The sequence below is a fragment of the Ceratotherium simum genome, chromosome X, assembly GCF_057802395.1.
Source record: "Ceratotherium simum simum isolate JZ-2026a chromosome X, ASM5780239v1, whole genome shotgun sequence".
Taxonomy (NCBI): Eukaryota; Metazoa; Chordata; class Mammalia; order Perissodactyla; family Rhinocerotidae; genus Ceratotherium; species Ceratotherium simum.
In genome coordinates, this window is record NC_141940.1 from 21,427,277 (window position 1) to 21,569,187 (window position 141,911).

Below are 141,911 nucleotides of genomic sequence, written 5' to 3' on the forward strand. Positions count from 1 at the left end.
AAAGCCAACTTGTGCAACCACAATAGTGTCCTGGTGGTGTTTGGCTGGTGGGCATTGACAATTTGGAGACAGAGCCAAAGTATCTTCCGGAGGCCCACTACCAGGCAGAGACCCCCTGAATTTTTCTACTCTTGTACCTTCCTGAAGACCTTACCTAGTCCCAGTGGAGCCTCCAAGGTCTGTGTCTCAGTTGGGGAAAGCCCAGGCATCATGTCTGGTGTCTGCAGACAGAGATGCCTGGCTTCCCAGAAAGGTTCCTAAGATGTCTTGGCATTTGCAGCACAACACAGACATGCTTCTGGAGGAGCACCTAACATGGGTGTTGAATTTATGAATACATACCTACATTCACAAATGTATTTATTGGTCAGTTAGCAAACATTTACTGCGCAACTACTGCCTGCCATGGTACGATGGGCCCTGGAGATAAGAAGATGAGTAATACATAGTCCCTGCCTTCAATGGCTTTATAACCTAGTGGCAGACACAGACAGGTCAACAGGAACTATCAGTGCACGTAAGTGCTGGGAGTATGATGTGTGAGTTCAGATTGGAACTTCATTACTCTTCAGAGTGCTTTATTATTCTGCTTCTATCTAGTCTAGACTTTTCTTTCACTGATCAAATCATGGTTCTTCCTCTAGTCTATGGTTTTATCTTCTTTATCATCTCTAGGAACAGAACATGGATATGTTTACTATGCTTAATACAGAGGATGGAGCTGACATTCTTCTTGCCCAAAGAGGTTACACCTCTTTCTCTTCACTTTTCCTCAGCCCCTTCATTTTCCCTGCTTCCTCTCGGAATCTGCAGTCTCCCGTCCTTGTTTCCCTTCTCCCTGTGTTTCTTCCTCAGGTTCCAATAAGTGCTCCAAGCCCATGTTTTTTTTTCTCCCGAAGCAGGGGAACGCAGTGGAAAGAGCATTCTTGTGGATTTGAGTCTCAGCGCTGCCATTCACTCCTGGATGACCCAGGGCTGCTACTCCCCTAGGTCTCAGCAGCCTCATCTATAAAATGAGGGGAACAGACTAGATCATGCCTCCACCCTCAGCTCTAACCTCCTGTGTGTGGAAAAGTCTCCTGGTGCTTGCACAGGACTTTCCTCATCTTTCCACGGACTCAGTTGCATTTCATCTCTAAGGTCTAGAGCAGATGCTAATGGAACCCAAAGCCCTCGGCAAACATCTTCCCACACTGCTCTGCTGTCCCTTTGGCTCAACTAGATTTACAAGTTTTGTTTTTTTTATTTGGTTTTGTTTTGTTTTAGTTTATGGCTTATGATTCTTCTTTGACCTAGCAAGTTACATTTAGACATAGGACCCGTAGAAATTACACCTTGCCTTATTTGCGCTCCTTGGAGAGTTTGATAGCCTCAAAACTGGGCTCCATGGGCCGGCCCCGTGGCTTTGCGGTTAAGTGCGCACGCTCCGCTGCTGGCGGCTCGGGTTCGGATCCCGGGCGCGCACCGACGCACCGCTTGTCCGGCCATGCTGAGGCTGTGTCCCACATACAGCAACTAGAAGGATGTGCAGCTATGACATACAACTATCTTCTGGAGCTTTGGGGGGGAAAAATAAATAAATAAAATCTTTGGGAAAAAAAAAACTGGGCTCCATGAAAGGTGGCATCATTCAGTCCCTTAAAAAGGTTGGCTTCAAGCTCAGAATTTCCCCAGGAAGGCTTTATGATGGGACTAATCTCAGTCATGATCCTAGCTTATACATTCCTACCCAACCATTTAATGGCTCCCAATCCCCAACAACAGGCCCTTCAGAGCTGGTGGGTGGATAGCCACCATAACCCAGGGCAGCTCTCAACTTGATGCCGAGATAAGAGCTCAGAAAACCCCCCACATGCCATATAAACCCCAAGTCCTGAGACCAGCCTGCACACCACCACCCCCCCACACCCACCCCCACCCCCCACTCTTGGTCGGTGACCATTTCCACATTGGCCATGGCCTTGGCAGAGCCCTACCCCAAAGTGCAGTGGCAAGTGAGCCAGGAAGCTTGCAAGCTTCACCACCCAGCTCTTACCATAGAGACAAAAGGAAACTGCATACAGGGAAAGAAAGAAAATCCAGTGTCATGATTTGCTGAGTGGAAAAGGATGCTTAAGGATCACTGCCCCTCCAGAAGGAAAGAAGAGTTTTAGGTGTTTCAGAGGAGGCTGGCAGAGGCCCTCCAGCTTGAAGCCTCCCCTCAGCCACCTTGTTGAGACTACTATCCCAAGCAACTAGTGTGGGATTCTGGTCTCCCAGTCCAGTGGCAGTCCTCAAAGTAGTGGCACAGTGTGTTGTGGGGGGAGGTGGTGAAAACGGAATCCTTGGCCTTAAAGTCACCCCCACTTCAACCTGGACTAGGCCAGTACCAAGTTCTAGGAGGAAAGGCCATCTCTCAGGTGATCAGCTTGACTTAATGCAGGGGTCAGGGCATTTCAAGGCTCAGAGCACTCCACATCTGTCCTTGTGCTGGCTTGTTATTGGAACAGGAGGTTCCAAAGAGACCTCAGCTTCTAGGCGAACTCCCCAGCCAGTCCAGAGGCCCTGAGGAGAGAAGGAGGTCCCCAGATGCCCGCCGCTCAGCAGGCGCTCACTGTGTGAGGTGGCTAATTGCGCAAGGATACCTCAGTGGGAGTTCTGCCCGAAGTCGCAAACACGCAGTTCCATTCCGGGAATTCCCTGTGGGACCTGGGACAGCGCAGAGTGGCCAGCCTGGGACAGAAGCGCCGAGGTCTCCATGAGGACTCTCGCCCGCCACTTCCCTCCCAGCTGCCCCACTGAGTCCTTCCAAGGGAGTCCAGAGCCGCCCTTACTCGCCTGACGGGACAGGAGGAAGGGGGGCGGGAGCAGGAAAGAAGGGATTCAGGGGAAGTTTCAAGGGGTGTGCCGGGGAGGGGGGAGGATTCTCATGAGTCAGCGGATCGGGCTCAGTGTGACTTCACTGCTTCCCGAGAAGAGGCGCCCGGGGCAAGAGGCCGCTCAGAGTGCAGCAGCAGGAGTGGAAGGTCGGAGCACCCGGCCGCCCCCGCCGGGCAGGGCGCGGGGCAGGGCTCGGGGCTGGCCGGACTGCTCAGGGCCAGGCGGGGAGAGGAGGCCGCGCGCCCGCCGAGAGAGCTCGGGGCAGAGGAGGCGACCTCTCCTCCGCCTCCTCTCCTCCTCCCTCTCAGACGCCAGTTCCCGCCTCAGCCCGAGATGCCACGCCGCGCGCTCCGCCTGCAGGTGGCGCTGCGGGGGCGCCCTGGGCGCACTACTGGGGGTCTGGGGTGGGGCTCAGCCGCAGCAGGGATCCCGGGCCTGGAAGGCGCGCGAGGCGAGAAAAGGGGTGGCGAGGGAAGGGTGGGATGGGCCGCCAGAACCCCCACTGCCCCTCGGGCCGGCGCTCCCACCCAAGTGGCGGGAGAGTCCAGAGAGCCGACCTGCTGTGCTAGTGCCCAGGCGTGGGGCTGGCTCGTGCGCGCTTCTATTAAGAAGCCACCTCCTGGGCCCCGCACAGCTCGGGGCGGCTCACTTTCAGCAAAGGGATGGCGGTTTAGGGGCCATCTTTCCTCTCTGGGGATGGCGCTCTTGACCCGCGGGCAGTAGAATGGAAACTTTGAGTTGCGTCTCAAGCATTGGAGGTGGGTTTTCCTGAACTCTCTAGCCAGGCTCCCTTGAGACCAAGAATGCATCTCTTGCATAGGGATAGACTATGGCCAAGGCTGGGGCGCAGTCTGGGATCAAGGCTCGGCCTAGATGAGGGACAAGGGCTCAGTCTTGGGCTGGATGAAGGGCGATGGTTAGGGATTCTTGTCAACCCGGTCTTCACGAGCTGTATAAGAAAAAAAGCCAAGAGGCCTATCTGGGGCTCAGACTTGCAACCTTGGCCTTGGCGGATAGAGCTTCGTGTCCTACCTCCTTGCAGGCCCCGAGCTCTAGAAGTCGTGATGCTGCTGACCTCCCCGTGTTGGTTCATGGTTATGTGGTGGCTGTTTGGTTAACATATTGAGAGTATCAGGGCACAAAAATAACCTGTGGCCAGACACCTTTAAGCTGAAGAAAAAAGCTGTTGGAGGCTTCATCCTAACTCTTTCCAGAGGCTCCAGTGGCTATTCCCATGATACAACTTTACATATAAATCTATGGGCAGAGTGTGTCTCCCTTTTCTGTGCCAAGATGTAAAGGTAATACCCTGTGCTAACGTTCTGGGTGCCTCTTCTCCGTTGTCAGTCAGTCCAGCTCCCCTGCTTTCAGGATGTCCAAAGCCATCTGAGAAAGTTATCTAAGGATTTTTCCATAAAGAAGAGGAAAGAGGAAAAAAAAACCAAAGGATCCTAAACGTTCCCAGGTTTCACTGTGTGCCAGGAGAAATACCGTCTGTCTCCCGCCCAGACCTCAGAGCCCGGGCCTCCTTCCTACAGGGCGGTGCCCAGCTATTCCTGGAAACCCCCTCCTTTTTACTAACCCCTTCCCCAAGGTGTCTCCTCCCAGAGCATGACCTAGGAAAAGGATCATATTGTCAAAGCTTGATGTCCCCTATCCCCTCTTTCTGATCCCAACCTGACCTGCTGTAGTCCTCAGCCTGCCCCCTCCCTTGATGCCCTCGTGCTGACTTTTCCTCCCGGAGCAGGGCCTGAGCTGTGGCCTCTCCCTCTAGCCTGGCCCTGTGCCCCACTAGGTGACTGGGAGAGGATCTGATATACTAATTTGTGTTAACGTGATAATAGGTGATAATGGGGTCATGTGTTGCCGACCATGGGCCAATTATTTCTAGCCCAGCCTCACTGCCTCAACCCCAAGTCCAGGCTGCAGGGATGGGAATTTCAGGCTGACTAATCTCCACAGCCAGCTGAAGGGGGCGGGGGAGTGGGAGGAACCGAAGCCCATGGACGATCCCAGGGTGCTGGTGCCTTCGAGCTGCTGCCTCGGTTTCAGTTTCATCCTTGGCTGATACTTTCCTCCGATGAGTGGAATTGCTTTGGTTTCCCTCCAGCCCCTCTCCTCTCCCCAGCTGCCCCCCCTTTTGGACTGCTAGCTTCCCTCAGCCAGCCCTTCACTTCGTGAGGGGAGAGATGGGAAGATAATTTGGCAGCGATGAGGAAAAAATGTACACGTAGACACCCTCAGACACACAGGCTCACATACCATACTGCCTTGCAGACACACGCATGCACAAACTCTGCACAAACACACATGCACGCACGAGGGGACTCGACACATCCAAGAGTTGAGCCCACACGCGTGCGTGCGAGTACACACACACACACACACACACACACTCCAGCCTCACTCACATCTGAGAGACCCACACCGACACACACAGAGGCAGGCGAGGCCCTACAGAGACCCATCCCACACATAGACCCACACACACGCTCACATACTCTCACACACAAACCAGCAGCAGCCGAGTTGGATGGCTTCCTCAAAAGAGGGCTGGAAAGTTTGTTTGCTGCCAGCGAAGGGGCCTAGACATTCCGTGAAATGACTCATACTGCACCTTTATAGACATTAAATGTTGTATTTTTCTGGATTAAACAACAACAACAACCCACGACCCCTGTCATGGGGGCAGGGCCAGGAAACTGAGGAGTGGCTGTCTTCCTATTGGGCCTCTGTCTAGCGCATGTCTCAAGCTTGTCCTCGCCTCTCTGTGGGAGGGGGCAATCCTGAAAGAGCAGAATCCTCTACCTCCTGGTACAAACCTCAGCCCGGAACTGCCCCTTGGCAGGATGTGAAGTGGGTGAAATTGGGGGCTAACGAGTCCCCCTCACAGCCTCTCCTCGCTACTATACCTTATCCCTAGTCTTGAGGATCTGGCGTGAAGCCGTGTCCCCACTGTGGTGTCCTAGTCTGAGCCCTTCCTGATCTTTCATTCCATTCAAGCGCTCCTCCCCAGCTCCCCTGGCTCTGTCCTTACTGCTACCTCCCTGCACAACTCCAGGGGGCGCCATTCACCATATATAATATGTAGCGCCCCATGCAATGTGACTGGAGCCCCCTCCACTTCCCTGAACCTTCTCTCCATCTGAGGAAGGAATGCCCAGCTTAACAGCAGCTGTGTCCTCGTCCCCCAGCACACTCAAGGGCCCACAGATATTGCTTGGCAATTGCCTCCAGCAAGGCCTCCGTGTGTTGGCGTTCCTCTGCCCCACCATCCCAACCCCTGCCCCCTAGCAGCAGCCCCTTGGGTCAAGGCCTACTTAGGCCCACTCTTTTCTGCGGGCCATGAGGGGAGGCACCTTTGGAACATCATTTGGAATCCCTGCAGGGCTGTGGGGCACAGTGAGGCTGCCCTCCACACCAGACAGGTGTTGGGCCGGCAGATGTTGGGGGTTGACGAGTTAACTCTGGCTCCTCTAGACAATGGCCTGAAAACTCTGGATGCTATGCTGCCTCTGATAGGTGCCCCAGAACAAGGCATCTGCCCTCGGCCCTGGTCCCAGGGACTTTTCCAGGCTGAGCCCTGGCTCCAAGATAGGGGCTAGGAACCAGTGGGATTAGAGACTCCAGGGGGCTTGCCCTCATTTGCTGGACTCTGCCCGAAGCCACTTCTTTATTTTTTGCAAATAAACCAGAGGATCAGGTTCCTCCCCCTCCCTCCACCCTCAAAATCTCCCACCAACCCAGAGGGCCGGCCTGAAGGGCACTGAATCTATATCCCAAACACTGGGCCCATTCCCCAGGCTGTGCGTGCAGTGGGGACAGTGCCTCCCAGCAGCCACTGTACCCAGGGTCGACATGCGGAGTGCTCGCTCAAGGCCTGCAGCTCCTCCTACATCTGGCTGTCATCTCTCTTCAGGCAGGCCCTTGAGCTGCTGTCTGGCCCTCCAAGAAGTGAAACCTAGCGGTCCTCTGAAGTTTTGTAAGGGATCTCATGATGCCCGGGCCTGTCCCAGCAAAGGCCTGGAGGGGAAATGTATAACTCTCCATTTTAATGAGAGCAGGGTCGGGTGGGGAAACCAAGTGGCTTTCCAAGAGCCCAGTCAAGGAAGGTGGTCGGCCAGATGAAACTTCTGGGAAGTTGCTCCCAGCTACATCCTCCCATCTGCCTGCCTGTGCTTTGGCCCGGGAACACCCCCGCCCCCTATTACCCCCCAGTGCAGGCCAGGGCAACAGACCGTAATCCGCGAAGGAGCATTTTGGTATAACCTATCCCAAGGAATTCTTCTATTTTGCAGCTACTCAACAATATTTTTAGGGGCCGGCCCCGTGGCTTAGCGGTTAAGTGCGCACGCTCCGCTACTGGCGGCCAGGGTTCGGATCCCGGGTGGGCACTGACACACCGCTTCTCCGGCCACACTGAGGTGGCGTCCCACATACAGCAACTAGAAGGATGTGCAACTATGACATATATCTATCTACTGGGGCTTTGGGGAGAAAAAAGGGAAAAAAAAGAGGAGGAGGATTGGCAATAGAGTTAGCTCAGGGCCGATCTTCCTCAGCAAAAAAGAGGAGGATTGGCATGGATGTTAGCTCAGGGCTGATCTTCCTCACACACACACACAAAAACAATCTTTTTAGAACAAACACTCCTTATGATGCCCAGGCACAACCTGGGACTTAGAGATTTCTGTCTGTCATTTGGATCTATCTTGCCATGTAAACCCAACAGAGGCAAACCTGGAGTTATTGAACATATCAACAGAGGGATGATTGCTGGCTGTACAGAAAGGATTATGGCGGGCTTCTCAGCTTTGCAGGTGGGAGGATTCCTTTTAAACTATAACTTCTCTCCTGGCTTTTGAATATGCTTCTCATTCCAAAAGTCTGATTGATAGGTGACTTTTCTAGCATGTGTCTGGTGGAGAGTAAGGGCCATGGCCACAGAAGCTGTGGCACTGTGGTATTTTGTTCTGGCCACAGGTTTGAATAGAATTTGTTGAGGCCAAGGGGTTAAGGGAGGGGGAAAGCAACCAGCCAGTTTGTCTCCAAAGAACCTGGGGTGATTTGCAGAAGAACACACGCTATCAGGCACTGCTTGAAAAAGGGGGCACAGAGGGGCTGAGAAGGTTGCCAAGGTGGAAAGACAAGTTGAGTGCAGAAGTGGGGAGGTGCGGGCCGGCCCTGTGGCTTAGCAGTTGAGTGCACACACTCCGCTGCTGGCGGCCCGGATTCAGATCCCGGGTGCGCACCGAGGCACCGCTTCTCCGGCCATGCTGAGGCCGCGTCCCACATACAGCAACTAGAAGGATGTGCAGCTATGACATACAACTATCTACTGGGGCTTTGGGGGAAAAATAGAATAAATAAATAAAATTATAAAATTATAGAAGTGGGGAGGTGGCCCCACACAGCCTGTGGGCCGCTGGGAGGCCCCTCTGCTCCTGGAAGGACCCAGGTTCTAAGGCCTGAGAGGACGGAGAAGGGGTTGGAGAGTGGGGAGAAAACAGGGCTGGAAGGAGAGAAGCTGTGAGTTCACGCTGGATGGTGCAGCCTGAGCATCCATGGGCAACTCGAGAAGGGGAATTCCTGCCAAGTCAGGGAATGAGCCATTGGCAGAGACAGCGTGGCTGTCGTCAGGAGTGGTGATCTCAGCCGGCTGGCCCCACCTGGCTGGGGCTCACCCAACGGGTAGGTGGAAGAGTTGGGAGCCAGGTGGGGAAGGGCTGGCAGGCTGGGGAGCAGCAAGGTCATCTGGAAAGGCAGCCAGGCTGACCTGGAGCCATGGAGTCAGGAAAGTCATTCAGGTGGCCCATGGCTCCCCAAGGTGAGGTTGGCACAGTATTTTCACCAAGGGGTGTGGGGTTTACTTTGGCTGCAACTCCAAGATCATGGGGCTGTGGTTAGTTCCCAGTGGCTGGGGAAGGTGGGAACTTATGGGATTCCCACAAGCTGTGGGCTCCAGGTCACTGGCAGGCATTAGGGCCAGTCACTGTGAGCTGGTCAGCACAGTGCTGACCTCTCTCCCTGGCCTTCCCAAGAGGAAGACCTCTCCCCCAGCTCCTCCGTGCCTTGAGGCTTCAGCCTTGGTTGAAACCACAAACACGCATAGGAGGGATCCACCATTAGTCCTCAGCAGCATCTGGCTTGGCCTATCAGACTTTCTCCCGAGAGCTGGATTGAAAAAAGCGAAATGAGGACGAAGATGATGCTGAAGGTAGCTAACATTTATTGAGGGCTCACTAAGCATCAGGCACTACCCTAGACATAGGTTATCTCATTCCCTCCTCACCACAGCCTTGTGAGGTAGGTTCTTATTATCCCTAATTTAAAACACAAGGAAAGTGAGGCTCAGAGAGTTTAAATGACTTGCCTAAAGACACAACTGGTAAATGGCGCAGCTGGAAGAGGAACCCAGGTCTGTCTGATGTTAGAGACCAATAAACTCTTAGCAAAATGTGTGTGTGTGTGTGTGTGTGTGTGTGTGTGTGTGTATCCATTAGTGAGTTTCCAGGTCAAGGTAAAGGGGGCTTAGGGATGGCTGAGACCTACTATAATTTTGAAAGGAAAGTCTTACAGGCAAGAGGCCAGCAGAGAACTGTGTGTCTCCAGGACCTGAAATCCCCTGGGGAAAGCGTGCCCACTTAGAAAAGAAAAAAGCGGAAATTTGCTCTTGGCACTTATTTCAGTGACTTGGCTATAGGTAGCCAAGAAGTCTCAAGGGCCAGTGCCCCTGTCCAGCCCCTAGGTCTTCTCCTGGAAATCTGCAATCTGCAGCTGCCTTCACCACCATCATCTACCATCACTCCCGTCCTCCAGTCCTGTGCCAAGGACGATCCTTTCCCAAGGCTGGGGAAGCAGGCAGATGCTGGTGGCTAAGCAGGTCCCTGAACCTCAGGCCCTTTGGCCATCCCTGCCTCTCAGAAGGCCCTGCTCCTCTGGGGCCCCATCAGCTTTGCTGCTTTCTGCCAAGGAGATGCAAGGCCTGAGGCCTGGCTGGGCTCCCCCTCCAGACGATGTAGACCCATAAGGAGTGACAATTCCCGGCCAACTCCCTCCTAGAGTCTCCTAGCTGTGGGTCCATGTCGGGGGCTAGTATGAATACTGAGGTAAGGGGGAGATAGAATGGGAGACTGGGGTTCAAGTGAGTGCCTCACACAGAGCAGCCTGGCTTTGGACAGAAGGGGGCATAGCTTTCTCCCAGCACCCCAACTCTAGCCGCTTTTGTACCTGCTGCACCAGCCCATCTCCCCTCAAGCCTTCCCCTGATTCATATCCTCCTGGCTTCCCCCACCAGGAGCTCTAGGCTCCACTTCTCTAAGAAGTCCCCAAAAGTCTCCAGTCACCTCAAGCGCACGATGCATCTGGCCCGGGATTCCTCGGTGTTTGGCATTTAGTTCCCAAATTGTATCCTCTGGGCATCTCCTGGCCTCACCCACTCGCTCGGCCCGCCCTCCTGCCAGGTCTGCACACAGCAGGCGCTCAATAATCTGGAGTGCAGGGCTTGGGCCAAAGGCGTCAAGTGAGTGGACTGCGCAGGCGGAGGGGGCCGGACATAACCATTCGGCATCCCCGGGGAATGGATTTCTCTCTGAGGCATGGTGTGGGGGCTTCCGCCGGGAAGGGCCCTGACGGGGAGCTGAGAGCCCCAGGACCCGCGTGTGAGCTGAGAGGGGGCGCGCTGGCCAGGGCAGGGGCTCGCGACGTGGGCTCTGCGGGAGCCCTGCTCTCGCCGTCTCCGGGGGCGAGCGAGCCGTGAGGGGAAGGAGAGGCCGCGCGGGCCCCTGGCACGGCTCCCCCTGCCGTGCTGGCGACTCCGGCGGGCCGGGGGTGGAGGGGCGCTGTTTCCACCAAGACGCCGCGTCCCTCCCTCGCTCCCTCCCCCACCCCGCCCGCCTGCGGTCCCTCCCGTCGGTCCCTCCCTCCGGCTCTTCCCTCCCTCTCGCCCTGCCTCCTTCGCGCCCGCCCCAGCCGCCGCCTGCGGGGACGTGTGTGTCTCTAGTGCAATTTCCCCTTTCGCTCGGCTGTCTCAGTGCAGGTCTCCGCCGGCTTGCGCCCCCTCCCCGGGCGCCCCCGCCGCCCCCTCCCTCGGCCTTGCCCTCCTGGGCTTCCACTCAGCTCCCCCGCACTCCACCCCGCCCCCCGGAGTCGTTTTATCAGGGGCGCCGCCGCCGTCTCACCTGGTATTTGCATCTCGCCCTCCAACTTGCCATTGGCGGCGCGACGTGTGGGAGAGCCCTGCGCCTCGCCCGCCCGGACCAGCCTGCCCCGGCGCCGAGGTGAGTCACGGGCGCGGGGCCGCGGGGGCAGGCGGGCAGGGAGGAAAGGAGGGAGGGAAGCAGGGAGGGGGACGGTGGCCCCGGCGGCCGCGGGGACCGACCGGGCGCCGCGCTCAACTTCCACTTCTCCTTTCGCCGGCGCCGAGATCCCGGCACCAATTGCCCGGCCGGCTTCTGAGGGGAGAAGGTGGGCTGGCCGGGCTGGGGACCCGCGTCTCGGTCCCTGGGTCGGGGAGGGGACCACGGCGAGCGACCCTGGCCCGGCGACCGGGCCCACTCTGCCTCAGGTACGTCGATGGCGCCGGTTCTTCGAGCCTTCGCGGACCTCGAAAAGTTTGCCTCAGGGCGGGATCGGGGCCCCGGGGCTCCAGAGTGTAGGGGTTGGGGGCCCAGGGAAGGATGGGAGAGCCGCGGCGTGTTGAGTCCCGCCCTTGCCTCGCCCCACCGCGTGTGTGTTGGGGCACCCGGGCTCCTGAGCCCGGGTTAGAAGCGGAATCGATTTCCCTAGTCAGGGCGGAGGGCCAGTTTTCTCACGACCCGGGCTGCCCGGGTTCTGTGACAGGGCCGATCGTGACAGCGGCCCCCAAAAGCTCGGTGCCCGAGGGCAAGAAGTCGAGCGGGAACTGCGGTGGGGCTGCTAGATTGATCGGGCGACCCCTAGGGTTTCTAGGGCCAGGCACCTTAGGGTAACACACACACACACACCCCTATGACTTGAATAAATGGATCGCCAAAATAGAGACCTCTTGGCAGGGGCCGGTGTTTCCGTGTGAGCCGGCCTTCCCGCTCCCGCGTTCCCGCTCTCCCCAGCTCTCCCGCCTCTCTGTTCCCTCTGCTGCCGGCAAGGAGACTCAGCAGCCACACAGCGCGAGGTCCATTGCCGACAGCGCCTTGCTTTTGGAGACTGCTGAGGCGGTAGCGGCTATATGAATTTCTGGTCCCTCCACCGCACCTTAACTCTGCCGCCCTTTCCTCACAACTGTATGCCAGGAGATGGCCTTCCTGACCAGAGTCACCTCCTGACCCCTTGGCACCTCAGCTCGGCCAGTCTTGCTGGCTGCCCCCACCACCACCACACCCTAACCATGGGATTTGATGGCCGTTTGATTCCTGCCCCTCATCCCTCTGCCCGAGATAGAGGCCTGTCTGGTCCTGCAGCTTCTTCTGGTTAATGTTTTACAGTTCATTGTGGCTAATCATTTTAATTAGCTCTTAAAGTGGGGAGGAACAGTTAACCTTGGACTTCTCGATTTTGGCCTGGTGGGGCCTCAAATGGGAGGAGTGCTGGGGAGGTGGGGAGGTAGGAGCGGAAGTGAGGTCACCACCCCAGGGCCTGAGCCACTACTGCTGGCCCCAACAGCTGGTGGGCACGCCCATCGGGGACTCACCCCCTGCGAGCTGACCCCTGGCCTGAATGCCCAGGTTAGGAGGGGGTGAAGGGAACAGATCTAGCTCTCCCCTTTGGGGAGACAGGACACTTTGGCACTGAAAATGCCCAGGGAACACGTATGCCCAGCAAGAATGCAAATCCCTCCTTGCAGTTAGTTACGCAGTGTTTTACCGGTTATAAGGCACTTTCTCAACCATTAATTCAGTGGACCCAGCGCGGAAACAGCCTAGCGGGGAGCTATCTCGAGTTAAGAGAAGGACTTAACTGTTCTGGAGGACTTCCTATCCTGGCCGATGTTGGGAAGAGGCTGCCTTGCATGTGGTTGTCTCTGGGGCTGGGTTCAAAGCCTGGGATGTCTTGAGGGGGGGACGGTTGAGCAGGCTCCACGTTGCCACCCTCACCCAGCCTCTAGCTGTGAGCCGAAGGAGTGGCTTGTTTGCAACTATGTCTGGCATTCCTCCCACTGCTGCACTGTTTGCTCGGTGGTTGCTCAGGAACTGGCGCCCACCCCTGGACAAGCTGGGGGCCCAAAATCCACCCTCCCCCTGCCTAGTGCTAAGTGGTGGCACAGTGGCTTCTGTCTCCTCTGTCCTATATTGGGATCTAAAAATGAGGGTGCTGTGCTCTGTCATGGGCCTGATTGATAGGGTGTCCAAAATGCCCCTGGCCTGCAAAATTCAGGGCTTTTGTCCCTGAGAGGCCCAGCCAGACGCAGACTGAGGGGATTGCTTTTCTGGCAATCTACTCCTAAGCTTGGCCTTGGTCCTCGCCACCCCCTGACCCCCAACTTTCTCATTTTACCTCCAGTCCCTAGAGCCAGATTGTCTAAATCCCAGCTTTGTTATTTACTAGTTGTATGGTTCCAGTCAATTCTATGCCTCAGTTTCCTCATCTGTCAAATGAGACCTACCTCATAATGTGGCACTGAGGATCAAATACATCAATACATGTAAGCTGCTTATTAGAACAGTGTGTGACACATAGTAAGCGTGAACTAGCATTATGATATTGTCTAACGCAGTGCCTAAAACTCAGATTCAATTCAGCAGACATATGCTGAGAGCCAGTCCCAGTACCGGGCATCAGCGAAGTGGCAGTAAGGAAAATATGGAGGTGAAGAAGGTACACTTACCTTCTGTAATTGTGTATACCTTCTGGTGTAGGCTGGAGTCGGGGTGGGGAACGTGGGAGCAGGCCAGGGAGAGTGGCTGGGTCATCTATATAAATAACCATAATTCAAAGCCAGGCTCGAATCCTTGAGCCAGTGTGGGGAGCCAGAACCCCAGACTTGGAGGCTTCTCTTTGCCTGGGGACACTGGCTGGGTTCTGGTCTGTATGCCCGCCCCTGGACAGAGGCCTTCCCTGGGATTTGGGTGAATGAGAGGGAAAGGGAGACTTTGTTCCTGCATGGGCTGCAGGTGGTAAGCATTCAGTGGACTGATTTGTTGGGTTCCAGGGCAGGATGGCATTACTTAGGGCCACCCACAAACACCCCTATAGCTCCCTGGAGTGGCAGGACCCATGCCTGCCATGCCCTCTGCACCTCCCAAAGGTCCCCTGCTGAGCTGGGAGGGGCCTTGGGCAGCCTTCTCTCCTCAGGTTGGGCCTGGCCCCAACCTGGGCTTGGTTATCTCTCCAGGATTTCTAAGCTGCAAAGAGGTTTCTGGCTTCACTGCCAATTTATTCCCTTTGTGGTTCTCAGACTGAAAACTAGTTCTGCAGGAGAGGAAGGAAACTCATCCAAGGTACCCAGAATCCCATGGGCGCTTTCCTAGGGGTCAGGGGCTTTTCTCATCAACACCAACCTGCCTGCAAATCTCTGGCCGCTGAGCCTCGCGTGGCCTGTAATAGCAGCTGTGCCGCTAATGCCCTGTAGCTGGGGCCCCAGCGCTGGTTGCCAAGGAACTGCTGGTTCGGGTGCTTATGAGGGTTCTGACCTCATAGGGGCTGCTGAGTTTCAATTCAACAGACATTTATTAACACCTACTGTGTGCCCAACCTGTGCTAGGCGCTGTGGGGGAGACAAGCAAAGGAGGTGGTAGGGGAGAGATGACTAAGACACTGAAACAATCAGAGACGAGGACAAGCAGGCAGGCCAGTGGCTGGCCAGGTGCTAATTGTGCTCCTTGAAGCAGGGGCCAGAGGCGGCCAGTGCTCTGAGGTCAGCAGCAGCTGGAGGAGGGAGGGAAGGCTTTGTGAGGGACGCGGCTGAGCTAGACCTTGAGGGGGGTGGGGCGGCACCGGGGAGATTTGGCTAGGCAGAAAAGGGAGAAAAGACGCCTTTCTCTCTCTTCCCTGGCCACAGACTGGCCTTCGAAGCCTGGACAATTGTTTGGCAAATACATGTCACATAAAAGACTAGGTCAGAGAGTGTGGGTGTCTCGGTGCAAACCCCGATTTCCACTTCAGGAGACACAAAGTGGCTGTCCCGGACCGGGAGCCTAGCAGGTATTGATAAGACACAGAGGGTGGCCAGGCTTCCCTGCCACCCAAGCTGAGGGGGTTTCATTTTGAACTCCCCCCCTACACACACACACACACACACACACACACACAGGCCCTGCAGGAGAGAGAGGGGAAAAGAGAGGTAGGGGGCACCAAAGGGACAGGAAAACTGACATGCCACAGATGTTCATGGCAGGCACGGGCTGGTTGGGTCCCACCTTTCCCCTGGGTTCTGAGATTTCTCTGGAAGCTCAGAGGTTCAGGTGGAGGACAGAGATTTTTATTTTCTCAGCCATCTGGGAACCAAAGAGTCTGGGGAGTCCCACGTGTTTCTTTCCCAGACCACCCGGGCAAGGGCAAGGACTAGCCATATGTTTGTTCTGCTGCGTTTGTGGCTCTCATGGCTTGGTGTAGAGGGAGACTTGGCCCTTGTTGGGCTTAATTGGGTAAAAACACCCAAACCCACACATGCCCCCCCACATCATTTTTCCTCTCACTGCCCTCTTGCCCTGCCCCCTTCCCAGCACATTGCAACACCACAGGGACACACCACAGAGCCCTGACTTCTTGGCTGGGAAGTTGTGTCCTAAGGTGAGTTTCTCAGCAAAGAGACCCCAGTCTGCTCCCAGGGTGAGGAGGAGGGTCAGGCAGCACAGAAGGGTGTTTCATGCCTGAAGATCTGCAAGGGAAAGTGCTGGAACATTTCTCAGACAGATCAAGAAGAATCAAGAGGTTAAGACACTTGCCAGCATTGTGCAAGCTTTGCCTTAGGTTCCCACCTTCTCCATGGATCATTTTCTTGTCCCAGTGCTGGCACTTCTGCTTCTCAGTCCACCTGCCCTTCCTGAAGCTTCCTTTCTTCTTCCAGTCTAACCCAATATCCTTCTGAAGAAGCGTATTGTCAGGGGGTGGGGGGCGGTGGGGAAGAGCACAGGCTCTCTGCATTCATATCCCAGACGTACCACTTACTGTGACTATGCGCTAGTAACTTAACCACTCTGGGTCTCAGTGCCTACCTCACAGGGGTGGAGTGAGGCTTAAATGAGATAATGCATGTGAAGCACTCAGCATGGTGCCTGGCACATTAGTAACCACCCAATAAGCGTTAGCTGTTATTGTTCCTGTGGCTATTATTATTGTTGTTGTTGTTATCACTTCCCCTTCGCACACTCTTGACATTGCCACGCTCCATGGATCAACCGCTTCTCTGGCAGTGTTGGCAGGGCACGCCATACCCATTCCTAAAACCAAGAGGGAGATTTTCCAGATCTTTCTGCTAACTTTTTGTTAACTGCCATCACACAGGATAAGGTGGGGATGTGGAAGAAGGTGTGTGTGTGTGTGATATATAAAGTCTTTCTGAGTGGCAGACAGTGCTGTAGTGAAGAGTGAAACTCAAGTCTTTAATATTTTTATTAACATTGCCGTCTTTCTCTCTTCACCTCTTTCATCCTGAGTATCATTCGCTGCAGGAATAAGAGTAAGTTAGTCCCATTGAGAGAGGGCTTCATATTCCACCCCTAGCAAGTATTTAGCAGCCATCAATTTGTTGTTATTACCATACTGAGTGTAGAGTTCTGCAAGGCGAGCTGACTGGTCAACCACTGCTCACTTTCTCCCTCCTTTTGCTAGAACAGATGATGGGTCCCTTCTGGGCCAATGCCCAGAGACCTTGGGTTGGGGCTGGGGCACTTCCTTTGCCAATAAGAGTTCCCTGGGGCCTGGGGGCAATTCCCACTTCAAAGGCCTCCCAGAAAGTAACATGGAGGTTCCATCTGCTATCAAATGCATTGTGTTTGCTTGAGGAGCCTGTGGCCACCCGCAGGGGCAGGAGGCCCAGAATAAACTGGACCACCCTTGGACCACCCCTGAGCCGATTCACTCAGACCCTTGGTCCCCACTCCTCAGGTTAGAACTGCTAGGCCTTGCGGGATGGGAGAGTGGGCAATTAGTCTTAACCTCCCCAAATTCCTGATGACCTGATAACAAGGAGGTACTTAGACAAAGATTTAGGAGATAATCTGTCTTTTTCTCATAATGCCCCCAGAGGATAAGAGAGACTGGTTCAGCTCTTCTGATTCTGTGAGAATCCATGCACAGAAAACACCTATCTCATTAGGTGACCACTTTCTTGGCGCCATGCTGATCCTAAAAAAACACACAACAGGCCCAGCCTCCTGCTCTGAAGGATCTAAGCCCAATTCTAGAGCTGTGGTAATACACATGCCCTTCGCCCCACAGTGGGCAGGAGCTGAAGTGCCAATCAGCCTACAGCACTTAAGGTTGTAGATTGGGTGATGTGGGGTCCAAGGGCTTATCTAGAGGAAGATCATTCTCCTCCATCCTCAGCTTAGTAAGGCTTCCTGGAGGTGAGAGGGTAGATGGCCTTTCAAACGAGGTGAGAGAGCACATTGGCTATGCTATAGGGGCATTCCAGGCTACATGGGACAGTAACATTGGCATAGGAGTGAGCAAAAGGTAAACAACACAAACCAATTAGAGTCAGCGCACAGTAAGTCCCAAGGTTCAGAATTTGTCTCTACTGGTGGCACCAAGGAATGGGTTTTCTAGGAGAGCATGAGTGTTATTGTTTCTTTTGTCTTTACTGCTATTGCATAGTAATATTATCACTTAGGAAAATTACATACTAAGTGTTTGCTGCTGCTGTTATTATTTTATCCAATCTGTGGACCTTTTTCTTTCTCTTCATTTAACACCTTTATTGAGGTAATATTGACATACAAAAAACTGCACATAATTAAAGTGTACAATTTGATAATATTTGACATATGTATGTACTTGTGAAACCATCACCCCTGAAAGTTTCCTTGTGCATTTTCGCTATCCTTCCTTCTCATCCTGAGCAACCACTTATCTGCTTTCTGTCACTGTCAGTTAGTATGATGCATTTTCTCTTTTATATTGAAATATATTTGACATATATCGTTGTGTAAATTTAAGGTGTACAACATGTTAATTTGATACATTTATATAGTCATGTGCCGCATAATGATGTTTCAGTCAGTGACAGACAGCATATATGACGGTGGTCCCATAAGATTAGTACCATATAGCCTAGGTGTGTGATAGGCTATACCATCTAGGTTTGTGTAAGTACAGTAGGGAAGGAAGAAATTTTCCTCTTCTCTTCTAGGTTCTCCTGGCTGGTCTAGGAATTAAATTCATGTGAGACAGATTAACAGGAGAAAAACAAACAAAAGTTTAATAACATGTATACAGGGGAGAAACCCAGGAAAACTGAGTAACTCACCCAAACGGCCAAAGCCTTCATATTAAATACTATCCTCAGCTAAAGGCAAAAGATGTTGGGGATGGGAGAGTCAGGAACTTCAAAGGGAAGGAAGGCGATTCACACGTTGGTGAAAAGGAGCCAAGGTTTAGAAAACAAGTGTTCTGCCACAAAGAAACAGAAGAACACAGAGGGGAGCCCAACAAACAGGGTTTTCTAGGTTCCTCCCTGTCTACCACCTAGTTCATGTGATGCTGAGGTGATAGTTCGCTTCCTGAGACACGTTTTGTAATCTGAATTCTTCTAGGTGGTTAAGGGGGAGGTAAGGAGAAAAACTTTCTGAGTCTTTTGTTTCTTAAAAACAATCAGCCTAAAATAATCCTCATGTTGAAGAGACACATTTTGGGGTAGCAAATTTTGTTCCCCTTCAGTACACTCTATGATGTTTGCACAATGACGGAATTGCCTAACGATGCATTTTTCAGAACATATCCTCGTTGTTAAGCGACAGATAACTGTATATTGTAATATGGTTGCCATCGTAGTGATAATTAGCACCTCTATCATGTTACGTAATTATCCTTTTTTTAATGATTGGAATAATTAAGTTCTAGTCTCTTAGCAAGCTTGATAATTATTATACAATATTGTTGTCTATACAGGCGTACCTCGGAGATATTGTGGGTTTGATTCCAGACCATCGCAATAAAGCAAATATCGCAAAAAAGCGAGTCACATGAATTTTTGGTTTCCCAGTGCGTCTAAAAGTTACGTTTACACTATACTGTAGTCTATTAAGTGTGCAACAGCACTATGTCTTAAAAAACAATGTATATACTGTAATTTAAAAATCCTGTATTGCTAAAAATGCTAACCTTCATCTGAGCCTTTAGCAAGTCATAATCTTTTTGCTGATGGAGGGTCTTGTAAAGAACACGGTATCTGTGAATCACAATAAAGCAAAGAGCAATAAAACGAGGTATGCCTGTATTCACTGTACTGTGCATTTGGGCTCTAGGGCTTATTTACTACTCATTGTAATAGTTTGCATTTTCTAGAGCTTTTTTTTTTAAATTTTATTTATTTATTTATTTTCCCCCAAAGCCCCAGTAGATAGTTGTATGTCATAGCTGCCCATCCTTCTAGTTGCTGTATGTGGGACGCGGCCTCAGCATGGCCGGAGAAGCGGTGCGACGGTGCGTGCCCGGGATCTGAACCTGGGCCGCCAGCAGCAGAGTGCGCGCACCCAACTGCTAAGCCACAGGGCCGGCCCTCTAGAGCTTTTTATAAATGGAATCATATAGCCTGTGCTCTCTTTTTGTATGGCTTCTTTCATTCAGCATATTTATTTTAAGATCCATCCATGTTATTATATACATCAGTATTTCATTCCTTTTTGTTGCTAAGTAGCATTCCATTGTATGGATATACCATACGTTGTTTATCTATCCATCAGTTGATGGACATTTGGTGGGGTTTTCTTCCAGTTTTTGGCTATTACAAACATAGCTGCTATGAACATCTGTGTACAAATCTTTCTACGGCTATATATGTCCTTTTCTCTTGGCTAGATACCTAGGAGTGGAATGGCTGGATCACACAGCAGTTTAAGTTCAACTTTTTAAGAAACTGTTCAACTGTTTTCCAAAGTGGTTGTACCATTTTACATTCCCACCAGCAGTGTCTGAGAGTTCCAGTTGCTTCAAATCCTCGCTAACACTTGGTGTGGGCAGTCTTTTTAATTTTAGTCATCCTAATAGGTATGCAGTGTTATTTCATTGTGGTTTTAATTTATATTTCTCTAATGACTGATGATGTTGAACAGCTTTTCATGTACTTTTTTGTCACCTATATATCTTCTTTGGTGAGATGTCTATTCAAATCTTTTGCTGATTTTTAAATTGACTTGTTTTCTTGTAGTTGAGTTTTCAGAGTTCTTTATCTGTTCTGGACACAAGACCTTTATCAGATACATGCTTTGCAAAGATTTTCTCTGAGTCTGTGGCTTGTCTTTTCATTCTCTTTACAGTGTCTTTTGAAGAGAAGTTTTTAATTTCAATGAAATCCAACTAATCAGTTTTTACTTTTATGGATCTGCTTTTAGTGTTGTATCTAAGAACTCTTTGCCTAGCCCTAGGTCACAAATATTTTGTCTTATGTTTTCTTTTAGAAGTTTTATAGTTTTAGGTTTTACATTTTGGTCTTTGATCCATTTCAAGTTAATTTTTTCTGTGTGGTGAGAGGTGTGAATCCAAATTCATTTCTTTTTCTTTTTACATATGGATATCCAATTATTCCAACACCATTTATTGAAAAAGCTATCATTAGTTTACCGCAGTTGTCTTTATATCTGTGGGCTTATTTCTGGACTCTATATTGGGTTCCATTGATTGATCTATTTGTTTATCTTTACGCCAATACCATTTTTTTAATTTTACTTATTTATTTTTCCCCCAAAGCCCCAGTAGATAGTTGTATGTCATAGCTGCACATCCTTCTAGTTGCTGTATGTGGGATGCGGCCTCAGCATGGCCGAAGAAGCGATGCATCGGTGCGCGCCCAGGATCCGAACCCGGGCCGCCAGCAGCGAAGCGTGCGCACTTAACCACTAAGCCACAGGGCCGGCCCAGCCAATTGTTTTGATTACTGTAGCTTTATAATGATTCTTGAAATCACGTAGTGTTAGCCCTCCAACTTGGTTCTTTTTCAAAGTTGGTTTTGCCTATTTTAAGTCCTTTGCAATTCCATATGAATTTTAGACTCAGATTGTCAATATCATTTTCTTTTTTTTTTTTTTTTATTTTTTTTAAAGATTTTATTTATTCAGTTTTTTCCCCCCAAAGCCCCAGTAGATAGTTGTATGTCATAGGTTCACATCCTTCTAGTTGCTGTACGTGGGACTCGGCCTCACGTTGGACGGAGAAGTGGTGCCTCGGGGCGCTCCCGGGATCCGAACCCGGGCCGCCAGCATCAGAGCGCGCACACTTAACCGCTAAGCCACGGAGCCGGCCCTGTATCATTTTCTTTTAATATTTGAATTTATCCTATTTACATTAATTGTTATAACAGATATGTTTGGCTGTGCTTTTGTGATCTTTATCATCATGGATGACCTTGATGTTACTGTCATTTTAGAAGATGCTTAATCTTTTCATTGATATTCTTCAGCCAAAGACTTCCTTAACTTTACTATGCATTTACAAAATAGGAATATTTGTTATTTTCCCTTCATCTATAACCCATTTTTGTTGCATGTGTCCATGATTATCTGCTCCATATCTCATTTTATAGATGCCAATCATATCCCTTTTTAACCTTATCTGTCTAGACAACAAAAGGCCTCTTAAAAATAAAAGTGTGTCCTCATATAGTTATCCTCATTCTCCTCAGTACACCTCATTCTCTTGAATCATTTTAGCTCTTAGAACTGATCCAGCATCATGAAGTCTTTACCGAGGGTCCAGTGATCAGACCAGCACCCAATATTCCTAGGGTGGAAACACTGTGGTTTTTATACAAAGAGAGAATGCTTTGATGATGACCTGATTGATCATCAACCGCCTTCTTGATGCTGCTTGGAATAAATGACTCTAGCTTATATGTGTTTCCCCTAACAGAGGCCTGGAGTAAGAGAGGACAAGTAATGTTTGAGCCTGGAGACCTTTGCCCCCCAACTCTATCCCTATCCCCACCCCTAGACTGTAGCCCTCAGTTCTATCAAGACCCCAGTCTCTTTTCTAGAGATCTCACTCAGGCTGAGAATTTACATGGACTTAACTCGTGAATGTCCAGACCTGTATTAGAGTCAGAAGAAGATGAAATAGGCCTTGATCCCATGGATTTTAATGCCTGTTGGGGAAGCAAGACATACACATGAAATAATTAAAGAGCAATTCAAGACTGTGTGGGATTAAGAGATCTTTTGGTCGAATTTAAGGGCTATGGGATTTTAGAGAAGAGGGCTCCATCTGGACTCTAGTTATCGGGGTGTAACCAGCTCCATGGGTTTGGGGAACTTGGTTGGGACCTTGCTGGATGGGCATTATTTGATTAATCAAAACAAAGCAGCAAGGGCATGGCAGGCCTGAGAAATTCCGTGAATGAGCCTGGAATGTTCCCTCAGGGGACCATGAGGAGACCACTGGGCTTGAAGCCCAGGCTTGAGTTGAGAAATCATGGGAAACAAGGCTGAGTAGGTAGGGTGGGGTCAGACTGTAAAGGACCTTTGGAAACCAAGCAGATGAGTGTGGACTGTAAAGCTCTGCCTGAGTATGGCTGGTGTGGCCACAGCCATAGATCTAAATGTGTGCCCTGGAGTAGGAGTTGGCCTCAGCTCAAAGGCTGAGGGAGGAGCTAGGCAGAGGCAGGGCCGTGACTGGAACTTAATCTTCCTCACACCCAGTCAAGTGGGCTTTCTGCTGCACCAGGCCTAGTTGCTAGCTTTTCAGAGGCTTTCACATCCATTCCATACAGCTTCCTAACAGAGACCACAGGCGTGGGGAGTAGATGGTGAAGGCCAGCTTGCTCCATGGCTAATAGTGTGACAGAAGGGAGAAACACCCCTGGCTCACCTACCCACTGATCTGCCCTACTATTGCCCGGAGCCACTCCTTAGGTTAAAGCAGAGTAGCTCAGATAAGCCTTTCAAAATGAAAATGTGTTAAGGAGAGGGGTGACACATTAACCCAATATCACCCATTAACGTGTTAACACTAAATGCTTTACTATTTTTCTGAGTGGTGGCGAAGTCATTCCTGGGGAGATGGGATAGTGGCCTTCAGATCTCTGACTGCTACTAGGGTCAGTAAGCTTGTGAGGAGCTCTGGGTAGCATGAGCTCTATAGTGGAGAGGGGGGCAGGAGGCCTGAGGCTGCGAGAGCCACGTGACACGGCATGCCTGTGGTTACATAGCCCATTAATGGCAAAATTGCCTGAGCAGAGTTTTTCCAAACTTTCCCACCCAAGCGCCCCAAACTATTGAATTATAAGCTAGAGACTTAGAAGTATATATTGTCACAAAATTTCTTTGAAGTATGGCATTTTATCTTAAATGTGAATGTTGCAATCTACTGCCTAAATATATTTTAATTGATTTATCAGTGAACAAAATGGAAGCCCCTGGAAGATGAGCCAGGTTTTGGACTGTGGCTTTGATTCCTGCTCTGGGGCTTGGTCAGCTTTAGCAAGCAGGCACTATCCGTGTGGGACCTGCCTATGGACAGGTCAGAACTTGAACTTTCAGGATCTTAGCCCAAGGTGCTGGAAGGGAAATCCATCACCTGCAGCATGTTCATTTGCCTGCTGTCCCCATCCCTGTCCCCCTCCTTGATTCAAACTCATTCGATGGAAAAATCTAAGCCCTTCTGTTCAGGAGGAAAGCCGTTGGACTTGCTCGGTGGTTAGTTCTGGCCTCATCCCAGACTTTGGGTGGGTGAGCAGATCCCAGGGTGGGATGGAGACAGTGTGGTACCCATGAGGCTCTGAAGTCTGGGCGTGGATTGGCCGAGGCTGTGTGCACAGATTCCCCAGCCTTCCCTCCTCTACCACACTCAGCCTGCAGCCCCTCATACCCCCCCACATTTAGCTTGGAGTGTTTACAGTACTCTTCAGTTAAAAAATAAAAAACCTGCCTGTACTCTCAGAGCCTTCCAGCCTCGTGCTGCCCCACTCCTCTCTTGGTGGCTGAGAACAGAAGAGCCATCGAGGCGCTCCAGGCCAAAGTTAGCCTCCTTAGCAGCCCTAGCGCCTCATTCCTGTCCCCATAGCTTGCAGATAGAGACGATGACAATAAATAAAGAACAAAGAAGATGACAATAAATAAAGAACAAAGAACGCATGCCCTCCCCCAGCTTGGGCAAGGTGGGTAAAGCACTATGAATATTCAGGCAGCAAGCCTTCATCCACAGCCCCTGCCTGCCAGGGGTTGGAGGGGGCTCCAGACTGCGAGTGAGTGAGTGCCTGTAGTGACGAAACCACAGAGGTAGGGCCCTGGGCAGGCTGTCTGGGCTGGGCAGGGCGGGGCAGCCGGCTGGGTGAGGCCCAGATTCCCCAGGCTGATAAGGCAGCCTGTAAACACCCAGCGAGGGGAGGGGGCAGAGGGCAGGCGACCAGATGGCAGGAGAAGGGGGGAACCGGAGCCCAGGCCTAGCTGCAGGAAGTGGGGCTTGATGTGGAAACATCCTGTCCAGTGGGGGCTAGACGAGTGGCCATCAGTGATCACTCCCTCCACCACGGAGGCAAGCTTAGCACAAGGTGGGGCTGCCTGGGCGCCAGGCCAAGAACCTGGTTCCTGACATCTCCAAAGGACATGATCAATGGGTCTCTATTATGGGTTATTCTACCACCTAGCACTGCTGGTGGGGAAATCAGAACCACGCTACCCCCATGGAGAAACTCAGCAGTGGAATTGTCTGAGAGAATTTGGCTCTCACGGGAAAGTCCTAGTCATCACTATCTGTGAGAAGCATCGATTGGAACACCTCATTGTGTCCAAGGCCTCCTGTAGCACTCCTAGAAGAACCACGTGTCTGCCACTCCATTGTATCCCATCTTGCAGTGCTTTATAATGAGAACCTCAGAAGGTCAGAGCCGGGGGGCCTTTCGCAAGGGCTCACCAGACTCATCCAGTTCACTTTACAGACGGGGCCACTGGGATGCAGAGAGGGGCAGGGATCTGGCCACGCTCACGGCAGATCTAAAGTAAAGCCCCTGGTCTAGAGCATTTTCCACTGCCCATGCTGTTGCTTTAGGTCCAGCCGCCAACCATCACGCGTAGGGCCGGCCGTGCTTGCACACGCACTGAACGTCAGCAGTTATTCTTGCTTAGGGTTATGGGGAGGCTGCTAGGGGGAAAGAGCCTCAGAGTCATAAATCAGAACACCTGGAGTCTGGCTTGAGCCACTCCATCATGTGGCCTTGAGTGACCTGCTGCCCCTCTCTGGGCCTGGTATTTTTTTTTTTAAATAACAGCTTTATTAGATAGAATTCAATACCATAAAATTCACCCAGTTAAAGTGTACAATTCAGTAGCTTGTAGTATACTCACCGAGTTTTAGCTCTATCACCATAATCCATTATAGAATAATTTCATTACTCCATAAAGAATCTCTATACCCATTAGCAGTTACTCCCCGTTTCCCCCCAACCTCTGGGTGTCAGTTTTCAAGAGACATTTGCTATAGAAGTGTTTTGGGGAAAAAAAACTCAGCAATATTGTTTAGGCGGATGGGCTAACCCATCTTACCGGGAGCTTAGATATGAAGAGACTACCACAGAGAAGACTAGGGTGGGCCCAGTGATAAGCCCCTGGCCACAGGCCTGGCACTTATGAGGTGCTCAGGACTGACTTTCCATAAATATTTGAATAAACATGTGAACCAACACCCTGAGATAAGAACCCAGACTTACATTATGTGTAAGGCGAGAGTAAGTGTATATTCATGGGGCAGGGACCATGCCATGGCCACTCCAGGTCTGGAGCCAGGAACTCTCTGGAAACAGTAGGCCCTTGAGGTACGGAATAGAGTCAGCCTCCTTTATCAACAGAGCTGCAAGCCTCCTATTCCACAATACCCTTCCTCCACAGTGGCCACAGGGTTTCAGCTTGTCACCATTTTGGTGCAAAATTGGCCCAGGAAGTTAGGATTCGCTTATCAGATGGAGCTTTGGTTGAGATTGAGGCCCTGAGGGGGATGGGACACAGGCCTGGGAAGTTTTTGTTGAAGGGGCATCATAGAGGCTCTGAGCCTTCAAAGTTGGGTGTTGTGAGCATGCCCCGAGCTAGGGATCCGGGCTGATGGTCACCAGCAGGGACTTTGAGCTCCAGGTCACACAGGCCTGGGTTAGAGTTCCGCCTCAATTCTTGATGGGCGGTGTGACCTTGGTCGTGTTACCTAATCTTTTCTGAGCCTCACTTCTGTTGTTTTTAAAATGAAACTATTAAAACAATTATTACCAAAAGATATTTCATTGAAAACAAAGTTCGAAAAGCGTAGTAGTTGGAAATGAACCCGGGTTCAAACCCTAGCTCTGCCACTGACGAGCTACTTTGCAGGGATGTTGTAAGATTTAAAGGAGATAGTCTACATGAAGTGCCTGGCATGACACCAGCCCCACAGCTCGTACCCAATAAATGTAAACCCCTGCCACCTTCCCCATGCTCCGCCCCGTCACCCTGTAATTTTTACTGTTTGGCCCCCTTCCCCAGAAGCAGAGGGAACAACTTGAAGTGATATCAGAGGGCACAAAAGAAAATCTTGTCCACATTTAAACAAGTATCCACGCCCCTCTGCCCCTCCCACACCAGGCCCATGGCCGAGGCCACAGTGGCCACACCCGCCATCTCGGGCCCAGCACTAGCTCTGATCAGTGCCAACCCTGTGAGCGCTTGTCCCGAGCTGGCACTGATCTCCCGTGCTTCCACCCCCTCCGCCCTGTCTAGATGTGCTTTCCAAACACGTGCCACCAGCTTTGAGTTGGGCTTGTAACCAAACCCTGGCCCTGAGTTTGCGCTGCAGATGTAGGGAGGGGCTGGCAGGAGCCCAGGTGCACATCCAGATGTTGTGTCTGAGGCTTCCTTGGCGTTCCCTATACCAGCTGTGAAGCAGCATTTACTCCAACTTGCAGGGGTGGAGAAGGAGGCTCGTGTGGAGCAGGCATTCCCTTCAGGGGCCATGGGGCCCTATCACTGAGGCACTGGGTCCTATTAGCCCTGAGGGACGTGGAGGGAGAGGAGAGAGGGGAAAACGGGACTCTGCCCTCTTAACAGGAGGCCTGGCTGGCCAGGGCTCTTGGCCAAAGGCGCAAGAGGATGACCTCTCAGAGCCAAGAGGGGTATCAACCCTCTTCCCATTCATTTTTTGTTGGTCCACCCAAAACCATCATTTCTAGGGGTCCCCTTAGCTTCTCTCACTGCAATTGAACCTCATAGAACAATATTACCACAGGGGGATCAAGGTGACTATGGGTATCCACTGCTAGGCCCCCATCCCAGGCATCAAGGCTTCTAGAATCATCATCATGTACTTCTACTTCTGTCCTCAGGAGAACTGGTAACTGGGCAGAAGTCCGGGGTCTCGGGCTGCTACTGCTCCTCTGACCCACTGCCTCGGGAGGGCCTGGCAGAGCTGCTCACCTGCCTGCAGGCTCCCTCACAGGCACGCGGCCCCACTGCTAGGAGCCCCACCTTGGAAGGGCGACTGGGAGGTATTTACAAGTGGAAGTCACCACACCAAATCAGCAGTGGCTATGGAATGTGATAGCTTCCTGTTCCATCACCCAGAAAATGTTGCTACCCTTGACCCACATGTAATGTAATACTTTTCTCTCTATTGTTGTCTCTGTCCATTGGCGCTAGGGACAAGATTATGAAGGGCCATTGATTTTGGTGTCACCTGCCCCTTTGAATTAACCCCCATTGTCGGCCTGCCTTCCCCAGGCTCTCTTACTTCAACCCATCCGTCCATCTGAAGCCACCCAGGGCTGGTCCTCAGCCCAGGTGAACACTGACCTCAGCATTACTAGTCCAGTCTTTTACTCAATCCTCTAAGGCCAGGCTCATCTGCCCCCCCAAGGTGATAGCTAGGTAAGGTAATGAACTCACTTCTACTCATCTGCTAACAGGAGAGGGCTTGTGTAGAGAGCCCCAGCTTCCTCCCAGGTCCTCACTCCCCTAGCCCAACGAGGCTGGCAGAGGAGGGGCTGGGCATCCCCTTGTGTAGACAGCTGTCTCCTCAGCCTTCCTATGAGAGATCCTCCCCACTCGCCCGCAGGCCCCTCCCCTCTCTGCACTCTCTGACCTGTATGGGGCAGGGGCGGGGCTGGGAGGGCCAGCAGGCCCTGAAGGGGAAACTGCTGAAACCCCTGGGACAGGAAGTGGCAGAGAGGGGCTGTTTCCTCTGGCAGAGCAGGGGTGTGGTGAGAGCCGGCCCTGTCTCCTGCTTGACTGCCTGTCTGCTGTGGGCCCTGGGAGGCTGGGGAGAGCTGAGAGCGCTTCTTTCTCTGCCACCACCCCCACAAAAATGGAGGCTCGTGGCTCCCCAGGTTGGAGGGGATGACTGTCTCAGAGGAGGCCATCTTCACTTTGTGGGGAGAGGGATTCAGAGAGAAGGGAAGACAGGTCAGCAGAAGGGAAGGCTGGGGCAGGGCAGGTGAGTATGGAGCGGGGGGACCCACAGTGGCAGCAGAAAACCACAGCTGGGCAGGGGAACCTTCTGTAAGCTCTTGTTCTGAGAGAAAATGATCAGGACTGTGCCTGCTCAAAAGTGTGAGTTGGCAATACAACAGATTGCTGACTCTCTAAATCAGAGGGCTAGAAAGGGCCTTAGATCATCCAGTCTGACCCCGCATTGTGCAGCTGAGGAAACTGAGGCCCACAGAGCAGAAGTGACTTGCTGAAGGTCACACTGGGGGCAGAGCCAGGGCCAGAACTTTTTTTCTGATGAAAATCTGCTGAGTTTGTAGTTAGTGTTCCACACCTCCCTCCAGGCACCTCCGAGTGCTCTGTGACATTCTTCTCAGAAATAAACTTGATGAATCTATTCACACTGAAGGGGAGTGAAGCCTTTAGTCCAGGAGTCAGCAAACCTTTCCTGCAAAGGACCAGACAGTAAATATTTTAGGCTTTGCGGCCCACATGAACTCTGTCACCACAACTCACCTTACAATGCAAAAGCAGCCCCAGACAACCTGTAAACGAATAAGCATAGCTGCGTTCCAATAAAACTTTATTTGTGGACACTGAAATTTGAACTTCATCTAATTCTCACGTGGTATGAACTGTTATTCTTCTTTTGATTTTTTCCTCAATCATTTATAAATGTAAAAACCATTCTTAGCTCACGGGCCGTACAAAAAGAGACGGCGGGCTGAATTTGGCACATGGGCCATAGTTTGCCGACCCCTGCTTTAGTCTAAGAAGTCAAGCTAGGGGGTGAGGAGGAGGAGGAGAGAATATACCAGGTGGGGGGAAGCAGGTAAGGCTTTGGAAAGGAAGTGACATTTGCTTCAGATCTTGAATGCCGTGTGGGAATTGGAGCTGAAGAAATTGGGGAAGGGCATATCAGGCCTAGGGGACAGTGTGAACAAAGGCACGGAGGTGGGGGAGTTGCTGCGAAAGTTCAATGTGTTCTGCACATGTGTGACCTCATTGTTATTTGCCAGCCCTGGGTGTTTGGCTGCTGTCGGTATGCACCAGAGGAAAGGGTCGGCTTTGTTGAGGATGCCGAGAGACAGTGAGGTGGGGAGGAAGAAGGATCACCTGGGAATCACAGTGACTAGCTGTGTGACCTTGAGCAAGTCACGTCTCCTCCCTTGGGGACTTGGTGTCTACAGTTGGATGACAGGAGGGATAGATTCGAAGATCTTTCAGGTCCCTTTCAAAGTAGATATCCCGGGTTGCTGAGTCAAGCAGAGGCTTTCAGCAGTGTGGGTGAGGGGCAAGGAGGAACCCCGGGAGCTCGTGGCAACATCTGAGCTGAAGCTGCCCTCCCTGGCTGCCCATGGCCAGATAGGCTGTCTTTCCACCTCATCCTTTCTTGTCCCCTTTCCTCTGTGCAGGGAACACTCGAATGCCCTTTGCTTTTGCTGGCCTGGGAAGTCACCAGTGGGGGAAGGGGGCATGTGGAAGGGGCACCCAGACCCAAGCAGGCAGTGGACCCAGCACGGCCCCTCCCACCTGGGGGAGTCCCAGATCTGAGCAAGGAGCCTCCACATCAGTTTCTAGGACACGCGCTGGCAGGGGCCTTGACAAAGAACACTGTCCCTTCAATAAAAGTTATCTGACTTAATATCCTGTTGGTGCCGAGTCACAGATTACCCCAGCTTCTAAAAAACCCACTAATGAATTTAATTAGTCTCTGGTCAGTGTTTCTGTTCCCTCCTTCCCCCCTCCCCACCCCACCCATAGAAGCAAGCAGGTTTTCCTGTCGGCGGGGGTGGGGTGTGTGCCATTCGAAGCCACCGTTCGTTCAGCACATTCAACTTTTGCCACAGTATTGCATCTGGATTGCCAGCCTCACCAGGCCAGGCCTGCTCCTTTCGCCACTGAAGGCCTGTTGAGGCCCCTCCTGCCGGGGTGTGTGTGTGTGTGTAGCAAAATGACTCTCTGGGACATCTTTTTTCCACCATTAATCCTGGGCTTTTTGAGATAATCCCAACTTCAAAATGTTAAAGCTGAACTCATCTTGCCATATTTCCTGCCCCAATCCCACCACATCTTTTTTTTTTTTTTTTGGTGAAGAAGATTGGCCCTGAGCTAACATCTGTTGCCAGTCTTCCTCTTTTTGCTTGAGGAAGATTGGCCCTGAGCTAACATCTGTGCCAATCTTCCTCTATTTTGTATGTGTGACACCTCCACAGCATGGCTTGATGGGCAGTTATAGGTCCGTGCCCAGGATCCTAACCTGAGAATCCTGGGCCGCCAAAGTGGAGCACGCAAACTTAACCTCTACGCCACTGGGCCACTCCATATCTCTTAACATTCTTACAGCAAGAACAGCCTACGACTCTTGGGGTCTCTACAACTACTGTATTATCCCATACTCTGTCATTTTATTCCTTCAGGGTGGCTCTGGGGTTCACCTCCTGGGTTCCAGCTGCCTCGCCTGGACTCCTTCCATCCCCTCCACTCATACACCCAGACCAAACTGATCTTCCTACAGAGCTGCGTGCTTTATGCCTCTCCCTTGCTCAAGAATCTATAGTAACTCCCAGTTGCTTTCCATATTAAGTTCAAATTCCACCTCCTGGTCCATCTAGGGCCTATGCACTTATCCAACTGATTTCCCTGATGCCCCAGCCAGGCCACCCCCCCCCACAGTCAAGCTGGTTTCCTCTCTCTACCATAAATTTCACGGTTGTTGGTTATGTCCCCCCTAAGCCTTCATTTCATCCCACCATCTCGTTTCCCTTTCTTCCTGTCCATCTAGGTAAAGATATGCTGAATAGTTAGTGAGTGACCGTGGTCAAAAAGACACAAATTAGACCAGGAAATTGGAAAACATGTTCAGGACATAGCAGAGAGTTTTCACCTACATTAACTCACTGGCCTTTCACAGCAACCCCTTGAGCTGGGGAGGATGTCCCCATTTCACAGAGGAGGAGGGTGACCTGGCTAAACCCCAAAGCAAGGCGGCATCTTCTTGCTGGGAGGCCCATGCCCCTACGGCCTGCAGGGACTTTGGGGGGCCTCTCCTCGGCTATAGCTGGCAGCCCAGGGTTCGGTAGCTGCCCTGCACTTGGCTTTGCCCCCTTTCCTGCAGGGTGTTCTCCCCATCATTGGCCTGTCCTTCCCTTCCCAGAAGAGCTTAACACCTCTCTGCCTCCTCCTGGTCCCTGGAGCACTAGAGACAAGGATGTGGTGGCCACAGGCACCTCCAGGGGGTGCCCTTTTGGCTTTCTCAGGCAATGCCCTTTGGAGTCAGGGCGGCTGGGGAAATAGGTTCCCTTTGTCAGTACCCACTCCTCCACTCCTCCTCCCCTATTGGGGCTTCTGTAGTGCTCTTCTTGCCACATAACCACAACCCGAAGGGCTGGGGTGGGGTGAAGGTGGCGAGGACAAGGGACTGGGAGCACTCTTCCAACTGCAGCAGACTGCCCCTCCCCACGGTGCCCCCAGCGCAGGCGAGGAGCCAGCCCCTTCCAAGCCAACAACTGGAAGCCTCCAGTCCCACCCTGTCTATGTTCTGGAGCCAGTGGGGCACTTCTAGGGGCTTAATGGGGCCCCAGCCCCCTTGCTCTCTGGGAGGTCACCTGAAACTCATCATCTGGATGAGTGTGTTTTAATTTTCCAAGTGCTTTCCCACCACCATCTTCATTCACCCGAGACTCCCCGTGAGCACTTGCTAAGCCTGGATTACCCCCAGCCTTCACCCACTCTAAGGATGACAGAAAGCAGAGCCCAGAGAGATGGCTGACTTTTCCAGGGTCACACATCTCGTTGGGATGCAGCAAGGAGAGGGCTTCCCTCCTCCTCCCCCAACTGCAGCGAACACCGTGGGTGGGCTGATGGGTCTCTGCCTGTGGCCCGCCATCTCCTACAGCCCTAATTGCTCCTCCACTAGGACAGCTCGGGCCTGGGAAGGTAGGGGAAGGACTGGAGCTAAGAAAGCGCAGGGGGCAGTTGGAGAAGAGCTCTGGGCCAGCCTCACCATCGGAGTTGTGACAAGCCCTCCGCTGGAATCAGGCAGTGACTGAGGGCCAAGGAAGGAAGCTAGGTTTCTTGTAAATAAGCACAGAGAAACCCCAACCAACAGAGCTTGCAAAACTTTTATTTTTTTCCCTCCCTCTTCCTGATTTCATCTCAAGTGGAGGGGGTGGTGGAAAGAAAGGAATAGAGGAGAAGGAGCTGACAAAATAGTTGTGGTCAGGTCCCCTTCCCTGGTCATTTGCTCAAGGAGGAGGGTTCAGCTCGCCGAGTGGACTCAAGGTTGTGGGGAAATCCCACGGATGGGTTACTTCTGCTCCGTCCATGGCTACAGATCGGACCCCTGACTCTGGCCCTCTGTCTCTTAAATACACACCACTGGTCACGTGGTACAGCATGCAAATTTGCTGCTGGATGACTATTAGCTGGAGGAGGGGCTGTTTTTAAGTAGAGGGTACAGCTGTTCCTGGGGTAGTTTCCATTTTGTTTGTGGTTGTGGGGGAGGGGTGTTGAGGGAATGGGAAATGGCATGAAGGAAATTGTCACTTCCTTTCCAGAGAATTCCAGAAAGGTTTCATGGAGGACGGGGTATTTCAGGAGTGAGAGTTGGCTCCAAGGGGATGAGGAACTGGAGAAGGAGAACTCTGCTTTGCGGCCTGGCTGACCATCTGGCCCCCATGTTTCCTGGCGTGTGTGAAAATGCCACGGGTGTTGCTAGCAATTCTGTGAGAGCCATTGGCTCAGCTGAACTGGTGCAGATTTAAACTCGCTCCATGGAGACTGGGGACGTGGCTTTCACATAGGGGCTGTTTCCTGTAGAGGAGGCCCAGATGGGTCCGTGCTGGACACCGCTTGACGTGTTCCAGTGACAGCCCCAGAAAGGGTCTGTACGTCTGAAGGGGGCCCAGCTGTGGTGACGCAGGAGCAGCCCAAACCACTTCTATTTTGCTATTTTGGTTTTGAAATGCAGTCAGAACCACAGAGAGCTAGAGGTGTGCATTTGCAGGCCGGGGATGTAGGCACCCTCGCTTGCTCGCTCCCTCCTGTGGCACACACACGCTCACACACAGTGTCTGCTGCCATATACTCTCACCGAAGCGTTGCTTTCAGCCCGAGTAGGACAGGCCCTGGTAAGCAGGGATCCTGCAGTGGCCTCAAAGGGAGCAAAGGGAGCAGAGCTCTTGCCACCCTTGGAGCGGACTTTGACTGGGGCCAGCTGTGGGCTGTGCAGTGATGGTGTGGGGTCAGGGAGTTCACCACCGGTTACTAAGGGGTCCCAGGCGCCTCAATTCCTTGAGCCAAATGTCTGTGTGTAACCCCCGACCCCCCACTCACCGGCGAGGCAGTGTCCAGGGCTCTAGGCCACTGAAGCTGTGTCCCAGTGTGTCTGTAAGGATACCAGGGAGGGGAGCCCCTGGTGGGGGCCTCTCCAGCCTCCAGCAGGGTGGGCCGTCTGTGGTGGTGGCTTCTTTGGTTTCAGGTTCCCGGGAGAGGGTGGTTATTTTGAGGGACTTGGGGGGGGGTGGTTCACTCCTCTGCTGGGGAGAGTGAACATGCAAATGAGCCTCTCCCCACCTCTCACTTTCAAATCCTCAAACATCTGAAGGGGGAGGGGCAAAACTTTCTGGACTGGAAGGTTCCAAGAAGGGGGGAAGGGGAGAGTTTTCTTAGACTTGGCCAAGAGAGTAGGATAGCTACTTCCTCCCCCACACCCCTTCACCTTAGCTTCAGGCTTGAGCTTGAAGAGAACGAGACACCAGGATCAGCCTTGGGTGCTGGGTGCAGCCTCACAGTCCTCACAATCCTGGGCCAGCAGAACCTGCACCACCCAAGTCCTCAGTTTAGATACTTAGACATGTGGACACTTAAAGAATGCAATTGGATTTGTCTCTTTCTTTTATTTCAAACCTCCCCTCCTTGCGTTGATGGCCAAGAGCTCCACCCAATGTAGTGCAGTGCTGCCTCCCTAGGAGAGTGGCCCCGGGGGGCTCACCCCAAGGACCCGTGGGCCACATACATATTCTGCTGCTGGCACTCTCTTCCTGGGAAACATAGGACTTTGAATTTTCCGGGGGAAGTGAGGGGAGCAGTGATGGCAGCCTTTCCCCAGCAGAACCCTGGGCCCCACCCCAGCCCACTTCACTGCAGCCTCTTCCAGGCACATGAGCTCGGGGTTGTCCTTCTCACAAAGGCAGGCCTGGAGGAGGAGGAACCGGTCACTGAGCTTGTGGCTCTGCTGGCCTGACCATGGCAGCCCTTTGACACACAGAGGCTCTCATGCTCATGTCCCCACACTTGGGACACAGGGGCACGCCCTGCACATGTGTATATCTACGGTGTGTTTGCACACCCACAGCAGACTCCCATTGTAAATGACAATGCAAAAACATACAGATGTAACACACATGGTGTGCACACATTTCTCTCACTCTCGTATAAGCCAGGGTGCATGACAGCCACCCACACCCAGTGTACACATGGATATACTCATTGCCCAGAAAACACACCTCACTGGTACTGACTGACCAGGAGCATTCATTCATTTATTCCTGTGTTCGTTCCACAAACACGAAGTGAGTGTCTGCTACATGCCAAGCACGGTGCAAGGTGCTAATGTTCCATCGATGACCAGTGTAGTGATCCCTGCTCTCAAGGAAGCCACTGTCTAATGGGGGAGGTAAGGAAGTGCACAGAAGTTCCCCAGGCAGAGAGTACCAGCAGTGAACTCAAAAACACGCAACACTGATCTGGGAGGAGAAGCCAAAGAGATGAGCAAACCTGGAGGGAAGGGCCATGGCAGAATGACCTTGAGAGGGAGAGGGGCAGACACAGGAGTTTCGTGTTTAGACAAAGTGGGATTAGGTGAAAGTGATCGCCTTTCATTTGATTAGTATGAGAATGCTTCCTGGGGGCAGACAGCCGGCCTGTGGGAGGGCAGGGAGCTGCGGAATGCGGGCCTTGGGCGCTTTGGCTAGGGGAGACAGACCTTCCAAGCATAAATGGCCCTGGGAGGCTTCTCAGGCAGGCCACAGGAGACTGGGTCACCGGCAGGGTCGGGTGGGGGCGGGGTGGAACTCAGGCAAGGACTGTGGTTTCCCGGTGCCTCCTCTCTCCGTCCAAGCAGGGCTCAGCCTCTCATTCACCCAAAGGGAAACTCAGACCTGACAAGTTGAGTTGAGCGACTTTTCAAAGTATTTTGTTGGAGGTGGGTGGAAAGGTGTGGGGGTAAGAGTGGGGGTGGGGAGAGGGCGGAGCCAGCCCTGTGGGCTAACGGAAAGGAAGTGGGAGAGGCCTGGGTGTCTCCTGTGGGGGAGAGCGGTCATCAGGGAGGTCACCCGTGGTCCCCCTCCCTTTCCTCCCCTTTGCCCCTCTCTGAAGTTCCTCATTTCTTTCTGGGCCAGGAGGAGATTCTGCCACCTTGGCACTGCCAAAGGAGTGTCAAGGAGGGAGGGGTTAAGTGTGTAGCTCCTACTATGGTGCATGGACCCAGTTCTTCAGGCGATCGTGCTTGAAGCAGGCTGTTCATAGACCCTCCACACGTACACACACACGGATACCACTACAAACAGAACCCTAAGGGCCAAAGACGTGGTACCTGGAAGTGGAGAAGCCTAAGGGTTCAGGGCTGGAGGAGCAGAGCAGGCTGGCAGGAGGGATGTGGGAGCGGGAGCTAGGGCTTTGGGAGGCAGGCCTTGGTGCTGCCACAGACAACGCGTAGAAGAGCAGCAAGCACAGGAAACAATTGGTGGCCCAGGTGCCATGTGAGCGCCTGAGGTGCAGACTGTGAGCTCGAGGGGCATTCTGGGAGAGGAGAGACATGTGGGCAGCAGCAGACAGATTTCCTGGAAAAGGGGGGGCGCTGAGCCAGCCCTGGAGGATGGGGAAGGTTCCGTGAGCCCCTCCCCCAGCTGGGGCTCTCCTCACAAGTTCCCAGGGTGACAGTTCAGTCTTGAAACTGAAAGCAAAGCTGAACCAAGAGCACAAACCCACACACGGCCCAGAGGCCATCCTCTCCGGCGGGCAGCGGTGGCGGGGCGGTGACGAGGGTGCAGGGTATGTGGCCCACCTGTCCCTCTGTCTCCAGGCCCTCTGGAGGTGTGGCTGAGTCTGAGAGTCCCATCCCTGCAAGCAGGGTCAAGCTGTCTCTGGCCCTGACAACATAACCCCCACAGTGGAGACATTTCTTCCTCAGTAGACTCGGCCCTTCAGAACTAAGTGGCCCCCACTCCTAAGGTAAACTGAGCCAGGCAGAGTCTGGAAGAGCGCTCTGTACACTGAGGTGGCCTCACCCACACCCCCTCACACAAGATTCTTTCCCAAGCCAAGGGAATTTTAGGGACTCTTCATGCTGCTGCCCCATCCTTGAGGCCCTGGGGTGCCCTGACTTCCCCTGTGGCTGCACCCTGGGGATTAATCTTCAGGGTGCAGAGAGCCCGAAGTGCCTCTATCTGTCACCTTCTCTAGAGGAGGGGGGAGGCAAGGGAGGGAGGCTGTGTAGCTTCAGGGCTAGCTCAGGTGCAGATGCTGGTGACCCAGACTGGCACTGAGGCCAGCCACTTCCCACTGGAGGTGACTCAGTCAACTTCCTCTGTTTCCTTCTTTCTTTACCTGCCTCCTTTCTTCTCCTTCTCCCTTCTTCTCCCATTGTCCTCCCCTTTCAGCCATCCCTCTTCTGGCAGTCTGCCCTGCCATGGCAGGGTCCCCCTGGCTCGCCAGCTGTCCTGGGAACAGAGCTCAAGGAAGGTGACTTACTCACTGCCCCCATCTCTCCCTTCTCCCTAGGTCGCTCCTGCGGTTGGCCCAGCCCAGCATGCAGCCTTGAACCTGGCTTAGGCTACCACCTACTCCAGCTCTCTACACCCCCTATTTTACTGTGGCTCGGGGTGTAGGCTCTAAGCTCCAAGGTACCTGAGCAGCATCTCTTCCTCAAGAAAACCCCGCAGCTCCAGAGGGCCCTGCAAATCCTGCTGTCAGCTCTCTGAGAAGACAGCATGGCTATTACCCTGCAGCCCAGTGACCTGATCTTTGAGTTTGCAAGCAACGGGATGGATGATATCCACCAGGTACGGCTCCAGAGAACAGAGCCTGGACAGACGATCAGAGAGACACGGACAGGCAGGCAGACAGCCAGTGAGCCAGCCAGCCAGCAGGCTAGCCAGTCAGCAAATATTGATCAAGCACCTACTAGGTTTAGGGTACTGGGCCTGCATGCCAGCCAGACCGTGTGCCAGCTAGTCACTCACACAGCCAGTCAGTAGTCATCGGCGGTCATTTAGTGAGCCAGTTGCCCACGTGCAGTTAGGGACGCATGCAGTCACCAAGCCAGCCAAGCAGCTGCTAAGGACACCAGCTGAGCTGTCAGTCAGTCAGCAATGTGCGCTGAATGCACAGGTGTACACTGATCCTCATGTGCGTTTTCAGCCACTTCCCTTCACCCCTAGTATCACAATGAGAAAGCTGCTGGGACAACCATGTAGCGAGAGTGAACACTGCCAGCTGGAACCGCAGGGCAGAGTCCAACCCCTGGCACCTCAGACTCATGTCTCTAGCCCAGTTAATGGGCCCTTCCATAACCATCATTTTGGCCTCGATTTGAGGATTAGAATAAACTGGAAATGGGCTCTTCTGGTGGGAGGAAGTTGGAAAATAGGATAGAATTCTGGTGCTCAGGTCCCTACTGCTCCATATCTTGCCCCACACTAGGGCACGTAGAGGTACCCATTGGATGGCGTCCTGGCACACTCATCGCTGCCCTCCACTCCCCTCCTTCCACAAACCGGAGAAGAGACAGCCAGGTATGGTAGAAGGACTGGAAGATTAGGAGTCAGGAGCCCTGGGTTCTGATCCCAGTTTGGCCACAGTATCACCTGGGCAAGTCCTGTCCCCTACCCTATCTGGCTGCCATCTTCCCATCTTTACCAAGAGGAGATCCGGCTGGATTATCTCTAAGGGCACCCCAGCCTAATTCTGCTGCTGTCTATCCTAAATCCTTGTGAGGATGGAAAACTGTGTCCAATCTCTAGCGGCCTACCAAAGGCTGCCCCCTGGTGGACTTGGAGCACATTGTGCTTTCTGTCCCGCTATGTCACCTCAAGTTGCTCAGTTTTATCGAACACCTCTGCTGTGCCTGGCCTCATGGAAGGCATCATGGGAGGAGAAGGGAAGAAAAATCCAACCTTACCTGGGTTCTCAATGCTACTAGTGATTTTTTACTTGTTTCTAGTCCACTCAGCAACTGTTGCTATTCTTCATAGAAGCTGCTCTTACCTTCCCAACCCCACACCTGCTGCTCCACACTCAGCAGACAGCCTCTCCTCCAATCCACAGAGAAGCTCAAAGCCAAGGACACCCTCGGTCTCCCTCCCTTCTCACTTTTATTGATAACATCACTGATCTTATCTCCTTTCCACTGGCCTGGGAGAAAGAAGTGTCCCTCTTCCTTCCAAGCGTAACTCCTACCCCTATACTTAATCTTTTCTCCCCTGCTGCCTTCAAGACCTCAAACCACCCATCACCTCCTCTTTCTTGCGCCTTTCAGACCTCCCAGACCTTTCTCCTCAACCTAGAACATCTTAGGTCTCCCCAAGCTGAAAAGAAAACCTTGCCTCCTTCTGCCCTCGCTTCAAAATACCACCTTCTTAGCTCCTTTCTTCTCCCCAACAGTCTCCACCCTCTGTGTTTACTTTCTCACCTCCCTTCTCTCACTCTTTTTAGGAAGCAATTTTTATTGCAAAATGTATCATGAATACAAAAGAGTGAATAAATTATATGTACGCAATTCACATAAATATATCCGTATTTATACTTATATAAATCATATATACATACATAATCATATATATATATAAAGAATAACTAAAATGAACACCCATGAACTCACCACCCTAGTTAAGACATAAACAGTACCAGTCTCCCAGGAGCCAGGTAACTTGCCCAAGGTGACACTGTTAAGACGTAGCAGAGCTTGGTTTGAAACCCAGGCTGTCTGGCTCTACATCAGCACAATCCAATAGAATTTTCTGAAATGCTAGAAGTGTTCTATACGTGTGCTGTTTTGTATGGGGCCACTAGTCACAGGTGGCTATGGAGCACGTGAACTATGGCTAGCACAACTGAATTCTTAATCTTGAAAATGTTTAAATTTACACTTTTCTTTTTTCCCCAAAGCCCCAGTACATAGTTGTATATTCTAGTTGTAAGTCCTTCTGGTTCTTCTGTGTGAGTCACCACCACAGCATGGCTACTGACAGACGAGTGGTGTGGTCCCGTGATCAGGAACCAAACCCAGGCCACCGAAGTGGTGAGAGTGCCGAACTGTAACCACTAGGCCATCAGGGCTGGCTCTACATTTAAATTTAAATAGTCACCGTGGCTAGTGGCTATCGTATTGAACAGACAGCTCTCCACTCCGTGGCCTTAGTCACTACACCTGCCTGCCTTCCTCAGGCCGTTCTCTCGGAGATCCATTGTAGTGGGACGCCAGCACTCCCCTGAAACTGCTCTAACCAGGTGACTGCCCAGTGGCCAAACCCAAAGGCGTTTTATCAATTTTTATTCTTCTAGATCCTTCAAGAACATTAGACAGAACTGACCATTCTCATTCTTATTTCACGAAGAAAGTGTTAACAGTCCCATGAAAGAAAATTTGGAAAATACAAAAAAGTAGAAAGAAAGGGAAAAAAAAATCACCCAAGGTCCCACAACCAAAATATAATTATTATGAACATTCTGGTATATTTCCTTCTATACATAATTTTTAGAAACAACAGTTACAATCACACTGCTTTTTTATTTAGCTTCATTTAAGTTTAGAACAACTATGTTCTCCAGGGATCGAATTCTCGTCCTGACGATCTGATCCACTCCAAGGGATTTAGTGACCACCCTTTTGAGCTCTTGGACACTTATTTCTGACTCCCTGATAGGTATCTCTATTTTAGATCTCCCAAAAGTACCTCAAACTCACCATATCCAGACACTGTTCCCCTTATCTTCCTCCAAAACCTGTTCCTCCTCCTGGGTTCCCCCTTAACATGAACAGTGTCTCCATGAACCCATTGAATCAAGCTGGAAATTGGAACTCTCTTCCCCATCCAGACAGGGACTGGGCCCTTACTGTCTACCTCTGTAATGCCTCTATTCTTCCGTCTTCATTGCCACAGACTGAGCCCTAAGATGTCCACGGTATGAGCCTCTAACTGTGGGTACTCAACCCTGACTGTAGAGTGAGTCCCTCACCTGGCTATAGATCAGGGCCCCTCACACTCGCCATTGACTAATCCCTTCCCACAGGCCTTAGAATGAGCCTAACCCTTCTCATAGACTGAGCACTAACCCTGTCCATGGATTAACCCATAACTACAACCAATCAAAACTGCCCGCCCTTGATTGGGTGTAGGTGGTATAGAGCTGACCCACTTCTGCAACCCACTCCAAGCATCACCTAGTGAGGCTGGACCTGGAGCAATGTCATCCCATACAAAGGACAGCCCCTGAGGGCTCCAAGAATTAGGAATTGCAAGGAGGGCCAGATTCTGGTGGGGAGGGCTTCCTGGCTGAGGTGGGTGGGCCTTGAACCAGATCCCTATCTTCTCCATAGCTGGAAGACCCCTCGGTGTTCCCAGCGGTGATCGTGGAGCAGGTACCCTACCCCGAATTACTGCATCTGTACTCAGGACTAGAGCTGGACGATGTTCACAATGGCATCATAGCCGATGGGACCTTGTGTATGACGCAGGATCAGATCCTGGAAGGCAGTTTTTTGTTGGCAGGTTTGTTCCCTTCCTAGGCAGGGAATGCGCGGTGGAGAAATGGGTTCTGTCCTTAGGGAATGGTAGCCCATGGTGGCTCCCTAGTGACCCCATGAAGCATGGGCAAAGCCCCCAACTGTTGGAAATTAGATGGGGGGGTTAGGACATCAAAAGGTAGTATCACTTCATAGAGGAGGGAACCATATTAATGGATTCATGATCTTTCTAGATGGAGTGGGCCAAAACCCAGCTGGGGTGGGTGTAGAGAAAAGGTGGAGAATTAGGGTAGGAGGTGCACTGGTCCCTTCCCTTGGCTCCTTAGCACCATCCGCTGGGCTGGCCCTGATTATAGCTGTACCCTCTGCCCTGTGCCCTAAGAGAACTTTTCTTCCCCTCACCCCCTCCCTGCCACCATGGAACCTGGAACCAGATGACAATGAGGCAACCTCTCAAACCATGTCAACCACTGAAGTCTTGCTCAATGTCGAGTCTCCCAACAACATCCTGGATGAGAAGCAGATCTGTAAGTTTGAACTCCGGTGCCTTAACTCAAGGCAACAAAAAATTCCATTTAAAAATATCACATCCATGTCCTGGGTTCTCAGGCACACATGCACGCAGGCATATGTACACACACCCACCGATATACATGGAAATGTGCTCTTGAGCTGTGAGTGGCATGGGAGGGGGCAGGAGGGCACCATAGACAAGGAAAAGATGGCCAGGGTGACTTTGTTTCCAATTTTTAAATTGTGGTAAAATACACAACATAAAATTGACCACCTTAACCGTTTTTCAGTGTCCAGTCTAGTGTATTAAGTACATTCACACTGTTGTGCAACCATCACCACCATCCATCTCCAGAACTCTTTTCATCTTGCAAAACTGAAACTCCATACCCATTAAACACCAACTCCCCATTTCCCCTCCCCTCAGCCCCTGGCAACCACCATTCTACTTTCCATCTCTATGAATTTGACTACTCTAAGTACCTCATATAAGTGGAATCACACAGTATTTGTCTTTTGGGGACTGGCTTATTTCACTTAACATAATGTCCTCAAGGTCTGTCCATGTTGTAGCATGTATCAGCATTTCCTTCCTTTTTAAGGCTGACTGCCATTGGCCAGGGTGACTTTTTGTGTGTGTGTGTGTGTGAGGAAGATTAGCCCTGAGCTAACATCCGTTCGTTGCCAATCCTCTTCTTTTTGCTGAGGAAGATTGGCCCTGGGCCAACATCCATGCCCATCTTCCTCTACTTTATATGGGACATCACCACAGCACAGCCTGACAAGCAGTGCATCAGTCCACGCCCAGGATCCGAACCCGTGAACCCTGGGCCACTGAAGCGGAGTGCGCAAACTTAACCGTCATGCCACCAGGCCTGACTTTTCAGGTCCCTCTGCTGTCTTGCTGGGCTCCCAGGAAGACTACATAGGGTGTGGCTTATTTGAAATGTTCTAGGCTTGGAACCTCCTCATCCCCTTCCCTGTTCTTGGAGGTTGGCCCCCACCTCCCCAGAAGGCCCCAAGGCAGGCTTCTCCCCCAGTCCCCCCTTAGCCATGTGCTCTGACTCCACAGGGGGATGCCTGGCCCTGACTGCCCCTTCCCAAGTGGGCGCTGGGATACAATGGAGGAGAGAAAGCCCTGTGCAAGTTAAGAGTCCTAGCATCTCCAGTCCCAACTCTGTCACTAATATTCGTTCAGGATTCAACAAATTTTTATTGAGTGCCTACATGTACCTGGCACAAACTTGCTGTGTGACATTGGGCACATGCCCTGCCATCTCTTGGTCTCAGTTTCCTCATCAGGAAAGCAGAAGAATTGGGCTAAAGGATGTTCTAAGTCTCTTTCCAGTTGTAAAATGAGTAAATGACTAAATCAAGGGGGCCCTTTACCCTGGCTGTTGCCTGGAGCGTCCCCACTACCGGCAGCAGCCTATACGTGTGGCAGCCGTGATTGGGGCAGCTCGTGCCCACAGCTCTGCAGATGTTTCCTCTCCTCCTGGTGCGAGGCACATGAGGCGTTTTCAGGTGTATCCTGTGTCTGGGGCTGTGGGGAACAGCCCCTCTGCCCTCCCTGGGAGCCCACCATGCTCTCGAGTGCTGGGAGACCATGCTCCCACCCTGCACCGAGCCCCAGCCACCTCAGGCCTTTCTTCTTGCAGTCAGCCCCTCCGAAATGCTTCCAGACTCAGACCCTGCTCCAGCCGCCACTCTGCCCAACTACGTGTTTCCTGTCTCTGAGCCCGATGCCCTGAACAGGGCGGGTGACACTGGTGACCAGGAGGGGCACTGTCTGGAGGAGAAGGTCCCCAGAGAGGAAAGTGCTAAGAAGACTGGAAAATCAAAGAAGAGAAGTAAGAGAGAAAGAGAGAGAGAAAGAAAGAGGGAAAGAGAAAGTGTGTGTGTGTGTGTCTGTGTGTGTGTGTGTGTTTGTGTGTGTGTGTGTGTCTTTAAGGGGTGGGCCATAGGAGCCGGGTGGGGGAGGTCAGGGAGACCAGAAGGGGTGAGTGGGTCAAGGCTCATCAACACATTAAGAGGACAGCTCTCTGATGCGGCAGGGATGGACGAAAAGGCCTCCCTTCTGTAAACCTTGGGCTCATTGGTCGGCCTGCTGGAAGCCTGACATCTGAGCCTCTCCTGTCTGCCCAGCATATATATAAACTCTTCCAGAAATGCCAGTGATTCCAATGGGCTGGATCCTAGGCTGGGCATTTAGACACCAGGCTTGGCCCCCTGGCCAGTCCCTGGCCCTCCGGAGGCCTCTGCCTATAAAAGACACCTCCTGCCATGTGCTTATCTTCCTTCTGGGGAGCTTATGGAACTGAGGCCATATATGGGAGAGGACTTTGGGCTTTCCCAAGCCCGAGTGTTATTGATTTACTCAGGCAATGGCTGGTTGATGGTGCTTTGTCAGTGTGGCCACCAAAACCCCAGTGCCACACTCACCTGCACAACAGTCACGTCTTTAGGCTGCCTTTTCATTTCAAACCTTAGGCTGGGAGGATTCTCTTCTTCTAAACGGGACTCATCTGCAAGTGCTCCCTTGCCCCACACTGTAGTGGTGTTCTGGTCTGCTTTGGGGCCTGAAAATGAGGGCAGACTGTTGGGCAGGTTCAGGTACCTGAGGGCTGTGACTGTGGAGAGTGATCTTGGGCCTACAGCCCTGGTGACCCGGCTCTTCCTAGTCTGCCTTGTCGCACCCAACTCGGGAAGCTCCCGGGCCCTCCCTCTCAGGAGTCTGCCCTGGAGCACTCACCGTGCTCTCAGCCTCATCCTGCTCTTCCCTTCCCCTCACAGTCCGGAAGACAAAGGGCAACCGCAGTACCTCACCTGTCACTGACCCCAGCATCCCCATAAGGAAGAAATCCAAGGATGGCAAAGGTATGGCTGGGGGTCAGGTGAGGTGGGAAGGAGCCAGGGTGTCTGGGCCGTCGCTTACCGCCTGCCCCTCTGCAGGCAGCACCATCTATCTGTGGGAGTTCCTCCTCGCACTTCTGCAGGACAGGAACACCTGCCCCAAGTACATCAAGTGGACCCAGCGAGAAAAAGGCATCTTCAAGCTGGTGGACTCCAAGGCGGTGTCTAAGCTGTGGGGGAAGCAGAAGAACAAGCCTGACATGAACTATGAGACAATGGGGCGGGCACTAAGGTAGGAGCTGCTGGAGCCCCGAGCTCTGCCCTGGGGCTGGGGCACCAGGCTCTTCCCCATGTCCAAGGACTCCCTCTTGCTTTAATGGAGATGCTATTCGTCCTTTAGGGAAATGGGTTCCCTGACTGCCATTTGCTTGCTCCCAAGCCCATTTCCCAGGCCCCCTCTGGGAGGAACAATCCCATCCCTCTTGCATTTCTGTCCTAGCTTTTCCTCTTTTTAGAGGAGAAGAGAATTTTAGGGCCTCCCATCCCCAAGAAGGGCTTCCTTCACATTCTGCAAGCCAGAGACCCAGGGAGACTGGCCTGAGTTACCCACAGTTGGTCTCAGGCTGGCGGATGGCTCAGCCCCCCATCATCCGTCCTCTCATCCTTCACTTACCCCCTGTCCTCTGCCCCAAAGCAGACTGGAAGTTGGCATTTGAAATCCCTTTTCTTGGACCCTTTGAGTCCTTGGGGGAGATCTCAGAAATTCCATACAAGCCTTACCCCTTCCCTTGCCCTTGGGCTCCTGTCTGGCTCCCTGGCCAGCCTCGGCCTCATGCTTGCCCTGCCCTGGAGGGCGGTGTGTCCCTGGCTAACTCCCTACTCCTCTCCCCTCGTCCCCCAGATATTACTACCAAAGAGGCATCCTTGCCAAAGTGGAAGGGCAGCGGCTGGTGTACCAGTTTAAGGAGATGCCCAAGGACCTGGTGGTGATTGAAGATGAGGACGAGAGAAGTGAAGTCACAGCCACATCCCCTCAGGCCTCCACTCCCTCAACCTCCTCCACCAGCACCACCCGGCGAGCCAGCTCCAGGGTCTCGTCCAGAGCCGCCCCCCAGGGCAAGGGCAGCCCTTCTTGGGAAAAGCCAAAGGTTCAGCACGTTGGTCTACAGCCATCTGCGAGTCTAGAATTGGGACTGTCTCTAGATGAGGAGACCCCCACTACCTCCACCGTGCTTGTCTCTCCAGCAGAGAGCCAGGCCAAACTCACCAAAGCCGTGAGGTAAGGGCACCAAAGTCCTTACGAGTCTTCCCCTACTACCTCGTGGTTGGGGGCAGTTTTCAACTTCTTGCAAAGCTCCGCTGTGTCTCTGGTCTCGTGGGACCCTCGCAGAATCCCTGGGAAGCCAGTGGGGCACCTATTGGTCAAAAGAGGAAAAGTGACTTGCCTGAGGTCACACACCAAAGTAATGGCAAAGCCAGCACTTGACCTAGGGGGCTTCTGTTGCCAGCTGGGGCTGTTCCTGTTACCCCAGAGTGTCCGCAAGCAGCCATCAGGGGCGTCCACATCTGCGCCCATCCCCCCAAGCCTCCTCCACTCCAGAAAAGAGGCAACAGAGAATGTTACAGAGACGCCCGCTCTACCTTCCTCAGACCCTCCAGGCCCACCAGGAAAGCTCTCGCTATTTCGTGTCCATGCTAGGGTGCCTCCACTTTTCCCTGAAAAGGTTGGGCTTTGTCTGAGTTATATGTATGTAGCTCTCGCTACACTGGCTTGGGTCACCATGATGCTTTTCTGAGGAGGGAAGGCAGTGTGGTGGAGCAATGAGGAACATGAGCTCTGGTGTCAGAAAGCTTAGATGTGAATCCCTGCTACTAGCTGTGTGGTCTAGGGCAAGTTACATAACCTCTCTGTGCCTCAGTTCCCTCAAGCTGTAAAATCAGTTTATTAATCTTATTCAACTCGTGGGCTGTTTGGAAGATTGAGTGAAATACCGCATGCCAATCATTTAGAATGATCCCTGACCTATGCTAAGTAATCAATAAATGTTAGCTGAAACAACAACGAAACAGAACGCCTTCGGCTCCGTTCCTCCTGTGCCCTCCTTCCTAGCCAGTGGGAGATGCCTCCTGCCTTAATCAAATCTGTTTTCTATTTCTTCACAGTACTTCTGTGCCCAGCAACATCCACCTCGGAGTGGCCCCTGTGGGGTCAGGCTCCGCCTTGACCCTGCAGACAATCCCGCTGACCACAGTGCTGACCAACGGGCCTCCCGCCAGTACTACTGCTTCAACTCAGCTCGTTCTCCAGAGTGTTCCGCCTGCTTCAACCTTCAAGGACACCTTCACTTTGCAGGCCTCCTTCCCCCTGAACACCACTTTCCAAGAGAGCCAGGTGGCAGCACCAGGGGCACCACTGATTCTCAGTGGCCTCCCCCAACTTCTGGCCGGGGCCAACCGTCCAACCAATTCAGCGCCACCCTCAGTCACAGGGGCTGGCCCAGCAGGGCCCAGCTCTCAGCCCCCCGGGACTGTCATTGCTGCCTTCATCAGGACTTCCGGCCCCACAGCAGCCCCTGGGGTCAAGGAGGGGCCGCTGAGGCCCTCCTCATATGTGCAGGGCATGGTGACTGGGGCCCCCATGGAGGGGCTGCTGGTTCCTGAAGAGACCCTGAGGGAGCTCCTGAGGGATCAGGCTCACCTTCAGCCACTTCCAACCCAGGTGGTTTCAAGGGGTTCCCACAATCCGAGCCTTCTGGGGAACCAGACTTTCTCTCCTCCCAGCCGCCCCACTGTTGGGCTGACCCCGGTGGCTGAACTTGAGCTCTCCTCAGGCCCAGGGTCCCTGTTTATGGCTGAGCCTAATGTGACCGCATCTGGGAGCCTGCTGACCAGATCCCCAACCCCAGCCCCCTTCTCCCCGTTCAACCCCACTTCCCTCATTAAGATGGAGCCCCATGACATATAAACGGAGGGGTCGGGGGGAAGTGTGACCCACCAGGCAAAATTGAGCAGCATTTTGATACGGACTTCCTCTAGCAGAGACTGACTTAAGTAGCACACCTGCCCTTACACTTCAGTGGGATGGCAATACACCGGACCCCCTATCCCACACCCCTGCCTGGCATCACTATGGCCAAGCCACGCCGAGTTTGAGCATCACTGGTGTCGGACCATGGCCTTCAAGAGCACTAGGGGATATGCTCTTGTCCGGGTAATGGGTTGACTTGGTGATGGAGGGGAAACCTCCTGAAAAGTTTGTGACCAGGGCTGGTGCAGGGGCTTCATGAGAAGAGTCTTTTCGCCTGCCTGTATTTCACCATCTCCGTTCCCGCCACAGGGAATTTACTACCCCATATGTGAATATCTCTGTATGTATTTGTGTGTACTCGTGGGTCTGTCACTCTGTTTCTTCGGGAAGGACGGGGGTGTAGCTGTGAGGTCTTCAAAGGTGTGTGTCTCTCTGCGGGTCAGCCACGGAGATGGGGATTTTCTTTTAAGGGAAAGCATTCTCTAGTTCCTTTGTACAAACCAAGATTCAGTTGCTCTGAGACTATGGGGTACAGGTTGGAGCCCCCAAATCTGAAGAGATGCCACAGAGCTGGAGCAGGTCCAGGGTAGGAGAGCTTCGATGGGTGTGTGTGTTGGAGAAGATGCAGTTCTAAGGGACAAGGAGAAGGCCAAGAGGGAAGAAAGCATGAAGAGCGGGAAGGGTACTCAGGCCAGGGAGCAGCCCCCCACACTAGCCTGAGGTCCTCTTCCCGGAGCCAGCCTCATTGTCCACCAGCCACTTGCCAGCCCGCTGGAACCTTGGCTACCCCCAGAGTGCTTTGCTGAAGGGTTAGAGAGGGGCCAAGTGCCCCTACAGGGTCGTACCCAGCCACAAAGTCCTCAGGCAGGGCTGAATTAGTTGAATGTTTGTGCTGCGGGCTTGGGCTCTAATACCAGCCTTCGCTGGCACCCTGGCCTGCGCTCCAGATCCTGGGTTCCCTCGATTAATCTCAGCCCCGATATTTCCCCTCTGTCGGGCGTTGCTAGGGATAGTCATGTAGCAATGCACACTGGGTCCACCTCCATTCCTCCACGTGAGCGCCTGCTGCTCAGCCCGCCTTCTACCCACCTCGTAGGTTTGTCAACCCATCCACTCCCATGATGGCTGCGGCAGACCTCTTCGGGTGGAGGTTGCCCCTCGGCTCCAACTTTCGCACCTAACCATGATTCCTCCTTCACCGAGAAGACAGGAGCCAGCAGGTGTGAGCTCCCATGGCACTTCTGTCTCTACATGGCTCCTTGCTTTCCTCTTTCTGAGGAAGGGTCAACCGATTCTCTCTTAAAGTCAACCCCTCGGCCTAGGGCCTGGCCCCCTCCCCTCTCTCTTCTTTGAATTAGCTTGCTTCTCTCCTGCCAAATCTGGGGACAAGGCTGAGAGCTAAGACACGTCAGCTTCAGAAACAATTACATTATCTGGTGAATCCGGTTAATGTGAATCCGTGCCTCAGGACCTTTGCTATGTCCTCGGTACAAACCATCCACTTGACCTAACTACCTCCCCTGGTTGTTCTCTCTCTCCTTCCGGCCACTGCCAGGCCTACGCTCTTCCTCTCCCACTGTCTTCTTGTTCTCCTTCTTCTCCCCTGGGAGGGAACCATATATGGTTGTGCAGGTGTATTTATGACACGTTTCCAGCACTTAGCACTAAAGTGCCTTTTTCTAATAAATCAGTTTATTATGACAATTTCCTGATGGTGGAAAGTAAAGCATCTTGAGAAAGGGTCACCTTTTTTAAAAAAATTGCACAGTGGTGTTGCATGGATTAGGGGTGGCCCTGCCCCCCTCACCCCATGTCCAGAGAACTCATCATCTGAAGGTCACTGATACCCTCATGGTGACATCAAATGAATGTCTATTTCACAGTTCTTGGCCCCTGTAAGCCCTCACGGCACGTGACATTACTTCCCGCCCACTCCTGCACTAGTCAGGCTCAGCTGTTTCCTCCGGCGCCCGCTCTCTGCGCCTGTGCTGGCTCTACATCTACCACTTTAAGTGGGGGGGACCCCAAGGGCCTCATCCATTCTCCTGGCTCCGGCTCGACTCTTTGGGGATGAGTCTGAAGTCTAGAGCTCCAGCCCCACTTTTCTCTTCAGTTCCTGGCTTGCGTTTCCATCCAGATGTCCGTCAGTCCCTCAAAGATAGCCCCTCTGTCAAAGTTGGATTTTGAAAGTCTCTCTGCACACACACAAAGCCTTTCCAGAGAACAAACACACAAGAAGACGTCATGACTCACCGATTTCTGTTAAGGGTGCCAACACATACCTGCCCCTCTAAGTTCGACATTCCAGAGCCATCTGATGGCTGCCTTCACTTGACCCTGTCCCCTCCCCCACCTCCTGAAGTCCAGTGTGGTTTGCCATGTCTCTGACGCCCAACCTTTCTTCCACATTCCCGAGCCTCCAGCCCAGCTCTAAGTTACCCAGAGCTTACCCCCTCCCTGGACACATCAACAGCCCCCAGTGTGACCTGTCTCACCCCCTCCCATCTGCCTGGGCACCAATTCTTGTCTTCAGACAAGGTCCCAAGTCCTTGACCTTCAGGCAAAGCCCTTCACCGTCAGGTCCTAACTGACCTCCCCAGCCATCTCTCACATCACTCCCCCACCCCCAATATACTGCTCCAGGCAAACCGATGGATTCTCTGGCCTTTGAACATGCCTCTGTTCAAAGTGGCCACCTCTCTGCTTTTGCTTTACTTGGTTCTGCTCAACCAGAATGCTCTTCCCATCCCGCTAGTACCAACTAAATCATATCCATCCTTTAAGACTCAATTCATGGAAGCTGCCTCCCTAGACCAGCCTATGCTCAAGTGAATTCTTCATTTTAAATTTGTAGCAATTGCCATTCTTTTGGCAAGTGATCCTGAACAGCCTGTGACATCTCCTCTATTATTATCACAAACTGTTACTTAAATTTTCAATGACCTGGAACTCCCAGGTCTCTCCAACGAGTGTGTTACCTTCTGAGGGGTGGGGGACCGTATCACCCACAGTGCAGGGCACACTATGAAGCATCTAGTGAGCATCAGAGAACGGTTACTGATTGAGCTGGTAAGAGATGGGGACCAAAGTTTGAGGTCGGTGACCTCCGACCTCCACTGTGCACAGGCACTCACCCCAGGTGCTCCACTGCCCAGGGTCTGCCCTCCCTGGATCAGTGCCCTCATGGTACCCCATTGCCACCCCTTATAATCTTAGCTCCCAAGAGTTGTTACTACTTTGAACATCCTCTGCCCCCAAAGAAACTTCCCTGTCCAGTTTCTTTCCTAACTCAAAGTGTTAAATTAGCTAGTCTGATAAACTAACCTGTGCTGATATAGTCATGGGAGAGGGCTAGAGGAGAACCTCAGGAGACAGGTTCATTTTAACCAGGGTCATGCGGCAATGGCATCTCTGCCTTTGTGATGGCTTAATGGAGTCAAGAGATTCACTCCTCCTGCCCCAGCAGCTGATGTATTACTCCCTTCTCTGGGCTCCCACAGCACTTTGTATATACCTCTTACTGTAGCACTTAGCACATGGTAGCTCCTTAGCTATGTGTTTATGTATGTTTCCCCTCCAATAGACTGTGAGCTCCTCAAGGACAGGGACTGTGTGTTAGTCACTGCTGTATCCCCAGCACCTAGCACAGTGCCTAGCACACAGTAGGTGCTCAATAAATGTTTATTGAAAGAATGAATGAAGCCTGTTTCTAATCATGAGGATTTCAGCCCTATACTATGGCAGGCAAGAGGGGATGGAAAAGGACAACCCATGTTTGGCGGCTACCACAGCTTTTTGACCCTTCATGCATTTGACACTGCAGGAAGCTGCTTCCCTGCCCATGTCTCCGGCCACCCCTGGACAACAGAGTCCACAAGGAGCCCAAGGCTGTTTCCAGCTGGGCCTGGCTGTCACCAGGTGCCGCGGGCGACTCCTGAACTCCCGCCCTTTGCTGCTGCCCTCTTCCTGGGACAGCCTCATCACTATTTCCTCATCCCTGGGTGAGACTGAGTGGTAGAAATGTCAGGATCGGTGAAAGGGGCGGGACAAGAAGTTATTCTCACGATCATAGGCCTTTCTGACCCCATCACGTATTTTTAAAAAGGCGGTTGCCTCCGGTTCCAAAGCCGCTGGATCAGAGGTGAGTGAGCTCATTCCCCTCTCAGCTGCTCCCAAGTCTGGGAGGCCAAGGCGGTCGCAGCCTCTGAGAGCCTCGGCCCTGGCACTGCGGACGTGGGGGCTGATATCCAGCAGGTGGCGCTGTCGAGCCGGCGACGGCGGGCGGATGGCCCGGCGGAGCCCGGGAAGGGAGGGGCGGCCGGGGAGGGGCTGCCGCTCCCGCGGGAGCCGGCCGTGGCCGGCATCTTCCCATCCCTCTATCCTGACCCTGTCCCTGGGCGGCTCCGGCCCCCACCAAGGCCTTCCAGTGCTCCGGAGCTTCGAACTTTCTCCCAGGCCCCCGCCCCCTCCACTTTCCAAGGGGAATACAGCAATCGATTGAATGCCCTCTCCCCATTGGCCAGTCGCGCCCTGGCCCCGCCCCCGGCGGCCCCCTCCCCCAGCCTCCGGGACGAGCAGGTGAGCACGCGGCGGAGCCGGCCTCCCGCGCCCGCCTGGCTCTCCCCAGGGCGGCGGGAGTGAGCCCCTGGCCTGGCCCCCCTCCCCACCGCAGCCTGCCTTTAGCTGCATTTCCACGCGGCGCCGCTTTCTACCTTGGAATCGGAGAGCGATCGAGGCGCCCGTGAGATCCGTTTGCTAGGGAAGGGCCCCGACCGCCCGCTGCCTGAGCCGGAGTTCCGGGAGGGCCGGCGCGGGGCCGGGGAGGCGTCCGCGCCCAACGGCCCGACGCTGCTGCTTGCCAGCCCCCCTCGCGGTGGAAACTCATAGTCTAGAGGAGCACGTGGAGCCCGGCCTGGCCCGCCGTGGGATTCAGAAGGCCTGAGCCCTTGGCGCGTCCCGCTGGCAGCTAAGCAAGCCGCCCTTGGGGCGGACCCCATCCTCCCTAAAACACACACACACTTGTCTTGGCGGGGGCGGGACACAGTAAGACACCCAACCAGCTTTCCCGTTATGGGTTAGAATATGGAGGGGGCAGGAGTATACTGTCTTATTCACCCCCCATCTAACCCAAATAGGGATGAGGCGATAGTGGACGGTCCTTTCTCCGGGGATATGGAGACTTGAACAGGGCCTCCCTTTCAACCCTGCACCCCAAAGAGGAACGTTCTGGTAAGACCATCATTCACTGTAGGCTCGTGACCTCAGCACGTAGGAGGAACTCACTTCGGCTAAACACCCGTGTATATTCAGTATGAGTCTCTTCCGTCGTCAGTAAACTGAGCCCCATTTGGCAGATGGAGCAATTAAGGCTCAGAAAGATGCAGTTTTCACCCAAGGGCAGCCTAGGTAGTAAGTGGTGGAGCTGGCTCTTTCCCCTAAGCTACACTGAAAGGATTAGGAGACTGTTTAATAAGAGGCCCTCACCCAAATCCAGACCAGGGATGCAGATCGAATATCACAGCCCATACTTTCTTCCTTGAGCTTCCCGACCTGGCTGAAGGGCAGTGGAAGGACTCCAGAAAGGTGTGGAGAAAGGAACCCAAAAGCAAGAAAACCAGAAACTGCTGTTTGGTTCCGCCTTTAACTCCTCCCCTTTCTCTAGGGAAAGAAAGGGGTGTGCACCACCCACACACCCAAAACCAAACGCCCATGGCTGTCCACAACTCCCCAAATGACTATCGCCCATTCTTTTGGAATCATTCTGACTTTGCCCACAGCATCTCCCTCCTGCCTTAAATGGAAATCATTCTAGTGCCCCCACCACTCTCCCTTCACCCTTTCTTCTGAATCTCAACCAATTACCTTTCTTTCCCTCCCTCTGCTTGTCCCACCTCCAACATATTTTTACTGACTTCTTAATATAAAAACAAACAAAAAAACCTCTGTCAATACACAGTTTAAAGTTTTCCCATGGTTCTCCATCACCTAAGGCAGAAGTCCAAGCCATGCTCCTTGGCGTGGCCAGCAGGGCTCCTGCACCCTCCCTCCCCATCTGTCCCTTCCAGCTGCAGTGACACTGAAGTGGGTTGTAGTTTCCTGCACATACTATCCTCTTCTTTGTCTCCAAGCCTTTGCTCATATTGTCCCTTCAGTTCAAAGACTCTTCCCTGCCACCCCTAATTCCTCTTTTTCTACTTCAGTGTCAACTAGACATCACCTCTCCCAGGTCTTCCCAACCACCCCAATGCCCTTGCCCATCCCTTTGAGCCCCCAAAGCATCCTGGGCCTAGCTGAATTCTTGCACACACCACATGATTTTCATGACCTATTGACATGTCTGATCTCTTTTTTTTTTTGAGGAAGATTGGCCCTGTGCTAATATCTGTTGCCAATCTTCCTCTTTTTTCTTTTTTCTCCCCAAAGCCCCAGTACATAGTTGTGTGTCATAGATGTAGAGTTGTAGCTTTTCTCTGTGGGACCCCGCCTCAGCATGGCTTGATGAGCGGTGAGTAGGTCCGCATCCAGGATCTGAACTGGCGAACCTCAGGCTGCCGAAGCGGAACGTGCAAACCTAACTGCTGTGCCACTGGGCCAGCCCCTGATTTCTTTCTTTTTTTTTGTGAAGAAGATCACCCCTGAGCTAACATCCATGCCAATCCTCCTCTTTTTGCTGAGGAAGACCAGCCCTAAGCTAACATCTAATGCCAATCCTCCTTTTTTTTCCCTTTTTCTCCCCAAAGCCCCAGTAGATAGTTGTACATCCTAGTTGCACATCCTTCTAGTTGCTGTATGTGGGACACGGCCTCAGCATGGCCAGACAAGCAGTGCATCGGTGTGCGCCCAGGATCCGAACCGGGGCCACCAGTAGCGGAATGCGCGAACCTAACTGCTGCGCCCCTGGGCCAGCCCCTGATTTCTTAACTGCACATTTCAAACAGAGGATTGAGCTGAAATCAGTACTGTTATGGGGTTTTTTGGGAACCAGAGAAAGCAACTATTCCAGAGGGCCTTGGGACCAGAATGTGGGGAAGCGAAGGCCAATGAGGAATATTAATACTTTGGCTCAAAGGGGACGATGCTCCTCCTCCTGGGAAGAGAGATCTGGGGTGAGGCCTGCTCCTGGGGCTCGAGCAAAGATAGCAGCTCACAGTTCACTCTGGGGGATGGCTGGACTGCAGGCGGCCAGACACAGATCCCCTCACCTACACACTGACAAGGCTCTCTAGAGACTTAAGCCACAGCGAGAGGCCCTAAGAAAATAGCTTAAAATGGCCTCGTCCCTGGCTTGTCAAACATCCCCTTCCTCTCAAACAGTAACAGGTACATGCTGGAGCCTACAGTCAGAGGGAATCGTAGCTTCTACCAGTTTTTCAGAAGTTAGAGGAAAAACCGTAAAATGCAGGATGGACCTTCATAGTAGCTGGGTCTTAGGAAACCAGAACCACTGCACTGTGTGGGTGGGCAGAGGGGACACTGGCACAAAAGTGAGGGCAGTGATAAGACCATGCAGTCAGGTGCCTAAATGGGTGGCCCAGGGCAGGAAGGAGAGCCAGCAGGCAGATGATTTCCTTGAGTTCAAGAGGATCATTCCTCACAGCCACCTAAAAGAGGGCTCCTCCCTCTAGCTCCCTCTAGTTCTACTTCTATGGCAAACAAGGAATGCAGACACACACACACACACACACACACACACACCCCAATGCAGGTATTCAATTCTCCCCGCCAGCCCACCCCCCAGGATTTGCCCCTGCCTTTCCTTTTCTTTCCAGATCATGCCCCAGTGACCCAAATGTCCCCTAGCCTCTCCACCTAGTCCTCATTCGTTGCACCCCTAAGGATCCAAAGCTGCAAAGGAGGATCAAGGGTTTCCCCAGTGACTTCATCCAGATGCCCATCTTCTTTAACCACAGAAAAGCCACAACGGGGAGAAGAGTAAAGAGAGACAGGAGACAGAAGCCCTGACACAGGTTTTTCAGTATGCAAGTGTTTTTGACTCCACAGCCAGTTGCTTAAAATGAAACATAAAGGGCAGCCAGAATACACACCCAAATGCAAAAAAGTAAACATAAAGTAAACCACACAATACTATGAACCCCAACAAAACCAGAAAATTAAAACCCAAAATCCCTCAACTTTATATATATATATATATATATATATATATATATATATATATTTTTTTTTTTTTTTTTTTAAAGGGAGAACAACTGTTCAAAACCAACTGGGCAGTATGGTGGGGGTGGGGAGCAGTCCTACAGAAGGGGGCCTAGAACTTCCCCCTGGGAACAAAGAACAAACACAACACAAAGAAAATAACCACCAATGCTCCCGCATGGTCAGGAGTCTCCAGAGAACAGATTGTCCCATCCTCAAACTGGCTTTTTTTTTTGCCTTTTTTTTTGTCTTTTTTTTTTCCATTTTCTTCTTTTGTTGTTGTTGTTTTAGCACCTGTACAATAAAACTGTACCATCTCCAACCAGAGCCGGCCACAGTGAGGCCCTCCTGCCTTTGGATGGCACATACTCTCTACAAGGATTGTTCGGAAAAATAGCAATTGGTAGAAAAATAAGAACAAGAGTGGGAAAGATAACACCACGGGCGGGGGAGGGCGGGGACGGGGAAGCAGCCGGAGCTCTGCCCTCTGTCCCTCTCTCTCTCTGAACAAGCCCAGCACTGGAGGCCATACATTTGGCCCCAGGGCCCCAGGCAGGAATGGAGCCTGGCTGGAGACCAGTATCCTGCCCTTGCCTAGGAAACAGCTGAGGCCTGGATTTCACATCTGGCAGTCAATCCCAGAGCCCACTGCAGATTCTAGAGGATGAAGGGCAGAGGGAGAAGGAGGGAGGAGAGAGAGGAGAGAGGAAAGGGGTGCTGCGATTCTGGCAAGGGGGAGAGATGGGGGGCAAGGGCTGGGAGCTGAGAGGCTCAGTATCCGGAGAGGGTGAGACCAGAACGGGGTGGGGTGGCTGGGGGTACCAGGGGGAAAGCTGCGAGAACAAACTCATACTGTGCACTCTGAGGGGAGCAGGGAAGACAGCGTGAGGAGGGGGCAGCCTTATCCTTCAGGCCCAGTCTCAACTCTCCTCTATTGGAGTAATTCATTAACTCCTCACTCCCACAATCCTCCCCTCCCCGGTAAACACTAATCTCAGGATAGCGGGGCTGCTGCAAAGGGTAGGGGGGGCACGAAGGAGAAAAAACGGGGGGGGGAGCACCAAAGCCTCGGGATTTACCCCCAACCCCCCAGCCCTGGGCCAGCACCAGCCAGCTTCATTAGTCACAAGTCAATGGCCCCCCACCCCTCCCCACCCCCTCCCCAGTGCAGGGTTGGGGGGAAGCCTGGAAGTACTTTGTCAGAGGGGGGAGCAGCTCCAGAGCTTATCAAGAAAGACAAAGAAAGGAGGTGAAGAAAGTCCCTCAATACAACAAGCTGTCTCAAATCATCACAGTGATACAGACTTATCAGAAACCAATGAAACAATACAAATTAAATACTAATAAAATAAATACTATGGAAGACAGAAGAACACAGGGGAACGGAGGGGGCGCTCAGAGATTTGGGCTTTTCTCATTTCTCCTCCGGCCAGGCCGCGGCCACCCAGGGCCCAGGTTTGGTCTTGGTCATACCCAAGGAGGCCAGTCCAAGGGACCCTGGCACCACCTCCCACCACCCCTGGGACCTCTTGTCCTCAGACGTGGAGTTCAACTTTCCACCCCCATCACCAACCATGACAACAATGACGATGACAGGGAGAACTAATTGTAACCAAAAAGAAAAAAATCCAGTCACTAATGCTGGCATTGATAAGGCGGCTTCTTGTTGGTCCGTATTATTGCCTCATTCTGCAGTCTGGTGCTCGGCGGGGGGGGGACATGGGAGGTGGGGGAAGGGTGAACTCGGGAGGAGAAAGAAGAAAAGGGAGGGGCTGTTTCCCGGTCAACTGTTCCAAGGCTGGAACTCCACCTGGGACCCTAGGAGCCGAAGTAGCTCAGGCTCGTACCGCACCAGCTCCACAGTCTCAGAGGAGCCTGGGGCGGATCTGGCGTCCAGGCCTCCAGGCCTCTCGGAAGGGGTCAGCAGCTGACTGGAGGCCACCTGCCGGTGGAACTCAGCCTTGGGCAGGATGGCAATTTCAAAGTGCGGGAACCGAGCCTGAAAGATCCTCGAGGAAAGCTTCAGCCTCTTCAGGACGTCGGTAAAGAGAAACCAGTTGCAGGGCCTGGAAAAGTGAGGCAAGACTGGTAGTTAGGAAAGGGGGCTTGGGGGAGGCGGTGTGGGCGCCGGGAGCACGCTGGAAGGGCCAGGAAGGTCAGTCTGGCTACCCTCCACTAAGCCATAGGCTCCTTGGGTGTAGCTGAGGCGAAAATGTTCTCCTGCCCCCTACACCAGCTGACCCAGCTTTCAGCTAAATGGCAAGCACTCAACCATGACTGACCTCCTCCAAAAAGTGGGAGCAGAAGGGAAAGGGGCCTTCCAGAACCAAAACTCTTAGCAGGCTTCCCCAGGCCTTCCCCACACCCGTGCCCTGGAATTGACCATCTGCTGGGACCAGTTCTTCTCTCCACCAACCGCCATCAGCCCCGTCTGGTTTCCCTTTCCTGTTCTCGCTCCTGCTTCCCCTGCCTCCTTGTTCTCCAAGATCTTCCCCAGCAGAGGGGGAGCCGTGGAGAAAGGCCTAAACTGCGGGTAATCCAAAAGGCATTTCTCTTTGGCTCTGGAATGCATTAGACAAGTTTTTTCTCCAGCGGCAGCACCATCGTTTCTGCAGGGCCAGAGCTCACATTACAGCCAGTCTGACTTTGCTGAGCACACCCGACTGGGCGGCAGCCTGGGGACAGCTGGGAGGGGTGCTGGAGAGGCCAGTCATGGGCCAAACTCTTGCTTTGACTAAACCAGGAAGAAACGCAGCATCCCCATGTTAGTGGTCCCTGTTTTCAAGGCTTTCCTTCCTTGCCACTCCACTGTCCCACTTCCCGCCTTTGCCACTTTTGGATTGGACTAGATTGCATCAGCCTCCTAACTGGTTTCTCTCTGCCAAGACTCACTCTTCTGCACCTCCACCCACCCTTATTGGATCCTCTGTTACTATTAGTTTTCTAAAAAGAAAATCTGACCTTCTTGCTCGCTCCCTAAACAGCTTTCAATGGATCCCCAGTACCTCCAGAAAAATACTCCAAATTCTTTAGCATGATATCATGTAACACCTTCCAAACATGATCCCATCCCACCTCTTCAGCCCAATCTCCACCCAATCTCACACACACACACTGTGTCCCCTACCCTGCCAAGTGCCAGCCATTCGATGAAGGACTAGCCCTACTTCCTGAACTTGTAGTTCCCGGGGCCTGTGCTCGTGCCACACCCTCCATCCTCCTCTCCTCTCTGGCCCAGCTCAGACCCCCCGTGAAGCCTTCCCCCTATGTAACTGGTTGCTTGTCCTATCTTCAATGGTCTCATGGCACTTGGTTCACAGCCCTATTATAATACTTATAACAGAGCCCACTTCGGAAAGGATACAAAAGAAACGTAAACTGTGGTTCTCTCTGGTGTAGAAATGGGGGCTTGGGGTGGACTGGAACTTTTCTTTTTCTTTTTTTTTTTAAGACTTTATTTTAATTTTTTTATAATTTTTATTTTATTTATTTCTTTTTTTGTGTGAGGAAGATCAGCCCTGAGCTAACATCCATGCTAATCCTCCTCTTTTTGCTGAGGAAGACCGGCTCTGAGCTAACATCTATTGCCAATCCTCCTCCTTTTTTCCCCCCCCAAAGCCCCAGTAGATAGTTGTATGTCATAGTTGCACATCCTTCTAGTTGCTGTATGTGGGACGCTGTCTCAGCATGGCCGGACAAGCGGTGCATCCATGCGCACCCGGGATCTGAATCCGGGCTGCCAGTAGCAGAGCGCATGTACTTAATCGCTAAGCCACGGGGCTGGCCCAGGAACTTTTATTTTTCACTTGACACCCTTCTGAACTGTTTGAGTTTCTTGCAATAATAAATCTGCATAGGACACCTGGTCTTTTATTAAGAGTATACTTGTCTATCTCCTCCACTAGACTGGAGATTCTTTGAAGGCCAGAGCTGTATTCCAGCCCTCAGGGTTGGACCTGGTGCAACTGCTTAAGACATGTTTATGGGATTGGATGTTATGTACAGCGCCTAAAACTTCTACCCAGACCCACAATCTTGATCCCTAATATGCAACATTTCTTCCAAATGAGAGCAAACTCCGTCATCTCACGCAATCAGGGAATGGAGTGTTCTGTGTTAAGAGAAAGGGACCATAGATACCATACACTTGGACCATCACTTTCAAAGAATAGAAAAAACCCTCAGAACATCAACACTGGTGATCAGAATTCAGTTTTGCTTTGAGGATTCAGAAGGCACTTCTCAACCTCACAGGGCCTCAGAGTCATCATTCTACACCCTCCCTCCTTCTTGAAAAACATAAATTTTCACATCATGCTGCAGCTGTGGGGAAGGGCAGATTCAGAAGAGGTGATGGAGGAGGGAACATCAGGGAAACCAGCTTTGCAGGTACCAAGCTCTCAACCGAAAACCTGCCTGCTGCCTAGCTCGCTGAGTGGCACGCAGCCCTCCATTACCCCATGTTCTGTCCACACCTAGAGCACGCTATCCTGGTCCTTTTAGTGCCTGGGGCCCTAGATCCTGTTTCAGAGAAGGAGGTGCTGAATACTTTGGAGGAATTAATTAACTGTGCAATACTATATCCCAGGGGCCCAGCCCCGCCCTCAGGGATCAGCTTATGCCCAGAAGAATAAGGACCAAAAGCCCCTGAAACTTGATCGCTACTAGTGTCATCATATAGGCTATTGTTATTCTTATCAGGCCATGGGAGAAGGGATGCAAAGAAACTGAGGTCCAGTGGTTAGAGTCGTCACCTGAGGAGCTCACATGAAGGGCTCCTAATCCATTGTCGCCCCTCTCTGTCATGTGCGATTCATGTGCTTTCACTTTTTTAAAAAATAGGGTCTGGTATTTAAAAAATAGGTATCAAAGAAAAAGTATCCTTAAAAGGGTTTGCAAAGGTATTTGAAATATGTGAAGACACCAAGAAGAAGAAAAGACTGAATGATGGAGGCTAAGAACAAAAGGATGATTCATCCTGCATCCCCCGAACCAGCACTGCCACACGCTGCCATATGGTGAAACCCGACAAGAACCACGGCCCTGCAGGCTGTCGAACTCCCTTCTGAATCATCAAATAAAGATTAAATTGGGTTCAGTCTCATGTTAAGTGTCAGGTATACTCTAGTCTCTGAAAATTGGTGATCCCCATTATAATAGACACGGTAATCTGAGGTGAGAGCGCCCGTGCCATCATCTCGCCAACATTAGGGCTACGAGAAACCAGCCTGTGGATTACTTAAGGACCCCAGTGGCCCCATAGCTATGGCAACCATATGCCCCAGCTTTTCCAAGAAACTCAAGTTCAAATATTCTGTCTGGCTGTCCCCAGAAACCACAGAAATGTTTCAGAGATTCTAATAGTTCATCAGCCCAAATATCTCCCAGATCATCTCTTACACCAAAGAACAGTGAAAAAATCCTTCAGAGTCAATCTAGATTTGGGGTTTGGGAAATACATACAGTCAATATATCTAGAGCTTACAGCCTCTATTCTGAATGTAACTAATCTAGGCTGCAAAGTCAGGCTGGCCTTGGTCATATATTATCTTTCCTAGGCTCCAGCATTTGTTCTCCAGGTCTCAGCTTCCTTCTGGAGAACTCTACCCTTCCCAGGGAGGTGGGCCAGGGTTGCCAGGATCCTGGCACTTAGTCCCTATAGATCTCTCAGACACTCACCCGCGGGACACTGACACTTGGAGGTTGTAGCAAGGGAGAAGAGGCTTATCTGAGAGCTCAAACATAAAATCATCCTCTTCCACATCATCTCCTTCTTGATCGGAGCTCCCAGGAGGATTATGTAGGAGGTCACAGGCAAACCCATCCTTTTCCTCTGTAAGGAAAGCACACAGGGAATTAGGATTTAGCTACATGCACAAAACTGAAGAACAGAAATGCTCCAACAAGATAAAGGGGCATGATTAGGAGATAAACAACAAGCCCACAGACCCCTGGTCGGGGCCAAGGTTCGCTACCCCCTGGCTCATAGCCTTAGGAGGGCATGTGAAAGTTCTAGCCCTGGAAGATCATGTTTTGTGGCCAGAGATTCATTAACCTCCTCCACAGTCCAACTGGAAAAAAGCAAGCTGAGGTGAAGGATGAGCTGCTCAGCTGTTGGAGATGGAAGCCTGAAGCTCCTACCAGTAGTCAAAGGCAAGGTAAAAACACCTGCCCTTTGCTGCCCACGGCATTCCCAAACCGCCCGACTGCCTGCTGGGGTCCCCAGAAGCCCGAAGGGGGCTCACCCTTCCCTTCCCCAGAAATAACTTTGGGCGTGGCTTGTTTCAGTCCATCCCAACCTCCTCTTGCTCCAACTTCCCCCGAGCTTAGGGGTGGGCGCCTCCCTCAATGTGAGCCCCTGGCCTAATGAGTGAATGCTAGATGACTGCCACAAATCAAGATTCCCTGCTATCCCAAGAGAGGCAAGCTTGGGCCAGACGGCTGAGGGCTCGGGCAGCAGCTATCTCAGAAAATGTGTGCATCAGGGGGGCGGGGTAGGGAGGGAATGGTAGCTGTCAGATGAGGGGCTGGGTCCCTCTCGAGTGTGAGCAATACCAGAACAGGTGACAAGCGCACAGGGGCTTCTGGCAGGGTTAGGATAAAGCAAGGGAGGAGAAAGGGACCTTGGAAGAGAGAGAATAAAAAAAAAATACCCAGAGTCGGGAGTAGTAGAGGGCTAATGAAGGATGGCTTTGTCCAAATCAGTGGCATCTCCTAGTTTAGGCCAATGAATTCTAGGTCTGGGGGAAGCATGGGCTTGGGTTTGGGCTGAAAGGGTCTGTAAGCTACTAAAAGGTGAAGAAGGGCTACCTCCACAGTGTGACTCCTGTCTTTGAGAAGAACCAGTAAACCCAAAGCAAATCCCACATCTTGAAGCCATGGACAAGGGTGGGAAGAATCCCACTTAAAGCTTACCCAACACAGAACTGCTGTAAAAGTCCCAGGATACACCAGGATCACCCTCTGCCCGGCCCTGAAGATCCGAGAGGTGATCTGATGAAAGAAGAGGAGGCAGTGAGGCAAGGAGGGTAGGCTGGAGAAGGAATCTGGAAGCAAAGTACATCCATATGGGGCTAGGAGAATGGGAGAAGGGAAGGAAGGACCACAAGAGGGGCCGGGAGTGACCAGAGAGAGATACACTTCCTGCTGTCAATCAGAGCTTGCAAACCAGCAGCCAGAAGCCAAATCTAGCCCACTGACCGCCAGGAGTTTGGCCCAGTGTTTTAAACCAAAAAAAAGAAAAAAAAAAAACAAAACTTAATTAACATCCATTATTTTAAAATTGAGAGATTTCACTTAAAAATCCAGATTTCCAACTTTTCTTGAAAAAAATATCAGAAGATCTGGCAACACTGCGTCCACATTCCTGCATGTCAACAGTTGGCTGGAGGGAAAGGCGACATGTGTGTTCTCCAATTTAACAGTCCCCACCCAGCCTGTTCTGCTCTCTTACATGATCAGCCTGCAAGCATTTAGGTCTGAGATCCCTGCTTTAAATGGTGTAGGGAATTATGCTGCAAGCAGAATCCTAGACCTATCCCAGGATTTTAATTCCCTGCTGGTCACAACGTTCATATATCCAGTCACCATTTATCCAAAGTAAGATAAGGAAGCATAATTCCTTCTGTTTCATCTTTGAAAACCATGGGGGAGATGGCCAAGTTTATCCTCATGAAAACCTTTTGCTTCCACTCCTAGGTATATACCCCAAAGAATTGAAAATAGGTGTTCAAACAAAAACTTATACACGAACGTTCATAGCAGCTCTATTCACAATAGGCAAAAAGTGGAAACAACTCAAATGTCATTTAGTTGATGAAGGCATAAACAAAATGTGGTATATCCACACAATGGAATATTACTCGGCCATAAGGAGAAATGAAGTGCTGATGCATGCTACAACGTGGATGAACCTTTTTTTGTGTGTGTGAGGAAGATCAACCCTGAGCTAACATGCATGCCAATCCTACTCTTTTTGCTGAGGGAAGACTGTCCCTGGGCTAACATCTGTGCCTATCGTCCTCCACTTTATATGGGATGCCGCCACAGCATGGCCTGACAAGCGGTGCCTCAGTGTGTGCCCGGGATCCGAACCCAGGCCGCCAGCAGCAGAGTGCGCGCACTTAACTGCTACGCCATGGGGCCCACCCTGGATAAACCTTGAAAACATTATGCTAAGAGAAAGAAGCCAGAGACAAAAGGCTACATAGTGTATGACTCCATGTATATGAAATATCCAGAACAGGCAAATCTATAGAGACAGAAAGCAGACTGGTGGTTGGGAGGGAACGGGAAGTGACTGCCTACGGGGCACACGGTTTCCTTTTGGGGTGATGAAAAAGTTCTGAAACTCGATCGTGGTGATGGTTGCACAACATGGTGAATGTACTTAACATCACTCAACTGTACACTTTAAAAAGTTTAAAATAGTAAAATTTATGTTACAAGTATTTCACCACAATAACAAAATGTAAACCACCTTTTGCTTGCTTGATCTGAGGACAGCCATCAGGTCAGCCCTTAGTTTCCTTGTTTCCTAGCTAAGCATCATCTGGGGGAATTGTTTCACCTCTCAGCCCCACGTGGACAAAAAGCAGGTTTTCACGACAAATTCAACTGTGTCATCTGTGGGCACATGGCCCAGCAGTTGCCAATATGCCAACTAGTACAGTTGGCAAGTTGGCTACAGTTACACCTAGCTGTGTATGGCTGCCACTGGCCATCAAGTGACACCTGGGCAACAGGACAGGAGAGAGTCCAAAGGGCACAAATGAGGTGAAGGTGCCCCCTGAAAATCAAATCCCAGGAGGAAGCTGGCAGCCACTCTTAAAGGAATGGAGCTAGTTTCCCCCACTGGAAGGCACTAGCACACTCCAATATAGCTTCCCTTTGGGTCACATGGCCTCTCAGCAAAAATGCCTATTAGCTGTCATGAGCTACTGAAGAAGTCATTTTTTAGCATCCTTCTAGGAGATGGAGGGTTTCTTCTGGTAGGAGAAGGCAGGCAGAGAGAAGTTTTCAAAGTAATGGCTGAGCAGCTAGAGTGGAAAACCTTCAGTCACGTACATCAGATCTTTTGTGCATTCCATGAAAAAACCCTGAAGTCACGGCTGCCAGCTTATGTGCTCTCTTCTGTACCCTGTGGCACTTGAGAGTTGGAAGTGGTTTCTTCCAAAAGCATCTGTCACCTAGGTAGGTGTCTATTCTGTGCCTAGCCCTGTGCTAGGTGTCCTGGGAGATAAAGGAATGAGATTGTAAGTTCCCAAAAGGCAGGGATCACATCTATCTTTTTCATCATTGTCTCCCCAGTACCTAAGCCCAGGTGGCTGGCACATAGTAGGAGCATAATAAATATATGGGGAAGAAAGGGAGGGAGGGAGGAATTACCAGGCAAGACTACAAAGTAATGTGCCTGTTTAACCAGCATGGCGAAACATATGCATTCAAGTGACTGCTGTCCCCCCAAAGAGGTCACATGAGGATTCCATCAGAGCAGCCCCAGGGGCTCATCTCTAGGAACTGCCGTCAGAGCCCTCGCCACGTTCCTCTAATTCTCCTCACTGACAGCAAATCTTTGTCATTTGCAGGTGAATTTGCCTTTTTGAGATGACCAAAAGTCAATTGGCATGAGCAAAGATGCAAAAGTCAGGAAAGGCTCATGAGTGGCACACAGAAGAAACTCCAAGATTTGCTTGATGGTGCAGCTTCCTCATAGGTCTTCATACACAGTCAGGATGAAGGGTGACTTCCCTTTTCCTTGCTTCTCCCTTGCCCCTCCCACAACTTTCAGTCCTTACTCGATCCTTCCCTTCAGAAAGTACCCTCAGCCCAGCACTCCCACTCCTAAGTACATATCCAAAAGAACTGAAGACTGGTACTCAAACAAACACTTGTACACGCATGTTCACGGCAGCGCTAGTCACAATCGCCAAAAGGCGGACACAACCCCAATGTCCATCTACTGATGCATGGATAGAGAAAATGTTGTCTATCCATACAACGAGATAGTATTCAGCCTTAAAAAGGAAGGAAGGACTGATACATGCTACCATATGAACCGGCATTAACAACATGATACCATGTGAAAGAAGTCAGACACAGAAGGCCCTGTATTGTATGACATTTCATTTATAGGAAATGTCCAGAATGGGCAAATCCATAGAGACAGAAAGCAGACAGGTGGTTGCCAGGGGCTGGGGGGAGAAAGGAATGGAGGGCAACTGCTTAATGGGCACAAGGTTTCATTTTGGTGTGATGAAAATGTTTTGGAACTAGATAGAGGTGGTGGTTATACAACATTGTGAATGCACTAAATGCCACTGAATTGTTCACTTTTAAATGGTTAATTTTATGTGAATTTTGCCTCAATAAAAAAAAATTTTATAAGTGCTCAAATGTGAGCAGTCACCCTGGTAATCAGAGTTTCTCTATTTCCCAGAGCCCCATGATCCCCCTCCCCATCTCCTCCAACCAAGTCACCAGCTGAGGGACATGAAAGGAGAGAAAAACAAAAAACAAGCAGTCTTCGACATGGGGTCATATGGCAGAGGTCTCCGCAGGAAAAACAAAAACCTGTGATTCAGTGACCTCAAGTGGTCAATTGCTAACCCTTTCATCAGAGCAAGGAAAGGCAATCCCGATACTGTCTCCGATGCCCCAAACTGCGACAACCCACAGCCCCCATGTTCTTTCCGACACCAGAGGAAAAAGGAGTCTGTTTTCCCTTGGCTAGCTTCGATATAGCTCTTTTCATCAAGGGGTCAAAGGCAGAGCAGTCACATGCCTGCCTGTAATTTGTCCCAAGGAGGAGGTCTTCCAAAGGTCTCTGGGAGGGTTTGGATGGCTTGGTGCTCCAAGTCCGAGGACGAGACAGAGAGCCATCCGTCTGCCCTCCAGTACCCAGCACTGTACCTGAAACCTAACAGGTGCTCAATAAATGCATGGATGAATGAAGGAGTGCCATGACATCCTTCACGATCTCAGGAGAAACAGGCCTCACTTTAAGCCAACCCAATATAGGAAAATCCCCATTTACAACCCAGACGAATTACCGGCATCTTCTGCTTTACAAAAGGATTCACTACAGGATACCTGTAAATAGTGACATTCCTTTGTATTTAAAAGAGGATTTGAGGGCCAGCCCCGTGGCTTAGCGGTTAAGTGCGCGTGCGCGTGCTCTGCTGCTGGCAGCCCGGGTTCGGATCCCGGGCGCGCACCGACGCACTGCTTCTCTGGCCATGCTGAGACCGCATCCCACATACAGCAACTAGAAGGATGTGCAGCTATGACATACAACTATCTACTGGGGCTTTGGGGGGGAAAAACAAATAAATAAAATCTTTAAAAGAGGATTTGATTCCCAGACTTTTCCAGAACAGGGGCCTTGCACAAAGTGAGGGGAGTTCTATACAAGGTGCAACCCTGATGCTCTTGCTCTTTTTCACTTGCAGAAAATGGAGCCCTTTGCACCCTACAGGGATGCGCCTTCATTTTCTGCCCAGTGGGATCTCCACTAGGGGAGGAAGAAGACAATTAATCTGTGGAGAGTCTGATCAGGCAAATGCTTGGGGATGAAAACCAAAAAGCTTTAAATACCTCAGCCAGACAGGCAAGGTAAAAAAAAATCCAGAAGTCCATGCAAATACAGCCAGGTGTAGGGGTTGGGGGGTGGGGCAGTGGAGGGGACCACCTGCCCAACCTCCAACCTCATGGTCTTCTTGCAGCCTCTATACCACTCTACCCAGTGGTTCCTTGAGATTTGGAGGCGGGGAGGCGTACGGGGATGAAAAAAGAGAAATACTCGGTTCAAGGCATCAAAAAAACCCATGATGGGGGCCGGCTCCGTGGCGTAGCGGTTAAGTGCGCACGCTCCGCTGCTGGGGGCCCGGGTTTGGATCTTGGGTGCGCACCAACGCACCGCTTGCCAGGCCATGCTGTGGCGGCGTCCCACATAAAGTGGAGGAAGATGGGCACGGATGTTAGCTCAGAGCCAGTCGTCCTCAGCAAAAAGAGGAGGAGTGGCATGGATGTGAGCTCAGGGCTGATCTTCCTCACACACACACAAAAAAAGCCCACGATGATGGTTGCACAACATTGTGAATGTACTAAATGCCACTGAATTGTTCACTTCAAAATGGTCTTGTAGGTGCATTTCATCTCAATTTAAAAAAAGGTCCCTGACTTTGCCTTCTCGTCCCCCCAAAACAGCCTTTGGGCGCAAGTCTCCCCTCCTGGGAGCCTGTTGACTCCTGCCAGTGCCTGCCTCCCTGGGTTGTCAGGCCAAGGTCCTAGTCTGACTTGCGACCACTTTCCCTAACAGCCAGGTGGAGTTCTGCCTTTAATTGCCACTTCCTATTTGCATGGAAAAGAAGTGGCCCAGTTTTCACACTCCTTTCAGCTCCTGGCCCCCATTATGAAGCTATAGCTCCATGCCCATAAAGTTGAGAAACAGTGTCAAGATTTGAATGAAGGTGTTCAGCCTGGACAGGCTAGGAAGTGCCAGAATTAAGAAAAGTCTTCTCTTGATTCTGCAACACAGACTGGCATTCGAGTTAGTTTAAGGAGGTGTCAAAAGGCTGGCTAGTACTGGGATGAGTTAACAGAAACAAGAAGAGAGAAAAACATGTTTATTTCTAATTTTTTAACTACTTAAAATGGTTTCAATATTCAAACTCTTTTGGGAGTTTGGAGAAGGGATCGAGGAAGTAGAGTTTGTCTGCTGACTAAGGTGGTCAGATAGCTTTATTCAGACCCTGAGAGCCCCAAGACCCTCAGGAGGGCAGTCTCTAGCCCAAAGAGGCCCCTGGATTAGACCTGTTGCTCAGAGACAGAGCTTCACGTGGAGCTTTTATCATGTTTAGGTGCTCGGGGTGTTCATCTGCGCCACCTTTCCCAGATAATCAAGGGGAGTGCAGAGGTGCGTGTGTATGTGAGACAGAGTGCATGCGGCGCATGGTATGTGGCAGGAGGCCACGAATGGTGGCTTGCCCTGAGCCCTGCACCCCAGTGATGGTTCAGCTCATCTATGGCCCAGGACAAATGACTGAATGAGCATCCCAAAGCTGCTCTGCCCCTCAAGGACAGGGGCTTGGGACCCCAGAGCTGGGGGGAAGGACAAGGCAGTCCTTCTGCCCCTAGCCAGAGAGAGGCTGGGTCTGGCTGTGAGGCCTGAGGCCTGTACATGATAACCACAGGGTTTAGTCAGCTTGACTGGGGACTGGATGGAGGCTGGCTGAGCAGGAGTCAAGGCCTCCCTCAGCGGCCTCCCATTGCTCTCCCTCCTGCTTTTATTAGTATGAAGGTGGTGCTTCCCACCCAGTCCTCCTTCCATTGGGACCTTTAGTTCAGGTTCCTTTGTTTCTTCCTTCATCATCAGCTACTTAGTTAACCTTTGTTTGATAAACAAATGAGCTCCTGGGTGGGAGCCCAGAACTGTAACTCTGGTGGCGGGGTATGCGGTTCCAGACTGACTGGGGCCAATGCCCAGGTGAGAGGGAGTGGCCTTGGGCAAATCCTTGGTCCTGTGGGCTCCCAATCTGAGAGGCGTCCTACCACAAACATTGAAGCCTCCAAGAGGGATCAGTGATACAACTCCCAGCTGCTCCATCCATAGCTCAGGCAGTCTGAAGAAGTAACTACCAGAACAAGGGCCAAGCTGTGACGTCACTAAGGAGGCGGGGTTCCTTTATTTGGAGGTCAAGGCTGAGGAGATTCCCACTGAGCATGCCCAAGCTACACTCTACACTCCCCTCCTTCCCACCTCCCCACTGCCCAACTCAGTAGAGCTACCTAACTGCGGACAAACAGCTGCCAGCTGCTAATGAGAAAATAAATGTGTGTTGGCTTGCGACCCTTGCCATAGGCCTGAACACCAGACACTTTTCCAGAGGGGCAGGTGAGGGAGGAGGAAGAGAAAGGAACAGGGGGACACAGAGGGAACATCACAGTTACCACAGGCATGGCCTGTGAGGAATACAGTGTTGGGAGGGGTTCCAAAGGTTCCACTTTGATCACCAACAAGGAGAAAGGGCAAAAACAAAAGCAAAACGCTAAGAGTCACTTCTTTGCAACTGACATCCCATTCAAAGCACAGGTCAACCCATTTTGCCCCCAACTAAATCTATTTAGCAGAGCTGCTGTCCCACAAGGAGGCCTACCCCACGAACCGAGCTAGGGAAATGGGTTCCCCCAGGCTACCAGGGCCCTGGAGAGGATGCACGCAATGTGGACACTCGTAGCACAAGGACAAGAAGAAGCGGACCTTTGTGCTTGTCTAAGTACACAGAGATTTCTGAGCCGCTTGAAGGAAAGCCTGTGAAGAGGGCTGATGCCCCTCAGGGGAGCTGTTTGAGATGGGGGCAGATAAAGAATATCTCCTCAGGAGTTCGGGAACCAGAGGCCAGCCCCAAGGATGAAGGCTTCGAGTCTGGGCTGTGCTTACCACTGAGAAAGCGCTTCATGGTGTCGCTGCTGGCCAGCTTCATGGCCGTCTGCCCCGAGTAGGTGGCCAGCGTGGGGTCTGCCCCATAGGACAGCAAGAGCCAGATGGTCTCCAGGTTGTCGTTGACCACTGCATCATGAACCGGCCTGCAGAGGAGACACGGGGTGAGGACAACAGGGCCTAAGGGGGAATCTGGGGGTCTAGATCTCAGGCTACCTCATTAGAGAAGTGTAAAATGAGATGACCCCAGTGTAATATGGGTAAGGTTTAGGGTCGGGGAACCACCTCTGGCCTGCACTCTCTATTACATCTTCCCACCTCCTTCTCTGTCTGTGCCTCTGTCTCCTCCCTCCCATTTCTCTCCATTATGGTCCCCCCAACATCTTGGGACAGTCCCTAGGGCACAATGGAACTCCACTGCTAGCTCTGGAGTTTGGGAGAGAATGGGCCTCTGACCCCGGATAAACTTAAATCGGATGCTGGGGGGTAAGAACGGAAGGACGTGGATGACCGCCCCAGAGCAGGGATGAGCAGAGTGGCTAAACACACCAGGTGGTGGCCAAGCAGAGCCTGCAGCCTTTGACCCAAGGTCCCCCACGTGGTAAACAGCTCATGTCTCAATTTTGCCCAGCAAGTAGGCCCTCTGGTAGAGCAGAGGAGAAAGGGTGCAGTTTCTTTAAGACACAGCAGGCATCTTTTTTCAAAGTATATAAAGAATCAAATCTCGGATGGTACTCTAAGGTCAGCCTCCTAGTTCCTAAAGCCCAAGATTCTGCCTGAGACAGGTGCAGAGGGAAGCCTGACTGGTCTTCCTGTTGAAGCTGCATCTGATGGGAAGATCCCTAGACAACCCCAGCCTCCCCTTAGTCACCAGCATGGACTGGCCAGCCAGGAACTCATGCACTTGTGCCCTAAGCCAGTTCTCTCTGCAGTCTGCAGCTGTCTTCCCGAAATGCCTCCTGACAAGGGTTCTCTGCAACTTGCAGCCTGGCATGCTGCAAAGGCCCAGACTGGGGCAAGTTCTCTCGAGTGAGGGGCTGAGCTGGCAGGGTGGGGGAGCAGCCTTCTTGCCTTGTGCCATCCTGTGCGCTGCAGTTCACATTGGCCCCGTGCTCCAGCAAGATGTTCAGGATGTCGGTCCAGCCCCGGGAGCAGGCCTCATGCAGGGCCGTGTAGCCGGCATTGTCGCGGTGATTCACATCTTCACTGTCTTTCTGGAGGCAGTAGAGAACAACGTCCTGTGGGGACAGGAATAGCTCCATAAGCAAAGAGAGGCCTCATTCTTGAAATCACCCCGGTTAGGTTCGAAGCTCTCCAAATGTCCAGAGAATCTCACAGCCTGTCCTTTATTCCGGGGACTGACAAGCAAGTCTCAAATCTTTTGTCAACGAAGTCAGTCCTGAGCTGCCATCGCCAGGGCCTCAGTTCTGGGCTGTTTCCTCTGAAGTGGGGAGACATTTCTTATAACCAAGAACGCTCATCTGGGTGTGAGTTGTCAGGGTGAGGACCTTAGAGAGGCTCACCTGCCCACCCAGAGCACAAACCCTCAGGCCTTGAGTCCCTGAGCACTGCTTCCCTAGTCTGGGGCTTCGTGAGAGAAATGCGACACGCGGTAGCAAGCACAGCCTCTGATGGTAATTCAAGAACAAGGAAGAAAGAATTGGTTTAAGTACTATCCGTAGATGCTGGTTTTAATTGTTTTAAGTACCATCCCTGGATGTTTATCCCAGGGCAGCCAGTTCCAGCTTTTCCCTCAAACCAGGACTGTTACTGGTATGATCCAGTGTGGCCATTCATCTATGCAGAAATGCCTAGCTTCCCTGGCTGAGACAACAGGACCAGAGGCGGGACTCCGGGCCTAGAAGCACTCTAGCTAGTTTGGGATGAAGCTAGTGAATAAACCGAGGAGGAGGGGAGAAGTAGCCCCTCTTCTGAGGGCAAGAGGCCAGCAGCAGCCCTCTCCCAGGCCCTGGCAAGATGGGCCGCTCAGCCCTCCTGACTGACAGCTAGCTCACAGGCTGGCTGGCTAGAGCGTGTGTGCGAGTGTGTGTATGCCTGTGATGGGGATGCTGCCTCCTGGATACAGGAACTGTCCTGCTGCCTGTACCTAGGAGAGCACACGGCCCCCTACCCTCCTCACCAACACCAATGCGCATGTTCGCCCCTTCCCCCAGGCCCCAGGCTCCCTCCCTCCCTCCCTCCCTCCCGTGACAGGCTGCCCAACCTGCTCCTGCCCTGTCCTGGTTGGTTCTTCTATGGTTTCCTGTTTGCTGGGTTGGCCCCAGGTAAAAGAAAATGAACCTTGAGGGCAGGGGTTGGTCATCTTTTTCTTTAGATCTCCCTTGGCAGCTATCTGGACCCCCACACTGGGTGCTCAAGAAAGATGGGTGGCTTGCCGGTGAGACACTATCAAGGCAGCTCTCCTGTGCCCACCAGCCTGGCTAGGAGTGTGGCTGTCTTTAAATGAGTCGGTTATAGGTATCGGAAGCCTTAAAAAAAGAGGGCCTACTCTGTAACCCAGCAGCTCCACCCTTAAGAGCAAATCCTGAGCAAAGAATCGGTGTGGCAGGCAAAGATACACGGTCAAAGAGTTCATATCAACAAAAATGCCCAACCACGTAATTTGATGATGGTGAATGAGTCAGGCTTCCACCCCTATCCTGGCACGTGGGAATCAAAAAGACCTTGGGGTGAATTAGGACTCGTAAATATGTAGTAGTTAAGTGATCCTGGACACATCACTTCACATTGCTAAGTCTTGATTTTCTCACCTGTAAAATGGGGCTAATAAAACCTACCTCCACAGGCTTATGGTGAAGATGAAATGATATGAAGTAATCAGAGCTCTTAACATGACAAAAGAGGTGCTCAATAAAGGCCAGCTCCCTGGCCTGCCTTCTTTCTGATCCATGGGGAAGCAGTATATGGCGGGGTTAGCCCTGCCCTGGCCCTCCAGCACACTCCTGACCCCTCTGCCCCGAAGCGGAAAGGAGGGGAAGCTGGAGGAGGATATGACGAGTGAGCAGTGATCAGCCCTGTTCCTCTCTGAGTAGGGGAGCCACTGCATAGCAAAATTTAAGACAACATAAAACCCCCAAAATCCCGTTTCTGGCCTAGGAACGTATTTTATGATATAGTATTACCATTTCAATTATGTTCATCCCAAATTGCCAATCAAATAAGCTTGCATTCTCACCCACCATGCAGGGGCAAGGCAGCCCCAGAGACTATCTGGGCACACGAAGGAGGCTCCAGCCCCAAAGAAAGCCCTGCCCAGGCCACAGAAGAGCCAGTGGGGAGAAGCTTCTCCACAGAAGCTCGGGCAACGGCATCCTGCAGCCGAGGAGCTCCTTACCTTATAGCCCAGACGCGCCGCCCGCTGCAGGAGGGTTTCACCAGCATTTTTGTTCACTATGAGCCGACGCGCCTCTGGGGGGATCTGCCGGGCTGTAGGTGACTCCGAGGTCTCCTCTGGGCCAGCACTTCGGGACTTAGAGGGTGTGCATGGTTCCGTGGGTTTCACTGGGGTGGGAGATTTGGAGGATCGTGTCTTCTGCTGGCTCCAACGACCTTTGCCCTGGAAAGCAGAGACGCAGTCCTGGATCAGCACAGGTTCCCATCCATTTCTACCCGTGAGCAGGGGCTCAAATCCTCAACCACATAAACCAAGGAATGACGAAGGGACTGGAAATCAGAGATTGAGGGGGCATCCCAGCTTCTCTCAAGCACTCTGCATGCCTTCTTTACCTGCCTCCATCCCCATTTATTGAGAGTTTCACAAGCGTTCTCCATTAATAGGCAGACGCAAACTCGGAGAGTAAAGAGCAGAGACAGCTATCTCTGACTAAAGAGGCACAGCTACTGAAGCCTTCACTCGTGTTACAAAAACCTTTCCCACTTCTAACTCTCACCAGGCTTTTCCCACCTTCCACCACACCGTGTCCCCAAGTGACGCTCATGCCCACCTGGGGCGCTGAAAAGCGCTCAGGCGCAGGAATCAGAAAGACCTGGGTTTGAATCCTGACTCTGCCATCTACTGGCTACAAGACCTGCGGCAAAGCCTAACCTCTCTGAGCCTCACTTTCTCCCTTGTAGGGTCTTTGAGATAACGAACTAGAAGGCTCCAGACCAATGCACAGGGTGGGTGCTCACAAAACATTAGAGTCTTTTCTTCATGAATTACCCTGTGTGTCTCCCTTTTCCTTCCATTTTGAACTGGAACGCCTAGAGCAAGTTCCCATGCCTGTCCCACCAGGGTGTACTGGGTCTACGGGGGCAGGTAATTTGTCTCTTTAGTTCAGGGGTCTTAGGCGGGAGGAACTGTGCTTGAGGAGCTGTACTCAAGGAATCAGACCCAAGGAGCCTCATCTGCACCTGGACCTAAGTTAGATGATGAGATTCTAAACTTGGAGCTGATGCCATAATTGGATGAGAATTTGGGGGGCCTTGGGAGGGATGGCTATACCTTGCATGTGGGAGAGACACGAACCATTGGGGGGCCAGAGGGCAAACTGTGCCCTCATCAGACTCCATGATGGCCCCTGATGATCCCCACCTCCTGATATTCATGCTCTTGTGGAGCCCCCTCCGGGACTGGATAGGGCTGATGTGTGCAGCCAATAGGAGATTGCAGGGATGACGGTGTGTGACTTCCAGGGCTAGGTCCTCAAAGGCAACATGGCTTCTGCCTTGCTCTCTTTTGGATCACACGTTCTGGGGGAAGCCAGCTGCCATGTCATGAGGACAATCAAGCAGCCCTTTGGAGAAGCCCGTGGGGCAAGGAAAGGAGGCCTCCTGCCAACAATCAGCATCAACTTGCCAACCATGTGAGAGGGCCATCCTGGAAGCAGGTCCTCCAGCCCCAGTCAAGCCTTCAGATAAATGTAGCCCTGGCTGACACCTTGACTGCAACCTCATGGTTAACCCAAACCAGACCCAGCTATGCTGCTCCTGAACTCCTGACCCCTAGAAACTGTGTGAGGGAATACATGTTTATCATTGTATTAAGCTGCTAAGTTTTAGGGTAATCTGTTATACCGCAATAGATAACTAATACATTCCCATTTATCTAAATCCCTCAGAGCTCAGGATCTCACTTAAATCCTATGTCTTCTACAACATTCTACAACACTCTGGTCCCCACTGCTCTCTTTCTCTGCATACCCAAAACACCTAGTCTGAATCACATGGTCTGATGCCTGATGCCTGACTGTCTGCATTTCCTTTCATTGTTTCACGGGCAAGTCTGGCCTCCCCTGCTAGGTTTTAAGCTCTTTGGGGGCAGGGTTCATATTGTCATCTTCTCTTTTGTTCCTTACAGCACTTAACTCAGTGCTGGGCACATCACTACAACAAATATTTGTTGACTTGATTCAAGCCAGCTATGTGCAGAGAGCCCCGGGTAGCCAGAAAAGTTGCCTAGAAAGACATGAAGCCAGGAAAGGAGTGGCAGCAGGAAAAAGACAAGGGCCCAGGGCATTTGTTTCTTCTGGTAAATCCCAAGACAATGAGAGCTGCTCTCCGTCCCCATCCCGAAAGGGCAGAGAGGTACACTTGCTAGCAGGAAGGCACCAGCTATGAGTATAGAATGCCGCTTTATTGCCAGGAGGATAGAGGTGCATAATGGCAGTACTGGAGGATGCTGGGTAAAGTGTCCAGGTTTTTGCTAAGCCAAGCCAGGAGCCAAAGGGTGACTCTCCTTCTGGGGGCCAGAGCTGCCAGAGACAAGGGAGGCTGCCTGAGAGGCAGAGGAACAAGAGCAAATGGGGGCCCCCTCCCCCTTTCCCCTGGCTCAGAGCCCCTGTGGGAAGAAGCCTTTAGCCAATGCCCCAGCTTTAGTGCCGCAGGCACGTCCCCCGCCCTCCCCCCGCCTTGCTTTCCACTACAAAGCACCCTGCCATGGGGGCAACTGGAGCAGGTGGTGGTGACTGGGAGAGAAAGAAAGGCGGCAGGGAGACAAGGAGGCCCTGTGAAGGCACAAAACCTCTCCGGGAGGAACATTTCAGCAGATACACTGCCAGGGAGAATAACCAGACAGAAGCATCAGCTTGTGCCGCTGAATGTCAGGCGGCTGGTCACCTTTGTGTGGGACGGAGACATCTGAGTGTCTGAGGAGGAGCAGGGGAAGGGGAGGGGGATGCCCACCTTTCACCAGAGCTGCTCAGGGTTGCAGCCTTTCCCTGCCCAGCTGCCCCTTCCCCCAGTGTCTCCCGGATACAGATAGAAGCCACCCATTCACAGGGTGGAGGCATATCAAAAGGGATGGCCTCCAAGGGAAGCCAGGCCTGCTTCACATCCCAACTCTGTCACTCATGACCACTGAGTAACCTTGCGCAAGTCCCTGAGCCTCAGTTTCCTCACCATAAAATGAGGACAACAGCACCAACCTCGAACAGCCACTGTGCAAATTAAGAGCGATCGTGTGAATGGAGCACTCAGCACAGACCAGACTTCCCTGCTCCTCCCCTGGCCCCCTCGGGGTGTCAAAGGCAACAGTCACTGCTACCTTGCCACTCCATACCTCTGTCCCCTCATTCTTGGCTCAGCCTGAAGCTTGAGGATGTACACCAACCTCGGAGAACATTTTACGGATATCAAAGCGTTTCACATCCGTTGCCTCCTCTGTTCCCCCAAGCACCCTTCTGAGATGGAAAGGACACGGAGTATCATCTCCATTTTTAAAGATGAGGAAATAGGCTTGAGTACCTTGTCTGAGCTGGAACCAGATTCCGGAATGGTGAAGGGGAAAGGAGGGAGAGAGAGTACTTGGGTCTCCCGCCTTTTGCTAGCGCCACTCTGGGATCCCTGCTCTGGAGCTGGAAAGAGCCGTAAGGATCACAACCACCAAAACAAGCCCAATATGACCTTTTATTTTGGTTGTCAATGACAAATACATATTACAGGTATACATTTGAACCTGAACCTTCACTTCTCTCAAATGTACAGCTCAACCAGGATGAGGACTGTGTGATTTTTTTTGAATTGTACAATGTGGAACCCAACACCATGAACATCAGACACAAAAGAGATGTCAATTCTCAACAGGGGTTCTAGAATGCTTGCCTGGCTACCGACTGGTGAGTGCCCACTTACCTGCTCCTCTGCCTCCATGGGAAGCAAAGGAACTGGGGAGTGGGGGTGGGGAAGGGCAGCTATAACTGAGCCCAGGTAGACTTCCTTCAGGCCTGCCCTCAAGCAACCTTTGTCTGGACATCAACATCCTTGCTTCTACAAGTTATTTTCCACCTTGATTGACTCAGAAAGCTCCCTGATTGGTTTCCAGTGAGTTAAGCCCAGACAAAATCTTCTTGATTGGATGTTAACAAGCTATTCAAGCTAACATCCTGCCATATTCTTTAACTCCTCCTTAACTCAAAGGAGATCCAAGGATTGTTGAGGAAAAGTCCTCGTGGGCCAAACCCTATAGTCTGCAAATGCTTATTGTTGGCTTTAACTCTAGTTCCCATTCTTCAAATCTGCCCCACAACCCTTCTAGAACTACTTTAAAATACTTTAATAAATATAGGTTAGTTTGATCCTCCCCATCCCCTCACTCACTCACTCACTCACTCAGAGGACCGTTGAATGAGGAGCTTGTGGAAAGCCTGCCGCTCTAGCCCATTCCCCTCCCCCACAACTCCCTCACCGCAAACGCACCTTCACCTCTTCTGAGACGTTTGCCATGTGCTTGGTCTTACACTTTCGTTTTCCTGATGGCTTCTCTGAATTTTCAAGGCAGGCTGGCTCCTCCAGGTTATTTGGGAGGAAACCATTTGGTGAATCCGAGATCCCCTGGGCTTTGTTGGGCAAGAGAAGGTTCCTGTTCCTGAGGCGGTGCTCCGAACTTTGGGAGGAAGTCTTCTGCTTACGGGCCTTTAAATCTGAAGGCAAGAAACAGGAAAGAATGGATGTCAGGGAAATGGAACACAGAAAAGCAACACCTTCCTCTAAGATGAATCAGGGGACTTTGGAGATTAGACTTTCGGTACAAAGTTGTGTAACTATCAGCTACCAGTATCTAGTGCGGTGCTGACTATTCCCCTAAATGCTTCGCGAATGGACACTGTACTTCAACGTCCAAGTCTCTCCTCTACAAGCAGGAGACAACTCCCAGCCCTGCCAGCAGGGGGCGGCCCATCTGACTGTCCCTAAGACGAGGGCAATTTTAAAAGGATTTCCCCAAGTCTAGAGCAAATCCGAACTTTCTTTTCAGCTTTTCTCCCATCCCCTTTGTCTCTTTCTACACTCCAATATGAAAACAAATTCAGCAGTTCCGCCAAAGCAAAGCATGAAGTACCCTGGGGTGGGGAGTAAATGGTAGAAGCCTTCCTTCATAACCTCAGCTCTCCCCACCTGACTGCCCTGTTGGTCACTCTCCAAGGACACAAAGATCAAAGCCACAGAAACTCCTTGAAACCAGAAGGTGCCATGGGCCAACTTACCTGGTGGGCAATCGCAGAAACCTGCTACCTTCCCTGGTTGGAAAGCAAGTCGCTGCAACACACTGGGCAACATCTCTAATTCGAGCTGCAGCTCACTGAACAAAGCGCATTCTAATTTCAAAAAGGCCTGCTGGGAACATCATTATCAAGAGCCTCATCCCACAGGGTCAGTCCTAAACCCCATGTGTAGGGGGATAGACTGGGTTTACCCTTAGCTCTTAACATTAGTGTTATATGGCTTGGCCACTAGCTGTGTGATTGGCTGGAGGCAGGTCAGAATCCCCCTGTGCCTCAGTTTCCATGGGAAATGGCAAGAATATAATCTACATCACAGGACTGGTATGAGAATTAAATGAGGTAACATATGCAAAACCCCTTTATAAAGTGGTATAAAGAGTAAGGCATGATTATATTATCTAAGTGCAAGCTCTTTAGGTAGGGCCATGCCCATGTGTTCTTTATCTCCCCAACAGGACTGACCACCATGCCTAGCACATGGCAAAATATCAGTATGTCTGTGAAGCGAATAACTGTAGCCTTGGTTTCTCCAATCTGTGAAACGAGGGGATTGAGCAAGATCCAAGAGTTCTCAACTCGCCTCCCCCGACCTTGACATGTGCTGTCACGTGTGACATTGCCAACGGCAAATCCAGACATGGGAGCCATCATTACAGTCTGAGGAATTGGCTATAGGTTATGCACAGCTCTTAGAAGGCCAGCTGTCATACCACCCCTTTCTCCCAACTAGCCCCAACCCACTAGTGGGTCCCCACACCTGTCCAAGAACTGCTGTGCTGGATGGTTTCTAGTGGCGCTTCCAGCCAGAATATTCTAAACCAGGGCTTTTGTTGCAACAAGTTCAGGCTGAAACAAAAGAGGAAGGAACAGAACTGTGCCTTTTGAGGACCTCAGGAAACATGGGGAAGCCATATTACAGCATTCAATGCCACAGGAAAAGCAGCAGCCCCCTACCCCATTTACCCAGGGCAGGGCAGGCTGTGGAGTTTATTCACCTGTGGAGAAGTAAGGGCTTCATGGTAGCACGGAAGGGAACATAGAGTGGAGGCAGTAGGTATGTACATGGAAGTGGCTCTTCCTATCCCCTCCACAGGTCAAGAAGGGAGATACCCAAGCCCGGGATGAAAGGAGAGGTCATGAGGCTCAGACAGGAGTAAGGTCACCTGTCTAGTTTGGTGACTCCACCTGACTCTCTAATGTCAACCTGAAAGATAGGTAGTAATAAGAGGGATCAGAGCCTTCTGAGAAGAGAGATGTTTTCCAGGCAATTCCTTCATGAAGATGTCACCATCAGATCTGGAGGAAAGTGACCAGACCATATGCCAAAGCCAACGGCCTCAACTCAAAACCCTTAGACACACACGTGGAGGGAAAATGACCTACTTTCCAGCAACTGGAGCTGTCCCCAAATCAAATAGGATGCCTTGCTAAGTGGCGTTCTCCATGCTCCTGGAGGTGTTTAAGGAAAGGCTACCTGTCAAGAGTGCTGTGGAGATCTCTGCATTGGGTAGAAAACTGGACCAGGCAACCTCGAAGGTCCTTCTGGTTCCAAAAGCTGATAAGTTCCATAAGAAGCTCCCAAGCTTCCCAGAAACCAGCCCTCATTAGAGAAGACTGGGTATTACAAAAGCTCCTCTTCATCCTAACACAAGTGGCTGAGGCCAACGGCTTGATAACTGATTCCCGACCAATCCATTATGGCTCTGGCAGAAAAAAGGGAAAATTATTCCTCCTCTGTCACATAGTGGACGAAAATGAGCTCAATTACTCTCAAGTGTAGGGATAGGTATTGTATATACCCCTACTTAAACAGAGCTGGAAATGAGGTCTAGCCTTCTTTGCATTGTAGCAAACCCAGAATCTACTACCCACTCAGTATGCGGTTATTCAGTTTTCGCTAATGAGGAGCCTGCAGATATTTACTGGCAGCTCAGGGTGAATACATTATAGGAGACAATCGTTGCTTCAAAGGCAGAGGTCAGAGCAAGAGAGTGCTCTTATGGAACCCAGAGATATGCTTTTTGCTCATCTAGAAATTCGCTATAGGAATGGGCCCGAACAGTACTTAGCGGAACATACTGATACTGGCCTCGGTGACAGTCTGTGCCGCCGTGATTACATATTATAGCATCTGACGTGGCCAAAGAAAGCCCAGTTTTCTCCTTGGGCTGCCTGCTTTTCCAACTCAGGTCCAACAAAAATGATGCCACCTTGGGTGACCTCAAAGCTTCACTCTGCCTCTTAATAACTGTTATGGCTTTAACCGAGAGAGCAAAGTTGTGCCCGCTTCTACTTGAAGTTCTTCTGTTGGGTCGAGGAAACCATTGTACTTCTTTTTAGCTTAGGGGCTGGAGGCATCCCAGGAAAGGCAGCCAATGCCTTCTTTCTTCTTGAACCCAGGATTCTAGGAGAGAGAACCCGAACTCCCAAAAGACCCAACTCCCTCAAGCCAACCAGAGAACTCCCTGGTATCGAGTTGTCCCATGCCAAGGATGTCACTGTGGCCTTGCCCACAGGTTCAGACTTTCATAAGAAATTGGAGGGCTCGGGCCTTCATGTCCTCAGCTCACCCGTAGGTCAGTCCGAACTCATTCAATCTCAACCCCAAGCCAAAACCTCGGGACTGGAGTTGAGTGACCCCCTCTGGCAGCTGAAGCTCATAGCACCAGGTTTCTATGGGTGCAGAGGCCTTTGGCTGGCGTAGAGAAGGCAGAGGTGGGAACACCCAAGATGCCCGAGGGTCCCCAGAAGCCAAAGTCTCTGTGGTTTGGGGACGGGTGACAGCAGCTCACTGGGGCAGCAGCCCCCGGCCGCCCTTACCTGCTCTCCCTTTCCGCCGCTGCTCTTCTTCTTGCTCGGTCAGGTACTCCCCAGTCTGATATTTTCGGCTCTTCTGCCGCCTCCGTTTCTTCCTCTTCACCAGGCCCTCCTCCTCATCTTCCTCCTCCTCCTCATTGGTGTCCCACATTTGCCGGGCAGCCTCTGTCCTCCAGGGCATTTCTCGGGCTCGCCACAGGTGCCTGCGGCCCTGGCTCAGCAGAGTCTTGTCCTGGGCATGGTGGCTGCGATACTGGGTGTCCTGTTGGGTCTTTCTCACCTTTCGACGCTTAGCCGGGGTAGGGGTCACCTCCTCTTCCTCCTCTGTGGGGAAGACTTCCTGGTTTCCCGTGTCACTGTCTGCCATACCAGCAAAGGAGCTACAGATGCTTCCTGTGGACGGGATGTACAGAGGACGGTCAGGTACCTCTTCAAAGGACAAAGAGTATGGTGTCGAAGCAAGTGCCCTGGATTAGGAGTTTGAAGGTCTGGGTTCAAGTTCAGGCTCTGCCAGTTATTAGCTGTACGCTCTGGGAAAGTTCCTTCACTTCCGTTTCCTTGTCTATGAAACAGGGATACTGTTCTCGGCCTTACTCACCTCACAGGACTGTTTTGAGGCTCAAGTGAGATAATTCATCTGTAAGTGCTTTACAGAGTCCAATATATCACGCAACTATCAAGTATCCAAACCATACACCCTTCCTCATCCATGTTGCCATGCCACTTTAATTCACTCCACAAACTCTTCCTTAGTGCTTACTCGGCACCAAGCACTGTGTAAGGGGCAGGAGAGGGCCGCAGGTCCCTGCCCTTTGAGAAATCAGGGTTTAGTAGAGGGTGAGGGAGGGTGGACTGGCAGGCGCCCCCGTCCCTGCTCACTATGTGACCACCAATCTCGCTGACAGAGCCACCCTGAACAAGCAGAATCGTCACAAAAGAAGAGTCTCAGGAAAAGCAAAGCAAGAAGGAGTCCCTTTCCTGTGACACAGCCTGGGTTAGCCCCACCCAAATGCTCCTCAGCCAGGCCCTCTTCCCTTACATTGACCCCACCTCCTATTGAGTGGCCAAGAGTCCAGGGGTGGAGCTTTCTCCCTGGCACTTCCCCCTGCCCCACGGCAGCTGTTCCTCACCGCTGGGCAGGCACTTCCCCCTCCTCTCGTCACCACCCCAGGTCGATGGTAGCTTTCCTGCCCTCCTCTGCCACCTTGCCAAGAGGCCATTTTCCTCCCCACTCCTTCCTTCAACTCCGCTAACAACAAAAGTACAGTCCTAAATTGGTCCAGTTTAGCACTAGAGGAGATCTGACATCTTCCTCAGAAGCAGCTCTGAGACACCACCATCTTTCTCCCAAGGCCCAGCTATTAACTCAACAATCCCCAAACCCAAGAGAAGTCAGCAGAAGAAAGAAACGCCTCGAGGCAAACAGAATGGCCCTTGACCAAAGCTTCAAGTCAGTCAGATTGCTTAAAGACAGCAAATACCTAGCAAACTTTCCATTATGTAGACCAGGCAGGGAATGAAGTGTTCTGGTTAACCTAATATTCTGGTTAATACGGAATCACCATAGAGATCACACAAGGATCACCAGCTTCCAAAGAATCAGATACAGTACAAGGTGTTTAACACTAAAACGACACTGGCCATGATGTAATCGCTCTTTGACGATTCAGAGGACACTTCAGGATTTTGCGAGGCCTCTGGGCCGTCATCACAAGCCCCAATTACCACTGCGCTCTCATGTGCTGAGGTGCCAGTTAACAGAATGTCGGATAACTGAGTTTACACTGTGTCCTGTTTCCCCATTCTATCCACTTTGCACGGAAATCTGGGTGAACCATGGCAGCCATTTCCAGCGCTACATGGAGGCTAGCAGACAATAGCGGTGGCTGGAAAAGGCTATCTTTTTTTAGATACTGGACGTTGACCAATATAAATTCAGGGGACCAAATATGATTCTGCTGGCCCTGATGACTCAATGCCCATTTCCAATTTTGATGATGCCTGTCACATAATGCAATAAGACAGAGACCCAAAGGTTAAATGTCCATGCTGAGATTGGCCCCAATAATCATGAGACACCAAAGGTTCGGGTGGAACCAGTTTTCCTGAATGGCACAGGCCTTTCCTCTTTCCACCACTGGCTGCCAACAAGAGATGTCAAATCTCTGTTCTGAAAAGCTAAGCAAATAGTCCTAAAATTGTGGGCAATGCCCTCTGTCCCCACCCCGGGCTCTCTTGTCTCTGCAAGGAGCTGGGCATCTTGGCATAGTGAATCAAATTCCCAACTCCCCACCTGAGCCAATGGCAAAATCGCTCACCTAGATTTCTACCTCTCTTCACAGAGAAGTGCCAAGATGGGTGACAGCCTCGGACTTACTCACCAGACTGACTGCGTGTCCGGGTGCTCAGAACCACAGGGATGAAGTCACGGAAACTGCTCTTTGCTTTCTTCTCCAAGGAACCTGGAGTGATGTGAAGTTCCGGGGCAGAAGGCAGAAACATCACAATCAGAGTCTAAGGGCTGGAAAGCCCCCCTGAGAGGGTCGGATGGAAAACTCAAGGGAGGGTTTGCATTTTCCCTGGGTTACATTTATTAGCTCCCCTTATGCTGCTATCACCTACGTATCTGTTCTAGAGAAGGAACATTCCCAGTGGTTTTTGAAAACTGGGAGTTGGGTCATTTTTGCTGACACCGAAAAAGGCAGTGCACGGACTCGATTCCCCAGCATGCCAGAAAGTAGAAGGCCCGGCTGCCTGCATGACTGTGAGGCTGCTGCACCTCCAGAAAGTTATAACTGAGCTGGAGCAGGCCCAAGAGAAGGGCAATCTCAATGAATCTTAGAGGACTGAGCGAGGCAGGAAGATGGGAGTAGGGAGTGGTGGACAGAGGGAAACTGCTATGTAAGAACAGACTAGAAACAGTCAGGTCATGTCAGACGGGCAAGGCAGTGAACACAGGCTACTGGGGGCAGGAATACTTGGGCTTCTCTCTCTGATGAGAGTGCCAAGGAACTATTAGGGGCAGAGCCTACAGGTTAAGTACACACTTCCCCACTCCAAACATCCTGTGTGTCCCTAAATAATAAGGGTTTAGGATTTCTCTAAAGTCTTCTAGCTTGCTAGCCAACTTTTAATTTTTTTTTTTTTTGTGATGAAGATTCAGCCCTGAGCTAACATCCATGCCAATCCTCCTCTTTTTGCTGAAGAAGACTGGCCCTGGGCTAACATCTGTGCCCATCTTCTTCCACTTTATATGGGACGCCACCACAGCATGGCCTGGTAAGTGGTGCATCGGTGCACGCCCAGGATCCGAACCGGGGCTGCCAGCAGCGGAGTGCATGCACTTAACTGCTACACCACGGGGCCAGCCCCACTAGCTTTTAATTTTTAACTTTTTATAATGAGAGTTTTCAAATATACCAAAGGTAGAGAAAACCATGTAACGAACCCCCATTCTGCTGTTTTGGTTTCAATCCTCAAATCCATTTCTTCTCTGAGCCTAGACCCATGGCAGGGTAACAGGCTGGCTATTCTGTTGTAGGACTGACTTTTGTCGGTCTGAAAACTACCTCCTTTGGCCTTCAGAATGTGCCTTATTCTAGCAACCAGAGTGAGCAGAATAAGCCCCTTGTCCCTTCTCCCTTGCCTTTGATTTCAGAGGTGTCAATTATATCTTCCTTCCATCGTGAGGAAGTCTCACTTTTCTGCTCCGTCTCAGAGCCCCTCCCCGTGACCTGCCATAGAAATCCCTCTGCAGCCCAGCCCGGAGGGCCAGGACCTGCGGGGCCTACCTTCCTCGTGGCCATCGGCTCGTTTTCCTGGAGACTGGGACTCTGGCTTTGTTGGCTTCCGGTGCTTGTGCTTTACCCTGACTCCATTGTGCTCTTTTCCTGAATCTGGAGCCCCCCTGGGGCTTTTCTTGGTGGGTTCCTGGGGGTCACTAGGCAGCTTCCGGCACTGTGGAGAGGTAGAGACAGTCAGGATGGAGGTCAGTTTCACGCCTTAAGAAAGCTCTCTTGAGCCCTGTGCCCTGTTTCTGACACATGGACATGAGCTACCCAAGTGGGGGCCTTTGGGAAGAGGCCACCTGCTGCCTTCCACAGCAGGCTATAAAGGCCTTTTTGGACTGAATCCAGTGCCCTAGCTAATCCCCATAGACATCCACACCCCGTCATCTTAAACAGGTCGACAGAGTCTGCATTCACAAGCCAAATAAACACACAAAGTCATTTAAAAGGTGCAAAGTCAGGCCCCATACTCTCTATATCCAAAGAGCAGTAGAGAGATGGGCAGAAGACAAAAATACCTCTTCTGCAGGTTGGGTGACTACGCTGTTCACGTCACTCCACTTTGGGTATTGACACCAACAACTGAACATAATTCTCAACACGAGCCAACTCAAGAAAAGTTGTCTATTTTCGTGTGTAAATTAATACCAGAAAACAGATTCAACTAAGGCAAGAAGAAAGGCACAGCATAGGAGCAATTCGAATCCCCCCATACTTACACAAGACACTGAAAAGGCCTGGGCGTTATTATTATTCATGCCACTTTATACTCTGCAGCACTTTCAACTTTTCAAAATGTTCTCTTCTCTACTATTTGATTTGATCTTCCCAAGAACCCTGAGAGGAGAAGCTAATATTACCCCCATTGAACAGACAAGGAAACTGAGGCTCCAAGACAAGAGGTTAAATGATTTGTCCAGGGCAACACACAGCCCAAGGCATCCACTTGCTCAGGGGCTGCCACTTAACAGGCAGGCCTGCAAGTTAGCTCATTTGGGCTTGCAGAGAGAAAGTGGCAGAGCTGGGACTAAGACCCAGGCCTCCTGGCTCCCAGCCTGGGCCTCTTCGCATCAGCTCTCATTCCCTTTCCTTTACTACTTGCACCTTCAACTGTTTTTGCTCAGCCCACTCACACCTACTGCCTGGTGCATCGTATAGGCACCATGGTTGTGCTTACACACCACAAGGACACTCTCAGCTTAACAGTCACATATTCTCACAAGCTTTGAGGTCTCGCCATGCCATTAAACAAGAAATAGGGCAAGGTAGGGATTTCCAGTATTCTAGGATCCAGGGAGTGCAGAATAAGCACCATGTTTTACCAATGAAAGCAGGCCCAAAGAAGAAAGGAAGAGTTGTTTTCCCCCTAAGCAGATCCACACACCAACTTCTAGAAGGTTAGCACTGTCTAGCTTCAGCTAAAGGGATGGCAGATATCTCATTAATGGAACATTTTCTGCGGGGGGAAGAGGGAGAGTGTGTCTCAGTTTTCCAGGGACAGGGAGTCACTATTCCCCATCAAATTCCAGGGCCTCTTACCATCCCATGAACTCCTCCTGCTCCATATTCAGCAGAAGGCTGAGCTAAAAGTTCAAGTTCAGTTTCCCCCTTTGCTTGCTGCCAGTTCCTACAAACCAAAGTGTTAGGAGAAATAAAGAATCGGGGAAGAAAGAGGAAGATGGGGCACTGCAGCTTCAAGTCTAACCTTCAGATATGGCCAGAGAAAAACTACTACTTTAAGTCAGGGGGAATAAAGTTCAACGCACATAAATTTGAACATGTCCTATTTATTTCTGAATATCAGTTTTAGCTAGCTCTTTCAAGTACAGATCACTAACTTTTACTTCCTAAGATAGACAAAAACAAGTAAAACAGAACATCTAGAAGGGATTTCTGTCTGTATCTTCTGCAAGGGCAGCACTGAGAGTAAAAATATACTGCACACTCCAACATGGGCAAAAAGTTGGGAGGATGGGGAGACTGTGTAAGACGAATGTTCTGGTTAACAGAGTTTTCAAAGGTTTTCCAAAGGATGAGTAGACAATAAGTACACTGAGCACCAGATGAAGCAGAGCTCTTTGCTGATGATTCAGAGGGCCCTTCAGGATTCCACAAAGCCTTGGGGCAGGTGGTGCTGGAGACAGGAGACTACTCTGATTCTTGGCCAGACCCTTGAAAGGGGCTGTTTTGAATTAGCCCCTGATCTTAGTTTGCTTATCAACAGTTTCCTTCTCAGAAAAACATCAGAAGGGAAAGATCTAAATTCTTGGTCTCTCGAAAAATGAACACTTACTAAATCATTACAGGCAGTCGCTAAGGGCTGCTTCACGGCCTCTGGTCCTGTAACTTTATTCTCTGCCCCGTGCATCTGTCAGTGGGCACAGGGAACTGTTCACCTAACACAGGAAGGGGCAGTGCCTGCCTGTCACTGAGTTATCTGCAAGACATAAGCTTCATGAGGGCAGAGACCACGTCTATTTTGTTGGCAATACTAACAATAAGAGCAGCAGCCGCTAACACCCACTGAGCACTCACTATGTGCTAAGCACTGTTCTAAATATTTACGTATAATCACCTCATTTAATCTTTTTTTAATGATAGCTGTGCTGACATAATTCATTGAGATACACCATACAATTCATTTATTTAAGTTTACAATTCAATTGTTCTTAGTACAGTCACAGAGTTGTGTAACTATCATCACTATCCAGATCCAGAACATTTTCGTCACCCCAAATGGAAACCCTGTACCCACTAAGCCATCACTCCCCAATTCCCCATCCCCTCCAGCCTTAGGCAGCCACTATTCTGCTTTCTGTCTCCATCAATTTGCCTGTTCTGGACATTTCACATCATCATCTCATTTAATCTTTACACAGCCCTATTAGGTAGGTACTACTATTGTCTCATTCTACAGATGAGGAGACTGAGGGCCAGAGAGATTAAGTAACTTGACCAATTATCACACAGCTAGAAAGAAGCAGAGCCAAGATTCAAACTCGGGCACTGTGCCTGGCTCCAGAGAGCACACTCCTCACCAAAACGCTGTACCACCCTCCTGAAGATGTATTCCCACTGCCTCGGAGAGATGGCATGTAGTAGCCAATCAACAAACACTGGCTAAATGGTCAGTGAAACAGCAATATATAAGGAGAGTGGAAGATAGTATGGCATAGCTGAAGATGAACATGAACTTTGGGGCCAACGAGCCCAGCTCTGCCATTTAGTAGCTGTGTAACTTGGAGTAACTTACCGACTCCATCTGTTTCCTTCATTTTCCTATCTGTAAATTGGGTGTAGCATTCACCTCATAGGGTATTGTAAGGATTAAGTTAGATAACATATGTAGGAAGCACTTGGTATATAGTAGGAGTTCAACAAATGGTAACAACTGTAACAACATGAATTATTATTATTCTTAGTACCACAAAGGGCAGGTCACATTTACCTGAGCAAATGCCATGAATATGCTCTACGATGTCATGACCCATCTTCTGACTTGACACATCTCTGCCCTACAGAGGTGGCTGTGAGGTCATTGATAAAAACCCACCCGAAATCTATCCCTGGGGTTCTTAACCTGGAGTCTATGGGTGGGCTTTGGGAAGGGAGTGAGTCCATGAACCTCTTGAAATTACTGGCAAAATTCTGAGGTCATGTTTCTGGAGACAGGGTCCACAGCTCTCATCAGCTTCTCAAAGTGCTTTATGGTCCAAAAAAGACTAACCTTCTGCCACAAACAAATTCTCGGTGCTCTGGCTAGAAATTTATTCATTAGTGTATATCAACATCCAATTTGAAGACTTGTTAACCTAACTTCAAATTAATCCAAATTTTGAATAAACCCTATCCTCAATTGCTTCAAGAATCTCCTTGGATCGCCAATGGCCTCTAGATCCCCTCTGGAGGACCACTGGATTCAAGTTGAGTCCTCCTGGCCCACCTTTTTGCCTAGAACTCTGCCACCATCCTTAGCCTATTAAGAACCCAGACCCAGATGCCCACATGCCTTGCACACCAAATTCCCAGTGGGCTGAAACCCAATGCTGCCACCCCAAGCATGAGGGGGGAGGATGGTGGATGAGCCCAGATGCCAAACTGGCTCTGGCCACACAAAACTCCAAGCAAATCTTGAGCCGGCTCCCCCAGGGGTGCAGAGAACAACCCTGTCAAAGGCCCCTTCCCTCCCTGGGCCCCAAGTTTTCAAGGCTGGCAGTAGTCTCAGAAAAGGAAAAGGAAGAATGGTTATGCAGGGAAGAGCCTGTTATTAATTGATTTCCCTTGCCAATACCTTGTTCCGCTTTCCAGCCTCATCTGGGACAATGGATTCCCTAGCCTCAGGGACCGAATCATTTCCCACATCCTACAAAATACAAGCCAGCCCTTCCCCGTGCTAAAACACCATATATGGAGAACGTGACTTAGATAAGGGACAGCAGGTCATTATTCACCTTACACAAGCCTTCTAATCAGTTCAGTTCACCAAGCTACTCAAGAACACCACCACCACCACCACCGGTTGACTGGCCCTGCCCTCAACCTCAGCCCAGCACTCACCTTGGGTCCATGGGAACTCCGGACTATGACCTTGGTTTGTGGCTGCAGCTCCTCACCATCCTTGTCTTTGCTACACTTCATTTTCTTGGGCGGCAGAGATTCGGTCACCCCATCGGTCACCCCCGAGTCTGGCTGCCACTTGTTTTTGCAAGCAAAGATGCCTATGCTCTCCTGTTTCACTCGAGCCTGCCCGGCCTTATTCCTCACTTCCGCTTGGCCCCGCTGGGCAGCTGCTGGGAGGCTATCGGCCCGGAAGCAGGTAGCTAAATTGAAGACCACATCACCATCCACCTTCTCCATTTTCACCCGCCCCAGGTCCACCTGGCTTCCAAGCTGCGAAAGCTCTGTGCTGGAGCCCCGCTTACCGCTCGGGACCACATCCAAGATAAGTTCCTTGGGCCGGCTGTCATGAGGTAGCAAAGGCAGCTCGGGCATCTTGCGTAGGTTCTGGGGCGTGGCCAGGACCAGCTCATGGGACATGTAGGTGGCCAGCACTTGGTTCTTAGGCTTTGTGTCTCCTCCCAGCTTCAGGCCACAAGCCCCCTGGGGGCCTTCCATCTTAGGAGTGCCATCAGGGCAGAGGTGGCTCTCTGATTCCTCAGGCCCCTGATTCACTCTTATGTCCCCACTGCTAGGCTGAACAGACAGTGCCAGGGTCCCTGTCTGAGGGCTGAGAGTCAAAAGGACAGGGTTAACTTGTTCTTCATAAGGCTTGGCAGCAATCCGGCAAGTTTTGTTCTTTGTGCCAGCGTCCTGCTCTGGAGCAAAGGGGCCCCCAGGCCGTGGTTGCCCCTCAGGAAGTCCATGCACAGCTTCACTGGGGCCAAGAGATGGCACACCAGAAAACTCAGAAACGACGCTGGTGGGCTTGATAGGCACCCCCTGACTGGGGGTCAGCTGCCCGGCACTGGAAATGCCAATGGAAAGCAGAGATGTTTGGTGGTATGGTGACCAGCCAACAGGCAGGACCTGGGTGCTGGTGGGTTTCCCATTGACTGAACACCGTGGGTAAATATTTGCTGGCCCCGTGGGCTTCCACAGAGAGAGCTCCTTGGTTTGGCACCCCGGCAGCCCAGGGGCGATGCGGGCTGGGGTGTAACGTTTGACTGTGCTTGGCTGTCCCTCAGTCCCAGCCTGGCTGCCCTTTTTGCCACAGGGGGCACCAGTGCTCTTAGGCTCTCCTTGATCGATGATGGAGATGGGCTCCTGCTTGGGGAGGTGGCGGGGATCTCGGTTGAGGCCCAGGTTGGGGTCTTTGTTCAGCAGCAGGGAGGCAGGCACTGGGTTGGCCACTCCCACGTAGGTGCCAGGAATGGTGCTGATCAACGCAGTTGAGTTCTTCACCCAGGTACTCGGGTCCCCATTTCTCACAATCTCAGGAAAGATGACGAAGGGTGAAGAAGTGGAGCCCAGGCATGAGGTGACGCTGCTGCCAGCAGCCTGCGTGGTGCGCTGAGACCTAGACAGGACTGTGGAGAGGAGGGCCTTGCTGCTGGTGTGCACGGGGGTCAACACGGGCATGGGGGGCGTCTTGCGTTGGTTCGGCAATGGAAGCTTCTGGCGGTTGGACTTGGAAGAGAGGTCGAGGGGCATCTCGCTGCACTCGGGTGGAGAGGCCATCTCTCGCTCCAGCTGTGGAGGTGACTTGAGGGGAGAGAAGGTGACGGAAGTCCCTTCTGTTTGCTGCTCAGTGCCACCTGGCATCTTGGCGGGGTGTGGTGGGGCTGAGCTCACGCTGGGGGCTGGCAGCAAAGGCTGTGGAGTTGGAAGCACCTTGGCAGACGCAGTAGAGAGGGAAGTATCTGCCAAAGGCCCGGGGACCCCATCGGGCGCAGGCTGGGTGCTGGTGCTGCCGGATGGGGAAGCACAGGGGAGCCTGTTCACCTCCAGAGAGACCAGTTTGGAATCTGAAGTCAGAGGCCGGGCCACAGAAAATGCATATGGGTAAGACCGTAGCTCTGGGGAGGCTAGCACGCCAGGGAGACACCTGTCCTGCAGGTAGGATGGCAGCACAGGGAGTGTAAGAGTGGAGGAGACCCCCAGGGTGGTTGGCAGTGTGGCCACACTGAGTGGCTGCCCACAGCTCGGAGGCGGGATATATACCAGCGGCTGGCTCGGGGTCAGTACTGTCCCTGGCTGAAAGGACAGGGGGACTTTTTGCATAGCTGGTGCCTGAGCTGCAGGAAAACACACTCGACTCAAACTAAAGGAGGCCGGGATGGGTGCAGAGGTGGGAATGGCAGTTGGTGTGGCAGCCGGCATGGGCGTGGGGGCTGGAGTAAAGATTGGGGCCGGGGTGGGTGCAGGCACTGGCGTAGGAGCAAAGGCAGGGATGAGGGTAGGGGTAGAAGGCGGGCCAGAGGATGGGGTTGGGGTAGGCATCGGCACTGACGGAGGGGCGGGAGCTGCTGGAGGTGTGGATGCTGGCATGGGAGCCAGAACTGGAGTGGGGACAGGTGCGAGGACCAGGGTTGGAGCCGAAGGAGGCACGGGAGCCTGGATCAGAGCCAAGGGAGGAGCTGAAACTGGGACTGAGAGGGGGGTAGGGGCTGGAGCTGACAGGGGAACGGGGCCAGAGGGGGGAGCAGAAGCTGGCACGGGCACCAGGACTGAGGCCGAAACTGAAAGGGGGTTCGAATCAGAGATGAGTGTGGGCACTGATGGTGGTGCCGGAGCCAGAGCCGGGACTGGTGCTAAGGGAGGGGAAGGAGCTGGAACCGAAGTGGCAACCTGGACAGGAACTAGCCCGGAATGGGGCACTGGGGCGGGGACAGAGAGGGGAACCTGGAATGGATCTGGAACAGACGGGGGGACAGAGGCCGAACTGGGAGCAGGGGGACAGATGGGGGCTGGCAGCGAACTGAAGTTAGTGGTAACCAGAGGCAGGGTTCCCTCCACAGGGACCCCAGTTCCCAGAGTTGCCAAAATGAAAGTGTTCTTCTCCCCGACACCATGCCGAGAGTCTAAAGCCTTTACCCCAGCTGGTGAGCAGTCCACCTGTTTGCTCATTTGGGTGCTGAGGGGAGTCCAGGAGCAGTCAGCCCTGCTGTTGCCGGCCTCGGCGCTGTCAGCAGTGGGCAGCTTGAGCCCGTCTCCTGGGCTGCTCAGCGGCACCAAGAGGCCTTCAGCCTCTGCCACGTTCCCAGCATAGTCCATTTTCGGCTGGGGGTCGTCAGGCTTGTCTTCTGACTTGTGCCCAAGCTTTTCTGTTGCACTGCCATCTGGGTCTGCCCCCCGGGCATTGCTGCCACCTCCAACTGCTGTGAGCTCCACCTGCAACGACAGAGCAGCATGCCCTCTTAGCCAGCTCTCTGTGGACAGTGCAAGTGTCCCGAGGCCCAGGGAGAGGCGACTGCTGCTCCTCTTTGCAACTAGACCAAACAGGCCTCGGCAGAAGCAAAGAGCAGCTGGCCAATTTCTGTCTCACATACAGCAACTCCTGGGAAATATCCTGTCCTTTCCTGCTTCCCTTCTTGGGATGGCAGGCCGGGCACATCGCCTGCGCAGTTCAGCTCCACCCTTGGGCAGTCAGCATGTGGCTCCTCATGGCCCCTTACCTTGGAAAAACTGCTGCTGACACAAAACTCCTGAGATCCAAAGCGCTGGCAGTCACCTGTCGTGGACTCCTCATCAGAAAGAGGTGCTCTTCTAGCATGGGAGACACAACCAGAGAAGGAACATGAGGCCTAGTCTTTGGGCCACTGCCACTTTCCCCAGAATGTCCCCTGACTGCCTGGGTTCCCATAAAACCTTCCTGTCTTAGTTCCCTTGGTGGCTTGGTGAAATCACAAGGAACTGGGGGGTCCAGGTCGCAAACCGGAGCCTCTATGCCCAGCGTTGCAAGTTCCTGCAAAGGAGCCCGATCTGACTAAACTCCCCTCTTTGGGCCGGGTATCTTGCTTTCTGGGGCTCTCGCAGGGAGTGTGGAGGACACCACAGCACCTTTGCCTTGTCCCCTGAGCTTACCCATCAAGGTGGCCATCCAGGAGGTACTGGGCTTTGCTGAAAGGGGAGAGGTAAATCACAGAAGATCTCAAAAGGCATGCAAGCTGCTTTTCTCTTAAATGCAATCTTATTTTAAGTCTCTATGGGAAGCTGGCTGCAGGTACCGTAAGGTTAATCCTTTCTTAAAACAAATAACCACTTCCATTGTTTTTCATGTTCTAAATCTGAATCATCACCTATTCACCTGATAGCCTTGCCTAGAGCAGATACACATTTATTAGCACACGTAATGGTACTGATTCGAGGCCACCAGGTCACCAGGTGCTGACGGGCATTTCAAAAGCATAACTTCTTTCCTCTCAGGGTGCCTCTATCCCTTTTCTAGAGTACCACCAGGCTCCAGCCAGCACCCTCCCTCCTACCCTTCTACCCTTGACTGCATCCCACCCCTGACCGGCTCCCCACTCTCTCCTTGGCCTCCCAGCACCACCGCATTCTCTCCCATCCCAAAGAGAGGCCTTCAAGGCCATAGACCCCAAAATCAAGTTGGTGTGTCGTGGAGGGAAGGGTCAAGGCCAAAGAGTTGAGTCCCAAAGGAGGAAAACTCAACTGTACTCCCACCTGCTCAAAAAGTCTTCTCCATATTTTGGATAAGAATCGTAGAAAATGGTACATCCTGACCAAAAAAAAAAAAAGGTCATACAGGGAGGGTGAAGAGAAGAAAACACTGACTGGAAGTTTGGTATTTTGAGTACAGCAAGAACGTCCCACTGTGTGCCCCAAGGAAGACACCTATGGGGCAAGGGCCGGGGTGTGAGTGGCAGAGTGGAAGGTCTGGGTGCGAGATTAAGCTCCAGCAGAAGTTCTATGGTGCGGCTCCTAGGGGGCAGAACACAGGAATGCTCTCTGCGCCTCTGGGGAGGGGACTGCCTTGGGGTTCACCCCCCTTCTTCAGAGCCTCGCCCTGAGCTCTGCAACAGCCCAGGAAGAAGCCAGCTCCGGCCTCACCAGGGCACCCAAAGGGCATTCAGGGGGCCCACAGTGAACCCCCACAAGAATGAGTAACAGCCTACTAACTCCCTTCCTCCCACTGGAACAGGCACCACTGATGAACTTGAAAATTGTACCTGGGCAAGAGAAGCAGAAAAGCAAGGGGGATCACCACGGGCCTCTCCCCATCTTTTCAGGGTTCCAGAAGGGGCTAACAGCGCAGGGGAAGGGGGCTTATTCCCTTTAAAAGACAGCTAGGCTGGCAGAAGTGGGAAGGTTCCACTGCTGGCAATGACTGTTGGCAACAAATAGAAATGATCATAAGGACAGGCAAGGGCTGGAGATGCAGTCAGGGTCTCGAGTAAGGGGAAGAAAGGGGACCTGAGCGAAAGGGAAAACACACTTTGACATCAACTCCTGAGAGACCCAAAAAGTAAGACCTATACCCAGCCTTGGGCCAGGGGAGAAGCATGTTCCAACTAGACTGGCCAGGGAGGGTTTTGGGGGAGGATGGTGGTGACGGGAAACAAGCAGTAGTGCCCCCCTTCACCAACCCCACCTGAGGGCCCCTAGAGGGAAGACGCTATTTATTTACATTCTTTCCCCTTCTGACTATACAAAGGGGAGCTAGCTGCATGCTCGACCCCGGTTGCTCAGCTCCCACCCTGCATAAAACCATCCTGAAAGCAGAAACCCTGCCCTCGAAGGAAGCCACCAGAGAATGGCAGAGCCTGCCGGCCCAGAGACTCTGGAGGCGGCAGCGGCAGCGGGAACAGGAGTCCTGGCTACTACAACCACACCCACGCCCAAGTGCCAGCCCCCGAGGCTCTGGGAAAATGTCGTGAGGCCACATTTATTTCAAATCCTCCGAGGAGAGGGGTATGCAAAGCTAAGCAAACGTTAAATTGCTCCATTGAGAGAAGAGCCTGGGACAGGAACAGCTTGCAGGGGAGGAGTGTCCAGGGAGAGCTGGGTCAACTGGGCAAGGTGAGGAGGGGGTGGGGGGTGGGGAGGAGGGAGCAGGGGTCAAAGCAGGCTTCAATCAGGACTGAAAATCAATCTGCCATTCCTTCTCAGCAGAGATGACCCTGGGCTGTTATGCTCAAGGCTTTGCTGAACTTAAACCAGAAACAGCCATAACCTTTCAGGGCCAGTCTTCTAATTATTAAGGGCTAGCACCACTGTCAAACTGGACCTTTTTCAGTTCCTGTTGGGCCCTGACCACACGGAACACATTGGGCTCCTTATCTTCCAGCCCCTGCAGACTTCTCCACCTGAGTCCCACCACACCCCAAGACCGCCTTCACTCCAGCCAGGGCCTTCCCCAAACACACCGCGTGGGAAACACCAACCCTCACCTCAAATTCCTACTCATCCCTCAAGTCTGCCTCAGATGTCATTGCCTCTGGGAAGCCTTCCCTTATTCCCCCAGGAAGTCTGTCATTCTTGCACTAGACTCCCACAGGACCCGTACATGCCACTCTACAGCACTCACCGCCAATGTCCCACGACTACTGGCTTGCACTCACTGGGTTTAATAAACGTTTGCTGAAGGAAGAAATGAATGAGTGCAACAAAGGAAGCAAGCAAGCAAGAAACAGAGATTTAGCTGGAGGTTGGACCAGAGTCAGCCACCTGGGGCCAGCAGGAAGCCCCTGCCTCCTGTTCCTGCTGTCCCCAAATGCATCTGATGAGGCCAGGCAGGCTTCTCAAACATAACTTCAAGAGTTAACCCCCAGGTGCAGCTTTGTCCCCAAAATTCCTAAGGTCTACAAGTTGTAAAGGGCTGAGGAAGATGGTTTTTAAATAAGGTGAGGTCACATTTTGGAAATCAGCTGTAGCATGGCTTAGACTGAGGTGGGAAGGCGACAATAAAGGGTAGAGGAGATCAGAAGAGACAACACTTAGAAGGTCACCTTAACCACTAGGCATATGTGGTAATTGAACATCCCAGGAAAGGTCCATAAAGAGGGAAAATCAGGTTTGGGGCCCATTTCCTGCTCCTTTCTCAGCAGAGATTTAGAATGGACAGTGAACCAAGGTAACTTGTCCATTGATATTTTTGAGGGCTCTAGTCCAGATCTCTGCATCAAAGTCTCAACTACTTGTAACCAGTTGCCAATGAATACTTACACAAATCAATACCACTACCATGCCTTCCCCCAGGTCATGTCTTAGTAATTATCTAAGGACATACATGATATGCAAAGGAAAATACCTTTCTTGTGCAGATCTGAGAATTTTGTCTTATTTTCCTTGGTCTTGACTTTTATATTCTAAAATTAAATCCCTTTCAAGTCCATCTCTAAGTTGTTCCTCAGGATACAGAACATTAAACTATCAGGTGCTAATGGCTTTAAAAAAATGAAAAGGTCTATTCTCCTAACATGAACCTCAGACAAGTACACACTTCTGTGAAGAACAGAAGAAAGTAGATACACACGAAGACATCCATTCCTTTTCTCTTCAAAATGACCAACGCTCCCCCACATGCACACACACCCATGCACACACTTTCAAGATGTACCCAAGCAAACGCCAGATCTCGAATCCCAGGAAAAACCATATTGTTCTGGGTTCTAGGTGATTGATCCTGATGTATTTGGATTTAAACACTCAAGAGACTGAAACAACAGCTAAATACCAGCAAGCGTGAGGGAGCCATGCCTTCTGTAAAAATGGGAGAGGCGTTGCAACCATCATAACCAAGGGTTATTAAAGTCAAATATAAAATCTGAAGGCCATTTTGAGTGCCCTTCGTGTGGACCATGATCAGGAAATGGCATAGCTTGGTCAACCAAATATTTTGGTGAACAGAAGACTGCAAACACACACAGATCAGGCAGGCATCATCAACTCTCAATTTTGCATGAAAACTACGTTAAGCGGTTTGATCTTCCTTTGATACTTCCTAAGGATCTCACTGCGAATCGTCATTAGCCTTGTGAGGCAGGAAAGTGCTGATCACCAGAATACCCACTAACAGTTCCCAGTATAAAGCTAAATGATAAAACTGCCTTTCTTCCAGGCTTAGATCAGGGCCAAAAATATCCTAAGCGTATCCTTGAGCACTGAACATGGATGCTGCAAATAAAAATTGCAGTCTCCTGAGCTTCCCCTTACTCCACCATCTGACAGTTCTTAATGAATAGACAAATACTAGTTGGCAAAAGGTCATCTGTTGGCCTCTTCGCCTTTATCTGAACAGGGAGAGCATGGCAGAGCAGGCCACTCACACAGCCCCAGCCCCATCCCGTCTCAGGAAAATTAGAAACAACCAACAGTCTCCTCTCCAGGTTCCCTCCCCAGGCCCTGCGGCAGCCACCCCTCTGGTGAGTAGGTACTGCTCACTAGAAGCCAGCAGCAGCCTTCCCAGCCTCCTCACCTCTCTTCGTTGATGCCACACATGCGAATCCGGTCAGAACTGGTCCAGTTGTGCACGCCGCTGTAGAGCGGTGCTGTAGAGATCATGACAGCCACTCACCACCAGAGACCAGCTGTGGCCACTCCCCCTGGGGGAAAAAACCCAAAAAATCAAAACTCCTAACAGGGACAGCTGCTTTAACTAACTTTAACAAGGAAACGTTTAAATAAAGGTAATTATAGCACCAAAATGTTAAAGCAGTCTCTCTCACAAGCGAGCCTGCTATGGAAAATTAATGTCCAAATGGGGATGAAGGAGCACCAGCTTTCCAGGAATCCATAGGTTTCAGGATGGAGACAAGGACGCTGTTAATCACCTAGAGTGATTTTTAAATTATCTTAAAGACAGATATGCTTGAGTGTTCGAGGAAATCCAATCTATTTCAGACAAATGAGATGACAGTATATTTTTCTACACACATTTAGCCTAACCAACTACAGTTAGAGGGTCGTTCCCATATATGAACAGTGCATTGAAAGACTACTGGGGATCTTTTTCTCGTCAACTCTCTAATCCGTGGGTACTGAAGTATTTGAGTGACGTAGCCAATTTAAGATCTCCAGAGAAAGCACATGCTTTCTTTATAAGCCCTTCAACAATACTCTATTCTGATTTCAAGTTGGGAGTTATATAGATATAACTTGTATATCTAACCTAGTTTAAAGCTCTCTCCAAATCACATGCAATACTTTTTGTACTCTGACCACAGGCAAGAAAACAAACAAAATACAATGTTCCATCAAGAACCACACATTTCTGTCCTTCCTGTCAGTCTGTCATCCCCATGACCTACTACCCCCTTCACCAGCAAGTGTCCACCTCTTACTGTTGACAGCCACTGCATAGCCAATTCACCTTCCAGAGAAAATGAGGCACCAAGAAAAAGAGCTTTATCCAATGAGCTTGTCTTGAGACCCTTAAACTCTTGAGTTAACTTATTAGCTAAAGGCCTTATTCATCAAAGCTCAACTGAACAGAACCCTACAGTGATCAGAATTGTATGCTGTTCTCCACTTTCCAAAGAAGTAAATCACAGTAAAATATAGTCACATCAGGGATTTGTTTCATTTATCCTTTATACAATTCTCAGAGATTGTCCATATTCAACACAATATCACTTATTCATTCAACAAATATTTATTGAGCTCCTACTGTGGGCCAGCACTGTCCTAGGTACTGAGGATTCAACAATTAACAAAAAAGACCAAACATCTCTGCCTTCATGGAGCTTATATTCTAGTGGGATGAGACGGACAATAAACACGTTAAATGATTCTATGTTATAGTATGTTAGAAGGTGGTATAACACAGGCAAAGGGGCATGGCAATGGTCTAGGGGGGTAGCGGAATGGGCTACAATTTGAAAGTGGGTGATCAGGGTAGGCCTTGCTGAGAAGGGGACATTTAAATATCCTGAATGAAGCAAGGGGGTGAGCCATGTGGATATCTGAGGGAAGAGCATTCCAGGCAGAGGGAACAACCTATGCAAAGGTCCTAAAGCAGGAGGCTGCCTACTAAGATCAAGGAAGAGCCAGGAGGGGCGTGGCTGGCGCAGAGAGTGAGCAAGGGAGACAGGCGGTGACAGGAGAGCAAAGCCACATCCCCCTGTTCTCTTCTTGGTCCTCACCCTGCTCCCTATCTCTGCAGCATACGATGCTACTGCCCTCGCCCCTTTCTTTGTACTTGCCCCTCTCCTGACTTTCCTGACCCACAGCCTGCTGGCTCACCTGGGGCCTTTCTCTCCCGCCACCCACCCCAGGAACCTGGCCCACATCTTCAGTCTCTCCTCACCTCTGCCACCCTCTCCCATCTCTTCCCCTTCCCTCCCTCTTTTTCTTCCTATACCCGCTCCTCTCTCTCTCTCTCTTTCCCTCCCCTCCCCTTTCAATTTCTCCCATTTCCCTCTATTCCTCCTTCTCAGTATTATTATTACTATTCTCCCAGCTGTCTCTTCTCTTCTCCCTACCTCCTCTCTCTCTCTCAGCACAGTCCTCTCTCCTCCAACTTCCTCCTCTTTCCCACCTCTCTTGCCCCTGCCCTTTCCCTCGTTTATCTCACTTTCCTCATTTTCCCTCAGGCTCCACTCTCTCCTCCCTCTCCTCCTCCTTCCCTTTCTCCCCTCCTCCTGCCCCCCCACCTCCCCTCTACTCTTTGTCCTCCAGCCTAAGCCTTCAGCCTCCCTCTCTGGTCTTACTGTCTCCTTCTGTGTCTCTTGTCCTCCTTCCGTCTCTTTCTGTCTCTCTAGCTCAGTCTGGCTCTCCCCTACCTCTACCTCTCTCCCTCTGCATGTGTATATGTCAGCCCTGCCCCTCCTTCTCTCTCAGCTCATGAGCTCCCACAGTTTCAACTCACCCCTTCGTGCTGATGACTCCCAAATCGGTATCTCTAGCTCTGACCTCTCTCCTTAGACCCAGACCAGAATTTCCAGCTGCCAACAACTTGCTGTTAATTGGATGTCCACCAAGCCCCTCAGACTCAATGTGTCTCAAACCGAACTCATTATCTGTTCCCATAAACCTGCTCCCCACCCCCTACGCCCAGCATGTTTCCTATCTTAGTTAATAGCACCACTATCCTCTAGCCTGGAAATTTCTGCGTTCTCGCCTTCAACTCCTTCTCTCTCCCACCGCCCACATCCAATCAGGAGTCAAGCCAAAATAATACCATCTCCATCCTCTCCTTCTACCCCTCTTGCCACTACCCTGGATGCAGGCCCTCATCATTTCTCACCCAGAATATTACAATAGCCTCTTAACTGGTCCTTCTGCCTCCAATCTCTTGATTCTACAATCAATTCATCTTCTAAAGCACCAGTTCGATCACGTCACCCCCTCCCTCCTCAAAAGCTTTCAATAGCTTCCCTCTGTCTTCAGAATCAAGCCTGCATTTCTCAGCACAGCATTTAGGGCCTCCATGACCTGGCCTCAAATCTCCCCTTGCCTCCTCTTTGGCCACATCCTACCATTTCCCTGCTGCCCTTGCCATCTCGGCTCCTGACCAGTCCCTGAACAGACCATCCAGTTTCAGGACTTTGATGTTTCTTCACCCTGAAATGGCCCCTCCTGTGCCTCCTCTTCCTCTCTTATCCCTGAAGGCCTAGCTTAAATGTCATCATGTCATCTGCCCGACCCCAGCTCCTGGTTAGTTAACCCTTCCCTCTCTGGTTCCCCTCAAACATTTCATTCAAATATTCTTGAAACATTCCTCCCTCTACCACAGCACTGATTCTTATTCTCCTCTGCAATGTGCTTAGTTGGGGGCATGGCATGTCTGTCTCTCCCACCAGATAAACAGCTACTTAAGGTAAGAAATACCGTCTTTCCTGTCTCTGGTTCCTCTGCAATGTCTTACAAATAGTAAGTACTAAGTAAATCCATGTTACGTGGAAGTGAATCCTGGATGAGAATTGAGGTGATGACCCTGAGAAATTACAAGAAGCAAAATGAACCAAAAAAAAGAAAAAAAAAGTGTCCACCATGCTTACTTACTATAGAAAATATGTTGCCCTTCAATGAAAAAACTATGCATTGTCTATAGCATACCCTTCCCAGCTGCCTGATTCCAGCCCAGTTCATTGTCTTTGAGCTATTTTGCACCTCTATAAATTGCAGGTAACTGATGGATATGCAAACTCTGTCTTGTCCCATAGTTTGGATTGACTTCCCTCCCCACTGTGGAAAAACCAGTTTTGCCTCCATTTGCAATTCAATTCCTTTACTCCATATAAATTTGTGCTTTTGGACTTTTTCTTTCAACTGGCTATAACATCTGTCTGGTTCCTTTGTTGATTAATGAGTAAAATAAAATCTTTATCACATGCTCATTTTTATATGTATGACGCTTATGATTTTACCTTTTTCTGAAAATTATCTTTAACATTACTAAGACAGTTATGTGGGTTAACACATAATTTTAGAAAGATTTCAACAAGGGGTAAGACAAATGGATTGACTGTCTGCCTCATGTCAGTTCACCAGGACCCCGTTCCCTGAACATCCTGCTTAATCAAGTTTTGACTGTTTCTTAGAATATCTTGGAATATCCCAGTTTAAGAAACAACAGCTCAGCCATTTGGCTGATACACCAGGTACTTTTTTCCTCTTTATGCAGAATTAGAAGACTAAGGCAACAGAAGGGGCCATTCTCAACTAAAGATGAATTTTAACACAGAGTACAAGTTTTAGTTGCTGCCTGAATATTTGTAGGCAGCAGATATAAGCCAGTCACCATGGCTTTTTCACTCTTAGGTTAATTTTTGTTCTGTTTAGAGGGAATTAGTAGGTTTTTAGGGCCTGGGACAGAAATCGGGTGGGGGGGATCCTGGCATTTGGAAACAGAACAACATATAAAATCTAATCACCTAGACAAAGAAGGTTTTAGGCCCTCAAAACCCCCAAAATAACAAGAACAAAAATAAAATCAAGTAAAAACCAAAATAATTACCGCACAATACACATCTTATGACTACCTAGAGAGCAAAACTGATAGCAGATATCCCCATTTTCACGAGATCCTGAAGATGGAGCATCTGTTTAAATCTTAGCCTCCCACTCTTACATTATCATTTTTGTCCGAGCAGAACCCCTTCCTGTGTGAAGCCCACTGCTACTAATTAACAGTACCCTTTGTGGAGGAGGGAAGGGAGAGTTAGAAAGCACAGGCAGGAGAGTACCGAGCTAAGTGGTCTACACAGAAGGCAAGATCGGTCCTCCCACTAAGTGGTCTACACAAGGAAGCAAGAGGTCCTTGCAAGCCAGAGAGCCAGCAAAGGGAACTTCTGAAGAGGCACTGCTGTTATCAATGCCCACATAGGACAGGAGGCGTCAAGATGGCCAACATATAGCAGTGTCTCCCAAGCCAGAATCACTGAGGAGCATGTTCAAAATACAGATTCATAGGTCCCAGCCCTGGAGATTCTGATCCAGTAGGCCTAGAGTTTTGTTCTGTTATTATCATGTCCAATCAAATGAGTAACCCCTCAGCTGTACAGTACTTCTCAGGGGAGGTGAGCAAAAAGGAAAAACCTTACAGACACGCCACACTTGGTAGGTTCCGCTGGCATACACACTTGTGTACCGGCTTGCTTTCTTTCACAGCACCCGCACTCATGTGTGGCATGCGTTCTCAATCTCTCTCTCTCTCTCTCTCTCTCCCCCTCTCTCTCGCTCGCTCTCTGATGGGAATCATCACATCAAAGGCAAAAGGCGAAGTTCCTAAAAGGAACTTGGAAGAAACCTGGTAATCCCAAGTGACCCCGGAAGCATAGGCACAAGGATATGAAATACCTCGCAGGATTTTCCCAGATGTCACAACCATGTAATTGTTAAGAAATGAACAGCTGCACGGCCCCAGAATCAAATGCTGGTCACTGCCTGGAAGGCAATGGGACCACTGTGAGCTATCTCCACTTTGGGGGGAAAAACTCAAAAGACACATCCAACTCGTGGTGAGAACAAAGGAGAGCATATGCTACACCAACCCAAAGTGATAAGCGTGGCTGAAAAAAAATAAACAGGATGTTTCGATTTAGGAGGCACATATATACAGAAATAGAAGGACCAAGATCCGAGAGAATGGATCCAACAAGCAGGCAGCAGAGAGTAGGCAGGCAGACATAATCACCACACTACGAAATAGGGGAAACCAAAAAGAAAATGGACTAATAGGAGAACAATAACTTTAAAATGGTGAAAAGAGCAGCCAAGTGGAGGGCGAGCAGTTAGTAGAAGCGAAACCATAATGAAGCAGAGATCTTTCCAAAAAAATCCAAAAGAAAAAAAGAACGCTAGAAGACAAGAGCAGGTGTGAAAGGCATAAAAGAGAAGCCCATGGCATATAACAACCAACAGGGAAAAAATGAAATAGGGGAACCTGAAATATTTCACCATCATGGGCCAAACTGAAACACTGTGGGGAAGCACTGAAGACAGACATTTTAGAAAAGTTTAGGGAGAATATGTTACCAAAAGGGGAAGAACATCAAATTATAGCCCAAGTCAGGGTTCGGTGGAGTGGGTAATAGGGCCCAGGCAGCACTAAAATCTCAAAGGAAATTTTACAAATTGGGTAGACTTTTTTGGTTTTGTTTTGAAATGAAGATGCCAAAACAAGCAGATTTCACAATAACTACAAGAAAAAGCATGGTCGTCGTGCATATGAGGAAGAGCAGGACACAAGAGGAGCTAATAGAGCATCTATCTGACAAATGTTTTTTTACCAAGGTAGACATCGTTCAAAAAGTTTTTAACCTTGAAAATGACCAGACAGGGTGTTCGTCCAATAGGCAAGTTCCCCAGAATCACGTAGCTCCTTCTGTGGCCAAAGACAATTGGCACTGGCAACATATGGGACACAACTAGGCCCTCTACACATAGCATGCAACCTGCCCATTTCTTCTTGGTTGGACTCTACCATCGAGACAGTAAATTAGAAACTCAAGATTAAGAAGGTTTCTATTAAACTAAATCTGGTAGTACTCCTCCAGGCTTCATTTGGTTCACACTGCCTGGTGACCTGGAAGCAATTACGACTTTAAAAAACGAAATGAAAGAGCTGGAAAATATTCATCTTGAAGCCTGGCCCTGACTCTGTCCTCAAGAGGATAGGCGGGGCCTGCCGACAGTTTAAGGAGGAGGGTTGGGTCAGTGATGACTAATGAGAGAAGAAAACCAAATTTGGGACCTACTGCTCCAATAGAAATCCAGAGCTCTGGGTAAACCTCCCATAAGACAGAAGCATTCAGGGGCTAGCCTGGTGGCGCAAGCGGTTAAGTGTGCGCGCTCCGCTTCAGCGGCCCGGGGTCCGCAGGTTTGTATCCCGGGCACGCACCAATACACCGCTTGTTAAGTCATGCTGTGGCGGCATCCCACATAAAGTAGAGGAAGATGGGCACGGATGTTAGCTCAGGGCCAATCTTCCTCAAGGAAAAAAAAAGGGGAGGATTGGCATCAGATGTTAGCTCAGGGCTAGTCCTCCTCACACACACACAAAAAAAGACAGAAGCATTCACATTCAAACTTCACAGAAGCAAAGGAGAGGCTATCCCATTCCCCCACTTTGGGAAAAGCAGCATCTAAGACACTCCCAAGGAGATCCAAGGGACCACTGACATTGAGATCCTAGGGCCAAAGTGAAAGGCCATGACTTCTACCCAGTCACTGGAGGACCTTTAGAGAGAGGTCGAACACCTCAAAATCATTGTTTCAATAGGAAAGTGTACACATACCCAACAAGGATAACTGTACCTGGCTTTACAAATGGAACCTCTACCACAGATCTTACCCTCCTTGTCGCTCTGCCTTCTTCCATGTGTATTCAACAGGAGACTAACATTCCTGTTTTTGCAACTTAATCACATATCCCAAACCTCACCCCCAATGAGGAAGTTCTCCCAATGTAAATGGTTCTAATTCAATAATTTCCCATATAAGGGTCTTCTAATATTCTCCTCAGGTTCTTCCCTCAATATCTATATTTCCTCCTCTTTCCCTCCCATTAGCCAAATATAATTCCCTGAAACTCGAGTTCCCTTATACATGCCCCAATCACTTTACTTTGCTTCCCTTCATGCAAAACAGCTTCCTCTCCCACCACACACAAACACACACACACAAAATCAACTGGAAATAATCTGCTGGGCAATTGAAAGGAGGAAGGGGCCCTTTGCACTGTTCATCCCAACCTTCTGCCTGACTAAATCTATTCTAGCACTTTCTAGTTTCCTTGGGTTTTTTTTCTATCCAAATATTTCCACTGGTTCTAACCCCAAGGGATCAGTTTTATAAGGGACGTTGCATCCTGTTCCCAGATACATTAATTCTGGTATTTACCAAGAAGGCTAAGTAGTTGCCTGCACACAGCTCTAGCATGGACACCTTCATAGACTCCTTGGGTACCTCCATGTTTAAACCCTTGCCTATAAACATTTATGAGACTGGATACAAAGGAATGTTAACTATCTGCTAAAAACATGAGAGCTTACTCACTCAAATGAATGTAGTTACCTCCAAAGTAGTCACCTTGGGAGGCTAGCCATTCATCTCAATGGAGTGGCCAGGGCTTGCGATCTCCCTGGAGCTCTTCAGTGAGCATTACCATCCAATCTCCTCACTAGTGCTGAATCCCCATCCATTCAGAGCCAATTTGATGTTTAAAAACTGCCCAAATCCATGCAGAATCAGCTAATCACACAGCAGCAACACCCTTGAAGAGTGACAGACTCTAGTAGCCACAACCTAAACTTGGCAGGAAAACCTGGAGAGCATTTTCAGCCCCCATTTCTCAGACATCTCACTATGTCCATTTACTATGTCATCCGCAAAATGGGAATAAACTAGTCCCTGCTTAAAATTGAGAATAACATGAAAGCACTTGAAAGGACCAAAGGTAATCGATTCCACCAATGAAGTAGGCAAAAGCAAAAGTTTTCATCTCTCGCTGACATTTCATGCCACCAGATCGTTTTAGCTTTTCTAACCACTGCCATGATACTTTCTTCCTATTATTCAAATAGTACTCACTTCCATTTCCTGCTGTAAGGAAATTTTACTCCATTTAAGGAAAACACATTATCATAGCTTTATACTAGACCTAAGATCTATCTACAAGATTTTGTATAACTTCTAGGTGTCACATATATCTAGAAAACCTAAGCGACCATCATGAAATTAATCAGTCCTTTTCGAAATACAAAGCCACCTCAAAATGTCACCCTAAGTAACTAGGGTCATCTTTTGAGCACTTCTCACTTCTACTAGATCAAAAATAAGAGTTGGCTGTCCTCAGTCTCAGTCTTCAGCAGGACCATGTGAATATTTCGTGTCTTTCACACTCCAAAATTGAATCATTGTAATCTGAGACTTGAATCCCTTTTGTGATGCTTCTGTGTCCTCCCTGCCATGGAATGTGACAGTGGCCCTCAGGTGTCTCCATTTCTACATTCATGATATGGAATTTTTCATATAAAGAGGATTCCTCCTCACTAAACTTTGGCCTTTTTTTCTTTTTCTTTTTTTTTTTTTTTGTGAGGAAGATCAGCCCTGAGCTAACATCCATGCCAATCCTCCTCTTTATGCTGAGGAAGACTGGCCCTGAGCTAACATCTGTGCCCATCTTCCTCCATGTTATATGGGATGCCACCACAGCATGGCCTGAGAAGCGGTGCGTCAGTGTGCGCCCAGGATCTGAACCCTGGGCTGCCAGCAGTGGAGTGCACGCACTTAACCGCTATGCCATGGGGCCGGCCCCGGCCTTTTTTTCTTTAAAGTCTCCTGGACCTCTTACACAAATATTTGGAGAGGCCATTATCAAGCTATTTTTTGTATTCTCTCACCCCAGACTATGGGTTCAACTCATTTTATATATATTGCTCATTCAAAGGTATATATATGTGTATATACACATACACACACATATATATACTATTAGCTCCCAGAATTTCAAACTCTCAGTCTTGTCTCAACCTGCTACCAGTCTATAGATTCCTCAAGGCTAGAAAGAATATTTTGTGGGACACTTCCAATAGTGTCTAGCATGACACTAGGCACACAATACACACACAATAAATACTTAATAAACTATTGGGAAAAACTGAAATATTTTCTCTGCCACACGGAAACCAAGAATCTCGTGTAAAAAGCATTGGGTCTATGGATCCCTTTTACTTCCTTGCTCTCTCATAAACTTTCTCGTCTTTCTTTTCCTTACTTCCATGATAAAGACAATCACAGAAATAAATTTAAAATGGACCAGGGCAAAACGATAAAATCAACTTCCAATTATCTGAGTGTGGATTAGCCACAGATAATTTTTAAACCTAGCTGACTTATGGACTGCCTTCTGCCACTTAAAGTAGATGTGTGTTCAGGGAACAACTCATTTTAATATTTGCCTAAGCAGAATATAAATAGGAGGGTAAATCTGCTGGGGAGGGGGGCAGGTAGAGAATAATAATGCATTTCCAAAGTCAAACAGAAATTATTAATTTGTTAACTGATCTACTGTGTTAAATTGGCCTGCTATGACTCTCTCCTTATATTGGCACAGCTGATTGCTGGCACCAAAGTCCACTCCGGCTGCCGAGAGGGACTCTATTTTACAGCCCATCGTTTTTCTCTGCTCAGAAGTTTATTTTGGGGATACCTGAGCTATTTGAGATGTTATTCTCTCCCATCCAATCACTGATGAAAATCCTTATCATAGAACCATACCAGACTTGGGCTCTATCTACCACCTTTTGTAGAAATTCCAGATGTCAGAGACAGCTGGAAAGCCCGACCAGTCATAATTAAACACAGCAGCTCTTTGCAGAAAGCAATGTTTTTTTAAAATGTCACCCTAGTAAACTAGGCTTGGGTCGTTTTTTAAGCATGGCCCAAAATGTCCCCTGAAGTTTCAACTGGATATACACTCTTTGAGTTCCTGCCCCGAAATATTGAGCAGTGTTACAGCACAGCTGTTAAAGAAGCTGCTACTTCCACCTCAAAGGTGGATGCAATAATACAGTGATGAGCCAAGCTTTCTTCCTACCACGCTGTAAATGCTAAATATGTACTAATACAACAGGGATATGGAGAAAGAGCACAGAGAATCAAGACATAAGGGGAGTGCTCAGTGGCTACTGATGGTTTTCATTCTGCTACCATGTTTACCATAGTGTGATATAAAAAGTAACATCATAGGATACAATTGAATAAGAAAAACTAGATTGTAATAATAGATGCCATTTATTGGGTACCTGCTATGGACCTGCTGCTGTATATACATCATCTCGTGTAATCCTCATAGCCCTGTGAGATTCAGGTGATCTTCTCCTTTTTATAGATGAGAGAACTGAGGCTCAAGAAAGTTATGTGACTTGCTTCCTGCCACATGGGTAGGAAGTAAAAGAGCGAGGACTCTAACCTAAGGCTATATGATGTCTACAAAGCCCTCCAGGTAATTCTGATGCATGCTGAAGTTGAGAACCACTGCTCGATACTAACCTGTGCATGGTACAATCAAGTTAAACTGAGAAAAGCCTCGTCATAATAAGATACCTAATCACCTCACAGATCCAGGTACAGAGTGCAGTGACTCATCCCAGGGATGAGAGTCACGTACAGTGCACTTCTCTACAGAACTTGGAGAAATGAAAATCTGCTTGTTCTCCTTGTCCCCGGACACCAGCATTATAACAAAACTCAACTGTACCCTTAAATGGCACTAACACTAAGATTTCTAGGCATACCTTAGCAATGAGGTAACCAAATTTTGTTTCTTAGCAGACAGTCGGTAAAGAAGACAGAAACACAAAGCTTTTCCTGCCCCTCAGTATTCTCAAATCTTCACGGACGCTTAGCTTAAGGTCTTCTTAAAATCCAGATGAAGACATTCCCTGCCTCACATACTCTCATGAATAAAGCTTAAAATTACCACATTTTACAAATAATAAATCATCTCTCTTCAAATTCATCACAATTCATTGACCAGGGAAAATATGACCTTGACATGCAGCCTGCTGCCACTTTTTAAACAATTATCTATTTTTTTAATGTTTTATGGGGAAAGTGTAGTTTCTGCTTAAAAATAAAAAAAAGAGGGAAACAGAACAGCATATTTGAGTTATGGGGACAGAAACAGAGTTAAATTTTACTCTTGACCAGATTTCAACTTCAGTTCACCAAAGAAAGTTTTCATCATACAAGACTGCTTTTAAGTTATAAACAGTGGGAAAGTGTATGATTTAGAAAGAGAACAGTTTCTACATTATTTTAAGGATGACCATTCAAAAACTGGCATCAATAAAGCCTAGTTCGTATGTGAGATTATATAAAATCCCGTACTAGCATTCTAGTGGCCGAAAGGTACATTACCTCTTATTACCTCCCTCTATGGCCATCCTGACGCTAAATCTCCTGGCAAGCATAGACTCACACCTACCTGGAACTTCAGCATTAGAAATGTCCTTTCTTTTTGAAAACTCAAAGGCCTAGGGTCTTCTTTTCCCCTTACGTAATCATCAGTGGCTTCTCCCCTTTCTTGTCTATTTCATCCCAACAATTCCCACTTTCCCCAACGTTCTCTCTGTTCCACTCTAGTGTTAACTTTCCCACCCAACTCAACCACAAACTCCTCCTCTCTCAATCCCAGATGCTGATTGTTGCCGGAAAACAGCTCTCTAGCCCTTGTGGCCGTTCTATTCCATCTCAAACTTAGTTCAGCCTAGAATCAATGAGCCACTCCAGACGTCCAACTCCTGATTAGCACCTCTCCTCCATGCCCCCACCCCACCCTCCAATTCTGGCCCAAGGCTCTCAGGCCACTGCTCTTTATCCTGTTCACTCTGGAATTTCCATCATTCACCTCCCTATATCTAGGATTCCTCCCACCTACAGACTGGAAAAACTGGTGTATTCCCACTTTCTCCTTCTTCCAAGGCCATTCTATTTAGGACTGTGAATTCCTTCCCCCACTCAGTATCCTCACTTTAGTCTAGATTTTCTAATTATTGCTTAGACATGTAAGCCCTGGATCCCAGCTAACCTCTGCTTCCTGGGCCCTCCCAGGGCAGCGGCTATCAAAGGCAAGTTTTTACCTTCCCCACACCAACTCCAGATGACATCTGAGTAAACGGCTTCCTCCTCTGGCTCGTGATTCCACCCTCTTTCTCTCACGTTCTGCATTTTTTAGCCCGTATACTATCTCTAAGTTCTCTATTTCCTTATGTGTAAATATGCTTATATTTCTTCCTAAATGCCAGTTTCTCCCAACACTATTTTTACCCAAGATCCTCCTTCTCTCTTGCCCCAACCTTAGTGATTCTAGCATGAAAGTGTAAAGAGTCTTAAAGGTTCTTCAAACTTCACTCTGGAAAACATTATCCTGGAGATTTCAAGGCTCCACTTTTTCCTCTGTTGACCCTAACATGGGACCAGTGATGTTCACCTTTCTTCCCCCTTCACTTCCCAACCAACCCTCTTCCTGACTTCTCTTTTCGCCTTTCTTCCTTTTAGAATTTAAGTCCTTTTCCCCCATAATTTTGTTCCCCTAAAACAAGCCCCTCTCTAAAGCCCATAATCCAGACTCACCACGTCGTGAGATCCTCTGCCACCTGTACTAAACATTTTTTTTTCCTATGTAGTTAACTGGAGCATGAATAAAGCAGAGACCCCTCGAGGAAACCCCTTTGCTTCCCAAGAAAGTCTACAGCCACTGAGAAAGAAAGAGATCCTCCCTCCCTCCCTACTCTCTCCTGATAAATCAAAACAGCTGGATCTACTAGTGCCCTTGGTGCAGCCACCATTTCTTCTGGAACTACCCTCCACTCTGTCCAATCCAGATTCTGTCAGCAGAGCTTGCCAGCAACTTAGCTTCCCTCTGCCATATCCCAACGATTTGCCATCTTTTCCTTACAGCCTATTCCAAGAACTGGTCCTGCTTAACCCAGACATCAGAGTTCCCTCTCCTTCCTTCATCAATGACTTCTCAGAGCCAGAACGGAAAGAAACCTACCTACCCTTGCTGCAAAGCTGGTAACAGGGTCAGCCCTCTTAAAATCAATTTGAATAAGACTCTGTGCCCCATGGCCTGTGCCTTTCTCCCCCACATCCACTCCAAGGGCAGCCGCCTCAGTTGCCTTATCAGAAGATGAGTCTGCCTGTCAACATCCACATGGCATAGTCAAACCGCCATGTCCCCATGTCCGTCCTAAACTCTATCAACCTTCAGATTCTCTTGAGTCACCAAGCCCCCTGCTCCTCCTAGCTCCCCCAGTCTTTCCTAGTAACTTTGCTTCTCGATCAAAATTTTACAGGTTCCTCCCCCAACCTTTTGCTTCTATTTGGAGCCTCTGGATGATTCTTGGAATTAGGTAGCCCCAATTTAATCCCCAATGGAATCCTCCAAATTTCTTTCCTACATACTGTCCTCTTCAGTACCGCAAGGTGACATCACCATCCAATTTGAGTACCCCTAAACTCTGCTCCATTGTGCTGCCTACCGTCTCCTCCAAAATAAGCTCCCTCTATCCCAACATTCAAGGAGAAGACAAGTAAACAGAGAACTAGATGACCTTTAAAGTCCCTTCCAACCTTGGAATTTTATTATCAACCTAATTCACTTGCAACCCCAAATACATCCCTCCGTTCATTTCCCCAAGAAGCGTTTCAGCAGCGTGACTTGGAGAAATAGCTTTCTAAGTTGAAAGAACCATGGTGCTAACCAAGGTAGCTAACCTACAACTGCACCCTCAGAAGTCTCGCCAAAAATTTTTCCAGTTGTACTCCACCTCTGTGCCACGGGGAGGACCTCCAAACTGCCCTGAGAGTATTCAGCTGTCGCACGAAGTTACCGGGCCCCCTTCCCACACTCGCGTAAAGAGCCCCTAAACCTTGGGCTAGACGCATGCCCCCCAAGGGACGCCTGTCCTTACCGTCTACTCTAGGAGACACCAAGAATGAATAAGTATCACCACATCGACAGCTTTGTACAACCAACATTGAAAATTTCAAAACAATAAAACAAAAACATAGTGCTTCCACTGGGGGAAGGGGGAGGTGCTGGCGGAATAGAAGGGCACCCCCACCGGCCTGTGCTGTTGGCCTCCCGGGTTTGCAGTGTGCTTCCCTCCCGCCTTTCCCCTCGACCACATCTTTCCCTACAACAGTCTCCCGCACCTCCATAACGCGAAATCCCCAGCCGAGGTGCGGCCGGCTCCTCCCAGCCTTGCCCAGGACGTCCCTCTGGCCCAGCCTTCCTCTCGGCGGGACCCCGGCGAGGAGAGCCCCCTCCACCGTCCAGTTCACCCCCCTCTCCCTTCTTGGGCCTCTGGGCGCCCCTGCAGGGCTCTGTCCCGAAGCAGAACCTCGAGGAGCCAAGCCCACGAGGCCCGTCGCGGGACCCACCCCCCCCCTTCCTTCTCCCAGCACCTCGTCCTCCATGCACCCGGCCCCCGGGGCTCTTCGTCGTCGTCGTCCCGGCATGTACCGCCCCCCGTCGGGGGCTCCACCCCCCGCCTGCCCCCGCCCCCAGGACGGCCCCCTCCCCACCGCGCGCCGCCTGCGCCCTCTGCCCCGGCACGGGACTCCCTTTGGCCTCCGTTCCCCGCCCAGAAGCGGCGGCGGCGGCGGCGGCAGCAACGGCTGCGGCGGCCCCAGCAGGAGCAGCAGCGGCAGCGGCGGCGGTGGCGGCGGCAGCAGCGCCGCCCCGGCCCCGCCCCGCCGCCCGCCGGAGCCCCACGCCCCGCCCGCCCGCCCCGCGGCCGGACTGCTCCCCCCGAAGCCCACCACGAAGCCCCCCTACTCCCCAGCCGTGATCCGCTCGAATCCAGCTCCGCTGGGCCTGCTGTCCGTTCCTCACGCCCCTTAGGACCCGGGGTGGGGGAGCCCTGGGGTTCGCGGCCATCCCTCTCCCTCCTTCTCCAAGGGCTGGGGGATTGCCCCCAATCCCGAAACCCGGCCTCGTAACTGGAGCCTCCCTCCTTCCAGTCCTCGGCTTCGCTCTCAGACCCCTTGCCTCCAGGCCTGGCGCGAAGCGGGTGGAGAGCTTGCACGCCGGATCAACCCCCGGCTTGCCGGGGCTAGTATGAATTGCCCCCGATCTCATCCTCCTTCAATTTAAGCCCCCTCCCGGCCGTGCCCGGCCCGGCGACCCCCGCCCCTAGAGCGAGGGCAGCGGAGCCAGGGTGCTCCGAAGTCATCCCCCGCCTTTTTTCCAGGGACTCGGATAATTGCCCCTGCCCCCAACACAGCACTCCCACTCCCGAACCCAGGCCCCGCCGCCACCTAGGGGTACCCCTTACCCTACGGTTCCTGCACCCCGACACCGGGGAGAAAGCCGCCCTGAAGAGCACCCGTCGCACCTCCCCTCTGAGGTTGGAGGGTATTTTCTCCCAGTCTCTTCAAGACTTCATCACGGACAGCCCCCCCCCCCCCAAAAAAAACAAGCCCTTTCTCGCCCTGCCCTGCTGGCCAGCCTCCCTTCGGATCGTCGGATCCTTGGATCAGGGGGTTGGGGTCAGGTAGTTAACAAGACCGTAGCCTCCACCTCCCTTTCTGAGAAGTGGGGTAATTCCAATGGTCCCCCCGCCCAGGATCAACCCGACCCCCGTTTCCATGGAGACCCCCGCCCAGCCAGGAAGAAGAGTCTCGCATCGTGGCGAACAAGTCTCACCTGGCTAAGGGAGAAGGGGGTGAAGAGGGGGTAGGGCAGGGCAAGGATGGGGTACGAAGGTGGGAAGTGGAGGGGAGCTGTCCCGAAGGGAGGGGCGAGGACAGAGCGAGCTCCAGGGAGCGCTACGTCCGGGGACACGAAGAGGACGGCGCCCCCGGGGGGCAAGCAGCACGGCTGCGGGGCGAAGAAGGGACAGCGTTGGGGAAAGGTTTAAGATAGAAAGAAGCGGGTGGGGGATACGAGAAAGCCGGGGAGTCAAAAGGGGTGGAGGGGTTGGGGGAGAGAAAAAAAAGACGCACCTGTTCCCGGGTCGGCTCCGCGGGGAGGTTCAGGCCGCCACCCGGGCTCCCTCTTACCCCTCCTGAGCCGCCACCCGCCTAATACTGCTCCGATCTGATGCCCCCCTCCGCCCCTTATCGCCACCGACCTCCTTCTCCTCTCTCGGCGGCGGCGGCGGTCGGACTCTAGGAACTGAGAGGAAGAAGGGAGGGCTCGGCAAAGCGGAGGAGAGACAGAGCCACACACTGGCAGCAGCCGCGGCGAGCGAAAGAGTGAGGGGGAGAGCGGTGTGTGTGTGTGTCTGTGTGTGCGAGCGAAGCCTGGTGGAGTGGGTGCCGGTCGCAGGGCTCGACGGGAAGTGGAGTCCGGCCGGGTCCGCGGGCGGCGCCAGCCCCCGCTCCGTGGGACTACAACTCCCAGAATGCCGCCTGCCCGGGGGGGAGGAATGGGGAGGAGGAGGCGAAGGGAGGGAGGGAGCGAGAGGGAGGGACGAAAGCAGGGAGCAAGCGGCGGCGAAGGGGGCAGAGCCAAGCAGCCCCGGTGACACTGGGAGGGGAGGGGAGGAGGGGATCGCTGCGAGGACCGAGCGGATTCCGGAGAGGGAGGCAGCGTTGGCTGCAGCAAGCCAGGCAAAAAGCTAGACTCCCAGGAGAGGCGGAGGCGCTCAATCCGAGGGACTGCAAGAGCCCCACGCCCCCCCCCCCCCGATCGACGCCCCTCGAAGGGGGAGGTTGAGGAAGGGAAAAAGATTAGTGCGCCACGGCCAGGGGTTTCTCTCTCTTTCTTCCAACGCTCTCCACCTTATGCCCCAACCTGACTTTCTCAGGCCACTGGTGCCCGATCTAGTGTGCAAACCCGGAGACCCCAGATCTTCCCTGCTGGGCAGCACAGAGCAGACGCATTCAGTCCCCCTCTCCCAGGGGCCTGAGGGAGGCTCCTCTTGCTAGCAGGGCGTGACTCCCCCCTTCTTCCCGCCCCCCCCACCCGTCGTCGCCACCCCCCCATCTCCCTCCCCGGAACCCCTCCCCTGAAGCCGGGGCTCGTGTCTCCCTCCCCGCCAAGAAACGGAGTCCCTCCGGGGTCGACTACCCAGCCCCCTCCTTTATACAAGGCCCCTTCCCACCAGTATCCCCTTCTTAGCTTTGCCCCCCTCACCGAAGTAATAATGGGGGCGACCTGAGTTGGACTGGTGGCTACTTTCCCTCCGAGACTAGCCGTCCTTGGCCACGCCGACCCTGTGTAGAGATAGAGAAGCACATTAATACTCCCGTTCTCCCCCTCCAAGTTCGGATCCCCGTGGAAATGGCTCACAAGGAAAGAGGGGTTGGTAGTGGAAGTGAGCTGGGGGTGAATCCCAATTCTCAAACCTCATCCCAGGTGTGGAAATCCAGGGATTCGTCCCTTTCCTTAAAAGCCATCAAATCGCTTGGGGGGGGCGTTAGTGGGGGGTAGATTATCTAAACCCCAATGTCCACGCGACTCGAAGCGACGCTCCATGTAGGAATAAGATACGAACTAGGCTGCCGCCGCGGGAGAGAAAGTATACCCCCCTCCGCCGTCGTCCACCCCCAAACACATACCCCTAGGTGAGTCAGATGGTCGAGGAAGCGGGGTAGGCGGTGGGAGATCTGCAGAGTGAAAGGGTTTGGCGGGGAGGGTCCGAGGCCCCCTGAGAGCAGAATCCAGATGCTAAGAGGTGGGTGGGGGGTGCGGCATAATTGCAGACGGTGTCTTTCTTCGCTTTTCCCGGAATCGCCGCCGAACACCGTCTAACACTCGTAGTTGCTTACCAGTCCGTCCCCTAGCCCCATTTGTGCGCGTGAGGCGGCCGGAGCCCGGGAAGCCTGGGCACAAACTCCGCGGAAGCTGGCCTTCGCCTCCGCCGCGCTGCCGCGGGCCTCCCTCCCTCCGCTGGCGGCCCCGCGGATCTACCTTCGCCCCGGCCGAGGCCAGACCCCGCTCGCAACTCCACGCCCCTACTCCACCCCCGGCTCCCCCTCCCCTCGCCCTCTCCCCGCTGGTCCGGCCCAGCCCCTAGCGCCGCCCCGCCCTACCGCTCGGTCCCGAGCCCAGCAAGTGCCCCGAACTCGCCCCCCGCCCCCACGCCCAGGCCAGTCCGGCAGGGCCTGGTTTCCCCCTCCCGCCGCGCCCCGCCCCCGAATCCACGTCCTACTTCGCCACCCAACTCGGCCCGGTCCGGGTTCGGCCCGCGCCCAGGCCAAAGGAGTCCCCGGTCCGGTCCGGTGTGCGGCCACCCACTCCGCCCTTGCCTGGGTGCTGGCCTGGCCCGCTGCCTGCGCCCGCCGAGCCGGCCCAGGCGCCCGGTACGGGTCCGGATCCCGGTGCCGGCCTCGGTCCTGGCGGCTTTGCCGCGTCTCGCCACGAGGGCTTGGTCCACGCAAGATTCGAACCCGCGCGGGGTGGGGGCCGCAGAAAGCAAGTTTCTTTATCTTTCCTCCGCCCCCACCGCAGGGCCGCGCTGTCCCCACCCACCCACCCACGGCGCCCCCTTCACCTGGGCAGAGCCCCCCGGCCACTGTCGCAACTTTGCTTTTCTCCACGCCGCCGGGGAAGCGGGCGCAGCGGGAGGAGGAGGGAGGTGGCGGGGGGTGCTGGGATCAGGCCGCTGGGCTCAGGGAGGACACGTGGGGGAGGAGGGGAAGGAGGAGGAGGAAGGGGGGGCGGGCCTGCAGTTCTCGGGGCTCCCCCTGCCAGCCCCGGGGAAGCCGGAACCTCGCCGGGCAGCCGCAGACCCCGCACTGGCCACGGGGGAAGAACGGAGCCACCTTCCCCCGCCAGCCCCCGGCTCCAGGAAGGGGGGGCGAGCAACGCTGCTCGGGGTCGGAGAGCGAGCGTTTTTGCTCGTGCTTTATGTGTGACTCTCTCTCCGTTTAGCCTCAGTGTATGGGGGGGCGTAGGGTCTCGCAAGCCAGGGGGGCGCCCCCAGCGGACGCCCCGCCCCTCCCCCGACCCCCCACTTCCCTAACCCGGGCGACCTCGGTGCATTGCTCTGGCGCTCGGGCACCGAGGCCGCCCGCGGGCGCAGCCCCAGCCCCGGCGCCGAAGTGGGACAGGTGCTGGGGAAGGGAAAATGCCGGGGCTCGCCGCCTCGCCTCGCGTCTCCCGAGCGGCCCACCCTTCGTGGCAACCTCTCAGGCTGCAAACCTCCTGGGCCGCCCTCAAACTGCAACCCCCGGCCTGGGCGTGGAGGCATCTGGGGTGGGGGTAGGGGGGCGGGAGCGAGAGGCCCAAGGGAGGAAGGAGGAGGAGGGGGACGAAAGGTCTGTAAAGGGGGAAGCCTGCACAACTCAGGCCGAAAACCTGGCTCGAAGAAGACGGCTTCTGACCGCTTTCTCCGGGCTCCTCAGTCACCAAACCGAGCCCCTTGACCCTTACCCTTTACCCTAACGACTCCCCGCCCGGCCAAAGGAATAAATCCTCGCATGTGTTTACATCCCCGGCCATCCCCGGGACTGAAGGGCTGAGAAGCCTGCGGTCCACACTGGAACTCTGATGACTTTACATTAACTCTGAGGAGGAGAGCAGCTAGCGAAGGAGCTGAAGCTGCCGGCTGACTTGCTTTTAGTGTTAGGGTGTTTCTTAGCAGCTCCAACCCTGAGCCCGTGGTGGGAACTTCAAAGGCATCGCCTCAGCCTAGAGGGTATTAGGGGAGGTGCCCGGCAGTTCCTGGAGGGTTCAGGGCTTTGGAAACGGAATGTGAAATGAATAGCAGGAATTTGAAAAAAATCTTTATGTGCACATATATTGATATTATTTATTATATATTTATCTATACTAAGGAAGCTAGAAGGTCATTTGGACTAGAAGGAAGCCCTGCTGGATTAATGTCTTCCTCCTCCTCCTCCCCACCCCTCTCCTTTGTCCTAGGCCCAGAGGTTCCATTTCTAAGCTCTGGGGTGTCTTCTCTCCTTTGGAAGGACTTTAGAGATGGCAGTTGAGACTTGCCTGGTATGTCTCCCTCACCTGGTTTGAAGGATGCGTGTGAATATTGAAGAGGAGGACAAGCCACTAAGGCTGCAGTAGCTTTGCTGTTGTCTGAGGCCTGGTGTTCTATGACCCCTGTTGCTTGTCCTTACCAACCTCAAAATCTATTGCCAGAAACATGGACATAACGCTTGCCATCTTACTTTGCTTTGGGAACCTATTCACTAGCTGCTTTAGTTGACCACTCCCATCCTGCCATGCACCCCACACACACACCTTAAAAAATGTTTGGCCTAAGTTGCATCAAGGGAAAGTGAAGATTTGGAAATGATTTGTTTAAGCTAATCAACAAATGACCTCATTATTAAGGGGGGGATTGCCTCTATTGGGCCTGATAATGCAGGCCCCACCAATTCTGCTTTGTTAAGTTGGCTGTCTTCACTGATTTTAATTAATCTGGTAATTACTAAATCTCCACTTCTCTTAAAGCATTTAGGGCCTTAGGGCTACTTTGCTCCTTGGTTCGAGGCTGAAATGGATTCTGGACACCTCCGTTCCCACTCGTCTGTGTCTCACCATTTGGCTGCCTCATTTATCTGGCGAAATGAAGGTTGGGGCAAGATGGTTATTTCCTGGCTGAAGCTCTAGCTTCTCTGAGCCCTTTCCTGTTGGGGGCCATGCTTCCTGCCCTACAGGACATGATGGGAAACCAAGGAACAGGGTGGGGAGAGCTGTGGGAAACCTTGTAAAGAATGTAGATATTAATGATTATTTTATCTGAGGCTAGAACCACAACATAATCATAATAATAATACCTTACCTTTGTACAACATCGGAGTGTTTACAAAGCCCTTTCACTTGTGTTATTTAATTTGTTTCTCACTACAACTCTCGATTTTGTAATTGAGGAAACTGAGTCTATGAATGTCTATAAGTGACTTGCTCAAGGTCACATGCCTAGTGAGTTCCTGAGCCAGGATTCAACCCCAGTAGTCCCGACTCTGCATCCAGAGTTCTTTTCAATATGGTACAGTGCCTCCATTTAATGCCAAAATATTCCTTTTCAGGCAGATTTTTTTCTAATTGTTTCTCCCATCAATAACAGCTACTGGCCTGGGCCTGGACTCTCTGAGAGGCAGCTTGATGTAATGGAAAGAGGATTGTTTGGGGAATTCTAAGAACCAGATCCTAGTCCTGTCTTGTCAATAGCTAGCAGTGGGACCTCAGGCAAGCCCTAACATTTGAGTAGTGTCAGCCTGATGCCAGGTACTGTGTTTGGGGTCTTCCCCCACTCTAAAATATGAAAACCAATGCACCTGTCCTACCTCCCTCACAGGGACAACCCTGAGCATCAAATGAGATAATGGATGGGAAAGAATTTTGTACACTGTAAACTATTGGACTCATGCAAAAGTTATTATTATCAGCATCAGCATCACTAACCTCCCTAGGTGTAGCACAGAGACCTAGGGGTGACACCAGCCTGTATCCTGCCCTCCTGAAGCTTACCAGACAAAACAGGGCATTTAGGAGTCCCAGGGTAATTTAGGCCCCAAACCAACCTCTGACTAAATTCATAGGATAATTGCTTCAATTCTCTGCTTTGTTATGCCATCAGAGGCCTTGTCTCTCTGGTAAAATAGCCCAGCCCTACAACAACAACAACAAAAATCCCAGTGGTTTAGATCTTTAGAGTTTTAGAGTGAAGCAAATTTGCAGCTGCTGGTCATCCTTTCATCCCCTGCACCCCGGTCAGTTGGAGGTAAAGTCAGGTTTGGAACTCAGTGTCTCAGGACTGCCAAAGGGCTCATTCTAAGTCACTCCAGGTAAAAGTGGACCAGGGGAGGTCGAGGTACAGAAAGAGCCTTGCAAATGTGGGAAAAGAGTGGGGCTGGTAAGGTCAGCAAGGCTTACCGTGAATTACATACACTATGTGCTGTCTAGTGTTTCGCTTTATGTTCTGGGAGGGGCCATGGGAGAAAATTCATTGCCGCTATTCGCTATTCGTAAATCTCAAACGCACAAACCCTATTGCAGCAGGTTGCTGCTGGGGATGCATTCCAGCGACCCACTGCATACTAAGGAAGGCCTGGTCTCTGCCCTCTCAGAGCCCTGGGTCTAGATGGGGAGACAGTATGTCTGGTTAAACTTAACTCTGTAAACAACTAACAACCTTTCTGGATTTTATAGCCAAAGGGGGGAAATGAGGAAGGGGGCTAAAATCACCCCAGAGGCCTCTCCAGGTCAAGCCTCCTCCCCTTCCCCAAGACTCCTAGGCACTTAACAAGGTTCTTAATCAAACAGACAGCGTTAGAGGTGGAAGGAACTCTAAGAAATCATTTGCCCTCCTGCAAAACTGGCCGTGGCTGCCCACTGCTGACAAAATCAAGTCCATGAGCCTTCACCTAGCTTTCAGGGGCCTCCCTGATCTGGTTCCAGCCTCCTTTCCTTCCACGTCCCTCACAAGGCCTCTGTTCTCACCAAACCGGCCCTGGTGCCATTCCTTGGACAAGACAAGCACTTTCTTGACTGCTCCCTCAGCTTTTTCTATGCCCTTCTCAGCTTGGTGAAATCCTGCTCAACCATTACTCAAGCTGGCTCTTTCATGCCACCTTCCCTGACCCCACTCCCTCCCCGTGGAAGTTAACTGCTCGTCTGGGGTACCCCCACCTTACTGAGCTTGTCTCTTTATTGAGCACTTCTATACTCTGCTCGCCAACTCGATTTTCACTTCCTTGGATGAAAGCACCCAGTATTTCTCATCTGTGTATCACAGCCCTCTCCTCCCAACATCCCCCACTCTGGCACGGAGTAGGCCCTCTACAAGTGTTTGTTAAGTGAATGAATGAATGGATGATCTAATGCAACCTCCTTATTTTATAGTGGGGAAACTGGGACCTAGACATGGCTTCCCATCTTGCTAGTAAAAGATTCAGTTTTATGTCTTGGTCTCTTTTAGCCTTTCTCTTCCCATTTAGTGGGTGCACACACAGTCTCTGAAGTTATAGACAGACGTGGTTTGAATCCTGGCTCTGCCACTTCCTAGTGATGTCACTTTAGACACAACTTCTCTCTGATCCTCAGTTTCCTCATTTATAAAATGGGGGCTAATAAATACCTCCTGAAACTGTTCCAAGGATCAAATGAGATCTTGTATATTGAGCTCTTTGAACAGTGCCTGGAACCTGATAGACATCCCATAGAAGTTTTCTTTAAAAACGTGAGGAATTTTTAAAGAATTCAGAACTTGGGAGCACCTGGTTAATTCGAGCCCAGGAATAAAAGCCGCAACCTGAACATAAAGAAAAAGAGAGGTGTATATTTGACAAGGGGAATGGAATAAAAGTCAGCAAGACCTTTCAGTAAAACTATTACCTCTTCCCCCAAAGAGGCTAAAAATACCGAGAATAGCACCCAGTTCAGTGGTACTCACCAGATTCCTGTTCCCGGAGCGCCACGTTCCTCTGGCTGTGGTGGTGATTCCGTGTAGGCTTAGGGAGGTTAGCACGAGGCTGAGGTGCCCTGCTGAACTCACACATGCCATTCTCGCTTCTATCTGTGTGCCTGCACTTGAGCTCTCCTCCACCTGGCCAAATCCTTCAAGCCCCACCTCCACAAAGCCTTCGAATGCCTTTGCCTCTGAACTCGGCAGGTAGGTAAGTACTGTTTAGCACTTTGTCCTTTTCTGTGCTCTGTGCCTTAGTTCTACCTCCCCATCTGAGGGCAGGCACCTTGTCATAGAAGGCGGCATCCTCCACAATGCCTGGCAGCATTTGAGCAGACAGTGCTCCATGAATACTTTGAGATTGATTGACAGTAGGCGTTCAACGGGGACATGGGTCCCCTCAAGTCCTGCCCGCCTGCCGTCTCCCAACACCCCATTCGCACACACACCACACTTCTCAAATCAACCGCTCACATGACACCCCAGCCTTTTCAGTAACCATCTTCTCTCTTAGAATTTGTAAGTATCTGGAGGGCAAGGGCCGTGTTTTACTGTATCCTCCACGCGGCCCAGCATAGCGCTTCCAACATTAACAGAATAGAGTAAGCACATAGTTTTGCTGCTATAGATAACTCGGTAAAGATACCATTCTTATTTTGGGCGTGTGTGTTTATATGTATTCTTGTGTGTCTGTTCTTGCTCATTAAACTGCAAGGGCTCCAGAGGAAGAATTGTCCATATTGAGAAGAAAGTTACAAGATGATTAAAAAACAAGTTGAGACCTGGGATTTCGATTTTTTTTAAAAATCCAGGGAGCCAGTGTTCTGCCTTTAGTATACATTCAGTCTAAACTCAAACCAAATTTTCTCAAACTTTAATATACATAAGAATTACTGGTGGGAGGGGCTTGTTAAAATTCAGATTCCAAGGCACCCTCCCACCCAGGGTCTTTCTGAATAGGTCTGGGGTGGGTCCTCATACTCTGAATTTCTAACAGTCTCTACCAGGAATTTAGAACCAGAGGACTCTTGGACTATACCTTGAAAGACATTGAGCACTTTTTCCTATTTTAATCTTCACCAGAGATCCCCAAACTTTTCACTATCAAAGGTTTTATTATTTCTTTCCCCTCATGGGCCCCATTTAACACAGTTGTACGTCGCTTAGTGCCAGACACTGTTCTAAGGATTTTACAAATAGTAACTCATTTAATACTCATAACAACCCCGTAAGGTAAATACTATTATTTTTCCCTTTTACAGATGAAGAAATTGAGGGACAGAGAGGTTCAGTGACTTGCCCAAAGTTGCCCAGCTTGTAAGTTTTTTTAATTGAGGTCAAATTCATTTGACATAAATTAACCATTTTTAAGTGTACAATTCAGTGGCTTTTAGTACATTCACGACCTTGTGCAACCACCACCTCTACCTCCTTCCAAAATGTTTTCCTCACTCCAAAATAAAACTCAGTATCTGTTAAGCAGTTGCTCACATATTCCCCCTCTCCCCAGTCTATGGCAAACACCTATCCACTTTCTGTTTCTATGGATTTATCTATTCTGAATATTTGATTTAAGTGAAATCATATAACAGGTGGCTTTTCGTTTCTGGCTTCTTTCACTTGGCATAATGTTCTTGAGGTTCATCCACATTGTAGCATAATCAGTAATTCATTCCTTTTTATGGCCGAACAATATTCCACTGTATGGATATACCACAATTTGTTTATCCATTCCCAGCTAGTAAGTTTTGAAGTTGGAATCTGAATCCAGGCAGTCTGGTTCCCGAGTCTGTGCTCTTAACCCTCTATGTTCAAAATACTTATCTACTTAAACAGGATATATTTTCAAGTAATAATTTACCATTTAAAAATGTATCAGATACATACAAAACTGCACCAGAAGTTCATGTCAGCCTAAGATAGCCAAACTGAGGTCATTTAATTCCAGCCAAAGCCAAAAATACTTATGTTGTAGTTAACCTCTGTAGCTTCATGTGGGTATGTTTCACTAGACTTTATGAAATACGGACATAATTCATAGACTGTCTCCCAGGCTTTTATGGGCTCAGGGATCCCAGTTTGGGATTCATTGATTGCAAATCCCTGCAAGACACCCAGTCAACAAAGAGAGGGTCCATCAAGTTGCTCAGTAGACTCTACTGACAATCTAGAAAGAGGGCTCATATATGTTAGAAGGATTTTCCACACCAAGAAGCTAAACAAGAAAGGAGTTGGAGGTTAACCTTTAGTAAATTAGAAAATTCCCAAACCAGGAAGTCATTCTGCCTGAATGTTCTAGTTTACTAACTAGAGTTTATCCACCAAGGATGCACATGGCCATGCACTGGGATCAATAAGACAGCCCTTTAACTGCTCCCTGAAAGGTGACAGTCTAAGCTGGACTTACCAGAGAGGGCTTCCAGACCCAAAGTGTCTGCTCTGACAGAACCCGAGGTGAGAATGCTATTCCAACACAACGCTGATCGCGTGATTTTTCTCCTGACTTTTCAAGGGTGAGGACAAAAAAAGGGGGGGGGCAGGAATCAGGCTTGCATCTCCTCTGGTGGTTTGTGATACCTACACCCCATGTCTGAGAGCCCTATTTGATGTTCTGAGTGCTGTCCTCTCCAAAGGGGTCCCTTGTTGCCCCCTCAGAGACTGAACAACCGGGCTGGATTCAAAAACATTAGTCCTGGCTTGGCTTAGCACAATAAGATGAACATCAAGAGCCTTGAAGGGGAAAAGATGCCACAAAACATGTCACTTGAGAGATGAAAGGTGAAAGTGAGCGATGAAGGCTTCTTCATTGCTGTAGCCCCAGGGCTTAGCAGAAGGCCTGGCACTGCTGGGGAAGCGCTCAAAACATGTTTGCTGATTGAATGACTAACTGAAAGAGAGCCTTCTTCTTGGTCTGGAGGTCGTTATGGAGGCATTGTAGAACTTCTCTGTGGGGACAGAGAATGGAGGGAAGTTGGCATGGATCTGGAGTGCTCTGCCAGGACCTACACAGACCATGTTTTTATCTGCCTGAAAATTTCTCCCAGGCAAAGTTCTCAGAGTCTGCAAGTCTCAAAAGTCGATTCCTCCCAGCTCACTGTGTGCTTTATTCTGCTGAACTCAAGTCAGAGGGACTTAACAGAGGCATAGTGTTGTGGGGAGAATCTGATGAGAACACCTATATAAAAGCATATTGAAACAGACAGAGGGCCAGAGAATTCTTGTTAACTTACCAATATTGGCTTTGCATGCTCTAAGTGGCTCTTTGTCTGTGCCATTTGGCCAGGTAAGTTTGTATCTATGGGCCTTATCACTGAACGTTCACATGTGCAGACACCCCCCACCACATACACATTTTATAATGCAGTAAACTCCTATTTGCCAGAATCCAAACAACCACAACCCTCAAAGAATCAGAATGCTCTTTTTGCAATACAATGCAATAATCCCTTACATTTGTATGGGGCTTTGCAGGTCACAAAGTGCTTCCCCATCCACGGCCCCATTTATTTGTTGATTGATGTTCAGGATGGTCCTGAGGATTTGCAAGAGCCTAGAGGGCCTTGTGAATACTCAAATAACAGTGACATGTGTGGTGCTAGTGGTCTTGGCTGTGTGCAGGGCCTCTGACCACCAGGCCTCTTGTTGTGGCAGAGATGTCAGGAGTATAGTGCCTTGCTGCCACAGACTTGCAGGGACACACCAGCACTTAGGGGACTGGACTGGTAGGACATGACTGCTGCAGCTGAAAGAAACTGAGACTCATCTGCACGTAATTAGCACTGTAGTGGCAGCAGAGGAGGCAGAAGTGTTGGAGCACCCCTCCCGCACTTCGTTCCATCAGTCATTCCATCAGTCATTCAATGGGCAGACACTGAGTGCTTGAGCTCCTTTCCCCAGCTTGTTCTGTATCGAGGGTACAGAGACTTGTCTCCTAGACCTCTCTGGCTGTATGATTTGTGAGGTCTCCTCTCCTTCAAGTCTCTCCTTGTTCATTATAACCCCATTTTGCCTGGGTACAAATGTTGAGGGAAGGGGTTCCACCCAGTCCTTCCCTCCCATTCCCCTCCCTCTCTGTCTCTGTCTCTCTCTCACACACGTGATGCTTCACTCAGGGCCTCAAAAGCTCCAAGGCTAACCTGGCTGTGTCATGCTTCTCTATTAAGGAGAGTGTTGAATAAACCAGATCCATGGAGGTAAAATGAAAATTTGTAATACATTGGAATAATAATAGTAATCCCTCACATCTGTATAGAACTCAATAGTTTACAAAACACTTCCATCCCTATTTCTTTATTTGATCCTATGTCCTGTCGTCATCTTTCATATTCAAAGACAATCTTCTGATTGTGATCTCCATCTGTGAGTGAAGCAAGACCAAGGTGAGGTAAGAGTCCCTCCTGCCCCTGGTAACAGACAGCACGGTGGGTTTGTCTTTTTGCACCTTTTTCTTTTTTTCTCCTCCTTCTCTTGCTGTGCTGTCTGTGGAGCCTGAAGTTGACTATGACTCAGCTTCCAAGTCTCCTGGGAAAAGGGCTGCTGATCAGTAGCCCCCCAAGCTGGGCCTCAAAGCCTTTGGCTCCTGTCAGGATGGGCAGGACAGGGAGGGGAGATCTTCCTATTTGGGCAGCCCCAAAGTGAGCGCCAACCCACCTCAGTGGATTGGGCAGGCCTGGCCTGCGAGAAGGAGAGCAGTTTCAATAGAACGAGGAAAAGAGGGTGCTGTGAAGCTTTTGGTAGGATGTGAAATGGGGCTCTGAAGCTGAGGAGGCAACCACTGAGTGCAGGCTTTGCAGAATGTGGACATACTGGAGGAACCTGGGGTTTGCAGAAGATGCTAGTGAAGGGCAAAGAGGAGCCCCCACTGTATCCACTGGGTTTGTAGGCCTTTTTTTTTTAACCCAGCTGCTTCATTCATCCCCATGCCCTCTCTACTCCCATATCTTCCTCATTCCTCCAGTCTCTTCACTGAGCCCCCTTCTACCTCCATTCCTCTAATGTAGCCCCAATTTTCTGAGCTAAAGATGCTTTCAGTGCATTCTACCCCAGAGAGTTCTGAAGTCATCCCAACCAAACATTCTCAACTTCCCCCATCTCTCTCTATACGTGGTACTTAGCCCTTGGCTGTGGCCACACCCCCCACCTGGCCCAGAGCTGGCTCCAAATGGAAATGCCCAAGAAACTAGGGAGGAATAGGGGGTATAAAGTCACTGTGCTCTGAGGGGTTTGCAGCAGTAGAGGATCGAAGCGCGTCCTCCCCTAGTAGGAGGAGTCAGGGCCGTCTGTCCTGGCAATTGCGAGCAGGGGGCCCAACCAGCAGGAAAAAGTTGCTTTTAGCTATGGGCCAGGTTAACAAGAGGTGATGGTGCTGAGTGGCTGCCATGCTGGGGTGGGGACTGAGACCCACGACCCTGGATGTGACCAGCAGTCAATTGAGGCTTCCAGCCTAGCCCAGCCTTGGAAACTCCCTTCCTTCAGGAAAGGAGCTTCATTCCAGCCCAAGAGCCCCCGGCCGAGCCCTCTTCCAGCCCCTACCCTGTCGTTTGGGGCCGGGTCGAGTTAGCATTGTCGCCTGGCAGTGGCAGCCAGCGCGGGGCGGGAGTGTGTAATTGCAACCACTTCCTGCCCCAGCTTGCCCTAGGGCTGGCCCCGCCCCTGAGGACAGTCGGGGCGGGGCCCAGGTACAGTGAGGGAGTCCGATTGGTGGCGGGGGGGCGCTGCCGAGTGGGGCCGCCCTCAAGGGAAATCAGCTGAGGCTCATAAAAGGGTAGAGGGGCGCCCTCAGTTCGAGCCAGCCCGCACGAATGGGCTGGGGCCTCGGGGCTTTCTATTGGCACAGTGCGTCCCTGCAAAGAAGGATCCGGACAACAGCCCTCTCGACTAGTATACGACTAGTTCCAATATTAGCCTTATTCATGAGCTCTGAACACTCCGAAGCCCCAAAGGAGAGGGGGAGGGGAGAGCTGGGGTCTACACCGCAGGGATGCTCTCTCTGGCCTTGGCACTGCTCTCTCTGAGCAAGTTAGGACCGAGAAGAGACACAAGGGGTCGGAGCTGCTGAAAAGACTCTGGTTGTACACAACACCGTTAGTCTGCAAGTGCCTCTCCCTTCCTGGAGCTTCCAGGATTCGCTGTCTGGTTGTATCATCTGTCTGTCTGTCTCCCCAGGCCTTGGAATGCCCATTGTGTATGGAGCCAGCACTACAAGAGGTAACCTGGAGGTACAAAAGAAGCGGAAAGGCGGTTCCCTCCCTTCCGGGAGCTGGATATCAACTGGGCATTAGGGTGGCAGAGTGGGCAAAACGTGCACTTTGTAGTCAAAGATGGAGGTTGTGGCTGCCCCATCCTCATGTATTAGCTGTGTGACCTTGGGCAGCTTGCTTCTCTTCTCTGAGCTTCAGTCTCCTGGTGTGTAAAATGAAGCTCCTAATACTTGCCTTACCAGGTTGTGATAAAGGTAAATCAGACATGTACGGGAAAGTGCTTTGAAAGCTATAAAGCCCTCTATGAAGGCAAGGAAGGGATGCTCATGTTAAGTGTGGTGGAGGTGGGAGAGAGGACCGTGATGAGGAAAAATGAGTAGGCACCAATGATAGGGTGCAAACTATCCACAGGCGTGTTAAACGAGCATGCTGTAATGGGGCTACCAGAGGCGGGCAGGGGTTAAGTCTGTCTCAGCTTCCAGTCAGAGGTGGGTCTGAGAGAGGAGATCCCCTAGGAAAAGGCAGGCAGGAGAGGTGGAGCAAAAGCCATCATTTCTCTCCTTTTGAGAAGGGCTTGCAAGGTCCTGGTTGCCTTAATCATGCCCATGGGTAGCGGTGGGTGACGAGTTTTGTTTAGGGGGAGGGGGTCGCCTGTCAGCCCTCAAAGTGTAAGGCAGCAGCTGGGAGCACGCCGCTTACTCAGATACCACGCCTGCAGCGTGCACACGGCTCGCTGGAATGAGCCCGGAATGTCTCCTCTCCTCGCCCTCTGCAGACGGAGAGCCGAGGGGAGCTGGGCGAGCCGAGCACGTTAAATGACAGCTGCAAACCTGTAGCCTTCTCCGTCCCCTTCGCACTCTGCCAAGGGCTGCCCAGGCCCCGGTGACCCCGGCCCTCCCTTCCCTGATCAGCAGCCACCTGGGGGTGGGGGTCTCCTCATTTGCTAGGTGAGTGTTGGGGGGAGGGTGTGCCTGGGTGTAGTGGCGGCACATGTTTCAGGGATGCACCCACTCTATGCATGTCAGCAGCCATGTGTGCAGGTACAGGCAGGTGTCTGCATACAAACATGTGTCATACATGTGCATGCTCCAAGTGGTGAGAATGCAGGACTGATCTCTCCTCCTGTCTGACTTTGGACCTTCTCATCTGTAAAATGAAGAGACTTATACCAGAGCATCTTAGAGAGCCCTTTCAGCTTGAATGTTCAGTTTCTACACGTAGGGCTGTGGCTGCTTAAAAAGTCAGGGCAGTGAAAAAAAATCAGCCAAACCAGTTGCGACGTTGGCTGTCGACACTTCAGATATTTAGGTTTGGAGATTCAACTTTCAAAAGGCCAGTTACTTGGCATCATGTAACATCTGTTCACTTTCCAAGGAGTGGTCTTATACTGATACCCGAACTGTGGCATGATGGTGTTTGTCTATTTGCTCTGTTTCTGTTTATATGTATGCGAATGCATCTATGGGTGCATGTTTAAATTGCATCACAGAATATTAGAGCTGAATGAGATCCTGGAGGTCATCTAATTGAATCCCTTCCATTTCTAGTTCATTTATTCAACAGCCCTTTTGTGAGCTAGGATCTGTGCAGAGAGCTGCAGAGATAAATAAGGCATAGTTTCTGCCCTCCAGGAGCTCACCATCTAGCAGGGGGAAGAAACATGTAAACAAATAATTACAATCCAATGTGATAATAGAGGTATAAATCATACGCTATGGGAGCACAGAGGAAAGACCAATTAATTCTACCTGGGGGTGTCTGGGACGGAAACTATGTCAGTGACACTCGCACAATCATTCTCCAGCCAATGAGCTTTTACCTTCACTTTCCTAATTCCAAAATATTCATCCTTGTTCTCCCCCACCCCCCACCCCTTTCCTCTCAGGAAATTCAGGAAGATGCAAAGTGAGTCAAGGCAACAAGGAGAACTTAGAAACCCCTAGTGAGCAGGGAGTGAGAAGTCCCTGGCTGGGAGTGTAAGGCTATGGGAAGAGAATGAGGGTGTCCACACAAAGGACCTGTTTACACAGCCGGAAAAGGATTGGCCAAGTGGCATGCTAGGATCAACACGGCCCCACTGGGAACCACTGTGATCCATACCCCTCTCAGGCCAGGAGAGGTTCAAGTGGGGATAGTTGAGGTTGCCTGTGTCACTCGTTCAGCTCATGTTGGGGTGGGAATTGAGACTGAGAGGGAGGCCAAGGGAACTGAGACTCCAGTCCCTACCGTCTGGCCAAAAGGATGTGCCGATGGAGATCACCTTCAACAGGGCATGCCCTCTGCGTTTTCTTTCTGAGTAATGGGGCTGCATTAGGCATCTGCTCTCCCTGGCCCGGTGCCCCTGGTGAACAGCAGTGCACGTTAGTGAGATGGTTGCTGAGGATAATGGGGCAGCCTTAGTCAGTGTGGAGGGCAGATTAGAGCGAAGCTAACTGGCAACTGGCGGAAGGGAGGGGAGACAATAACCCTGGACTCAGCACCAGGTTCCAACTTCTGCCCTACCTGCCCAAGAGATGGCCGTGGGAGGCTAATCTCCAGCCCTCCACCTCGACCCAATCTAGCGTCTTTCTCCCTCTCCGCGGGCAGAAGACAAACCACCCTCGAGGCCTACCACCCCACCAGGGCGAGAGCACTCCCTCCCCCTCCCACCCCTCGATCCATACAGCCCGGAGATGCTATGGCGAAGGGAACCCTGGGAGTGTGCCTTGAATGACCCCCAAACACATCTGGATTTTTGGAGTTCAGGCCAGCCCCCGAAACGGACCCCAGGGAAGTACGCCAGAGGGAGGGGGCGGGGGAAGGGAGAGGCAGCGCCGCGTTAAGGGCCTGCCGTTTAGGACTCCCGGCCCCACGACTAGGACCGTCCCAAACTTCCTGTTTCTTCCGGCCGCTCTGACCCCGGGGCTGCAGCTCCGAGATAGCTCGGGGCCTGGAAGTGCATGCTGGGTAAGCGCAGACGGACGGAGTAGGCGAGCTGCTCGCTGTCGCCGCGGCGCAGGGCCGATGTGGGCGCGCGCTCGGCTTCCTTCCCCGGCGGTCACGCTTTGCATGTGGGATGGGCAGCGGGCAGGTGGCAGGGAGGCCCCCACGCTGAGGGCTCTGGGAGGAGCCTGAGCCGGGGCGGGGGCGGAGGGGGAAGAGGGAGGAGGCGGCCGAAGGGGCGGGGGTGTGGGCCGGGAGTTTCTGCATTTTAAAGGGAAGCCGAGTTGCCTTCGTCGGAGGCCGAAGTTCGAGCCGCCCTGGCGGCGCGCAGTGCAGGAAATCCTGGAGGGGCAGCGCAGCCGGCCCGGCCCGGCCCCGAGCCCTCGCGCCCCGCTGAAGCCCTAAGGGGGTCGCTTAGGACGGGTAAAAGAAGTCCTGCTTTACTCGGCGAGGAGAAAACTTGACGGAACTGGTGACCCCCTCCCCAAATGAGGACCAGATTTGGGGTTTAAAACAAAAAGACAGTGCAGGCAAATGCTCGACTCCAGAGAGAAGCTAAGGCGATCCCGATCGTTGAGGGGTAGAGGTCTCCCAAAGGACAGCCCGTCCCTCAGTGCCTCCGTCCTCGAGATGGACTGCATGGAGTGGGGGTGCTGAAGCCGGCGACACTTGACTGCCCTTCCTGAGGTGCCTTCTCCCCAGCAGCCCCACTCTCCTCCCCAGCGCTGCTACTTAGCTCCCTCTTCAAGACGGTGGAGGTGCGGAGGGTCTGTGGAACGACGGTTAAATACATAAAGATACCATACCTCAGAATGGAAGGTTAACCCCCACCTCTACCCGCACCTTCCTCTGAGGCCACACCTCCTGCGCGCAACTGCATCTCCCTTCCACTCCCACCACCTCTCAATTTTCCCTAGTCGCCGGCTCTGGCACAGGTTTGTGTGGCATCTTGAGGAAACTGGTAGTTATGCTCTCACTCTGGTGTGGATGTTGGATATAGGACCAGGCAGGGTGGCAGGTAGGACACACAGGGGCCCACTTCCCAGATTATTGCCCCCATTTTGGAGATGAAAAAACTGAGGTTGCCCATAGAGCTTAATCATTTGCTGAGCTCACACAGGGAGTTTGTAATAGAGGTTAAAACACAGCTTGGAGATGGGTGTGTGGGGGGGTGATGCTTAAGACTCACCTTGAGCAATCACATCCCCCACCACATCTCTCCAGACTCCCTCCCCACAACTAGCTGAGTACTACTTTAACAATCCTCTCTTATCCTCTCTCTGATGGCACATGGCACTCGGATTATTTGATTATGTTTCTGTCACCCGTGAGTACCTCAATGATGGAGACACGGTCTTAATATTTATGATGTTATCTCAATGCCTAGTAAAGTGCCTGCCACATAGAAGACACTCAATAAATGTTTCTTTATTGAACAATAGAAATCAGGAGTCCAGACTCCCGGCCTTTTTCACGTCAAAATGCTGCCTTATCTACCCATCCACCTACACACCTGGCTTAGAAGTACTCCTTTGGGGGCAAGATATTTCTGTTGCCACATATCCCTGGTGCTGGACTCTGCACTTAGAGGGGCTTTCAAAACTAGACACAGAGAGTGAGGGGCCATCTAGGGCTGGCTGGTTAGCTCACCTAGCCAGAGGCAGGCTCAAGCTGCCCACTTACAAATCTGTTATGTATGTTCTGTGCCCTGGTGCCCTTCTCCCGAACCAAAATATAGCAGGCAGTGCAAACATTTATGCAAATGAGCCAAGAGCCCTGCTGCTTTCAAAAATAAATGATGGAGCCCATATCAGTAGTTGCAGTGTGTCTTGGCAGGGTTTGGAAGGGGCCCTGCCCGCCCCTTGCTAGTTCTCTCGGGAAGCCCAGCACAGTGAGAAGCAGTGTCCCCTACCCCGGTCGTTTCCCCCTCCCTTCCAAAACTACAAACAGCCACAAACCACATGGCCCACAAGCAACAGAGATTTGTGGCCTTTGGAACCTCCCAGGGCAGGGGTCAGTCTGGAGGTCAAAGGGGGTGTAGGCATCACACAGTCCAGAGTCATTACTCTAATGCCCTCTGGGAGAGTTTGGAATCAATGGGCCTATTTGTCCTCCCTCCAGGGAGGACTGGGGGTAGGGCAGTGGGGGTCCATTATCAAGCCCACCCCACCCCCCATAACACTGCCTCCAAGAAGCTCACTCATGGCCTGGCATCCTGCAAATCTCGCCCCTACCCAGAAAAGACTGAAACCGGAAGTGGGGTGATTTCTGTGGCATGGGCAGAGACGCATCCTTTGGATTCTAGGTTAGGAATCCAGGAGTCTGGACTTCTATTTGGGAGTCTGTGGCATTTACAAAGCCAGTGGGATGACTTAGGGCCCCTGTTGACCCCTCCACATTTTGGAAAACAGTCAATTTCCAGCGAGATTGTGCCCTGGCCCATGATTGTCCCTGTTCCTTCTGGAAGAGTTTTAGAATCACTCCCTGTGGGAAAGAGGTGGGATAGTCTAGTGGTTGAAGGCCTGGACTTGGGCATTGGCCAGACCTGGATTCCAAACCCAGCTCTGCCACTAGCCAGCTGTGTGACCTTTTCAAGTTCTCTGAGCCATAGTTTCCTTATCTGTTAAATAGGGATAATAATAGTACCTACCACATGGGACTGTTATTGGGATTAAATATGATGTGTACTATGTACTTGACACTTTGTAAGTGCTCAATAAATTGTAGCTGTGGTGACCATTCTTTTTAGGTTTTATTGCAAGCAAGTACTGATCTGCCTGGTACCTGTCAAACCTGGGGCATTTCTCAGCTCAAGTCCTTCCCTAAGATCCCGGAGAGATGGAATTCCTTCTGGTACCCCTCCTCTCCCAGCATTTGGGTAATTTGTATCGGGAATGGCCTAGGATATGCAAAAGTGCAGCAAGTGTGGCTCTGACCACAGGCAATATCCCTGAGGGAATTTAGCTTTATTGACTAAAATGGTTGTAAGCGGTCAGCTGGGGGGCTCAGGGAAACTCTCCCTCCAGAGGTTCTAAAATGCATACCTAAGCTGTCTAGGGTCAGGCTAGTACCAGGGCTCTAGCCACTAGCTGTGTGTTTTTACAGTCAAGCAGCTTTGAAAATGTTTTGTCTAATTTACTTGATAACTTCTATCTTAAATGGCCTTTGTTTAAAAATTTACCTGGGTATGGGACAGGCCCCGTGGCTTAGCGGTTAAGTGCGCACGCTCCGCTACTGGCGGCCCTGGTTCAGATCCCGGGCACCCGCGCACACGGACGCACCGCTTCTCCGGCCATGCTGAGGCTGTGTCCCACATACAGCAACTAGAAGGATGTGCAACTATGACATACAACTATCTACTGGGGCTTTGGGGGACAAAAAAAAGGAGGATTGGCAATAGATGTTAGCTTAGAGCCAGTCTTCCTCAGCAAAAAGAGGAAGATTAGCATGGATGTTAGCTCAGGGCTGATCTTCCTCACACACACACACAAAATTACCTGGGTATGGAATGAGAGAGAGAGAGTTCACATTTAATTCCCAATTTTGGCGGCAGGGGTTGGTAGGCTGGGGAGCAGCAGCTCACTAAGGGCTGGGCAAGATGGGCAGAGAAACACAATCTGGTTCCGCCAGGCGTTAAATATGTAGGTCCAGCTGGGCTTTTGCAGGGCACTTTCATCACACTTCTGGATTCGTCCTTTTTCATTGAGTTTGTACTGCAAAGGGGAGGGACCCTGAGTCTCTCTCATCAGACTCGAGGCTCCCTGAGCTTGGAGACCTTGTCACTCGCACAGGACCAGGAGCCTTCCGACGACGGGGCCCGAGTCTCCTCCCCTAGGCTGATTCTCCCCTAGGCTGATCCTTCCCCAGCCTGGGAACCGAGAGAGCTGCTTGCGTCCTCCGAGCGTCTCCCCCACCGGCGCCCGGTGCATTCCTAGGTGTTCGAGGCGCCCGGAGGCTCAGCACCCGCGGCAGAGAGATTAGCGCGAACGAGGCCCGGAAAGGATGATGCCTCGGCGGCGAACTCTCCAGACCTGTAGCTGGGAGGGGAGGGGGGCGCTGCACGCCGCCCGCGGAGGGAGGGGCCACGTGGTGGAGGGGTGCAGAGGGGTGCCCCCGAGTCTGTCCGGGCCCTTTAGTTTGTACCCCGCGCCGAAGCCCCCTCCCCAAAGCGGGCTGGCAGCGGGGGAGGAAGGAGGCCCCGGCGGGGTGGGGGGGAGGGGAAAGGGAGCCAGCACTATGGGGGCTGGGAGAGGCTGGAGGGGTGGAGGACCGGAGGCCGAGCGAGAGGAGCGGCCGGAGCTGCCCGAGAAGGCGAGGAGGAAAAAGCGGAGGAAGGAAACCCATCCTGCCCCCAACACCCGAGTGTCTCCTGTTACCAACCGAAAGGTGCTGCCTCAGGAAGAGGTGATCAGAGCCGTTGAGAGCAGGCGGTCACGTGAACCGAGGAGAGAGAGAGAGAGAGAGAGAGAGAGAGAGAGAGAGAGAGAGAGAGAGAGAGAGAGAGAGAGAGAGAGAGAGAGAGAGAGAGAGAGAGAGAGAGAGAGAGAGAGAGGAGAGCGCCTGAGACTCAGCGTGAGAGAGAGCCGACAGACAGACCGACCGACAGACAAAGAGCCCCAGAGGAAGGCCCGCGGGGACCGCGAGAGAAAGGAAGAGCGGGAGGGAAGAGGGCAGCGCGCCCCGGCCCTCCCCAGCACCAACTCTCTGGTATCGCACTTGGGGATCCTGGTGACCAAATGGGGGCCGGAGACCCGGTCCTCCCGCCGAAGGAGCCCTTTATTCGCCCGCTGTCTCACTGCCCAGGCAGCTAGGCTTGACGCTTCTCTACTCCTGGAAAGACAAAATCAGCTGTAACTGGGCCTGGTAAATAACTCCTTTCTAGCCTGCAAAATATAAGCAACTCCCTGTTATCCGCAGGGGGCTTCCCCAGTGCCCTGGGAATCCGGAATCTCCCAGACCTTAGCGTTTTCCCCACCCCCAAGTCTGCTAGGAGTCCGGGCCGTGATAGGCCGATTCCAGTCCACTGGGCAACAACAAAGGAGGCCAGGGCAAGGGGTCCATTGTGCCAGGCATTGTGCTGGGTTCAGGGGGCTGCCGAGATGGACAACAGAGCTGAAAGGCTGGACCTCTCTTCTGGGAGCTTCTACTCGAGAAGCAGAGGAAGTCACAGACAGACAGAAAGAGCTGACTGTGAAAGGGGCTCTACCCAGTGCTAGGACAGTGCTAGAGGGAGTATGGAGGAAGGAGAAATGACAGAACCACAAGGCTTCTTGGAGGAAGTAGGATTTGAACAAGGCCTTGAGGGCTGAGGAGAGCTCCCAAGTCCAGGGAGTATAGGTGCAGGTGGAGGGATCTTTCTGAGCAGAAGGACTGGAGCAAAGGCCAGCTCCTTCTAGCAGAAACCTGCACTGGTTCATAATTATAAAGGTAAATCTTGTTTGAAAACAAATTGGATTGTAAACATTGCTAGTTTTCTTTATCTAATTGCAGGCCCTGCTGCTGGCCTCTTGTTGGTGCTGATTACTGAGAACTGGCTATAATTTTCCAAAGTGCTACCAGTTCAGAACTTTCCTCAGCCCACTTTTTCCATTGGGGAAGCTTGGGCCAGGGGGAAATGAAGTCAGTATCCTGTCCCCTGTCCCCCTGCCCCACAGAGATAGGAGGTGGCCACCCACTCGGTGAGTATATACCAATGGCACCGAGAGGTTTGCCTTGGCCCTGCCCACCTCTCATCCCATGCACGCCTCACCATTGGAGTCACTGGGCAGGGATTCCAAATCCAGATTCCAGGTCCCTGTGAATAGGTCAGCTGTTCCTTGGCCATCCTGGGCCTTTCTTATTGGCATATTAACCCTGTGAATTCCTTTATCTGTTATCCTTTTTAGTTTGCAAAATATAGCCAACTCCCTGTTATCTGCAAGTGCTCTGAGATTCCGGCATCTCCGTGACCTTATACCTCTCCTCTCTCTAGCCTGCTAGGACTTGGGGCATGACAAACACAGGGGCATTTCAGTGGGAGGAGGGATATGGTAGCTACAAGCCTTGGGTGGCAGGCCTGGAACATGGAGTCCCCAAGGCTAGGGATGCCACTTGAGATAATGGCTGGCTGGGTTGTTCAGGGCAAGGGGACCCAAGTCTCATAGGAAGGCTATAGACCTAATGGCACCCTTCTCAACATTCTGGTGAAAAGGCTGTCCCCTCCCCAAACTCCTTGTTCATTTACATCATCATCATTAACTTTTTCGTGACTGTTACTCATTTATTCCTTCTATTCAACATCACTGTGTGCCCCTCTATGCTCAGGACTGGGGACTGAATCGCTCCCCACCAGGAGCTCCTGCTCTACTGAGAAAGCGATCACAAATTCTAAGGAGCAGGAGAGAATGCTTCCCTTTGTTCCTAATTCAAGAAGGATTAATTAGATAAAGAGAGGGACAGTCAGGAAAGGGTAGAAAGTGCATGTTCATTGTCAAAAATTGGGAAAATAGAGAAAAGCAGAAACAATTTTTTTTATTGAGGTCACATTGGTTTATAACATCATATAAATTTCAGGTGTACATCATTATATCTCAACTTGTATATAGATTTCATGTTCACCACCGAAAGTCTAGTTACCACCCGTCGCCTTACATATGTGCCTCTTTACCGCTTTCACCCTCCTCCTACCCCCTTTCCCTCTGGTAACGACCAAGCTGATCTCTGTATCTATGTGTTTGTTTATTTATCTTGCACATGTGAGTATTGTCTTTCTCCGTCTGACTTATTTCACTTCACAAGCATAATACCCTTAAGGTCCATCCATCTTGTTGCAAATGGCAAGATTTCATCTTCTTAATGGATGAGTAGTATTCCATTATATACATTATACACACACACACACACACACACACACACACACACACACACTACATCTTCTTTATCCATTCATCTGTTGATGGGCACTTAGGTTGCTTCCAAGTCTTGGCTATTGTGAATAATGCTGCAATGAACATAGGGGTGCATATATCTTTTCAAATTAGTGTTTTCATGTTCTTTGGATAAATACTTGGAAGTGGAATAGCTGGATCATACCATAGTATTTCTATTTTTAATTTTTTGAGGAATTTCCCTACTATTTTCCAATAGTGATTGCACCAGTTTGCATTCCCACCAGCAGTGTATGAGGGTTCCCTTTTCTCCACATCCTCTCCGACACTTGTTATTTCTTATCTTGTTAATCATAGCCATTCTGACGGACATGAGGTGATATCTCACTGTATTTTTTGTTTTTTGGTGAGGAAGATCAGCCCTGAGCTAACATCCATGCTAATCCTCCTCTTTTTGCTGAGGGAGACTGGCTCTGCGCTAACATCTATTGCCAATCCTCCTCCTTTTTTCCCCCAAAGCCCCAGTAGATAGTTGTATGTCATAGTTGCACATCCTTCTAGTTGCTGTATGTGGGACGCGGCCTCAGCACGGCCGGAGAAGCGGTGCGATGGTGCGCGCCCGGGATCCGAACCCGGGCCGCCAGTAGCGGAGCGCGCGCACTTAACCACTAAGCCACGGGGCCGGCCCCATCACTGTGGTTTTGATTTGCATCAGAAACACAATTTTTAATCAATAATTTTTAATTATGCCACTTCTGAGTGGTGTGGATTTTAGCTAGTGAGCCTCTGGGAGCCTCAGTTTTCTCACCTGTAAAGTGGGAGTAATTGCCTCACAGGGTTGTTGTGTAAAGACATGTGATAATTTATGTAAGTAAAATGCCAAATACAGAACCTGGTACTTAATAAGTCCTTAATATTTTGCAGCTTCCTAGTATTGTTACATAACTCCCATCCAAAACAATCAACTGCTGTTAACATTTCGGTGCATTTCTTTTCAGTTTTTTTTGTGTGTGTGTGTGAGGAAGATCAGCCCTGAGCTAACATCCATGCCAATCCTCCTCTTTTTGCTGAGGAAGACTGGCCCTGAGCTCACATCCGTGCCTATCTTCCTCCACTTTATGTGGGACGCTGCGACAGCATGGCCTGACAAGCTGCCAGTAGCGGAGCACGCGCACTTAACCACTAAGCCACGGGGCCGGCCCTCCTGTTGCTTTTTAAAAGCTCCCAGATTATATGTCAATTATATCTTAATAACGCTGGAAAATAAAGAATAAAAGCTCCTAGGCCTACTGTCTCCTTTATCCTTTACCCAGGACCACCCCAGCAATACCAGGTCTTTGCTGAAGACAATTATGGAACCACCTGTTCCTCACTCCCCACATTCAGATCCAGTTATTTCCTGAGACATTGATCAGGATTGGTCCTTTCACTTGGGCATTTCCACAAATGTCTGCCCTTCCATACACTCATTGGCAGCCAATACATTCTCAGACCTTGTGGTACCGTGTTGTAACTCAACACAACCCCTGCCTCAGAGGGCCCCCTCCTTCTTCTCCTGGCCATCTTTGCCTCTTCCCACTCCCTAGCCTGCACCCCTAAGCCTGGACTGGGGGTTCCTCAAAGATACTCTGGACACCAGTCCCATTTCCACCCTTCCAGCCAGAGATGGCACCTCCACTGCCCTACAAACTCAGTTTTGATGTCACCAAGAAAGTAAGCCAGGAGGCAAGCACTGTAGCCACTGGCAGGCCTTGGGAGAGCCAGATCAAGCTCCTGTGTCTGGAGAAAGGTTAATAGGTCCTCTTCTCTCCTGGGTGTTGCCACAGGTGAGAATGAGAATGAAAGAATAGGGAGCCAGTGAGGGGGCTGGGGCAGGAATAGATGTTTGTCTTGGGCCATTTCTTTTTTCATTAAGTAAACCCCTCTAGCCCTGTTGAGTTTCTCCAAATTGGGGCTGGAATTGTCAAATAGATGGCTTGCTGTGGGGAGACCTAAAGTCAGCAAAGATGTTTCCAAACACAGGCCTCCAGCTGCAAGTCAGGTAAATCCTTAGATGTCCAGAGGGTTCAATATCAAGCAGGCAGTCTGGCATTCTAGAACATGAGACTTTCCTTGGGCAGAAGAGAATGGAAAACCCTCTGGGGTTCTAGGAGAGGTGTGGGATTCTAGTCAACGGGACAATCTCAAGGGCAAGAACTCATTCAATGAAAATGTTACCCATTTCAAATCAGTGGGGAAAAAATGAATTATTTAACAAATGGTTTGGGGATATCTGATTATTTGGGGAAAAAAGTTAGCACCTCATGCCATCCACTAAAGTAAATTTCAGAGTTAAATCGTAGTAACCTGATCAGTCAGGTTCTTGGTTGCAAACCACAGAATCCAATTCTAACTGAAGCAGAAAAGGAGTTTGTTGGAAGGCTATTGGGGATCTCACTGAGTGGAGATGGAAAGAACCAGCCTTGGGAAAAGGGTAGGAATCCAGCGAAGCAGGCACACTCAGGATCATGCCACAGGACTGGCTTACTCAGGGTGCTGTGACAGCATGGTCCCCTCCAGAGACTTGCTGCTGCACTTCTGGACTCCTGGCTGCTGAGACCTCTAGGAATAATTGCTGCTCTTCCCTGCAGTAAAGCTGTAATGCTCAAGTTCCAAAGTCCAAAGGGAGAGAGAACGTCTGACTGGCAGACCCTGGGCTACATCCCCACTACCTAGCTCCCAGTGGATAGAGAGAGGGAATATCTGCCTTCCGTGTCTCTTGGGATTTGCTTCAAATCATCGGGGTGTTTGGATACTGAGCAACCAAAACCCAAAATGTCCAATTATAGTCACTGATGTTTCTTGAGCACTAGCTGCGTGCTAGGTGCTTGGCCAACAGCTTTACATATATTATTTCACTTAATCCTGAAAACAACCCTGTAAATTGGAAACTATTATTATCCCTGCTTTATAGAGGAGGAAGCTGAAGATGCCCTTCACACAGCTCACACAGCTAGTAAGTAAGGGGATTTGGTCCCAGCTTCACCTGGTTCCAGAGTGGACACTTGTGTTTATCCACTAAGCTCCACAGTGGTTGAGAACAGCACATAATAAGACCATAAGCAGCCTAGAAGAAATAGGTGAATATTCCTCCGGGCTTGAGAGTAGGGAAAGTCTTTCTAGGCATGAAGGTAAACGAAGAAGTAATCAACGACATGAAAATATAGAGTTGGCTATGTAAAAATGTAAAACTTCTGTATTTCAACCCCCTTCACCCGTTTCTCCTACCTCTCGCCCCCTGCCTCTGGCAACCACCAATCTGTTCTCTGTATCTATGAGCTTGTTTTTTTTTTTAGATTCCACATATAAGAGAGATCATACGGTATTTGTCTTTCTCTGTCTGACTTAAACAAAAATAAAACTTCTGTGTTTTAAAAATGATAACAGCACAAGCAAAATTAGAAGGCCTACTGGCAAGGAGTATTTGCAATATATGACAAAGTTTTAGTATCTTTGGTATATAAAGAAGTCTTACAAATCTACAAGAAAAAGACAAACATCTCATAAGAAAACTAGGCAAAGGACATGAAGTGGCAATTTACAAAACAAGAAATACTAATGGTCAATAAACTAGGAAAATATTCAATATTTCTAAAGAAGCACAAATTCAAATATTGAGATATCGACATACAATTTTTTACCCATCAAGTTGGCAAATACATATGTACACGTTTTTATTTATTTTAATAATATTTATTTATTTATTTAGATAATACTTTGTCAGTAAGGGTTTAGGGAAGCACGTTTTAAAAATGGACTTTATTGAGAGAGAATTTAGCTACCATTAGCCTCATCCATTTATCTATCTATTTATTTATTTATCTATCTATTTGAGGTCACATTGGTTTATAACATTATATACATTTCAGGTGTACATCATCATATTTCGACTTCTGTATAGACTGTATAGACTGCATCTAGTTGCCATCCGTCACCATACACATGTGCCCCTTTACCCCTTTCACCCTCCCCCAGTCCCCTAGCCT

The 141,911-nt window shown here is 51.0% G+C and overlaps 2 protein-coding genes across 7 annotated transcripts; one reads left to right on the forward strand and one right to left on the reverse strand.

Moving 5' to 3' along the window:
- The first annotated feature begins 10,845 nt into the window (after positions 1-10,845).
- ELF4 (E74 like ETS transcription factor 4) lies at positions 10,846-51,220 on the forward strand. Of its 2 annotated transcripts, none has more exons than XM_004437295.3 (9): positions 10,846-11,138; positions 37,149-37,429; positions 40,966-41,137; positions 41,547-41,639; positions 43,284-43,475; positions 44,419-44,502; positions 44,578-44,770; positions 45,380-45,757; positions 46,642-51,220. In XM_004437295.3, exons 2-9 carry the CDS (start codon positions 37,358-37,360, stop codon positions 47,441-47,443), a joined length of 1,986 nt encoding a protein of 661 aa, XP_004437352.1. In that variant the 5' UTR covers positions 10,846-11,138; positions 37,149-37,357; the 3' UTR covers positions 47,444-51,220. The 2 variants fall into 2 exon arrangements, with proteins under 2 accessions (XP_004437352.1, XP_087282940.1); XM_087426814.1 differs by lacking the exon at positions 10,846-11,138 and adding an exon at positions 11,213-11,425.
- A 4,254-nt stretch (positions 51,221-55,474) lies between these two features.
- On the reverse strand, positions 55,475-116,406 carry BCORL1 (BCL6 corepressor like 1). Of its 5 annotated transcripts, none has more exons than XM_087426778.1 (15): positions 116,089-116,405; positions 115,685-115,743; positions 98,042-98,168; positions 93,279-93,369; positions 89,722-92,994; positions 85,168-85,333; positions 83,758-83,838; positions 81,380-81,769; positions 77,757-77,980; positions 73,456-73,677; positions 71,172-71,338; positions 70,101-70,246; positions 62,576-62,653; positions 61,340-61,493; positions 55,475-57,726 (listed from the first exon to the last, which is right to left on the reverse strand). In XM_087426778.1, exons 3-15 carry the CDS (start codon positions 98,125-98,127, stop codon positions 57,444-57,446), a joined length of 5,361 nt encoding a protein of 1,786 aa, XP_087282904.1. In that variant the 5' UTR covers positions 98,128-98,168; positions 115,685-115,743; positions 116,089-116,405; the 3' UTR covers positions 55,475-57,443. The 5 variants fall into 5 exon arrangements, with proteins under 5 accessions (XP_087282904.1, XP_014648282.1, XP_014648284.1 ...); XM_014792796.2 differs by having other exon boundaries at positions 115,664-115,743; XM_014792798.2 differs by lacking the exon at positions 81,380-81,769 and having other exon boundaries at positions 115,664-115,743; positions 116,089-116,406.
- Between the last annotated feature and the right edge of the window lie 25,505 nt (positions 116,407-141,911).

Excerpts from the sequence above, each read along its gene's own strand:
- ELF4 (XM_004437295.3), top strand. The coding sequence starts at position 37,358 with ATGGCTATTACCCTGCAGCCCAGTGACCTGATCTTTGAGTTTGCAAGC. Across the intron at positions 37,430-40,965 it reads GGATGGATGATATCCACCAG|CTGGAAGACCCCTCGGTGTT; the intron begins GTACGGCTCCAG and ends TCTTCTCCATAG. Across the intron at positions 45,758-46,641 it reads AAACTCACCAAAGCCGTGAG|TACTTCTGTGCCCAGCAACA; the intron begins GTAAGGGCACCA and ends ATTTCTTCACAG.
- BCORL1 (XM_087426778.1), bottom strand. The coding sequence starts at position 98,127 with ATGATCTCTACAGCACCGCTCTACAGCGGCGTGCACAACTGGACCAGT. Across the intron at positions 85,334-89,721 it reads GGAGTTCCCATGGACCCAAG|TGCCGGAAGCTGCCTAGTGA; the intron begins GTGAGTGCTGGG and ends ACCTCTCCACAG. Across the intron at positions 71,339-73,455 it reads CGGCGCGTCTGGGCTATAAG|GACGTTGTTCTCTACTGCCT; the intron begins GTAAGGAGCTCC and ends CTGTCCCCACAG.